This window comes from Malus sylvestris, chromosome 6, assembly GCF_916048215.2.
Source record: "Malus sylvestris chromosome 6, drMalSylv7.2, whole genome shotgun sequence".
Classification (NCBI taxonomy): Eukaryota; Viridiplantae; Streptophyta; class Magnoliopsida; order Rosales; family Rosaceae; genus Malus; species Malus sylvestris.
In genome coordinates, this window is record NC_062265.1 from 4,267,717 (window position 1) to 4,411,895 (window position 144,179).

Here is a 144,179-nt window from a genome sequence, read left to right on the forward strand (position 1 = left end):
AAACATATGAGCAATTCGGTACTTGTCTCATTGAAGCGATCATTTAATTCTGTAAGTTGGGAATCAATGACAACAAAAAGAGCTCCACTTTGTAACGATGACCGTTGGTCTTTTTGTGGGTATTACGACGCGACCTCCATTGAGCTACATATGTCTCATCCATGTTAATAACCTCAATACGATGTTGGACACAAAATGACGATACTTTGTTAACCAAAAGATCAAACCCCTCATCATTTCTCATGCAGAGTAGTTATTCTTTACATGTGTTGACTAAAGCCATTGCATTCACAATCTCTTGGTCATTCTTTTGTAATGCTTGTGATAAATCATTCGTGATTCCCAATATAGATTTCATAAAAAATAGGAGAAACACAAACTCAAAAGTTTGTATGTCTCTCAATAACCTATTTGCTTCAACCACACTATCATTGGTGTTATCATCAACAATCATTTCAAGCACTTTGCCCACAGATGAGAACATAGAAATCAAACTAATCAAAGTACTATAATGTGAATTCCATCTTGTAGCTCCGGCACGTTTGAGACTAGTTTATTGATTTAAGCCTCGTCCCATAATAAGAGAATCATTTTCAAGAGCTTTCATAAGTTCATTTTGTTGCATCTCTCTAAGTGTATCACGACACTTACATGAAGCTCTAATATTAGTTACCACATTATTAACCAATAGGAAAAATGTGTTAACAACAACATTATCCTTTGCTACGGCAACAAGAGCTAATTGGAGTTGATGAGCAAAGCAATGAACATAGAATGCATAAGGTTGTTCATTCAAAATTTTTGTCTTGGGGCCATTGAACTCATCTTTCATATTACTAGCACCATCGTAACCTTGTCCTCATAAATTGGAGAAGCTCAACCTATTGAAATTAAAGAATGCATCAATGGACGTCTTTAGTGTGTTTGAAGTGGTGTCCGGAACATGTTGAACTCCTACAAACCTTTCAATGACTTTCTCATTTTGTCCACATAACGCAAAACCACTGCCATTTGATCATTTATAGAAACATCATGTGCCTCATCAACCAATAGAGAAAAGAACCTAGCATTCTTCATATCACTTATGATAGTTTTAATGGTTTCAATAGAACATGAATGAAATAGATCTTTTTTAATTGAAAGAGCTATTAGGTTGAGATATCCCAGAGCTTTATCTAACATAACAACCTTTATTTTCTCATCATGATCCGCAAGGAATTGCTAGAGCTCCAAATAGTTACCTCTGTTGTTTGAAGTGTCATTTTCATCATGACCACGAAATGAAAGACCTTGTCGCAATAAAAACTTAGTGCAATCAATTGACGCATTCAAGCAAGTGCGATAAGCTATACGAGCTTCTGACTGTTTGACCACAACTGTTTCAATGTGTCTTTTGATTCATTAGATTACCAGGAGCTTCAACAGCTTTATTGTGAAAGCTACTAACCATTCCTACATGTTTTTCAAAACATGCTCTTGCGTGCTTCCAATTTTGAAAGCCTACCCAGTAAAGACATCACTGCCTGATTGTTCAAAGTTGACTTTGAATAGATAGCAATAAAAGCAAAATGCAGCATCTTTAGATATACTATATTCTAACCAATGAAATTCTTTCAACCAATTATTAACGAACCGTCGCTTTTCATTCAAATGCAAAGTGAATGGAAAACCATGATCTTTGGCTATAAAAGGCTCCATCAATATATATGCTTTTTGGACCTCATCTCGAATATTTGGATGATAATCCTTCATTGGAATTCTCTTTCCAGGATATGTCTCAAGATTATCCAAATTAACTTTTAACTCATGTTGTTGTGGAGTGGAATTACCCGCAATTGGATCAGAATTATTGGAATTTGAGGGGAACTATTCAAAATAGGATTGGAACTATCCAAGTTTGGAGATGAAGTATTTGGAATATGATTGTCCGAACTAATTGATGATGATTTTCGCTTGTAATATCATTCCATACTTCTAATTTCTACGCATATCAATTAATAAAAAAAAATCTATAAACTAAAAAATATGTATGAACTAACAATGTAACACAATCTTCAAAAAAAAAAAAAAGCACTATAACACAATCCAAGTAATATCAGAAAATCCTAATGAATCAACAATAAATATGTACGAACTAACACTAAAATAGATATGAAAAAAATCCTAAGAAATTAACGATAAATAAGGCTGAACTTAGTTTAAAACCCATTAATGTGTGATTGTTTGGCTTTTTATCAAAGACCCTTACTAAAAACCATTATCAAAGACCCTTATATGTATTCACTATTCGGCCCCTTTGTTTTTAATTAGTGCTCTTTAGATAAATAAAATAAAATAAAATAAAACTAAAACTAAAAATTCCTAACAAATTAACAATAAATATGTATCAACTAACACTAAAAATAAGTAAGAACTAACACTAAATTAGAAAACTTACAGAAATTCTAAAGTTGATGTTGATGGCCTTCATCTGGCTTGGGTACGTGAGGAACAAGAGCAGTAGACAATTAGGTATTATATAAATTATAATTGGTAAAGTGAATTTGATTGAAAGTAATCGGACTAATGAAAAACCATTGGGCTTTTATTAAATATTAAATGGTTTGTGTGAAATCCCGTCCCCGGATTTCACTATTTAAAATTACATATCTCGTATTTCCTATTCATATTCGTAGTTTTGATGCTTTCATATTTACAGCGTATATTTTTTTCGATATGTAAAAGGACAAAATTACCCCTATTGTATTAAACGGAATTCTTCGCGGATGTATTTGATCCTTTCATGATTTTCCAAATTTCTTTACATATTCAAATAGAACATCTCAATACATACACATGAGGGTAAATGGAATGTAATTTGGAGTTATAAACGAATGAAGTTGAGGGCAAAATGTTTATTTGACCATCATCTACAAGGCTTCAGATTTGCTGGAGCAATGATTTGTGGTGCCACGTGTGTGGCTGTGATGGGAATAAAATGAGAGAAAAGAAGGATAGGAGGGGGAACGGATTAATCAAAAGAGAGAGCAAGGAGGGGAAAAGAGAGAGGAGAGAATAAGGGAATCCAAACCCCCTTTTTGACCCGCAACCCGACCTGATAGCTTCTATGGTTTCCTAAGCCTTTCACGATGGTTTCCGGTGAGTTGAAGCCATTCATCACCTGAGAAACACTTCAAAACCCTCCCTCTACCAAATCCACACCAAAATTGATGAAATTTGGCCTTGAATTTGTGAAATCCAAACGGTGGGTACGACAGGTGCTTGGCGGCGATCCACCAAACCTGAAGTTAACTTCGTTAGCCACCACCTCCAATAGACTCCACTCAACCTCAAAAACAAGGCCCAAGTAGTGGTGGAGGCGTTGGAGCTCGTTTTGAGGACAAATCGAGAATACCCATTTTTGGGTTTTTGGTGGATCGATGGTGATTTCAAGCATTTCCCTGCCAAATTGGACTTCAGCCCAAGTATGAAAGTTCTTCCTCTTGTTGTGCTCTACATTCCTGTAAAAATTTGTAATTATTGGAGTTAGGTGAATTTTCCAGCTAGTTGAGGCAACTGGCCGCCGCATGCGATGACTCGTGGCCAGTAGGCCGACGATGCCTTTTAAGTTAAACTCGATGTCTTTATTTCAAATTTGATATCTATTTGATGTGATTTGATTGTTTGAACCTAGTTTCACTAGGATCCACCACTTAACCATTGTAGCGAACGATGATTTGACCGTTGGATCGTCACCAAACTTTAATGTGTTATAGGATGTAATATTTGAGGACATTAGAAACTAACAGATCAGAAATCTAATGTACGGATCTTGATGAATTGAATTTTTTAATTTGTAAAACTAATTGTTGACACCACCGAATTCTAGCAATTGGTGGAGATCCGACCGTTGGATCGTTCCAAAATTTAAGGATATTGTTATAGAAGATAAATGAGACTCTTAGGAAGTTACGGATCAAAAATTTGTGGACAGATATTCCGGATTGAATTACGTAGGGTTGTGGATTCCATCGTTGACTGAGAGTTGACTTTGGTCAACATATCTCGAATCGATTTAAATACTAAAATTAGTACTACTAGAGATTAAGTGAAGTCTAGTGGGACTACAGTGGTTAGTGAGTGACATTAATACATGTGATATGGTTATTATCCTGATTTCGTATTTAATGTCTTTTGTGAATATCATTTGATTTTTTTAAATGTGAGTTGACTGTGTATTGAAAAAATTTATGAAATGTGATTTGACGTGCATATTTGAAATGTGGTTTAATTTGCATGATTGGTATGATGTGATGAAATGTGAGGGCTAGTAGTGGATCGTTAACACATTGCCATAGGGTTTGTTGCTTCGAAGCTTGTTTCATATTTCGTTTCATTGTTTCATTTCTCATTTCGTTGACCGTCCCAAATTGTGTAACTTGTGCTTTGTTTCATTTCTTGTTTCGTTGAGCCTTTATAAATTGAGTAACTTGATTCATGTTTTGTTTCTTCGAGCCGTTGTCATGTTCCTTGGACTTCCGCTTGGTTCTGTTGAGTAATCCAGAACTGGGTTCCGTTGGGGTTTCGTTGAGTGGTCTGGTTCCCTACTCTATCTGGATTTCTGCTGAGTGGTTCGGAATCGCTCGTGCTTCGCGATTCTGTTGAGTGGTCCAGAATCGTATCCTGCCTTGGATTTCATTAAGTGGTTCGATATCCATTATACTCCACGATTCCGTTGAGTGATCTGGAATCGTATCCACTCGGATTCCGTTGAGAGGTCTGGAACCCCTTCTACTCCGAAATCGTATCTTGGTTTGGATTTCGTTGAGTGGTACAGAATCCCACTTGGTATTTTGGTTCCGTTAAGTGGTCCAGAACTCGATGTTGTTAGATTTTGTTGAGTGGTCCAAAATCTCATTTTTTTAGAGATGTAGGCTTTAGCCGAAATGTGTCGTTCTAGCCCTGCATTTTGGGTGTTGTATATGTTATTGATTGATGTGATTGTGGAATGGTGTTGGAAAGCATATGTGTGTGTGAATGGCATACCTATGTGAATGGCAAGATGACAACTATTGTTTGGCTTACGGCTAATGTGTAGTGTGGTACTCTATGTTTTCTGCTAGAAGTATTTTACGAAAAATTTAGAATTTAACAAATGATGAACTACGAATGGCTTGATCCTTATTTACGATACGTAGGCAGCCTAACGGGGATTTTAGATGCAGCCTATATGAAAATCACTACGCAATTTGAAGCTTGAGTTGTGCCTTGACCATATCCCGAAGGCAGGGTATGTTAAATATATGGATACTTGATAATGTCACGTGTCGATCCAAGCCATATGTTAGGATCGGGGCGTGATAGTTTGAATTTTCTATAAAAGATGGTGAGTGCTCTTTCACGTGAAGGTTCTCACATGATTTTTTAAATTTTTGTAATGACTTGGCTCAAAACGACGTCGTTTTGGCCAAATCATTTAAAAAAAATTGGCTTTCTTCTTCCTCCTTCTGTTTTGCACAACATACAGCAGCTATGACTGATGTTCTTCTCCAGCACTGCCCATACTTGGGTGGTCTTTGACGGTCCTCACAGCCATTTATCCAAGCTGCCACATAGTCTACAAAAGAAGACCATGGATGATGAAGCTAAGGAACCCCACACCTCACCAACACATGCTACCATAGACCTTGAGTAAAAGGGCATTCAAAGAAAAAGTGGGAATGAGATTCCAACTCAAGGTCACAATTTCACAAAGCCATTGTTGAGATTTGCATGTTGGCAATTGATGGCACTTACTAGCTGTTAGTGCAGAATTGGCAATTCTTGACAAAATGCCTGAGTTTGTAATAGCTTAGATTTGTGACATATTTTCAATTGTAATTGTTTAAGTCTAAGGATGTCTCTCACACTTTTGATCGCAAGGATGTTACGTAAACAAGATACTTATTCAAGTACGTTTGCACGCACGCATCCAACTACATTCATCAGATATCCCATGTTATTGAATTTGGGATAGGACTCTTTCTCATCATGTGTTTTATCTCTTTAAGATGAGTTATTCTTTCTACATTTATTATTAAAACACATCTTTTGTTGGTGGGATTTATCTGATTGCATGCTTTCAAAATAAACTTATTGTTTATTTGGATGTTGAAATGGCTTTGCAGTTCTTATCTTGTGTGCAGTGATTTTTGTATATATATGAGAAGTCAGGTCCTTGGAAAATGTACTCATGAATATTGGTTTCTTTGACAAAAGAATTGAAAGGTAGCAGCGTTGTGTTTTGGGCAAGAAAAATCATTTTTATACTGCTGTTATCTTGTATTTTCAACAACATGTGTTTTTTAAGAGAAAATATTATTTTTCATGTTGCTTTCATTTGAGTTTTTAATTGAATGTCAATTATGAAAATGTGCCTTGTGATTTTTGTAATTGATTGTTTTTCAACAAACACTTCATCAAATATACATTCTGCGTGATCGAGTTAGTATCTCGCAAAGTTCGAGGGAAAGGTGATTGACGACCGCGTTAGTGTCGTGCCACTTTAACTCGAATGCTGAAGAAAGATCGAGTAGCAAAACGCAAAGACAAAGCTGCCAGCTAGTATGGGTGTCTAGTTGATTAGTTTTTGTAAGTCTTTATGTATTCCTTCTTTCTTAGTGCTTCCTAACTTGGTAGCCCGAGGATTTTCCCAGTGGTGGGTTTTACCTCGTTAAATTCTACATCATGTGCACACTCTTTATATTTATGCTGAATATTTGTGTAGGATTTAGTTTGCACTCAGAGGCCACTTCTACGAATCTAACTAATCTTTACCACTGCTAACTATTGACAGACAGGGCCTTCTAGAGGGAACTAGGATAGTATGGTTTATATATTTTCGGCTACTATAACCATAAGCTGCACTGTACTTGCAAAAACCACAACAATAACGACTTGAAATCCACAATTTTGGATGTTACCAACATACGGACAAATGAAAAAAAAAAGTTGGTTTATATTTGAAACTAGTCTAAAGTTCTTTCGACTTCACTAACAGCCGACACAGCCACAATAAGTGGCGAGGCATGGAAATAAAGGTATTCTTCTTCTGCTCTTTCAGTGAATGAGCTCTGGGCATATAAATGATGATAAATTAGCTGCCTTTAGGAGTCAGGAATCTACTGAGGTTTCCCACTTGTGTGATGAGTTATGCCAATCTCCGGACCATTTTGGCTAAAAAAACCTGCATATATTTGGTATAGCTAAGTAGGTAGATGATGGGTGTGTGCATATCATTAGGACCATCTTTCAAATTTTGGAGACCCGATGTGAAATTTATAAAAGGGACCTTCCTAAGATAGTCTTTCAAAATTGTTTTTACAATATATTGACACTAGAAATCAATTACTAAAATTGAAACAAATTTTAAAACCCACACTAATGATCAATTTCCAAATATCATTACATAATAAGTAAAGGAGACTACAAAAATAATCATTACTAAAATCAACAAATAATTTAACCTTAAAAAGTCAAACTTAAAGATGATTTTTCGTGCATTCTTTGTTGAAAAATCATCAATTAAATGGTATTATTAAGTTGTTAGAAAAATAAGAAAAGTGGGAAAGTTTTTTTTTTTGTTTTTAGTTTTCCAAAAAAAATGAGAAAGTTGAAAAGTGGTAATTATAGGTCCCACTTGAGTTCTTTTTTCTTCTTTTTTGTTTTTTAACTATGTAAATTTTTTTTTTTTGTCACATTCAGCTATAATGCTTCTATATCTATATATAAAGCCAACACAAAGGTGAATAGTGTTTTTGGTGTCACCAAGTTTCAACAAAAATATTTGGACAAAAATGCCCCCAATATAAAAAACTTTGAAGGCATCCTAAAATAATGCATCAAATTAGGCAAGGGCATTTTTGTCAATTTAACAGTACTTTTTTTAATAATTTATTTGTTTATGCTGTTTTTTTTAATTAGTACCTCACAATAGGCTAGCAATAATGTAATTAAATTTCTCTATTTTTAAACACATTCAAAACATCTTAAGAGGCATATAATTCCTATTATAAAAAAAGTCTTTCGCATGCAGATAATAATGTGATTGTTGCAATCCTATTGGATTAGGCTAACAATAATGTGATTCAATCAGCTGTTCATTCAATATTATTTTCTCTATTTTTAAGCACGTTCAAAACATCTTAAGAGGCGTGTAATGCCGGTTATAAAAAAAGTCTTTCGCATGCGGATAATAATGTGATTAAATTAATTGTCAAATGATTTTTTTTAACTAACAATATTATCTACACTAAAGAGGAGGGGGATGGACTTAGCCTCACAATAGACTAGCAATAATGTGATCCAATCAGTTGTTTATTAAATATTATTTTTTCTATTCTTAATGTTAATTTTATAGAGACCGATTTTATTATATGGATTCAGCTGCTTTAATTGGTTTATGAGGGGTTTCTTCTAGCATGATCTAAGATTATTTGTTTAGTTCAAATATTTGACTTTCCTTTTGTCAATTTACACATATAAATACATTTAAAACGTGTAAGTCGCGTCTAGCACGTTGTGATTTAAAAAAATACATTTTGCAAGCACGTGAGCACGTGCATGAAGGCTAGTATATTAGATACCAACTTTTTTTTTAGGGCCCCTTAAATTTAGGCGCCTTGTGCGGCCAAACACTTTGCTCCCCTCCAAAACCGCCACTGCGTACCTTTGAGATTATGTTAGAGCATTTCACATTTGAACTCACTACTAATATTGTTGGTTTAAGAGCAGAGTCAACGTCTACATGTCATGTGAGGTTGAGTTGAGGAGAAACGAGATTGAAACGCATCTGAAATGTTGGATGAATTGGCAAGTTAGGTGGTTTTATGATACAATATAGTATACGAATGGAATATGTTAAGTGTATGTGTTGTATAATACAATATCGTAGGTTATGAAAAATATCGAGAGACTAATTTGTGAGCATGTTTACATCTTATTTTAAGTGTTGATTAATAACATTAATAATGCTAACCATATCATATTTTTACATGCATTTTAGTATTCTATTATATGATAAGTAATGTCTAAAAGTCACAATAATAAATAATTTTATTTCGTTGACCAAATAATTGATTTAAGAAAACTTTAGCAAAAAGCTCCTGGTACTGCTAATTTTAATGAAAAACTATATTTTTACACTAAAAAGTCAATCATGGTACCATTCATTTTACCCATTATTATGTTATTTTTGTTAAAACTCAAAGTTTTCAAATCATTTTCATTAGTTTTACTTTGATTTAATGTTGATTGAAATTGATTTAATGTTGATTGAACAATCTTGTTCTCCTATTCTCTCTGGTGCACAGAAAAGCTTCGTTAATCACCATTAGATTTCAATGGTAGGAGAAAAATAAGTGTATATTCAAATATATATATATATATATGTGTGTGTGTGTTCATCTAAGTAAGCTCACATCTTCTTCTTAATGTAGATAATATCGTTTGTTAATATATATATATATATATATATATATATATATATATATATATATATATATCTCCTCTACTCACACCTTCTATTTCAATTCTCTCTTTATTTTACCTCCGTCTCCTCGAGAGGAGAGAATAAATGACATCGAACCAACACTCTGGGAGTTCAAGAAAACCACCAAGACCCTAGCTTGGCGCTTGTCGTTGGGGGTCAAGGCCGCATGGGGGCATTACTTTCCCACCAAATCCGGCCTCAAATCCAACTCGCATTATCCATGACTAATAAAAAAAACACCTCTGTCACGAATTGGTCGTCCTCCACGGCATTAGACGAGAAGCTCCAGGCGGGGTGCCTAGAAGGAGAGCTAGGGGAAGAGGGGAACGCGGATGTTATATTATTAAACGAAAGTAACTCATCCGAGATGAATTTGACTAAGAACAACACTTATTTTCGTTGTTCATATTTGAAGTCAAATTCATTAATTTATACGAGTCTTGCTATCACTGACATAATTTAACTAGGGTCACACTTAGGGATGGACAAAATACCCATGGTGTGACAACTCATCCCTAAATTTACGTTTTTATTTATTTTAATAGATGGAATTGACAAAAATGCCCTAGAGGCAAGAACTTTGGCTTCCGTTGACCATCATCTAGAGAAACGTATGACTTATTCTTTTAGCGTATCTGAGTAGTACTCATTGGTATGAACGCATAGGCAAAAGCCGTTTACGAATCCGGATTATAACGGTATAGTTATGACCGTTCAAAGTTGTTTTTCCTTATTTTTACCGTAATCCTTTAATTAAATGAATTCCCACCATGTGGGAATTTGGCCCAATCACAAAGGAAAGGTAAGGGAACCAATTAGAAGGTGAGTTAGTGACCAATAAAATAAAAGAAGGCAATGACCAATCAGAAAATGAGGGGAAAAGAAAGAAAGGGCCCAAAACAGCCCAGAAAATCACTCATTTTGACCTCCACGACTCCCTATATTCCGATGCCGATTCCAGCCAACTCCATTGGAGTTTTTTGACACCACCACCACCATCTTGAAGCTCTCACTACCCTCTACAAAACACAACCAAGAACCACCTTGATTAACCATTGTAGAGGCAGTTTGAGACCACGAAAGTCAATGGTTCTCACGGTGCTCCGGCCACCATTTTCAATTTTCTGGTAAATCGGCAAAGCAATGGCCAATGCCACCATTTGGGCTTTGCAGCCCATCATTCTAGGAGAAAATCCCAACCAATCTTGACACTATTGGACCACCGTAGACGACGAATTGACGCCAGGAAGCTTTAGGCACCTGCCGGCTTTGTGGGCAAAATTGACTATTTTCCGTCCACTTTTGGACTTCATGGCAGGTATGAAAGTTGTTCCTCTCTTTGAGATCTTCATTTTTTGTGAATTTTGATAATTTTTAGAAATAATTAAATTTTCCGCCAAGTCAGGGTGTCGCGTGGGCCGAGGGGTCCCCTGACCTTCCTAAGCTAAATTTGAATACCTTGGTTCCGTTTGTGAAGTTCGATTGATGAAATTTCGTCGTTTGAACTTAGTCCCATTATGGTCCACCACTTGATTATTACAGTAACCGACGATTCAACCGTTGGATCGTCATTAAATTTTAATACATTATAGTACGTAATATTTGAGGATATTAGAAACTTAAGGATTGGGAATCTAACGTACAGATCTTTCCAAATTGGAATTGTAAGTTCGTAAGATAAAACGTTGACCACCACTTGAATTGGCAATTGAAGGAGATCCAACCGTTGGATTGTAATGAAACTTTAGTATGATGTTTTAGAAGCACAATGTGGATCTTTGGAAGTTACAGATCGGAAATCTGAGATGCGGATTTTCTGGATCAAGTTAAGTAGGGTTGTGGACCCTACCGTCAATCTTTAACCGACGATTGACTTTTGATCAATGGGTCTCAAATCATTCTAGAACGTCCTTGGGGATATGTTTTATGTAAGTTATGTGTTTTATTGAGAAGAACTTTGAGGAAAGAAGTTATGATGGTTAACAGCGTAGAGATTAACCATGATTTTATTCTGGTCTATCACTGGGTTTAGTTATGATTAAGAATGTTGGGACGTTAAAGTGGTTATGCCAAATGACGCTGCGGATGCCCAGTTAAGCTTCAGGGGAGTACTTATTGATGATAGAAATTGCAGTGAGTATAGTTGTGATGAGGGTCAACCGTACAGGTCACGTTAGGTGACTCCGGTTGACATGGTACTATTGATGGATGAGGGTCAGCCATACAAGTCACGTTAGGTGACTCCGACTAACACAATATTATTGATTGATGAGATATGGATGAGTCGTACATGTCACTATAGGTGACTCCAATTTATGTGCTAGCATTGATTGATGAGATATGGATGAGTCGTACATGTCACTATAGTGCCTCCAACTTATGTGCTAGCATTGATTGATGAGATATGAATAAGTCATACAGGTCACTATAGGTGACTCCGACTTATGTGTTAGCATTGATTTGTTGAGCACATGATTATTTATATTGCTTATGAGATGTTGTGTCGTGGTATATTTATGGATTTACTGTTGATATATGATGAGTAGATTATATTATATATTTTTTACCCTAATCTTAGTATATTTTGGTTAATATTTTGGAAGAATTTTGATACTTTGAATTGTATTTTTAATATAGGAATTTCGACTTCCTCTGGAGCAAAACAGGACCAAATGCATGAATTTTCAAGTAATTCCAGTTGGAGGACGTTTGTGAGTCAATTAGCTTGATCGTATCAAACTTTGGGATTTTTCCATCAAGCAGTTATTTTCTGGCGATAAAATAAATGAGCGATGCGCAATGCTGAAAAATGACGTTTTTGGGCTTAAATTGCGTTTTTGGAGCCCAAGATGACCTCGGATGGGTTTGTAGCCTTCTGGAGAAGTGTTTAGAATATTCCAAACATTAAATCCAGCTATATTGGGCCAGTTTTGAAGCAGCTTATGGGTCCAAAAAGTGGCTGTTCAGATTTTAGGCGAATTTTACCATTTAATTTAGGGTTATGTTTCCTATTTTATTTGATTATTATTATTAGTTTCCTAGTGGGAATAAAGGACCTGTTTTTAGGGTTTGTGTGGGGGCTTAGCAGATATATTGCTTGGCCGTCTACAATTTTTTAGGAGGAGGCTTATTTTTATGAAAACTTTGGAGACAGAAAGAATTGAGAGGGTTCTTGAAGATTTTCTACTTTGAGGTGTTTTTATTCTTATTCATTTTAATGATTTTTATTATGAGTATATGTAACTAATTCTTTTGCTAGGGTTAGGCCATGAACCTTAGTAAGAATATGTAGTTTTATTAATTTGCTTATAAACGGATGCATGCTTGCTTTGAATTATTAATCACTGCGGTTAAGACTATCTATATATTTTAATGATTGATCACCATTAGGGTATTTAGACAAGTAATTTGATGCAATTTTTGTTGGAACATCACCTTGAAATTGAGAAGGGCTTATTGTGATTAGTAATTGTAAGTTCACTTAAGGCAAACATTACGCTCTTAAGGGTTACATGGTTTTTCAAAGGGTTTTCACAAAGTTTAATGAGTCTTGCTTGTTTATATTTGATCTGAACATCATAGACGGATTGCATGCTAGATATACGTTTTCGCTTGAACATCACAAGGAAAATATGCATTAGGAAAACCTAACCTTCAAAGCATGGATGTGGAAATTCATAAGTAATTGATATAATTGCATAGGATTGTGACGATAATGGCTAAACCCTAGTCTTTCCCTAAATTGATTTTAATAAAAACAAACAAAAAACGTTTTTATTTTTTTCTGTTTGCTGCCTTTATTTTCTAACTTCTAGGTTTCTTTAATTGTTAATTCAATATTTTCAAACTCAAACATCTCAAATCTTTGATAAAAATCTGTTTTAATGGTTAATTAAGAGTTGATTTAATTACGAATTAGTCAAACAATCTTTGGGGACAACGACCTTGCATGAGCAATTATACTACAATTACCTTGTATTCTTGCAAGTATTTTCAGTGATTTTAACCCTCTTGCGCAGGTATAAAAAATCATATCAATATACTTTTGATTTTACATTGATACGTGGTATGATTTTTTTTAAACTATACAGGTGTTATAGCGAGGGGTTATAACGATTTAGAAGGTTTTTATTAAAATTTTATTTCCAGGGCCACTCACTCTTGCTTTGTTTCCACCCTCCAGGTCTTTTTTAGCTGAGCTTTCTTATCGACGAGGATTCGTGGCAAATTTTGGTATTGGAGATTACCTTCAATGATATGATTCTCAATCCACTCTACTGTACTTTAATTATGTTCTGACATCACGTGTAAAATGGGTTCATTTCCACTCACAGAGCACTCTCGTATTTAGACACTTATAGATTTAAATTTATTCACATTTTTTCCACATCACTATACTTTATGGCTTCGTCACCCTCTTAGTGTTAGCCAGCACAACTCGATTTGGAGTCCAAATGAACTTTCTGGATCGGGGGGTGTCACATGGGTATGGGTAACCACGGTTACCCGTCTATTTAGAATTTATGGTTACGTTTATGGGTAACCGTTTATATGAATAAACGGTTATGGGTATAACCGTTTACCTGTGAAATTTAAATAAACAGTTATTCGTATTACCCGCAGTCATAAATGGGTACTCATTTAATAGTTTATTTTAATATATATATATATATATATATATAAAATAAAAAAATAAAAAAAAACCCCTAAATTCATACATTTTTAGGTCGGAAAGATCTTACTAATTCTGAGTTCTGAGTTTATTTATCATGCATTGCATGCTAAACATATGTTGGTTGGAAGGGATGCAGCATGCTGGGCCTCTTGGTCTATTAATTTCAGAGAGTCTCAAGTTTAATGGTGTCTGTGTTTTCTTCGTCTTGCTAATCGCGGTTATCAATCAATGTTTCATGATCATGTGCATGGATGGTATTGTTAATTAATTTCCAAATTCTAATTGCGGTCATAAATTAATGTTTGAAGGCGCTGGGCTACTAAGAAAAATCTCATTGATTAATTGTCAAATATGACGGTGTTTAATTGTCAAAAAAGGAAAATTATGACATTTTTTAAAAAATTTTAAGTTGTTAAAAAAACATGTAGACGGGTAAAAAAAAGTGTAAATGGTTAAAAAATGAGTAAACAGATATATACGGTTATGGTTAACTGGGTACGCAGTTATGAGTATGGATAATTGTTTACAAACAATTATAGATATGTGTATACCCGTTTATGCAATTACCCAACGAGTAAACGGTTATATAAGTAAAATATTAAACGCTTATGAATAAATAACCGCAGTTACCCGCCCGTCATAACCATTGTCTATCCCTTACTCACATCCTATTGTCACCCATCGATGTTGAATTCATTGTCTAACAATGACTCTCACCATAATATTTGCGAGATATCTAACGAACAAATACTAGTGCAAATTTAGAAATTCATCTGACAAACAAAGCTGATATATTGCATCTCTTTGAATCCATTGAACTGCAATATAACTTCTATTGCAACCATGTTATTAGAATAAGCAACTAGTGTTAATTAGAAAAATAAAATTTGTAATTTCAAAAACTTTAGTTTAATGTGTAAAATAATTTTACGTGTCAAGTGATGAGGAAAGAAGACAAAACTGGAAAGGAAAAAGAGAGAGATGGTTAGCATTAGATATGGCATTCGTGTCGTGTTTTCCGTGTTCGTATCGTTTTCGTGGCATATCCGATATCTTAACGGGTCGTGTCGTGTAACACCCGTTAAAATAAACGGGTAAAATGACCCGACCCGAAATCGACCCAATAATATTAACAGGTAATATGACCCAACCCGTTACCCGTTAAGGAAAATATATTTTAAACCAATAAATAATCAAATGAAAAACATAATACTAAATAAGTATATACATTCCATATTATCACATCCAAAACATAAAAACGCAATTTTGTTTTAAGTATATTTTCGCTTACCTAAAGTCTTTAATAGTTTTTTAATTAATGTAATGGAACAAAAGTTTTCGACGGTTATAAACGAAAAATCACAATTTAACGGTTATTTTATCTCTGATTTTGATGATTTTTTACAGATAGACTCCTCGACCTATAAGAATGTAATGAATAAATTTGATCTTTAATTTAAAGTATTTACACTAGTGGATACCACAAAAACTTATTTTATACTTAATACAAGTATAATATTAACTCTAAGTGTTTGTTTAATCTACCGTTTTGATGCAATATGCATTCTACAAAACTTTTTTCAACGATCCAACCGTCAAACATATTTGTACACATTCCAAGATCGCATACGTAAAAAATCATAACAAACAACCATTCAGAGATTACATAACAGAACAAAAGTTTTCGACGGTTATAAACTAAAAATCACAATTTAACGGTTAATTTATCTCCGATTTTGATGATTTTTTACAGATACACTCCTCAATCCTATAAGAATGTAATGAATAAATTTGATCTTTAATTTAAAGTCTTTACACTAGTGGATACCACAAAAACTTATTTTATACTTAATAGAAGTATAATATTAACTCTCAGTGCTTGTTTAATCTACTGTTTTGACGCAATATGCATTCTACAAAACTTTTTTCAACAATCCAACCGTCAAACTTATTTGTACACATTCCGAGATCGCATTCGTAAAATATCATGAAAAAAAAACATTCAGAGATTACGTAACGGAACAAAAGTTTTCGACGGTTATAAACGAAAAATCACAATTTAACGGTTATTTTAGCTCCGATTTTGATGATTTTTTACAGATACACTCCTCAACCCTATAAGAATGTAATGAATAAATTTGATCTTTAATTTAAAGTATTTACACTAGTGGATACCACAAAAACTTAATTTATACTTAATAGAAGTATAATAATATTAACTCTAAGTGTTTGTTTAATCTACCGTTTTGACGCAATATGCATTCTACGAAACTTTTTTCAACGATCCAACCGTCAAACTTATTTGTACACATTCCGAGATCGCATACGTAAAAAATCATAAAAAACAAACATTCAGAGATTACATAATGGAACAAAAGTTTTCGACGGTTATAAACGAAAAATCATAATTTAACGGTTATTTTATCTCCGATTTTGATGATTTTTTACAGATAGACTCCTCGACCTATAAGAATGTAATGAATAAATTTGATTTTTAATTTAAAGTATTTACACTAGTGGAACTTATTTTATACTTAATAAAAGTATAATATTAACTCTAAGTGTTTGTTTAATCTACTGTTTTGACGCAATATGCATTCTACAAAACTTTTTTCAATGATCCAACCGTCAAAATTATTTGTACACATTCCGAGATCGCATACGTAAAAAATCATAAAAAACAAACATTCAGAGATTATGTAATGGAACAAAAGTTTTCGACGGTTATAAACGAAAAATCACAATTTAAGGGTTATTTGAGTTCCGATTTTGATGATTTTTTACAGATACACTCCTCGACCTTATAAGAATGTAATGAATAAATTTGATCTTTAATTTAAAGTATTTACACTAGTGGATACCACAAAAACTTTTTTTATACTTAATAGAAGTATAATATTGACTCTAAGTGTTTGTTTAATCTACCGTTTTGACGCAATATGCATTCTACAAAACTTTTTTCAACGATCCAACCGTCAAACTTATTTGCACAAATTCTGAGATCGCATACGTAAAAAATCATAAAAAACAAACATTCAGAGATTACGTAACGGAACAAAAGTTTTCGACGGTTATAAACGAAAAATCACAATTTAACGGTTATTTGAGTTCCGATTTTGATGATTTTTTACAGATACACTCCTCAACCCTATAAGAATGTAATGAATAAATTTGATCTTTAATTTAAAGTATTTACACTAGTGGATACCACAAAAACGTTTTTTATACTTAATTAAAGTATAATATTAACTTTAAGTGTTTGTTTAATCTACTATTTTGACGCAATATGCATTCTATGAAACTTTTTTTAACGATCCAACCATCAAACTTATTTGTACACATTTCGAGATTGCATACGTAAAAAATCATAACAAATAAACATTCAGAGATTACGTAACGGAACAAAAGTTTTCGACGGTTATAAACGAAAAATCACAATTTATAACGAAAAATCACAATTTAACGGTTATTTTAACTCCGATTTTGATGATTTTTTTACAGATACACTCCTCGATCATATAAGAATGTAATGAATACATTTGATCTTTAATTTAAAGTATTTACACTAGTGGATACCACACAAACTTATTTTATACTTAATACAAGTATAATATTAACTCCAAGTGTTTGTTTAATCTATTGTTTTGACGCAATATGCATTCTACAAAACTTTTTTCAATGATCCAACCGTCAAACTTATTTGTACACATTCCAAGATCGCATACGTAAAAAATCGTAAAAAACAAACATTCAGAGATTACGTAATGGAACAAAAGTTTTCGACGATTATAAACGAAAAATCACAATTTAACGGTTATTTTAGCTCCGATTTTGATGATTTTTTACAGATACACTTCTCAACCCTATAAGAATGTAATGAATAAATTTGATCTTTAATTTAAAGTATTTACACTAGTGGATACCACAAAAACTTATTTTATACTTAATAGAAGTATAATATTAACTCTAAGTGTTTGTTTAATATACCGTTTTGACGCAATATGCATTCTACGAAACTTTTTTCAACGATCCAACCGTCAAACTTATTTGTACACATTCCGAGATCGCAAACTTAAAAAACAAACATTCAGAGATTACGTAACGGAACAAAAGTTTTCGACAGTTATAAATGAAAAATCACAATTTAACGGTTATTTTAGCTTTGATTTTAATGATTTTGTACATATACACTCCTCGACCCTATAAGAATGTAATGAATAAATTTGATCTTTAATTTAAAGCATTTACATTTTTTTATATATGAGTGATTGTATATATATATATATTTATATATATATTTACATTTTTTACACTTCTACAATAATTATTATTAATTTTATTAATTTTTCCCTCAAATAAAAAACATTATTCATGAGGACTTGAAGGATTTTAAAAATCTAAACGATAATATAAGTGTAACAATTATCTATTCGTAGAGGAATAATGATAAATCACAAGTGTTTATATATTCTTTCACATTTTTCATACTTTTATGTATGTCTTCTTAGTTCTTGCATATACAAATACTATACTAGTATGTTATGTAAAATTTAGTAAAATTTATGTACAAGAATATGTTGTGTAAACTTTATCCTAGTAATGATAATAAGGAACTCTCATAATAAAAATAAATAATGACTAAAACTTTTTTTTTTTTTATAATTTATATAGAACAATAATACAAAACTATATATTTAATATAGAATATATTGTATATATTAATATGACTATTGTGTTTTATAATAAATCTTTTAGTAATTAAACTTTAAAATTATTAAAATAATTTTTTTCTTAACGGGTCGAAACGGGTTACCCACGTGTTACCCGCGTGTATACCTGTTAAGAACCCGTTATTAACGGGTTCTTAACGGGTCACCCGATAGTGACCCGATAAGTTATCGTGTTGACCCGAAACCCGTTATTTTCGTGTCGTTTTCGTGTCGTGTCACCATGTCGTGTCAAAAACTGCCAAGTCTAGTTAGCATTCTCCAATTTTAGTAGGTGGGAAGATAAAACATGTGTGTAGGCATACTTGTTAGGAAATGCTTCCTTAAAATGTATTTTTGATCCAAAGCGCTTTCATGTCAAAGCACTTCGATTTAGAGTACATCGAAAAATAAAATGCAAATGCTTGAGAGAAAATACTTGAAGTGTTTCATAAAAGATGGCTGATTTGGCCCCTTTTTAAAAAACTGAAATTAAAATTGTGTTTGGTAAATGAAAAATAAAATGTGGTTTTTGTCAAAATCATGATTCAAAACAGCAAAAAGCTGCTTTTGAAAACCGCATTTTTTTTTTCACATCATAACAACCCCAAACTAACCCATTATATATTTATTCTAGAAAGCACTTCAAATAGAAGCACTTTTAAATTTTTCTATTAAACACGGTCAGAAACGCCTTTGAAATTTTCTGCTAAACGCTATCGGAAGCACTTTTATATTGTGCTTGTGAAATGCGTAGTAGTGATTGTTTGGTAAATTTTGAGGTAAACTTGTCAGAGAGAAAATTAGGGTTGTATAAACCCCTTCATCTCGTCGGCCCTCCCTCCTCGCCTTTCTCGGACTGTCTTTGTCTCCTTCTCTTCTTCTTCTAAGCGCTTGTAGCGTCGCCCACAACAACAATCGTGCTAAGGGTTAGGGTTTCCAGTTCTTTACTCTGATTCTTCCAACAAGTCTCTTTCCAATTCTGTAATTTTGTAGGATTAGGGTTTTCGTTTCGGGCTTTCTCTCCGTGAGCGATTTTCCCGACTCTTAGGTGAGTAATTCACTGTTTCGAATTTGATTTTTGCTTTTAAATTATAGTTTAAATCTCTATATTTTCATATGGTTCTTCACATTGTTACCCAATCTCAGTGGAAATCCCTAATTCAATTGCTAAATTTTGGTGAAGTATTTTTAATTTGGTTACTGAGTTTTGTTATCAGAGCTATGATTTGTTATTTGAATTTCACTTTCTGTTTGTTTATTTGAATTCAGAAATTCCATTTTGGCTAGTTGAATTTCATTAGGGATATGTTCCTCGTTCTGTTTCCATTTTGGTTCTCTCCTGCCTGTTTCTCGCTATTCGAGGAGGCTGTAGTCGATTTGTTTCTCTGAAGCTCGCCAAAATAGCTCAGGTCATAGCTCCCGAACTGATTAGGGTTTGATGTTGTGTGCCATTACTGTAAGGTGTTTTGTTGTACATTTTAGTTCTATACTATTAGGGTTTGATCAGAATTCAGAACATGGAACAGAAAGCACATAATGTCATATTCTGTTATTGGAATGACATGTGATGTCAATGTTTGGATGATCGTTAGCGATTCATTTGATTAGTTTTTGCTGACACAAGGAGTGGATAGTTAGTAATACAGTGATTTTATATTAAATGTTGGTTGGAGGGCTAGCAAAACACTGAAAATGGAAGTTGTTATTGATTTTCAATACAATTTTCTCATAGGTTTCCCACACAAGATTGATGGAGTATTCTTGTGTGGCCAAGTAGTAAACTTTCTGTGGTACAAGCAGTTCATTTTACTAGTTTATCTTTATTGGTTTTTCTATTTGCTTTAGTAAAACTATATCGCACCAAGTTAAAGTATTCAATTTGATGTGGTAATTTGTTGGTTTTATTAGAAAACAATTTATTTGGCTCCTAACTAATTGATTGTGAAGGACATCAACTTGTGGAAATCAGATACTGAAGAACATCAACATTATTAGAAAGCCCTTCTCCTGTGGTCTTTTGTCTAACTGTATGCATGTACAAAATCATGTACTAGAGCAGTGGTTTTGATATTGCTTTTTGTTAATATTTATTCTTTTTTTTTTTTTTACTAGATATGGCTCTAGATATCTTGTTTGCTTTTGTTGATCCAATTGGGAAGCTGTATTATGATCTTTGGCCAAAGATTGCAGATGTTGCTGGTGTCATCATCTATGTGTAGTTAGTCAATCCCAATGTAGGGCAGAAAGACTTTATTTATTTATTTTAACAGCAGATACCAACTAAATTTTGGGTTTCATGGACTTTGCATTAATATTATTATATTTTAATAAATTTATAATTACATAATGTACCCGACGATTAAAAATATTTGGTATTACCCATCAAGTTGAATTGTGTATGAAACATGTCTTTCACTATGGGAGAATTATTGGTTTTGATTTTTTTTTTTACAAAGGATAACTAGTGGCAGCATGGCATAGAAGTTTGCCAAAGGGTATACAACAAGTTCATGTAAACACTTCTCATAGACAACACGTGATGCACATTGTTGAAAGATAATACCTTTTAACAACTGGGGATTTAACAACATGCATGATCCTCGATCATTGGAAACCACACATGTTAAATGCATTTTTCTTGAGGGTTTAAAGCAAATTTTGAGATGCCCTTTGTTCGGAATTTATTTGTTTGCCCTAGATGTAAATTGAAACCTGCATGATCCTCAATCATACAAAACAGCGTATGTATGTCGCAAATGTGATGTCTATTGTTTTGTTAAGCATGTGCATTAATTGATTATTTTTCCATTATTTTTTCTGCTAGACCTGTTTTGTCAGACCACTTAAAGCGATGCATTGTTGGGATTATAGATCGAGCAAGTCATGTTCCCCCATCCAACATTTCAAGGGGTTTCGTAATTGAAGCGAGTTGTCAACTTTTAGCTGCAAGCAAACTTTAGTGGTAAGTTTACTGTGAAGTAGGGAAGCATTGTTTGTGAGTGTTGTTTTCATTCCTCTGTTTTGTTTGTTCATGCTTTATACTAAACTTGGCCTGAATGTGAGACAGGCAAAGATATGAACGTTGCGCAAACAAAAGATAGTTTTATAATGAAGCCTATTGATCAAAGAGAGCGCACCAGAAACCGTAATGATATTCAGACAAGTCGCATGAAGAACAGAGAACGACAACGTAGGTATAGGGCCCGTAAGCGTCTTGAAGCAGATTTGAAGAAGTCTAGCATCATAAAGCAACCAACTGCACCAGAAGTAGAAGTGCAACGAAATGAGTTCATTTACACACCCCGTGTGTACTGTAAACGAGATTGGAAAAAGGATGCAAGGAGTGCTCATGCTTTTAAGGCCCCTGAATTTACCCATAATGGTTATGCCATCCCTACTCTTACGTCAATCAGTGAGGGTCAAAGTGTGTTTTTGTCTGGAGCAGAGCTACAATTAGATAGTGAATCCCGGTCTGAGATAATTGTGAACCAGAATAACTGCGAAATGCATGTATCTAATTTTGGTCGAAGAGATTGGAAAGCCGATGCAAGAAAGAAGAAAATCTAAGGCAGATGGCCGAGGAGTCCTAACCATTCCATTTGTACGGTATGGTACTTTATGGGTTTCATGTCTGAATTTTCAAGTTATGCTCTTACTGGCGTACAAGGGACGAGGAAACAGGAAGCGTAGACTCTAAGTTGATTATTGGGTTGCATATTCGGAAGCCTAACAATGACAGAAACAATCTCAAACCTTGTTACCTATTGAGTTAGAAAACCAGGTAAGTGGTCAAACTCATTATAATGTATGATAACTGTTAATGAAGCATATAGAGAATTTCACCAGATGTTCTGTGAGGATTGATGGGATTTCAATGTCTGTGTGTTTTTCTTTTTTGGTTTGGACGAATGTCGCTTCTTTTATGCAGTGCTACCACGTCATAATGACGGGCATGCCTTTGATCTTCGTTGTATGCTTAACAAGTTTCAAGAAATGTGAATTGACATGCTCTTTCAGTAACAATAATGCATGTTGTTGTGGTAGCTTCTGTCGCTGGTGGTGACAATTTTCTTTTAAGTTGCTATCTGTTGTGTGCCGATCCCTGGGATAAGGTTTTGTTATTGTTGTATTGCTATCCGTTTTGCATATTGGCATTGGCAGTTAGCTGCCTCAGTCACTAGATTGTCTGTTTTCAATCCTAAAAGAAAGAGATTTGTTTGAATTGTTGTAGATCCCTGTATCGAATATATATCAACATTCGGCCTTGATTTCTCTCTAATCAAATGTGGTTACAGCGGTTCAATCGTTAGAAGACACATTGATTTGGAGAAATGGTGTTATTCAGTAGTAGTCTCTTTTCAAAATATTTTGGTTGCAATGAAAAAAATTCTCGTTGGTATGGACTTGACATATATTATCACATAGAAAGACAGAATTTTTGTAATTTGTAATTTTTTTAGTTTAATGTGTAAAAAAAATTTCGGTTAATCTTAGTTTACTATCCTGAAGTTTATTGGTTTTCAACATTTCGTACATCAAATTTTTTTCGTTCCAGAATGGTACCTAAGTTATAATTATAGGACAATTTCATACTTCCGTTAAGCGTCTGTTAAAACAAGCATTAACTTATGACGTGGCACCTACAACAGAATAAGAAGGATAGGAAAGATGGAGGATTGCGAGGCTTGGGACGACGACTTCAATTTTTAATTTTTTATAATTTTTAAATTTTATTCAAATTTTTAATTTCCACGTGGCTTCTAGTCACTGTCCATGCGAGTGTCACGTCACAAGTTAACATCTATTTTAACAGACAACTTAACGAAAGTATGAAATTGTCTCATAATTATGACTTTAGATACCACTTTAGGACGAAAAAAACTTAATGTATGAAATGTTGAAAATCAAGAAATTTTAGGGTAGTAAATTGAGATTAACCCAAAAACTTTATGTGTCAAGTGATAAGTTGGGAAGACAAAAAATGAAGGGTATGATATTCACACAACTCATTTTACTTTTCACACACCCTTCTAATTTTCAACTGTCGGATATGATGAATTGAAGAAAATTAACAGATAAAAATTAATAAGGAGTGCGTAAGAAGTAAAATGGGTGTGTGGATAGCACCCCAAAATGAAAAGGAAAACGAGAGAGATTTAGCATTCTCCATTTTTTAATGGGAGTCTTAATGTTGGTACTGTTCACTTATCGTTAATGACATTTTTACTTTAAAAAAATCACTTATAGTACTATTCACTTACAACACATTTTTATCATTTTGATTAAAACTCAAAGCTTTCAAGTCTTTTTTATTAGTTTTTTTTATTTATTTATTTTGGGTAGGTGAGAAATGATAAAACACGTGGGTAGCATAACCGCTTGCAAATGCTTCTTTAAAAACATGCGTTGGCATACCCGTTTTGAAATGCTTTTTTAAAAAGCATTTGTTTATCAGAAGCGATTTCATGTCAAAGCACTTCTATTTGAATGAGGATCCTTTCCGGATTTCCTTTATGTAGATTCCGAAGATTTTTTAATCGTGTCCGTTCATCATACATCATGTGATCATTTTTCATCAAATAATGCTTGTGTTCAATTTTAAATAAAATAATTTTAAATGATTTATAATCACACATGAATATACGTGATTAAATGATATTCGGGCACAAAGACGATTTGGAGAGGATCCTCATTCCTTCTATTTGGAGTACATCATAATTTTTAAGACAAAATGCAAATCCTATAGAAAAGTACTTGAAGAAGTGCATCAGGTGCTTCTTCTAGAAAATATTTCAAGTGCTTTTTCAACCTAGAAGCACTTATAAATTTTTCTGTCAACCGCAGTCAAAAGCGCCTTTAATGATCTAAAATGTTTTTAGTTATTTTCAAAACACCTCCAAACAATTTGACATCAATTAAGGTTTGATTAGAAGTGCTTTTAAAATAATTGAAATTGCTTTTGATGATAATGTTTTTTAAACAAATCCTTAATTAAAATGCAAATGAATCATGAAAAAGTGGTTAAAGTGTTTCCTTAAATAAATAATAATAATAATAATAAATAAAAGCATAACCGGTGTTTCTCATAAGAAACATATTTTCAGTCATTTTAAAAATATTTGTAAACGAGACCCCAGATTACTGGATTAAAAGTAAATTTTTTTTTTTTTTTTTTTGGTCAAAGATATAGAGTATTAAAAGTAAAATATTTAACAGTAATGGAAATCAAACCTGCGCAACCGTAACACTCGCTGTTAGACACGTCACAATATTTATCTCGTGGGCCCTCCCTCCTCGTCTTTCTCAGACTGTCTTTGTCTCCTCCCGTTCTAACCACTTTTAGCCTCGTCCTCAACAACAATCGTGCTAAGGGTTAGGGTTTCCGATTCTTTCCTCTGGTTCTTCCGGCAACTCTCTTTCGTATTCTGTAATTTTATAGGGTTAGGGTTTTCGTTTCGGGCTTTCTCTCCATGAGCGATGTTCCCGACACTCAGGTGAGTAATTTACTGTTTCAAATTTGAATTTTTCTTTTAAATTATAGTTTAAATCTCCGTATTTTCATATGGTTCTTCACATTGTTACCCAATCTCAGTGGAAATCCCTAATTCAATTGCTAAATTTTGTGAAGTTTCTCTGTGTGTTTTAATTTGGTTACTGAGCTTTTTTTATTTTATTTTTTATCAGAGCTTTGATTTGTTATTTGAATTTCACTTCCAGTTTGTTTATTTGAATTCAGAAACGCCATTTGGCTAGTTGAATTTCATTAGGGATATGTTCCTCTCTCTGCATCTCTGTCTGCTTCCATCTCGTCTGCCTCCTTGGTTGTCTCCTGCCTGTTTCTCGTTATTCTGAGCGGTTGTTGGAAGCCCAAATCGAGGAGGCTGTAGTCGATTTGTTTCTCTGAAGCTCGCCGAAATAGCTCAGGTAATAACTCCCGAACTGATTAGGGTTTGATGTTGTCTGCCTTTACAATAAGATGTTTTGTTGTACATTTTAGTTCTATACTTTTAGGGTTTGATTTTATGGAAACTGATTATGTATAGAACATGGAACAGAAAACACATAATGTCATATTCTGTTATTAGAAAGACATGTGATGTCAATGTTTGGATGATCGTTAGCGATTCAGTTGATTAGTTTTTGCTGACACAAGGAGTTGATAGTAACTTAGTACAGTAATGTTATATAATTGTGGAGGGCTAGCATAATACTGAAAATGGACATTGTTATTGATCTAGTATGCTTTGTAGGTCTTTTTAAACTCATGTTGATCAACTAATAGTCTTGTGATTTTCGAGATTATTTGCTTTTATGAGATAACTGAATGCAACTACCAAGTTTTGAATTTTGTTATTGATTTCAAATACAATTTTCTCGTAGGTTTCCAACACAACTTGTGCGGCCAAGTAGCTCTGTAAACTTTCCGTAGTAAAAGCAGTTCATTTTACTGCTCAAGTGTTCATTTTATTGGTTTTTCTTCATTGGTTTTTCTATTTGCTTTAGTAAAACTATATCGCACCAAGTTAAGGTATTCAATTTGATGTGGTACTTTGTTGGTCTTTATTAGAAAACAGTTTGTTTGGATCCTAACTGATTGATAGTGAAGGACACCAACTTGTAGAAATCAGATACTGAAGGACATCACATTATTAGAAAACCCCTCACCTGTGGTCGTTTGTCTAACTGTTTGCAAGTACAAAATCATGTACTAGAGAAGTGGTTTTGATATTGCTTTTTGTTAATATTTGTCCTTTTTTTACTAGATATGGCTCTAGATATCTTGTTTGCTTTTGTTGATCCAATTGGGAAGCTGTATTATGATCTTTGGCCAAAGATTGTAGATGCTGCTGGTGTCAGCATCTATGTGTAGTTAGTTACTGTCAATGTAGGGCCGAAAGATTTTGTTTTTTTACAGTAGATACCAACTAAAATTTATTTCATGGATTTTGTGTTAATATTATTATATTTTAATAAATTTATAATTACTTAATGTAACCGACGATTAAAAATATTTGGTATTACTATCAAGTTGGAATTGTGTATGAACCATGTCTTTCAATATGGGAGAATTATTGGTTTGGATATTTTTTTACAAAAGATAACTCGTGGCAGCATGGCATAGAATTTGCCACAAGGTATACAACAAGTGCATGTAAACTCCTCTATTAGACAGCACGTGATGCATGTTGTTGAAAGATAATACCTTTTAACAAAATGGCATAGAATTTGCTAAAATGTATACAACAAGTGCATGTAAACTCCTTTATTAGACAGCACATGATGCACATTGTTGAACGATAATACCTTTTAACAACAGGGGATTTAACAACGTGCATGATCCTCGACCATAGGAAACCACACATGTTGTTAAATGCATTTTTCTTGAGGGTCTAAAGCAAATTTTGAGATGTCCTTTGTTCAGATTTTATTTTTTGCCCTTGATGTAAATTGAAACTTGCATGATCCTCAATCATACAAAACCGCGTATGTATATCTCACAAATGTGATGTCTAAGGGAAGAGTATGCTTGGCTGGTACTTTCGATCAAATGAATTCCTGATCATGTTTTCTCTATTGGTTTGTTAAGCATGTGCATTAATTGTTCATTTTCCATATTATTCTTCATGCTAGACCTATTTTTGTCAAATTTTTGTCAGACCACTTAAAGCGGTGCATTGTTGGGATTATAGATGGAGCAAGTCATGTTCCCCCATCCAACATTACAAGGGGTTTCGTAGTTGAAGCTTGTTGTCAACTTTTAGCTGCAAGCAAACTTTAATGGTAAGTTTACTGTGAAGTAGGGAAACATTGTTTGTGTGTGTTGTTTTCATTCCTCTGTTTTGTTTGTTCATGCTTTATTACTAGACTTGGTCTGAATGTGAGACAGGCAAAGATATGAACGTTGTTCAAACAGAAGATAGTTTTATAATGAAGCCTATTGATCAAAGAGAGCGCACCAGAAATCGTAATGATGTTCAGACTCGTCGCATGAAGAACAGAGAACGACAACGTAGATATAGAGCCCGTAAGCGTCTTGAAGCAGATTTGAAGAAGTCTAGCATTATAAAGCAACCAACTGCACCAGAAGTAGAAGTGCAACGAAATGAGTTCATTTACACACCCCGTGTGTACTGTAAACGAGATTGGAAAAAGGATGCAAGGAGTGCTCATGTTTCTAAGGCCGCTGAAATTACCCCTAATGGTTATGCTGTCCCTACTCTTACGTCAACCAGTGAGGGTCAAAGTGTGTTCTTGTTTGGACCTAAGGCAGAGCCGCAATTAGATATTGAATCCCTGTCTGAGATAACTGTGAACCAGAATAACTGCGAAATGCATGTATCTAACTTTGGTCGAAGAGATTGGAAAGCCGATGCAAGAAAGAAGAAAATCTAAAGCAGATGGCAGAGGAGTCCTAACTATTCCAATGGTATGGTATGGTACTTAACGGGTTTCATGTCTGAATCTTCGGGTAAGTTGATTACTGGCAGAAAAGGGACGGGGAAACAGGAAGCGTAGAGTCGAAGTTAGTTGATTACTGAGTTGCATATGTGGAGGCTAGCAATGACGGAGAAAGAGTCTTGAACCTTGTTACCAATTTAGTTAGAAAACCAGGTAAGTCGTCAAACTCATCGTAATGTATGGTTACTGGTCATGAAGTACGTAGAGAATTTCCCCAAATGTTTCATCTGTGAGGATTGAATGAATGTTCGCCATGTATCTTGGATTGCATCTAAATTTGTTTCATGTGAATCGTCTGTGCATATGTGCATATTGGTGGTTCGCTGGCGGAGTCACTAAATTGACCCTCACTTTGCTTCTCCTTTTTAATTAGAATATTTAGGAATAAACAACATGTACATTTGAATGAGGAATTAGAAGATAAAAACACAACTCAGAAAATAAATAAACAAATAATACGATGAAAATATTAAAAAATTAACTAATGCGAATTATAATTTATGAGTTTCTCCCTTTCTTCTCATTTCTGAGGAGCGACAAATTCTCAAAGCTCCAATCCCTTCTCATTCCGGAGCTCCTGACCAGGCGCGGTTCAGTGCTCCCTTCATATGCAACTCCGCCTGTAGTCATAAGCCGGCGATGACCGGGCCCCTTCTTCCCCTTCTTCTCCAGCACGAAGATAGATGAGTTTTCAATCTGCTCGTAAGGTGGCGAAGTTAAGTTCCCGGACCAGCTTCTGTCGATATTGATGTTTACGCAACAGAGTTTCCGATAAGCTTTCTCCTTGCTCGCATGATCCCTGTCGCCGGAGGAGCTTGTTCTTTGCCGGACCTGGCATGATAGGCAATTAAGGCTCATGGTTTTACAGCGTATATATATGTATATATGTATGTGAAACCCTACAGCCTTCAGGCTAAGCTTGCATATGAGGCAGAATGGGAGGGGATGCAGATGCAAAGGGTTCTACCATCACAACATGTTAGTGATGGATTAGGGAGACGAGAGAGAAAGAGATTGAGATATACAATGTTTTCTGGGAGTTAGTTTTTCTGGAGGCAAACTCATTGTGGTTGGAAAAATAACAACCAAATGTTATTTTTGTTACTTTGGTATTGGGATTAGGGTGTTGCCAACCGGAAACACAGCTTAACCAGTTCTAATTCGGGCCAACAAATTGCCAATGCCAACCTTATCCAATTGGCCTAATTTTCATGCATGGTATAGCATAGTGATTTTTTTTTTCATTTTTTTTTTACATACTATTATTAAAATGAAGGATGAGAGTTCAAAACTATTACAATTTACAATAATTTAGAGAGAGAAGTTTCAAACCTAGAACGCAATGAGTAAAAACTTAATACCCTATTTTATTCTTTTGGTCAATAGTTTTATCTATTATTGACACGACAAATGAGGTGCAAAATACCACTATTTTAAAAATCTCTGCCTAGGTGCTAGGTGGTTGGTCACCGTCCCGATTAATGGCTAGGCGTTTGAAAATTAAGAAAGGGTGCCTAGACCTACTGAGGCACCCGCCAAGACCCGCCTAAGTTGCGACTCACTTAGACAGAAAATCGATAACATTCATTAGGCATTTTATTTTTTCCAATAAATTTTAAGAGACGTGTTGAATACTTAAATGAACACACATTATATGCTTGTTTCCCATGTTTTCATTATGTTCCAATAGCTCATAATATATATGTCATTCTATTTTGTAGTTTATGATGAAATTATATACATTTTAAGTATAAATAGACACTTATTTACACTAAATATCATAGATTTAATTAAATCCGTCTAGGCGCTAGGCCCCAACCAGCCGCCTGACTAGCGCCTAACATCTTTTAGAACCTTGCAAAATACAAAGATTTTCTTTGTGTACAACCACAACCCAATTCAAACAACAGAAAGAAGAAAAAAACCATTAAAAAAAAACAGGGGAGAGAAGTAATAATGTTTTACCAAATTGACAAATATTTGCGAACTCCAAATAATTAGGACCTTAGAGGGTTGGAGATGAGAGACAAAAAATTTGAAAAATAATGGGAGATATCATATGATGTCCCAATTTTGCATGGGACTTGGGCCAAACGCAATTGGTCAAGGCCCAAATAAACTAACTCGACGGTTTGATGAGTGGAAAAACTTTGAGAGATTCTTGACACATATGGGCTGGTGCAATTCGAGGCCTAAAGGGATTCAAAGTTCTAATGAGAAAGGCAGTGACCATTGTTGAGCTTAAAATATTAAAAACACATCTATTTATTCTCTATAGTTGATATCAAATCTATGAGTAAATCTATGTGAGGGCTTCAATCCTTACTTCTTTTGTTTGATTTGAATTGGATCTCCAAGTCCGAAAAGAATGGGAACTCTAAGTCACCAAAAAAAGATATGTGAAGCGTAGAGGAGCGACATGGGGAGGATTTGGTGCTAGCAAAATCCTCCCTAAGTGATTGGCCCCGTAGAGGGAATCTAGATTGGTGTTTCTATTTGACCAAAACAAAGCCCTAATGAAGGCTACAACTCCTCTTATATAGTCCTTGCAATTAAGTGAAAACTACTAGCCCATTGGGTCATGAAACCCAAAAAAATTTAAAAATCCAATTTGAACTTATTTGTTTGATTAATTAACTTACTAATCAATCCTAACATTAAACAAGAAATTATTTCCATGAAGTTTCTTCAATTTCTACCTTACTCACGGTGTACGATCCATAAGGTTTTAATTAGTAAGGCAGTTGATTATTAGAACTCTTACTAATCAATTATTAGTTAAATCCTTCTTTTAATTTATTATTTTGTTTTATGAGTCATATTACACAGTCTTCTCCTTCTATGGTTGAAGGTTAGAGATCCATTATTGTACCCTCACATGCCTCTGTGGATAGGTCAATGATCTCAACAATATATGGAACATGTCCTAAGTGGAGCATGGTCTTTGTTGCATTGTTAAATGATCAAAAAAATGTACTCATAAGATAAATGTGGTGTTTCAAGCCAAAAGACTACATGCACTATACCAACTAGGAGTTCTCATATAAGATGTGTATGAGAACTCTTTGATCGCATTTAGTTAACCCACTCTCAATTGAGCACCTACATACTTGCATTGGTGTCGGAGACTCAAGACCAATTCCTCTCCCAAGAAAGTTCTCATGAATTTAACTTTACTCATAAGATAACTGTGGTGTTTTAAGCCAAATGACTACATGCACTATACCAACTAGGAGTTCTCATGTAAGATGTGTATGAGAACTCTTTAATCGCGTTTAGTTAACCCACTCTCAATTGAGCATCTACATACTTGCATTGATGTCGACGACTCAAGACCAATTCCTTTCCCAAGAAAGTTCTCATGAATTGAACTTTTTTAGGTTACATTCCATGTATTACATATTTCTTGAACTTATTATTTAAGTGTATACCTATTAGTGAGACAGTTGTAAACAATAATCTTTGTTCTTGATCAGACTCAATAAGTTTAACATGTGAAATTCTTCGTAAAACATCATTTTATTATTTGCTTTAGGACACTTTTGTAATACTATAACCATCGTACTTTTCCTTGTCTCTTAATGAATTTATTTTCTCTGCCACATATCGGGAAGGTGGTACAAACTCCAAAGCCGCCCGACTAATGTTTTACATGATGCTAAAGGCACCACACAACAGTATTTAGTTTATAACTAAAGAGCGAACTCAACATAATACTACAAAAAAAATGGTCATTACCGACGAAGATTTTCTGAGGGCTCTAAAAAACCGTTGTAAAAAGCACATTTTGCGACCATAAAATATGGGTCGTTGGTAACTTGGCATGAAACAAATTTTTATTAGGAAAACTAATGAAAAGGGCTTGAAAACTTTGAGTTTTAATGATAAGGACAAAATAAAGGGTAAAGTGAATAGTACCAGGATTGACTTTTTAGTGTAAAAATGTGGTTTTTCGTTAAAGTGAACAGTACCATGAGCTTTTCGTTAAAGTTCCCATTTTTATTACCAACGCACATAATGTCCTCGGAAAAAGTCTCAAGTTTCGTCGGAAATGCACTTTTGTTTGGCCGGAAGAATTGGCACTAGTTGTATTAACAATGAGTAAAATTCTTATCGGAAATAGAATGGTTATTTTCGAAGGTTTACTGTCACACCTCGATCCCAACATATGCCCAAGATCAACACGTGACGTCACCAAAACTAGTATCTCAAACTTATTCCGCCTCCGGAATATGGGAAATTACAACTCCATAATCAAATTTCGTAGTGATTTTTCTATATCTTATGGCTGCATCTAACCTCCTCGTTAGACTACCTATGTACCCTCAATAGGGATCAAGCCATTCATAGTTCGTCATACATTACACTTGAACAATTATCACATCATTCACTTTATCTTCAGAGTGATACATCCATAGCATGTAACATATCAAATAACCAACGAAACACAATATTAATCTCAAGCTACCTTGATCAACTAAAATAATCATAATAATAACAATCATATTCAATGTCATTCCACAATCTCGTCAATTAAACAATTCATGAATTAAAGATGCATGATCTTAGCATTTAACTACGTTAATCAAACAATGCGATAACATATCATTTTATGAATCTAGTTAAAGAACTCTATATAATTCCCTAATTGGATTATAAGTAATAAACATTGTAAATCTAATTTATATTCACAAGGTCTAGTGCAGGTAATTCCCATTCACTTGAATCTAGGGTTCTATACTAACCTTATGGAAATGAGCAAGAGCAAGGATTCCGGACCACTCAACATAATCCAAAATATCAAGCGGTTTCTCGTAATCTACCCAGATCTGTCACATGTAAAATCAATGCCTACATCATGGAAATGGTACATTGGACCAATCAGACACTTAGATAAACTACGAGGCTCGGGTGAGTGACAATAATACAAGTATGTGATATTTAGTAAAAACAGACAATCAATCATAATCTATAAACATCGAGTATAGAATCATGCTTCATGAAATCATAATTAAGTCATTGCAATCTTTGAAGGAGTCACCAAGACATCCAACGGCTTTTCTAACGGCTTTTCTAATTCAAACCTCAAGATTCTCAAAACCATCATTCTCAAAACTAGGGCTAGAGGGACGCCGTTCGACCGAAGCCTACATAAGTAAGTAACCAAACAGGAAGTGGCCCCCCAAAGCGGATTAACCAAGCAGAGCCACCCATGAGAAAGTAACCAAGTAGGCAGTGACCCCCCCAACGCGGATTAACCAGGCTAAGTCACTCCTACAACTGTTAGGAAGTGATCACCCAATGCGGATTAACCAAGCATGATCACTCCTAAGCATACATGGCCATAAGGATCGCCCAACGCGAATTAACCAAGAGCGATCCATATATAGTATGGTCCCCCAACGTGGATTAACCAACCAAGGTCAAGATAACCAAGTAGGTAGTGACCCCCAAATGCGGATTAACCAAGCAGGGTCACACGTACAGAACTATTAGGCAATGATCATCAAACGCGGATCAACCAAGCATGATAACCCCTAAATATAAATGGCCATAAGGATCACCCAACGCGGATTAACCAAGTGCGATCCATAAATAATATGGTCCCCTATCGCGGATTAACCAAGCAGGACCATCCATGTACCACTGTTACATGGTGCATTTAGATCAACACACAAACCATTTGCCCTTATCTTATCCACTATGATTTACATCGTAATCACTTGCACTATCAACTTCTCATGACCACTAACTATCTTATCATATAAGCATAAAAGTTCTACATAATACTTCTCATAAGATTCTGGGTACACATCGTCATAAAAACAATCATACACATCATATATATCTAACCACATTTCATAAACGTTTCCAAGCTACAGTCGAATCACAATTAAACATAGATCGATGCTAAAAATAACAATTCAATAGAAAGGACATTTAATAAACAAGTAGAACTCAATATGGTGCCACTAATACATATATCGAGATACACGTCAACTGGAAACGACACGTCATCATGATGAGCCAACTAAGCTCCATCAAGCCTCAACAACAAACTAGAGATAAACGACACTCTAAAGTAGAGCACATTGACTAGAGCGTCAACCGTTGGTAAGGTAGGTCCATTAAGGTCAACAATCTAAGGTTACTCAATCCGGAAGATCCACACATCGGATTTCCGATCTGTAAGTTCTCAAAGGTCCAACAACTGATAACTAGGGTGCTCACAAAATTGTATGACGATCCAATGATTGGATTGTCGTCAATCACACAAACAAGTGGTGGTCCAATTTGATCACCACACCAAACAATTGAATTTCAGGAAACCGAGCTAGACATAGGTTCATATGGTCACTAGAAGGTATTTGGTACTTAGACAACACGTGTGCACGGTCCCACACACCACCACATGTGGTGGTAGCCAAGGTGAAGGGTTTAGAAAACTTGAATTTTCAACATTAACTAAATGAGCGCAAATTTACATCATAGCTAGAGCTCAACAAGGGAAACACTTTTCATAACTAGGCCGACGATAAATTCTAACCGGAAACCATCTAAATTCACCGAAGAAAACCGGATTTCTAGGGTTCTAAACACCCAACTCTAAAATGAATACGAAAGCATGAACCAAGCATACCAACTTGAAGATTATGAAAAGTGGATGAAATTTCATACCTTACTCGAAGGAAATGGTTGCCGGAATCACCGGAAAAATGATAAAACCGCTGGAAAAGTCGTGGCTTTGTGGCTTCGAACTGCAAAGATGGAAATGAAAATGGGAAATCTAACACTAAAGAGAAGTAGGGCTCGTCAAGAGCTTTCCATGGATACCAAGATCACTCAAAACATAGTTTGGACGGAGGAGATACAAGCAGGTCAAGTTGGTGGGTTAATGGGTCCAATCTCCCCCCAAAACGGGTTAGAATCAGACCCCTCCCCCCCCCCCCTTCTTTTTTTTTAAAATCTTCCCCCTTTAATTTGATTGGTCCTTCTCCTTTTAAGCTGATTGGTCCCCTTATTTTTGCTTAAATCTGATTAAGCTTCTTCCTTGTGGAAGTTTAATTGATTTAAAATCTATAATTTAGTAAAACAACTTCAAATGTCTTTCGCCTATACGTTCATGGTTTCAAGAACTATTCAAAAATATAAATTGTGACCTTGAAAGGTCTACGGATTTTAAATAGTTAATTTCCAAACGTCAAACTTCGTAACTAGTTTAATTAAAATCTAAATTCAAACAAATTAAAATAAATTCTCGAGAAATACTATAAAATCTCAATAATACAAATATGTAGATTACAACAGTGAAATCCAGAAACGGGATTTCACATTTACTCATGTTGATGAAATTGATTTAGTATTTTCAAGGGAAAAAAAGTCTTCTTGGTAATGTTTTTATATTTTTTAGGCCAAAAAAGTCCTCTCGGTAATGCTTTTATATTTTCGAGGGTGATTAGTTGTTGTCAGAAATAATTATATTTTTTCCGACAAAAAATTTTGCTGTGTCAGAATAAATTTTTAAGGTATTTTGTTGGAATCAATTATTTACCAATCGTCACATGTGTCGTTGGAATATTCTTGAAATAAGTTTGATTCCTAATTTAAATTCTACAATAAATAGATCATATAACTTAGAATACATATGGAGAAGATTGGACCATAAAATTAAAAATAAAATTGGAGTTAAAATAACTGTTAAATCGTTAGTTTTCGTTTATAATTGTCGAAAGGTTTCGTCTCGTTACCTAATATCTGATTGTCTGTTTTTTTGTAATTTTTTACATATGCAATCTTGGAGTCTATACAAACAAGTTTGCTAGTTGGATCGTTGAAACTAGTTTTGTAAAAGATAAAGTTCCACCATTGTGAAATTCCTTAGTAATCTTAATTTTATTCATTCAAGCACAGTGCAAAAGAAATGTTTGCATTAATATACCAAATCAAACAAATAAAGAGGAAAAAAAAGGACAAATCGAGAAAACCAAATTTTTTTAAACCACTTAATATTATGGTATAATGATATTACTCATTACTAGTAAGTAATATCGCTTAGATTTGAATTTTTTACCGATTCATTCTCCCACATGTAAATACTATCATGTTATTAGAGAAACATTTTTTGGTGTTTTGTTGATGTTCACTGCCATTTCCAGTGATGCAACTGCTGCTGCTACACTTTACAGAATGGTTATTACCAAACAAAGCAAGGAATTTCACCCATGGCAGACCCTTATTTCGTCCTTAAGTGTCGGTTCATTTTCCGCATCAAAAGTAGACTCATATGCTAGCCTGTGACTCTTCCGAGTAAAACAAGCCATTTCACATCCAAAAATAACGTGCTCAATTCATTGAACTAAAACGACATGCCAAAAACGAATTGGCTACGTTACTTAGGGCTGATTTGGTATTGTTGTGGTTTGAAAAAAATCTGCTGTGAGAATAAGTGGCTGTGAAATAAATCAGCAGAGTGTTTGATAAACTTTTTTGTAAAAGTGCTTTTGGAAAAAAAAGCAGTTTGATAGTAGGTCTTTTCATTAAAGGAGCACTGTAGTTCTGTGTGATTTGAAAAAAAAGTCAGTTTTCCAAAGCTGCAAATATCAGCTTCAGCTTTTTCCTTTGATTTCAACTTATTCTCACAGCAGCTTCCAAAATAAGCCCTTTTTTTTTAGTTTACCAAATACCTAAAACCCTCACAGCTTTTTTTCATGGGTGTTTTTTTTTTAAGCCCCTCACTCCCAAACCACCCCTTAGTCCCCTATAGTTTAGTGGTATTGTAGAATTATCATAGAGACGGTCAAAAGCTCACTTTCAACAACACTCATACTGTTCTTGTACCCGCTTCCAACAACACCCATAGTGTACAATCCGTCAGATGTGAAGTTTTACAAAAGGTCTCAATGTTAATTAGATTGGAGGTAGGATATTTAAACTGTCTTTTCTTTTTCTATTGCCGATATAGAATTCATCAGGTATTCATTTTTACTTGTAAATAAGAAGTTTTAAGTTCGATTCGCTTAACATAGATAATCGTTTGTTAGAAAAACGAAAGACAAATTGGCCAGTCTCAGACTCCCTCCGTCTATCTAATTTAAATTAGATTAGAAAATCGCTGGAACAACGAAAGAAAAACGAAAACAACCGGAACAAGTAGAGCAACTAAACTCGTGCAGAAATTTCAACTTATTAGATAAAGCAAAAAACTCCCGAGGCAGAGTCTCCGTTCTGAAACACAATTCCCAAATAATACATACTTGAGAGCTTCCAATTTACATATACACATTCCAAAAAAAGAAAGAGAACAGAGAAAAATTGTTCGAGTGGTTTCGGCTCCTCAAATCCAAACAACCTTAAACTCCTCAAATCCAGATAACCTTGAACTCAATTCTATACTAGTATAACCAATTACGAACTAAGCAAAAGCCACCCGAAAGACGACGACGTACGACGTCGTAGAATAACTATATTACAGACTACAGAGCAGAGCTCTCTGCATTTCTGGGAGCCTTAAAATGTCCCATCGCTCTAAACCACCAATTGGATCGGATCGGATCGGATCGGATCGGATCGCATAGGATAATGTTACCGGATGGACTGTCAAATCTGGCGGGCATCGCCAACTTTGGAATGTAGAGCTAACCGGAGCTGATCCTGCGTGTAAATCCGGCTACCCGCTTTCACGGTGGCTTGTTGGATCATCAAATCGTTGACTACAGAAACGCTGGCGTGGTGTACTTCCAAGTCGAGCTCCTTGAGAGCCGCCATTAGCCTCGCGGCCGGGTGGTTCTTCTTGCAACACTGAATTCGAATCATGGCGTCCCTTCCGATTATCTTCACGTCAATGTCCATGTCTAACAATTTACTGCTAGACCCTTTCATTTCGTGCTCTGACACGGTCGAACCCGACGACCTCGAATCTTTGCTGGGCAAGTCCTTGTTCATCGACTCCAATTGCTTCTGCAACTCCTCTTTATCCGTCTCTACCGTCTGCAGCTTCAACTTGAGCTCGTTGATGTAGGATATGGCGTCTCCGAGCAGCGACGCTTTGTCCATTTTCGATACGTTTGGGACTACTGCTCGGAGCGCGTAGAATCTCTGGTTAAGCTTCTCTCTTCTTTGCCGCTCTGCTTCCACGTGATTCAGTGGCTCTTCTCTCCCATTCGCCGGTTTCCGTCCCCGTTTTCTGGGTCGTTTTTCCGGGTCAACAACTCGGCTACTATCCGCCTCCCTAACCACCGACGCTTCGAGGTCCGAGTGGTCTGAATCGGCAACGCCGCTGGATTTCCCCACACCGCTGGACGGCAAAATCACTCCCGAACTAAAGGACAATATCCCCTCCTCGTTGCTACCCAGCGACGGCGGGGACCTCTTCTTTTTGCTGTTGTTATCCTCAGCGGCGGCGATTTGGGAATGCCCCGAGAACAATTTCCCGTTGGCGCTGTAAGAGCTCCTCTTGCTCTCCCCGAAATTCAAAATCTCGCCCGATTCGGGCTTCAACGAATGCGAATTGGAATTCGAATTCTTCACGCTGCTCCTGTCATATCCGTTGTAGTCGGAGAAATTGAGCTCCCTGGTGAAGAAACTCTGCGTTTGCTGTTGTTGTTGTACTTGCTGCTGTAATTGTGGTACTTGAACCGGGCTTGGGTTCTCGGATAAGCTACTGGAGCTCGGGTGGTTGTCGAACTGAATCGGCTTTGAAATGGGCTGGTTGCTGGTGCTGGTGGGTGCCGAAGCATTCACCGGGTCCTTCACTTCCATGGTGGTGGTCGACGGGTCGTTGAGCCAGAGCGAAGGGTCGTTCTCGCCCTGATCGGCGGCGGCGGCGCCTGCCATAGGCCAAGAACCGACCTCCAAATTGTTGAAATTGAACAAAACCCTGACCTTGTTCATCAGATCGGAGGTCTGGTAGATGAGCTCGGTCGAGCCCAACTCCACAACCCCATTCGCCGTCGGAACGCAAACCATAGTCTGCAGCCCAAACACGTGACCCTGACGCGCCCTCTCGCACGCCGAGGCCGCCAGCCGGTCCGGTCCAGCAACCCAGACCGGGGTGGAGTGAAAGAAGGCCTGACCCGGGAGCCCGCCGCCGTTGACGAACGACTGAGTCATGGACACCAGAAAGAACCACTCAGTATCAGTCACTTCCTGATCAACGACGGCGTCGTCTGCTGACGTGTCGGCGCCGGAAATCAAGGAATTCAGGTCTCGGAGGACTTTCTTGCGGTACTCTTGTTCGGCGGCGGACGTCGTCGTTTTCGCCTTGGCCTTAACCTTGTCCCGCTCGTCTTTATAAAATCCTTCGCCCCATCCAAGAACGGCGCCGGCGCCGGAGTAGTCGTAGGAAGACTGCCAGAAGATGGCGTAGGTCCAGCTCTCACGCGCGCCTTCGATCAGGGCCTGTAGGCGCTGCATGAGGGTTTCCTGGTTGAAGGGCGTGGCGGACGGCTGGAATTGGGCGGCAACAGGGGCCTTGGGGTAGTCTGAGGTGGACGCCGAGGATTGCGGCTGGGGCGGAGCGTGAGCGGGTTGAGGTGTGGGCTGGGCCGGCGGCGCCGCCCAAAACGACGCCATATCGGATGAGCTCATAAACGCCTCCATTAAGGACGCGTTGTCGTCCGTCCATAGATTCATCGTCGGCGGTATCCGGTAGTCCGTCATGTGATCCGCACCGTTTGAAGGGTAAAAGGATTGGTTGGGAGTTGTAGAGAGAGAAAGTAGAGAGACGGAGGAGAGAGAGAGATATTTGGTTGGGAGAGGTATGGAAATGGCTAAAGGGGATTTATTTGGAGTGCATTTGAGTTGAGTGTCAGATGGGGAGGGAAGTGAGAAGTAAAAAGAGGAGAGTGAGCGGCCCAGTCGAAATTTCTAGGAAATAACTTTTACCGATTAATCGGCAGCTTCCAAAAGCCCGCGTACACGTATGTCACGTGCGTTCACAGCATGAACTCTTTGACTGTTGACCGTGAACTAGGGTAGATAGACACAAACTTTACCATCTGTATAATAAATAAATAATTTTTTAATGCATCGAGAACACAAGTTTCATGACATAAGTGGTATAATTTTTGAAGAAAAATTTACTACGAATTTCAACAGTTTAAGAAAACAAGAATGGATAATTACGTGTGCGTAATAAGTCCAACATTTTTTACTTTGTAGGGATGGGATAATATAGTTTTCTGGTAACTAATAAAGGTTTAGATCTCTGTTTGAGTGTTAATGTGGGTTAGAAATATTGATTACAATCTTAATGTTGGTAAAATTAGCATCTAATTACAAATGGAAACAAGACAGTAAAAGTGTATTAGTTACAAATGGAAAATTCAGATCTACAATGTCTACAAATAGAATACTCAGTTGACTTCTTATTTGGGGAAATATTGCTGCAATTTATTAATGAGATTGTTTTATTAAAGAGTACGATATTTCATTTATTGGAAGGAAAAAAAACAGTATAAATACATCGTGATTTACCAAACATGCAATTATCGAATTCAATTTGCTCCCAAAGCTGAACTAAATAAATTATTTGTCGGTAACGTGGCATATCTGTTGAGGAGGATAAACTATAAAATGGGACAATCTTTCAACATTACTGTGACAAGAAACATCACTAGATCAAGAATAAATGGGCTGAGTTACGAAGCTCATGACGTTGAACTAGAAAGGCTCCAGCATCGAGCATTACCCCTTGAGTTATTAAGCGCTACCCCTTGAGTTATCGAGCGCGGACTCGGATTCTCGTCGGATCCTTCTCATGCGGAGTATGCGAACGTTTAATCTTGACCGTTCATGTGTTAATCATGCGGCCACAAATCAATACCAATTTGTTTTTGTGTTTTCACAGAAAACGATACTCCACCGACCTTTTCTCTCCCTCTCACCGTCTCTCTCTTGAACCCAAACAAGTAATGCAGCCAAAGTAATGGCAGAGAGTCTCTCCTTCTGCCTCACCAACGATGCAACTAAAATCCCTAATCTTCCTCACCTCCTTTTCCCACAAACCCATCTCATCTCTCACACCCAAAAATTCACTAAAAATCCCCAACCGCTCTGTTTTAGAGATATGAAGGTCAGTTTTCTAGCATAATCGGTGAGGAAAAGGCAGTGGGGGATGGTTAGGTTGCGGACGAAGGCGAGAGAGTAGTTTTCTTGAAAAAGTGAAAAAATAATTGAGTTTATTTGTAGCAGTAGGATTGTACATGAATGACCACGATCAAACGGTCCGCTGGTTCCTCATGGGAATGATCCAAGTCCATCGAGCACTACGATTAAGGCACTCGGCTGATCTATACTTTAGTCTCAAAGCCACTGACCAATAAAGGTCATCGTTCTGCTTGACCACTTTTCGACAACTTGTAACCCAACATGTATATAGCATACATTTTAAGTGGACGTAGCCCATTTCTTTGGGTGAACCACTTAAATCTCTTTGTCTTCAATTATCAAACACTCCCACACCCAGCAAAGTTGACCATACTAGTTTTGTGTTGACCTTGCTATATTTGAGCGTTAACAACTAGTTGGTGAAGGTAATGTGTCCATTCTTTTTCGTCGGATATGTGGTCACACGAGAAAGGATAGGATCAAGAGCGAGGATATCCGAGGTAAAATATGAGTGGCTGCAATTGAAGACAAGATGAGAAAAAAATGGTTAATAAGATGATTTAAACACGTGAATTGAATACCTACATATACTCCAGTTATAATATGCGACTATAAGACGGAGGCTCAGGGTAAAAGGGGTAGAGGAAGACCTAAGAAGACTTTGAAAGTGACTATAAGAAAAGATATAGAATACTTGGAGCTAACGGCAGACTTGGCACAAAACCTAGCGCAATAGCGTTCTGGGATTTGTACAGAACTCTACTTAGTGGGATAAGGCTTGGTTATTGTTTTTGTTGTCTAGTTATTTAGTTGTGTTTTTTAATACAACAATATATATACAATAAGGAGTGGAAAATGAATTGGTAACAAACTCGCCAATTATGATATTTGAGCATAAGAAGTTTCATTTATAAGTGATGAGGAATACTATTAAATCATAGGGTAAATTACATAGTAGCCCCTCAGGTTTGAGGTCTATTACAACCCCATACAACAACTTTAAAACATTTCACTTTCATACATCCAGTACCATTTTATTTCAAAATAACACCTCCGTTAGATTTTCCATCCATTAGTCAGTTAAATGCTGACGTGGCTACCACATTTCTGCCGATGTGGCTGCCACGTGGAATTTTTTTTTTTTTTTAAACGTAAATCTTCTAAATATTTAAAAAAAAAAAAAAACTAGAAAATCCTTAAACCCAAATCCCTTCCTTCCCCCCCCCCCCCCACCCTTCTGCAACTCCCAAAATCCTCTCTTCTCCCCACAACCCCCAAACCCATATCCCCCATCTTCATCTTCTTCCCTGCAACCCAGAAATGATAATGAAAAATTCGAACACGAATGAATCAATGAGACAAAGATGCCCTTACAATGTAAGAGAGATCGTTGTCCGGGTCAAGGTTTTCCTCGTCATCATCCTTGTAATAGCAAGGAGCCTCGCCTTCTTCAAGCTCAGTATTATTCACCTCCATCACCACAAACCTTACAAAACCCTAACCCTAACCCCAAAACCCCAACCTTTTCACCCCTTCACGCAACGACCTTCCCTAAAGTCCAGCATCAGTCCAATCCCTAAAATACCCTCACCGACCCACCAAAGCTCTCACAAAACCCAACAAAACCCAGAACCCGATTCTCCGATAACCGACTTTTCACAGTAGGAATTTCAAAACCCCCGAATGGAAGAAAATCCCCAAAAATATCAAATAAAAATTCACTAAATTCATATTATGTTAAAGCTCATCTGGTGGAACTCGCAGATCATCGGGTTTCGGGATCAACGGTGGAGATTGGGCAAGGCTGATCAGTGCAGAGTATTGATTGGCTGCAATGGGTTTCCACGGCGGAGCAATCGTATTGATTGGCTGCAACGGGTTTCCACGGCAGAGCAATCGTATTGATTGGGCATGGCCGATCAGTGCAGAACACCCCCGCCCCTCCCCCCCCCCCCCCACCCACGACCCTCCCTTCCTCGGCACCCACCCTTTTTCCTTCTCTACACACCCCTCATTCCACGAACCCGATGATGGCGAGACGGGATCTGGGTTTTTTTTTTTTTTTTTTTCTGGGTTGCAGGTAGGGGGTTGGGGGAAGAAGATGAAGATGGGGGAGAAGATAGGGGAATAGAGGGGAAGATAGGGGAAGATGGGGGGAAAAACGAACCGAAGGGGTTTTTTTTTTTTCTTCTTTCTTTTCTTGCTGGGTTGCAGGGAAGAAGATGACGATGGGGATATGGGTTTGGGGGTTGCGGGGAGAAGAGAGAAGGATGAGGGAAGGTTTCAGTTTTTTTTTTTTTTTTTTTTTAATATTTAGAAGATTTAGGTTTTTTTAAAAAAATTAATTTTTTTTGCCACGTGGCAGCCACATCAGCATAAATGTGGCAGTCACGTCAGCATTTAACAGACTAATGGATGAAAAATCTAACGGATGTGTTATTTTGAAATAAAATGGTACTGGATGTATGAAAGTGAAATGTTTTAAAGTTGTTGTATGGGATTGTAATAGACCTCAAACATGAGGGGCTACTATGTAATTTACCCTAAATCATATTACTAAGTAGTTAATTATATAGTTGTTTATTACTTAGAATCAATCAGCATTTGAGGACTTGCCTCGTTGATAAAAAATAAAATAATAAAATAAATAAAAATAAAAACCCCATATATTTAGTAGGTAAATAACGTAATTACCCTTTTAATAATCGTATTTATTTAAATATAATTATGATTAACTTGTAGAAAATTCAAACAATGTTTTCTAGTGATTAACCAGCTAGTATTGGAATTTTGCTTGGCACCAATATGGCGTCCTCAAGTAAAAGTAGAACGTGGCTTGCCAGGTGGTAAACTTTGTAAGCTCAACTTGTATGTTTCTTTGTGAACCCTTCACCTGCCCTCATCTAAATGTTGTTATCCAATATTTTAATAGTGGGCTTCTATCCAGCATTCAGGTTTAAACCTTCCCTTCCTGTAAATTAAAATTATATTTTTGAACCCTTCACCTGCCCTAATAATAATAAATATTAATTTAAGAAGATGATTTTCACATACATGTTTTCTAGTTTCTCACACTCTTCTTGACTTATAATCATTGAATTAAATAAATTATACAAAAATAACAAACAAGATTAAATAAGAATGTATAAGAGGCCACAGAGTGTGCATGTTTATCATTTTTCTGTAATTTATGACGAGAGAGATTCGAAGTTGGGTGCAAAGCAATCTCATCTCCGTTACACTCATTTTTTCTACTCGTTGTTTTTTGACCGCCCAACATTTCGTGCCATAAAGCATCATTGGCCTTATTACCGTCTTATAATTTTTTTCTTGAGCTTTAGTGACATATGATATTCGCATAACACAACCAATGCACTCTTCCACTTCATCCATCCAGCTTGAATTCTATGCTTGAGATCTCCATTTAATTCTCTATTATTTTGCAAGAGAATCCAAGACAACGAAAATGTTCACACTTTGGTACTCCCTAATCCCTAATCTCACGCACATCTCATTTTTGCCCCCATTCCCATGAACTTGCACGCAATACACTCTGTTTTTGACCTACTTAGGCGAAGATCATTAGCTTCCAACACTTCCTACCAAAGGTTAAGCTTCACATTTACCACTTATGCGTTTCATCTATTAGCACTATATCATGTGCGAAAAGCATACACCAAGAAATATCATCTTGAATGTGTGTCGTTACTCGTCTATTACCAATGCAAAAAGAAGTAAGGACTTAAAGCTAAGCCTCGGTGTAACCCTATAGTTCTAGAAAAGCTTTCAGTTTTTCTTTTATGAGTTCTTTCTGCAGTCATTACTCCATCATAATATCCCTTATTGCTTGGGTATATGCTAGTCGTATTCTTTTCTTCTCGTGAATCCTCTAAAGATTTTCTTTGGATACCCTATCATACATTTTTTTCAATCTATAAAGACCATGTGCAAATCCTTTGTCATATCTTTATATCATTTCATCAATCTTCGTAAGAGATAGATTGCCTCCATTGTCGAGCGCCCTAGCATGTTCCCAAATAATTCTCTGAGACTCATATCTCTTGCCTCATTCTACGCTCAATTATCCTCTCCCAGAACTTCATTGTGCAATCAATAACTTACCTCTGTAATTCATGCAATTTTGTATGATGCCATTATTCTTATAAATAGGCACCAAAGTGCTCTACATAACTGGAGTTAATGATTTTTTTTTTTTCCTTTTTTCATAGGTATGGCCTCTTAACTCTTGCCTTCAACCGATGATTGGGTTCAAGCCACCAGACTCTCAGGCTTCGAGGTCTACCAACCCAAACTAAAATAACTTGCTAAAAACTAAACGAACAGTTAGTTTGAATTTTTTGATAATGCACTCCAATCTTTTTAGGATGAAATATATGTTGCACTTTTAAGTTTGGATACAATTGTAAATTTATACAGCGTTTTTTTCCTTTTCAATTTCATACAATGACTCAGATTTCCTACCAATATCATACAGTTAATAGAAAATTTATTGAATTTTTCCATTATACGATGACATAGTGACAAATAAGAGACCCACTGTTTCTAATGTGGATAAAAAATTAATAAAGAAAATCAATTTAAATGTGTGATTACTTTAAATATTAAATATATATCGGTATTGTAGTCAATTTCTTATTTTATGCTAACAAAAAAAAAAACCAACCTTTAAAATTAAAAGATAACTTGTTGCATGTCACATGGGCTAAATTGCCAAATTTTAAAAGAAAAGTGAAAAAAGAAAAAAAAAACGAGAATCATGTTTGCATGTGACATGGGCTAAATTGCCAAATTACAAATGCAAAAGTGAAAAAAAAAGAATCATATATCACCGCTGGAGGAACACTTGAAAAGATATAATTTTCTATGGTCTCGTATTCTAACACTGAAAAATTTCTCCATCAGCAGCAGCGAAAATCCAAAACATCGTGGCCCACCATCCAAAAAATCGCCGACTGTGGGTTAATAACTTAATTAAGACGAATAGCAGATAAGATAAAGACTGAATGACAGAATAGAATACAAAAACAAATGAGTGGGAACGCGTTTGCGTCACGAGATTGAATCCTGGCCCTTGATTGAGTCGCCACTTTCGTCTTTATGCTCGAAATCAATACAATAATTAAACACAATTTGTTCAAAAATTACGATATTATTAAATTATTGAAAACACGTTTTGCTTGATGCGTGTCGTAAAAGCACGTTTCTTTTTTTGTTTTTTTTATTTATTTCGTTGGGCACGTGTATTATTCCTCCTTCCCATGTGAAAAACCCTCGTCACCTTTTTGTTTTATTTTATTTTATATTTTATCGTTTGGTTTTTTTGTGTTTCATGAGATGTTTTCGGCAAACCCCTTTGAGTCATGAACCTACCACCTTCATCTTGGTTCAATATTTTGCAAGAAATGGTAAGAGGAACTTTCTCCGATATGAGACTCTTCGTAGATTTTTTGACATTTTATATTTTTAGCATAATATTTATATTATTGATATAAAAATTAATGTTAAATTGTGAGGTGATAGAGAGTTCATAGAAACAGAGACCGATGATTAGTGAACCATCTTCGAGTTCAGAAAATATCCATGTGAAGGTCTTCCGAAAATCATCTCAATGTTATGTACAGGTCCCTTTATACCTACTAAGTGTTTGATGTAATAACTGCTAAACATATCGCAATAGATTGAGTGAACAATATTCGACAAAATTCTCTCAATATCACTTATTAAGTGTTCGACGAATTGTCTCAGTGAATAAATTAAATTTTTTTTGTTTTTTTACACGCTCTAAAACATTGACGTTTTTCACTAAGGCCATTCAATTCGAATCTTGAATCCGCTACTTCATAAGGAGGCCCATCTTTTAGAGAAACCCTTTACCGTTTCTCATATTTTTATTGTGATGTTAATAACAATACACTATTCACGAAAATTAGTTGTATAATTGTAAATGAGCTCATTTATATCCTAAGTATGAGTTAAGCAAGTAAAACAAGGAAGTTAGAGTCTCTTGGCCATGGTTTATAGTAATTTACGATATCTTGTTTATCAAAATACAACGTAATTTGTATTAATGTTAGTTATAAATTCTTTTTGTCTTTCTTGTCATATAAATTTTTCAAGTATTATTGCAATTTTTTTTTTCTTGCCATTTGATTTTCTGCCTTGGCCTTCGTCACTTTTTTGGTTCTTTTGCCAAGAAATCATTTTGTCCTTTCTTTATAGTCATGTAGATTTAATTATTTATACAAAATACTTTATTGACATCCAGAGAAAATGACAAGACAGTCATCACAAAGTACAATAACTAATGGGGTATTTATAAAAGAATTGTTATTGGCACTTTAAATTTCTCATTCTACATTTCAAATTTTATATATTTAAAAAGAAAAATACACTTGTGATGAGTGTAGAATGAGTTTTTTGCTAATAACACTTCCCTATTTATAATTCATACTTGTCTAACATAGTTGTAATTCATAGTTAAGCTTATCCTTCATCTAGAAGATGACACATAAGTTATACAATAAAAAATATATATAAATACAGACCCAAAAAATATATATATATATATTATATACAAAAACTTAATTGTAGCAATAATTTTTTAAAATTTTACTTCTAGTTTAAATGTTATCACTAAATTCTCGTATTAGTTTTTTTTTTTTTTTTTCAAACGATAGATTTTGTTAGAACCAACGTCATTATGCAAGAGCTCAACACCCTACTATTGTGGTAAAGAGTCACTTGCTCGTATTAGTTCTTTTAGGTAATTTAGGTAGTTACAAACAGTAAAGGAGGTAGTTACAAACAGTAAAGGCTCGCGTGCAATCACATATACTCTTTTCATTAACCCGTCAACGTTAATAGCAAGGTCTAGATCCCTTTTTCCAATACTCAAAATAGAAAACTTGACAAACCTATTGCTCAAGATTAATCTAGGGCTGGTTCGGTATGGGAGTATCTCAAATCCCAAACCGAAAATTTTCAAGACGAAAATTTGAAGACCAATCACAAACCAAATGTTCGGGAATTCCAAAATATTTTTGGGATTTCGGGACAAATTGGGATTAAATTTCATAAACCCTAACCTAATGGTAAACATAAATATAGAAATTAAATTAGGGCTGGAATCATGAACATCCAATCCAAAACATGAACAAATTTCATAAACCCCAATATAGAATTTGAACCCTAAATTAAATTTCAAACCCTAAATTAATTCCAAAAATTACCTAATTTGGGGGAGAATCGGTGCACAATGCACTGGATGAAGAAGACTCTCAGACTTTGAGTGTCTAATAGAGAGAATTGTGTGAGAGAGAATCCTGAGAGAGAGAATTGCGAGAGAGAGAGAGAGTGATGCCTCTGTGTGGTTAAGGAAGGCTCCACAATCAAAGACGGTAGTAATAGTATAGTGTGGTGGTGGGCTAGTGACTAGCCAAAGTTGAGCTTCAAATTCAAGACAGAGATGAGAGGGCTCGGTGGTTGAGGGAGGGAGGTTGGCTTCAATTGAAATGAAAGTTATGAACAAACGATGGAGAGAGACGGCTGGAGAACCCTAACAATGAATGGACAACACATATCAATTTGAAACAATCAAATGGTTGAAATTAACTCTAACTATAATTAAAAAATAATATATATATATATATAATATGTATAAGTGTGTGTATATATATATAATAATATATATTTTCGGTTCGACATGGAATTCTTGAAATATTGATAAGATAATCCTGATACCCGTACCAAAATTTTGGAATTGGTTCGGGATAGCATCCCAAAAATTTCGGGAATCTTAATTTAGGACATTTTTGGTTTGGGATCATGATTTTTTCGATTCGATTTGGGATTTTCTAGGAGTTTTTCCACCCCTAGATTAATGTGCTTACTGCAAATGAAAAGGGCATTAGAAAACCCATAGTCCCTGGAAACTCAAGAAGCTTGAGAACATATTAACCTTTTTCCAAGACTCAAGTTGTAGCTACTCAATCTAATCTAAAGAAGCATTTGATTGTAATGAGTCTAATGACTCATTCGACATTCGCCATTGCTGACTGTTTCAACGACTTCGACTATTGTTTTTTTTTATCAGGAATATAAATTTATATATTTTTATCTACCACAAATGCTATCTGTGGGACCATGATTTTTCAGGGTTGAAGTAAAGCTGATCGAAATAGCGTTACCTTAAAAGTTCGGTCATGGACTCAGTGGCTCCAAACAGAGCTACATCAAACGGAACAGCAATGCCACCATCACTTTGTTTCGAGGCAATAGGTGAAGTCTGAAGCGACTCTGCTAGATTATTATCCTTATTCTGCAAGACATGAGATCTGATCTGGATAGAGACATAATCAAATTCCTCATAAGTCTTGGAATTCCTACAATATAGGCATTAGTGTGCACCGCAAGTAATTACACCCCTAAGAGTACAGAATATCTAGTCTTAGATATATTCTTCCGATTTAGTACAAATATTCTATCATAAAAAGCTCTTTCTCCCAATCAGTATAAATACACTTACATATGGTTCATCTCGGGTAGCGCATTCTTTGCATACTTATTCTCTTGCCCACTGCTTGAGTCTAAAACTGTTTATTAACTTGACCATCAGTGAGCCTTTGACTGGCACACCCCCTCCAATCTTGGGCTTACTCACGGTTGTTTCTTATTTTTGCAAGTTACTTAAATACGTGCCTCCACCATTTACAGTAGCGCACATATTTAGTTCCAACACTATCTGCCTATTTGAATTTGCATCTGCCATCAGAATTTGTTTATGTGCACATCTTTCACATGTCCGTCTCAATCCGCATCTACCATCTACATATGCTTGTCTGCCACATGTTTCATGTATCTAAATGTAACGACCCGTCCCTAAATATTTCGAGTTTTTATAATTTTAAAACATGAATTTACAAAAATGCTCTTCGACGCAAAAATGTTGACTTTTGTTGATTATCGCGTCGTGTCGCGTAAGACTTTCTTCCTTGGCGTATCTTTGTAGTACTCAGTGTTACAAATGTGTGGGCGCAAGCAAAATTGAATTTGAAGCTAAAACAAAGATCTTACGGAATTCGAAATTTAAGGGCATTTTGGTAATTTTCTAAGTAGAGATATTTTCCACTTTGGACCTCCCTGAGCTGACACGTGGTAGTTTTCCCATTTCTAGGGTGTCATTTTTCTCTCTCGTGATTCTCTCTCTCTCTTTTCCCTCTTATTTTTCTTAGAATTTTCTTCTTCTTCCCGCTAGCTTATTTCTCCTCCTTCACTCTCACTAGAACTCGCTCCCTCTAGCTCTCTCATTCTCTTTGTGAACCATCATCGGCCACCCCCACTCGACATATTCACCGATGAGTCTTCACACTACCAAATCACCACCATCACATCATAGTTAGGCTTTAAATAGAGGACAAGAACACGTAGGAAAATCAACTCGATGACTCTTGACCCCTGTAACTAACATAAAGCTTTTCCAGTGAAACCTCCATTGTTCATAGGCTAGGTAAGCTTTGGGGTTCACCTTCTCTTTTGCTTTTGATGTTTAGTTCGATTCCTAAGTCAGCGTGCTCGTTTTGGTGAGCTCGGGATGCAAAAACTACGAGGACAGATATCCCAGTTTTCTGGCTAGGAATCCAGCGGCTTTCGAGCCCTTTTTCGGTGAAATCCGGCCACGACCGAGGAAACTAATGGTGCATCGGTGGGAAATGACATCATCCTCGCTAGTTCGAGCGGCTCCCGGGTAATGGAATATCTATGAGTTGACCCCTTCTTAAATTGCATGTTTTTATAAAATATTATGATTGCATTCACGAAAAGCATGATTTCATGATTTTACATTTTATGCATTATTCATGATTTATTTAAACTGTTTTTTATGAAATATTTATGATTTATTGAATTTATGTTTTACTGAAGGTTATGAATTATTGGATTTTCGTATATGAAATTCTATGGATTACGAATATGATTTATTTTACGGATTTACAAATATGATTTATCATAGATTTATAAGATGAGGCTTTGAGCTTTTGAGCTCCAGTGATTTAATATGAGATTTTGAGATGTGTTTTCGGTGCTTATGTAGTGGTTTACCAATCCACATAACACGGGTATGTAGACGTCTATGGGCATATGACACAATTGAGGATATTTATGCTATACCCCCAGCTTAACTGGCGAAACCAGTGTTGAACAGCTTCATTAGCCACGACTAGTGTCGGTGTGTGATGTTATATGTATATGTTTCTTCTCTGGCGTAACCCAAAGTCATACAGCTTCACCTTCGGGTGACGGACCCACTACATATATATATCTCTTCTCTGGCGTAACCCAGAGTCATACAACTTCACCTTCGGGTGATGGACCCACTACATATACATATATATATATATATATATATATATATATATATATATATATATCTTCTCTAGTGTAACCTAGAGTTGTACAGCTTCACCTTCAGGTGATTGATCATAATTTCTTCACTGGCGTAACCCAGTGTTGTGCAGCTTCACATTTGGTGATGGTTATGCCTTTAGGCCACTATAATACCCTAGTTAAGTACACCATTGATGAGATTTATAGATTTGCCTTCGGGTGGCGATATTACCATTATTGAGCATTGTTTTACACGTACATGTTTTACGAATAATTTTCATGGCATGCTAGAGTTTTCAGAAAACCTACTATGTAGTACTATATATACGTTTTCAAAATAGGGGTTAGTATGTTCATAAAGAAAATGGTTTTCTTATTATTGGTATTAGTACTATAAACTTTGGTCCACTCACCCTTTTGGTTTTGCGCCCCCTTTAGGATTTAGATTCGAGGCACACGTTCAAGGCACTCTCGTATCTGTAGCTTGACCTCCCCTCTCAATATCAGACCCACTTTCTTTGTAATCTCTGTTCTTTCATAATAATCCTTTCACATTATTATTGATTAGTTGTATACTCTGAATACGTTTTTGCTTTGACATAGTTCTTTTTAATCACATATTTTATTTGTATGCATGTTTAAAATGGCTTCACCACCCTCGAGTGTCGGCCATCACGTGTCTACCTTGATATTTGGAGATATCGGGGTTAGTGCGTGTCAGTTTGGTATCAGAGCATGGTTGTTCAGAGTATACTTAGGATCTTACCAAATCCAACATTATGGCAGTTGGAAATCAAAAATCCTCTCGAGTGTTGTGAATTACGAAATATCATTGGTCTTGTTGATTTATATCGACAGTTGCCAACGATTCTTTGACCATAATCTAAACCTCATCTTTGGACAAGAAATAAGTTAGTTTTGTTCGAGATGTTGTCTCACCCTACCATTGTTCTTACACTCTTCGATGACACCAATAAATTTCGAATCTAATGGTGATGTTTACTGTAAGATTTGCCGTGCTATGATGCAGCATGATCGAGTAACGTTTAGGCATTTCGATGTTGGAATAACATGAAATAAACCGTCCTATCCATTACCTAGAGTCAATGGCTGCCATCCTGGCTTGAAAACCTAATGGCACCCCTCTGTGAAGGCAACCGTGGTGATTCGATCTCTGTCGATCAACTTACTTAGTGTGCTATCTATCAGTCTGTGAAGACTATACCTTGAACCATTTGGCCAAATTCCTCATTCTTTCAGACTCGCCGACATTTTGGTTTGCATCGACTCTATTCATAATCTCAGTTTCACCTCCTAGTATTAAAAGATATCTCAGCCAATCTTAGGTTACCCTGCTCTCTTCGTATCATTTTTTAAGTAGACAGACTGTCCAAGAAGACCACTTAGACGTCGAAGTTTTTAGTTGAGATCATTAGTCATTCAATCCCTCAATCAACACTTTATCGAGCGAATCTTCACCACTGGTGATTTAATATTCCTAGAGCTATCATTGTAACAAATTTTTGTGAGTTTTAGGTCGTGGAAAAATATAAATTTCTGTTCATCAGTTTTCATTAGATTATTGTTCAACCTCGTAAACTTCTTAGTTATATCTTCACTCGAAATGAGCTAAGTCTCTGGTGGTGGTGATTGATAGAGTATATCAATGTCTACAATTGCACCATCGCGAACCACCCCGATTGTGCAATTGTAGTTACTGACGACCTCAGTAAAAAGACACATCAATACCCGAATATTCTTCAATCATTTCTATTTCCACCTTATGCGAAACTTTCAAATACTTTTGCAACATGACTCTTGATCATCAGGAAACTGAGTTAAGCCAATTTTCAAGTTTGACCATTTCAAGTTGTTACTACCCAATCAAGTTAGGTATGTACATGCATTTAAGCAATAGAATTGTATATTCAATCCAGATATTTTGTACTCTAGATTTAATGGAATAGTTTTTTACCCTTAAACTCTTGAGTGTTCTTTTAGCCTTCTCGACATGATTTCTCGCTAAATCTATGAGGAATTCATTATGGATAGACTCGGCTGAAATGTGTGCCTAATTTCATATCGATTCTAATAGGAACATTAGGAACATAACCTTTTCACAAGTTTACCAGGAAGAGTTCCAAGTGATCTTGAGGATTGAGCAATCTTCTAGTAAGGAATTGGTGATGTTATAACTGTAGGTTCCGAGCTTGGTGTTTGTATGGCCAGTTTCTGTAAATGGTTTGAAGCAACAACCGTTATTCGAAGGAAGTGGTCAGAGTGATAGCTCCTATATTCTAGATATTAAGTTTCAAATCTTTGTTTAAGACCAAGTTCCTCATATTCATGTTATTTCTTCTTTCAACCTTTTGTATGAAGAAACTGACTGGTTATTGACTCTAGATTTCACATAACCATCATTATCATATCACTTGCATTGGTTGTGTTGGTTTCGGTGCCAAAAGAAGAAGACTTCAAGGTAAAAGTTGCCTCATCATCTCATGCAAAGTAAGGTTGCAGAAAGGTAAAGCTGTTTCCTATATTAGTTGCAGAAAGGTAAAGTTGTTTCGTATATTAGGTTTAGAAATTGAGTTTTGTGTGGTCCTTTGTATGAGCCTTATTTGCATTAGTGGATTGGACTCAGTGGAGAGAGTCTTCAGTTTTTTCACCAAGAGGTGGGTTTTTCCAGCAAAAAATATCATGTGTTGATTTTGGTTTTTTTGTTCACACATTTGACTCCTTGCATTGATATATGGTCACCTTGATTTGCAAATAGATATGTCCATGGAACTAAGTCTATCAAATTTAAAATGTGCACTGAACTGGACCTTGTTTAACTAGAATCAATTTAAACATGGACACTTCAATAAACCATGTTTAAGTTGATTATTTCCGTTGTTGTTAAACTAGGGTTTAGGGTTTAGGACACTTCAATGTGCACTGACTAGTGTTGCTGACTAGTCAGTCAAGCATATACAAAATTTTTAATTAGGGGTTATTTTGTCTGGTACCAATTTCACCTATCAAACTTCTTGTTGACAAACTCATGTTGTTTACCATTATGAGTTTGACAAGAGTGCTTGTAAGTTAGGGCTCATTTAGTATCCTATTAAAAAAAAAAAAACTCCTTTTAAAAAATATTTTTTTAGACCATTTCTTACACAATTTTAGTAAGACTAAAGAATTTGTTTGGTATAAAATTCAAAATTATTTTTGTATTCACAATTAAAAAAAAACACCGTCAACTTGTTGGTGGAGTTGGTAGAGGTAAGAGAGGATCTGGCGTAAAAGTAGAGGGGGAGATGAGAAATAGGAAAGAGAAGGAGAGAGGATATGGCGTGAGAGTAAAGGGAGATGAGAGAGAGAGAGAGAGAAAGAAGAGATCGGGATACAAAAGAAAGAGGGAAGAGAATTGAGAAGAGAGAGAGTGGAGAGCGTGTTGGTCTGAAAACTCTAAAAACAGACTTTGTGTGATGAGAGAGAGAGAGAGAGAGATAGAGAGAGAGAAGAGATCGGGATACAAAAGAAAGAGGGAAGAGAATTGAGAAGAGAGAGAGTGGAGAGCGTGTTGGTCTGAAAACTCTAAAAACTGACTTTGTGTGTTTAATATATAGGCTATTTTTCAAGTTGGTTGTGTGTTCGATTTTTGGAAACAGTGAAGGATTCTTCCCTTGAAACTCAAAAAAATTGAATTCAAGTTGAATACCAAAGAAGCCCTTAGCTTTTCTTGTGAGACAATGACTAGGATTCCTTGACTATGAAAATTAAGGTTGTCATTGGTTTTCTCTATTTATAATAGTGTTTGTATTCATTATTTTGCAATAGTTGAATGATAATTGTTTTCACATATATTTTTCATATGTAACGTTCGTGATAAGGGTGGCTACTCATGGTTATGTTTTTTTTTCTTTTTCTTTAAGCATATTCTTGGAGAAACTTCTAATAAATTTGTTAATTGTAAAGGCATTTCAGTTGTGAACCAAACTACTAGCGTAAGAGTGACCTTTAACACTACAAGAAGAGTTTTTTTTTTAAGTGGTCAACCTTTAACTGCTTATGTGTTAGAGTAAGCCTCACCTTTTAGAGTAAGCCTCACCTTACAAACCCACTAATTGCTCCATAATAACACACAAAGGACATTTTTAGGGGCTGTTCTGCACTTCAGTGTAATTAAATAACGGTTGACATGATGATCAAACTAACAAAAAGTGTAAATCGGTTGAATTGTAAAACACCATGGTATGATGTGAAAAAAATTAGAATCTCATAACTCATTGACAAATTGACTCGAAACCTCAATAAATTAAAATGTACTTAGATTAATTCTTATATTTCAAATTTGAGATCAAATCATACCCTAATCCCCGCTACACAAATGCTTCTCAATCCAACTCGAATTAAGAATGGACTTGGAATTTGAGTGATATACTATACCTTCCCAAAGACTTGTTCTTTACATTTTTTTTTGTTGGACACTCCCGAAGTTGAGAATTTAAACATGCATGAACATAATTTCGAGGAGCACCAAAGGTGAAAAAGATTATTATATTAGCATATTTTAGCCGAGGGGATATTTAATTAGATAATTATCACAAAGTATAAATATAGATGCGGTCCTTATCAATGGCATCACGCTTTGATTAGTGAATGTAAAAGATAATGATTTGTAATGAGGGTCAGGATTAATCAGGACTTTGGTTCCACTAACCTGATATTATCTTTTCAATGGGGGCTACAACCCAGGTTAATTGAATGGCGATTATTCTAACAGTATAAGGGTACATGTGCGCACTAAGGCCCGACGTGGCACGTCAATTTCACCTCCTATTTCATCCGCGAAAAGAGTTGGGGTGGACTAAAAGCATCGAATCAAAATAATATCGGTGGTTTGGTAGTGGTGAATTGACTTGATGATTAGAATATTTTTATTTATTATAATATGTATCGAGTTCAAATGTAAAAAAGAATTGGTTCAAAAAACTTAGTCGGGGCTGGATCAATATCAATCTATGCCCTTGTTTTGAGGTTCCTCTGGCTCCTTCCTTCCTCTAGTTTTTTCAGTTGTTGGATGAGTACAAATTAATTGTAATAATTCAACAATTGAATAAAATTGTACTACATTCTAATCATTATCTAGTTGAGAAATGCTAAGATCTTTTCTAAAAGAAATGTCAAATTATAAATTAAAATTGATGGTTGATGTGACAATCTGAAGTCTTATGTCAAAATTTTTACTTCTCCAACCGAATTATCAAATGTTATTTTATTATTTAAATAGATCTTTAAATTGTTGTAATTATTAAAAAAAAAGGTTGAAAACAAAATTTTTATTGATTGAAATGTTAATAGAATAAGGGACCCACCATTAAAATGAAATAAAAATAAATTTGACTTCAAATCACAAAGCGTTCAAACCCATTCAGCAAACAACATTTTGGTTTAAGAGACTTTTGATGTCAAATATGCACAGTGGCATTCCACTTAGGATTTTGACATCTCCAAGGATATATTTTCAAAGTGGGACTCTCCATTGACTCTCGATCACCTAACAGTTTAACATCAATTTATGTGTCAACATTATAAAATAATATGCTAAAAACATGAGGTGACAGATAATATATGAAGAGTCCTACTTTTGTAAGAGTCTCCATAGGGGAAAATTTTTCATTGTGCCTGGAATACTAGTAGTACATTACGTGTAATTATATAAGTGGAGGGAAGTTTTATTTTTAAGTTGTTAATTTTTTAACATAAGTATCTCATCATTTATATAGTGACATGTGATGTACCAGCCCGTGTTCTAGGCACATTTAAAATCTCTCCTCCTTAGTATTTCTCTATCTAGTTTGAATAGTCTCATGACCCAATATGCATAAAATTGGGGAGTGGCTCATGGACTAGGAAGCAATGTATCAACAATAGAGTAAACTAAACAGAGTAAAACTCCAATCATATAGGCTTCATGCGCAATGAATGGTGAACCACAAGTTTACCACCTGTTTTGGACACTCAAAGAGTCTCGAATAGCAAAATGTACACTTCATACTCTTTCCCCCGTTTTTTTGGTTATTATTTTTCAAGAGCTAAATTTCACACACATTTTTTTTTTTTATCATTTTACACATCCCCTTCGTTTTTTACCATTGGATATATTTAAAATATTGTTAAACTGAACATACAAAAAAAAACAATTATAATGAAAGAGATTTAAACCTACTTACCGAAAAAAAAGAAAAAACACGCTGATTTAGCCAATTTTTCTCCCAATTCTTTTGAGAGCAATTTTTTCTTTGTAAGATTGTAACTTTTGACATATTGTCCTCTTTTAATCACAGCATACCTTTTCCACTAAACCAATCAAACCAATTATTCACATGCATCCGATGAATAAAATATGTGATTCTTTAAGAACAAAATCGCTTTACCCTTCCCCCTATTAAAAGAAAAATAAATAAAATATTCCTTACAAAGACCGAAATGATCGACCGTTCATGCACATACATCAAAGTGGGATGTAAGTTTGGGGTCCCACAATGTGAAGCCGGCCGACAGGGAAGGGGGAAGATGCAATGGAAGTAATAAAAATGGGGAAGAAAAGAAGTCGCAGGAGAAACACGTGAAAACAATTTAAGCAAGTTGGGAAAGCTCTAGCCTCTAGACATTTGTTTTTTACTATCTTTTTTATGGACGGCAGATTCATAATTTGCGTCACGTTTGATTTGCCGCGTGTTGCGTCCATTTCGTGTCATTCGTTTTATAGCCGCCGTGTTTAACGTACACGACAGCGATGTACCCAACCTTGTACAATGTACACAAACTGAAGGCCACATTGCATTCTTAGCTTTACAATGCGAGTATGATCATGGGAGTTGAATTATGTCTTATTAAAGAGTTTGAAGTTGTCCGAATTAGTTTCGGATTGAAACTTTAAATGAACTTAGACATTTGGTTCTCATAATTGACTTAGAATTGTATGTCAGTTTTCTATATTAATTTTAATATATAATCACAAGAATTGTTTCAACATAAACAACCATCACTGCTCTCAGAGAAAAAAGATTCTCATTATTGAAGTCGACTATGACTTCATCTTCGTTTGTTAAAGTTTAGATTACTTCTTGCACTTCGTTCTTATAATTTGTTAAAGGTTGTTTCTAAACCACACTCCTGCTGATAACTCTAGCAAGATCAAACTTGGTGTTAGGAGAAAAAAACCTCATTGATTTGTCAAAACTTACTTGTTGATCTGGAACTGGAAGTTCCAAAGCAGGCGTCTTGTTGTATACCACCATAATGAAGCTGCCTTCAAGAAACCTCTACCCAATTAAGGCCTCTTTTGAAAGTCGCTCACCATGGCTAAGAACATTTCCTCACTCTAGATCCTTAAAGAAATTTGATCTCTTCAATCTTGGGATACCACCTAATTAAATAACTGCAACCAGAGAGTTAAATAGGTGGTGGTGTTACGACATGGTTTTGGGGGAGTTGTGGGGGTGTCTATCGGAAGTATGTCTTCAAATCATTCATTTGATGTAATAGCTTTTGAAATACTTATGATGTTAAAGTCTTATTTGTTTAATGAAATAAAGAAAGAGAGAAAGAGGTCTTTATTGAATAAGCTTTGCACCTAAAATAAGAATTATAATGAATTGTGGTTGGTTGCTGACCAGTGGAAATCGTGGGAGAAAGAAGGAGTCACAGCCAGAGATCAAACAATACTCACAATAGACTTCAACAACAGGAGGCACACATATATCACTTGCAATTGATGCTGGGAGAATGCGTGATACATCACGCCTCTCTTTCTTACATAATTCTTTGTTTGCTAGGAGTAAAGCTTATTGTTGATCACTATGTATTGTATCTTATGTTTAATCAAATAACAAAATTCAAGGAATGTATTCAACCTAAGAGGAGAAGTGATCTAAGTAAGTTAGATCAACGAGACCTTTCTTTTATATTCATTCCTAAAACATTCATGGCCATACGATTGTTAGTTGAGCATTGACAATCTACTAAGATTAGTATGTGTTATGTTAACTCAAGGGGGAGTATGAATGTCTCAAGTCATTAAGTGTTAGACATTAAGACAAACACATAGGTGCTTAAAAGGGTGAGACATTGAACAACGATCACAATGAGTTCTAAAAACCCGTCATGTAAGAACTCATAATTTGCAATAATGCAAAGTAGTCCTTTTAACCTGAGACATCATAGTTTTCCAATGGTTTGGTCCTTGATCTTGACTATGTTAAAGGCATTCCATTGAGGATGTCACATTGTTGGGGTTAAATTACCTAATCATGTAGGCATGTGAATGTACAACAAGGGATTTCTAACCTTCTATGGTAGAAGGAAAATACTTTGTGATATAATCAGGAGTTTTTGGTCAAAGCATATTAATGAGATTTATGATGTATGTTTCAAATCACATTCAATAGAATCATATAGAGAAGTATCGCATTGGATAATATACATGAAACAAAATCAAATACATAATATGGTCAAGCATATTAATGAGATTTATGATGTATGTTTCAAATCACATTCAGTAGAATCATATAAAGAAGTATCACATTGGATATTATACATGAAACAAAATCAAATAAACAGTGTGGTCAAGAATATTGAATTAGAAAAGGATCGTATTGGATTGTAGTTGTAATTGGATATGTTCTCCATCCACTTCTACTTAGCTTGGGTAGCCATGACGTACCGTTAGGTGTCACTCATGGTTTATGGAAGCCTTGAAGGTTGCCAACACTAATCTTCAACAAACAGAGAATTGAAAGTTAGTCTCTATTCACAATCGATTGTTAAAAGTTACAACCGCCCACTGTCTAGCTGATTGGAATTTAATGGATTGTACTCCGAGTAAGTATGAATGTGAAGAAATATCAATGAGATAGAAAAATAATTAAAAGGTTTAATTAAGCATGGTCAATATTAATTAATCATACGAAAGGGTAATATTGGGCTTTAAGTTAGTTTCGGGTTTTGGGTCCCAAATGGGTTTTGATCCATAAGACACATTGTGTTTAATTTGTATGGCAACTAAAACGAAATGGACAATTAGCCTAACTAAACAGGCAAGGCCAACCACAGAGAGAATGGTAGACTTATTACAAGTTTGCCACTCACTTGAAATGAGGTATAAAAGCAACTTTATAGCTTTGACCTCATCAGGGTTTTCTTGAGACAAAGTGTGAAACATTTCTCTCTTTTATCTCTAAGGAGGTCGGCCATTTGGGTGGAGTACAGCTAGCAATCTTCCTTCATTCAAGTCATCCATCTTCACTTCACACCTCATCCTTGGTGTGGAGATTTAGAGGCTTGCAACCTTGCAAGCTTTGCAGATCATTTCCTCAAATCCTCAAAAGAGGAAAAGAGAAGCAAAGAAGCAAATATCCAAGGAGAGAACTTGAAGGCCCTCAAAACACAAGGAAGCATCCAATGAGCATGGAATGAGCTTGAAGGCCCTCCACTTGGGTGATAACCTTGAGAACACGAGGATTAGCTTGAATTTCATGGGTTATATAATTGGTTTTTAGTGCATGCCCACTTTAAGAGTTATTATGTATGCTTGTATGCTTAAACATTCTTAATTAGACAAAAAAATTTATCCAATGTCACCATGGTGTGGGGATGGCATCGATAGTGGTGCGTGGTGATGATGGTGGTGACATGGTGTTGGGGTTGGGGGTTGGTGGTGGTGAATCTAGCGATAACGGTTGTGGCATGATGCGGTAGTATAAAGATGGTGGTTGTGATGGTAGTAGGATGGCAGCGGCCAATACTGGTTATGGTGGTGGTGACCACCATGCCAATATGGTGATAAGAGAGTGGTGGTGGTAGCTAGAGTGTCAACACAAGTCGTTGTCACTATTGCCACTATGCACCTCGATACCTTTTGCCGCTCGAGTCATTAGATATGCCATCACCGCCGACAAATCACAATCGAGTAATTCGAGTTATCTTATATTCTTCATTGTGGCTCACATATATATTTAGGGATGATATTGATTCATTTTTTAAATTGAGGAACTACTTAGGTGTTCTTTCAATTTCCTAATATGATTTTTCTCCAAATTAAAACTCAAAATTTTTTTCCCTTCCGCCGTAACTAAGTTGAAAACACACAAATTATAGTAATGAAAGTTGAATGAAAGCTTGTACTAAAAAATTAGTAAATAACACGAATAATTTCTCTAACAAAAATGCATTTGAGGGTGAGAAAGAAATGATATATATAATGGTCAAGTTGGTCAACAAGTGGTCTCACCCCAATACAAAACGGTGATGTGCGTGTTGCACATGAACATAAGGGGTCTCCCCCCATACATAAAACGTTGGACCACACGTTTGGTTCCTCTAGATTAGTACCATATCCACACCATGACACCAAACAAACAAGGGCCAAAGCGCGGAGGGCCCCGCGTAGTGACTACGATAACATATGATTGTCATGTATTCAAAACATATGATTGTTATGTATTCAAATCATATCCATTCGTCTATTAGACAATAGCTATTTGGTGTCACTAAAGTAAGAAAAAATCTCTTAGCAAGTATGTGACAAATATACACCATCGCCTGGCATCCCAATATCAAAAAAACCAAGGACATGTGAACAAAAACTTAAACAATTTTATGTTATTGGTAGAATAAGTCATCATGACGATGTACTCATAACATATAAGTCATTCTTCATAAGTAGCCTCCAACTAACGATCACGTGGTTCTGGAAGTCCCTTTCCTTCCCTCCTCCCATAACTGATTTTTAAGAGCGAACAAAGCGCGAAGCCATTTGATTTGCCCTTGATTTAATGAGGGGTTGAAAGTTGAAAGCAAAGTGCGTGGAGGAGCTCCGCTGCAGCCTTCATGTTTCTTAGGCATGGGTCTTGTGCCTGCCTTGCCTTTGTGTATATGGACGAGCAAGTAAAGCACGTGATTCGTACCAAAACTTGCGCTGTTTTCAACCTTTCATGAGTCGTGAATCATGTGACAGAATGCCACGCTCATCCGACATGTCGTCCACCAATGCCATTTGGGATTTGGCTGCTAGCTTTATTCTTAATTAAGGTTAAGATTAATTAATCAAGATTCTGTTTTATTACTTTCATTAGTTAGTGGGTTAGGTGGTTGGATGTACACATTGTCTCATAATTCGATAAACAATACCCAAACCAGTGCCTTCTTTTCTACCATTTCTCTTTTGGGTTGTTTGCTTTGGTTTTATTTTAGCAGTCACCTGTTATATTGTAACCCTTTTTTTTTTCTTAATATGATATTTTAAACTACTCTGATGTGTGAGAAGGGGATTGGGTGGTTGTTCACTACTTGTCTCAAAAAACTATGCTTGAGCTGTTTACCCTTGGTCCGGACACCGAGAGCCTGGAGAGGCATTTTTGCTGGGCCAATGCCTTTAAGAGAAAATAGGGACCCTAACCCATGCCTTTTTTTTCCTTCCTGAAAAGGCAAAGGAAAAACCCATGTCATTTTTACTGCTTTTGAGGCCCAAACATTTCTACCCAACTACCCAATTAAAATGGCTTAACATTTCTGCCCAACTATTTATTAAGAATTGCAGTTTTGTGAACTAAATGTATGTGAAAAGACAACTCAACATAATTTAATTAAAAGCAAGAGGTGGATTGTCTTGCTGGTTAGGATATTCAATTTCAGCTTACCACATTTTGGTTCAAACCCTTCCCTCTTCTAGTGTGTAAATTGGAAGTACTTGTACTAATGTTCAAAAAAACAAAAAACAAAACAAAACAAAAAAAAAAAATTAATAAACTAAAAAAAGTAAAAAACCACACAACTGTAGGATTTGTAATTGGAATGGGGCCTAGTTGCAATTTTACGAAAGTTTTGGACTTATGGTGTAATTGTAATATAGTTGAGGTCCTTGATTGCAATTGTTATTCGAAAATCCTAATTTACTAAATTGTCCGAATTTAATTGGTACAGCAGCTTAGTAAATGGAGATTATTTTTATTTGGTAATAAGTTCTCAAAATTCAATTAATTTCCATGTGCCTAAGAAATCAATAGTTTTAGATTGTATTCTATTTGTTAGATGGACATAGACCTAATAATTGAGCTATGTGATTGGCCACTTAACAATTAAATTGTTGGTTAGGGACGCGTTTTAATTATTCATCCATTTGGGATGTAATTGAGACATAAACCTCACTTTATTTTTATTTTTCTACTTGTCTCTGTATTTCTATCTTCCTCCATATGTAATTCTCTCTAACTTAATTAGGCTAGAGGTTCTTTATTTGAATAAATGTAATTTGAAGACAAAGGCCCAGGGAGAAGAAGCGAGTTTGAACCAGAGGTGTTGGCTCAAGAAGAAGACGTTTATTTTTTATTCTTTTCTCACAATTGAAATGTGTTTTTAAGTCAAAATTGTTTTCGAAAACAATTAGATCATAATTATGAATTTGAATTTAAATTTGAATGGACCAATAATTATGATAGGCCACCTTTATACTCTAATGTGAATATAATGTATGATGAGACCTTAAACCAAATATCCCTCTCAAAGATATTAAGTTGATAATGAAAAATTATCAAAAATAATTTTCCGTGCCCTTCCTTTTGGACTAAAAGGAAAATCCTAGTGGTCTCTCGTGTAAGTATCGGGTAGTCTCTCTTGGCCTATAAGAGTGGACTGTCGTAGCGAAGCTATCATCGGTTACTTTAAAAAAAAAAAAAAACATGACTTATCATTCTAGAAGGAGCTACATCAAAACATAAGACGTTGGTGTTGTGGGTCTAATGACCAACAAGATAAAATTTTGAGGTTAGATCTACGCAACTACACAAGCAGGAATAGTGGGTTTGACTTAACGTTGATGGTACGGTAATTGTACAGACGGAAGGTATTTGTATGGTATTGGTATCCAAAACCAATACTGACCAATCTCCGTATTGTACCAAATATATAAATTTCTATAATATATATATATATATATATATATATATATTAATATAATACTAATTACTAATTTTTATATATTTCATTTAGTTGCAACTTGAAATCTTTAACTTATATTTAATGATTTGGTTTGTAACCCTCATTTTTATCTTTAATTCTTTAAGCATGGTTTGACTTACTGAATGTGTGTGAAATAGTGATGAATGATGAATCTTGGTTGTAGGTTATAGGAAAGGACCAAAATATCGATAATATTGGCGAAATATCGTCAATATTATCGTTTTTGTGAGACACCGATATTTTCACACGTATCCACTGAAAAATCATCCAAATATCGCGATATTATCGATAATATTGATAATATCGCGATATTTGAGGCTGGTGCGAATCGGAGAAGAACACCGGAGCTTCTACAGTTCCGGTCGACTGTAAAAGAGCACCCTAGACTCCGATCTAGGTATCAAAATGAAATACAAGACAAGAGGAATGTTTTTATAACTTCCGTTTGCCGTGAAATTGTCAGAGGTGTTCGGAAAGTTCCTTGACACTCACGGCCTCGGCGGAGAGTTCCTGGGTTCCACTGTCCTAGATGCACCGAGAGAAAGGGAGAGAAAGACGAGGTTTAGATGGTGATGATGATGCCGTTGATGGAGTACTACGAAGGGTGTGCGGTGACTGGGTGTGTGTGTGTGTTCGAAGGGAAGATGAGAGAACACAGAGGCTCGGGTAAGAAGAGGAAAAGGAAGAGAGTGTGAGGGAGGGAAAGAGAAGAGAGAGAGAGACGAGTTAGGCTTGGAGTCTTGGACCACCTCAGGGAACAACAAACAAAGGTGGGCCCCATGGCACACCTATTAAGACTAAAAAACAATTTTAAAAGAAAAAAATCTGCTATCTTTATCTTCAAACATTATGTGGACTTGACTTTACTCAGAAAAATTTGAACCTCATAGGAACTCTATGTGGTACTAAGTCACTCATGTATCTTACCATGCAATGTATAAAGTGTAAAATATTGTATTAATTCATTATATATAAATGATTATGGTGTGTTTAAACTTGTTTCATTAATTACTACATATTTTCTACACTCATAATGTTTGCCAGCTCGCTATATAATCAACTTAAATCAGTTAAATTCATCTTGCAATGCATTTCCTTCCAATTTTTTTGTAATAAACTAATAGATAATTGACTAAATAAACATCTTGCAAAGTTTCAATAAAAATTTCCAAGTTTTTCTTACAATTTCCGTGGTTTTTATTCAATTTTTATCGATATCGATAATATCCCGATATTTCCGTGTTTTTGAACTACCGATATTTCTGATATCATCGATATTTTATACCTTGGTTATAGGTATATTGGATTATTTCAAAAATTAAAGGTGATATTAAGTTTCATCTTAATATGAGGGCCACTTGCTTAACAAACAAAAAAATGAACCAAAAAACATTTCGGGCCCCAAAAACATTAGCCCAGTACCAAATTGGTACAATGCCATTGCATTACATGCCAAATTCTGTATACCAAAAATTTCGTATGGTAATGGTACCAGATTCACCCTACCAAAAATTTGGTATCGTAATTCGTACGAGAGTTTTAATACAATAATCGTACCAAACCCACTCCAAATTCTAAATGCTACTCTTGATTTTCAAAGTACATTTGAGCGCTTGCATGACCTAAATGCAAACTTTAGTATTGAATTCAAGAGCGAAGATGAGATGACTAATGACAATTGGAGTTCAATGAAAAACTTGTCAAAGTTTCTAGTGCATTTCTATATTGTTACAAAGCATATTGTTAGAGATCATGTATTAGGGTCTCATTATTTTACTTCTAACTCTTATTTACTTGAAGTGAATATGATTCAAATTCTTCTTCTAACTAGACCAAGAGTGATGGTGCTTACTTCCGTGACATGGCTTTGAAAATGTAGTCCAAGTTTGATAAGTATTGCAACATTAATAAAGTGAATACTTTTTTTAATCATTGCGATGGTTCTAGATTCTCTTTACAAGTTGGAAGTATGTGAAGTGGTGTTATGCCAAATTTTAGGACTATAAAAAAGTCATTGATATAATTGCTAAGGTTCAAGGTCAATTGGTGAAGCTTTGGCAATTATACTTATAAGAGAACATGCCATCATTTGATACTGGTTTTCCCTAAACTTCTAGTGTCTCAAGTTTGAATGAAGTATGAGATCATTGAGGAAGAAAGCACATGTTGTGACAATTTTATGATAGTAGAAGAAAGTTGAAGAAAGTTGAGATTTCACTATAAAACCAATTGGAGAGTAGTCCAATTTCTTATAAGCACATGAAAGGTATTTTTTTCCTGATGTGAGGGATTAATACTCTAAACAAAATCACTGTAAAGTCTGAGTTGAAGCGTTACTTAGAAGAATCAGTTAAAAGTAACATGTTTGATTTTGACTGTTTAGGTTGGTGAAATGAATAATCAACTTCATATCGTACTCTTTCTTGTATGGCAATTCCTATCTCTACGGTTGTTTCCAAATCCGCACTTAGTACAAGGGTCGAGTACTTGACCAATTTAGTAGTTCTTTGACTCCAAAAATGAATGTTTGATTCGTGCACAAGACTGGTTAAGGAACTCACCAACTCTATTTTGCTTAAGGGTGTGGTGTGGCTAATACTGCTGAAGTTTTTGTCATTGGGGTTTCATGTAGCACTACATAGACTTGATTCTATTTGGTATTTTTTATGTTCTCATGTATTTTGTTTTAATGGATTGTAATTATAGTTGTGAATATATGATGTACAACTAACTATTTTTTCTTATTTAATAAGAATGTAGGTTGAATTTTGGACGACAAGACTTGAGTTTGGTGCTTGGTTACATTTGAATAATGAAGTGTTGCTCCTTTTTTCTTTTCGTACAAGCTTTGACGTATTTTTTGTATTTTAATTCAAACTTTGCATGGTTGAAATTCTTGCACTTGGTTTATGTCACATCCCGGCCCAGGCCTCCACCACATTCTGGGCCCTGCTTCCGCCGTAGCACGATATTGTCCGCTTTGGGCCCCGACCACGCCCTCACGGTTTTGTTTCTGGGAACTTACACAAGAACTTCCCAGTGGGTCACCCATCCTGGGAATGCTCTCGCGTGAACTCGCTTAACTTCGTAGTTCCGATGGAACCCGAAGCCAGTGAGCTCCCAAAAGGCCTCGTGCTAGGTAGAGATGGGAATATACATATAAGGCTGATAGGATCCACTCCCCTGGGCAATGTGGGATGTCACAATCCACCCCTTTAAGGGTCCGACATCCTCGTCAACACACTTCCGACTAGGGTTTGGCTTTGATACCAAACTAACACACCCCGACTTAAATCAGGGCATGATGGTCGTCACGTGGGAATGATGTAACCATGTGCACAGTGTGGAAGCAATAGAGATAAAAGGGAATTGTGAAGGAATAAAAACCAAACTATTAGCAGAACTAGTTAAGATAGAGTGCTAGTGAAAGATTAAGTGTAAAATACACAACCAGAGCATAAATAGTCTAAGTGCAGTCAAGCAGGACAAGTACTAATAATACAACACCCGAGGGTGATCCTACATGGTGATGTTCTGTCAGAACCCCCGTCAGAATCCTCATGATCCACCAAAACACTTCTACTTAAAACCTGGAGGGGCGCAAAACAGAAAGTGTGAGTGGGCAAAAACAAAGCTTTTCAAAATCATTTCATTTCTCAAAAGTTCTAACCCCTCGTCGTAAAACCTGTATAATTTCCCAGAAAATAATAGTAATAATAAGCTATATCAGAAATCACAATCAAGATGAAAATCCATTGAAGTATACCATGCCAAAGTATCTCAATGCAATGCCATAAGTAATCCAGACAAAATATATAAATGTCAAATATCGCATCAGCCAAATCTCTCTAACTCAAATTGCAATGCTGAGTACATAGCTCATAACCAATCTCAATCATATCAAATCAAATCTTGCACACGAGTCGGGACCACCTAAAGTGGTCTGTACGACAAGACTAGGTGTAAAATGAATATGCTTTAGTGCTACGATCACGTGAAGGCTGTGCGAATGATCACGGGTCACCTACGAGTCAAAACCACCTAAAGTGGTATGTACGACAAGCATGTGTCCGCAACACCAATTATAAATATATGCTATGACTAATGCATAAATAAAATAGGCAGATACTTTGCATGGTATTTCAAAACGTATAATCATTCAAATTCATTTTTTGGGAAAAACTCAAGTATATAGGTATATACGGAAAACCAAAAGCCCATTCACTGATATGTCGAAGGGTTGTAGCCCCCGAGCCTCGATTGATGACACTTGTCCTCAAGATAGGTCTCACCTATATGCGAAATAACTGAATAAATGTTATTTAAAGCACATACACTAAATTAGGAAATAACTTCTCATACAATACTCAAATGGGGTATTTGAATATACCACCATGACCTATTTAACCTCAGGAACTTCCCCAAATTTTTAGAAATTTTTTTCATGACACTACGCACAGGCACGTGCCTGGCACGCCAAACAGATTCCCTAACGGTGTTAGGGAATATTCTGTTAAATATAAGCATATATCGTTAAAATCAACCAACACCGTTACTCGCCGTTAGGAATATTCCGTCGTCTCCTACCTTCGAACTCCGGCGACCGTTTCCTTCGCCAAAAACTGGAAAAACTTTAAAACCTTATAATTTCTTCATTTTTGTACCAAAATTCACCAAATTTATATCAAATTGAAGCCATGAAGGAGTAGAATAAAACCTTACCACTTTTAGACCCTAAAACTCTGGGAACTCGCCAGAAAAAGCTCCGATAATCCCGCTAAACTTAAAACTCTCTAATCTCAAATTCTCGACGTCCAATTTACTTGGTTTTTCTTCTCCGAGCTTCGTAAGGATGTTCTAAAGCTTCCTACAAGCTTCAAATCTCCTGAAACATCCCTAATTATGACCACGTGAATAGTACCCCGAATCGGGGATTCTTAGTCCTCATGAAATCGAAAGTTTCACATCTTAAAATTAGTATAAATGAACTCAGAAGCTTGCAAGGAGTTCAAAAATTACCTTATTGACGTCGATCCGTGCATGAAAGCTTGAGTTCAAAGTTCGTCCATACGGCTTGTACGGAAAATGGAAAGAAGTCTGAGAGGGAGGAGATAGAGAGAGCACGGAAGTGATGTGTATGTGTGTGAGTGAATGTGTGGTCCAAGTTGGCAACAACCACCAACCACAAACTAGGAAAGTTTAGTTCTAATTGGTCCAAAATAATTAGAACTTAACATATTGGTCCATAACCCAAGTCTAAACCACACAAAACAACTCAAAATGTCCAAGGGCATATTTGAAATTTCATGCCTAAAAATATAATATTTCGGGATGGGTTGTGACAATTTACCCACCTTATAAAATTTCGTCCTCAAAATTTACACAATCATCAAATCCATTAAAAATCATAAAGTAAGCATGGATACATCTCTTTCATCCGATCATCTGTCTCCCAAGTGGCTTCCTCCACCGAGTGGTTTCTCCACAAAACCTTCACTAGGCGCACTGTCTTATTTCTCAGAACCTTATCTTTCCAATCCAAAATAGTCACTGGCTCCTCATCATAAGTCAAATCTGAATTAATTTCCAGAGGTTGAGGAGGTATCACATGAGAAGGATCTAAGACATAATGACGAAGCATAGAGACATGAAAAACATCGTACACTTTTGATAACTCTGGAGGTAACTCAAGCCTATAAGCAACCTCACCGACTCGCTCGGTGATCATATACGGTCCAATGTACCTAGGACTCAGCTTGTCTTTCTTTCCAAACCACACAACACCTTTCCATGGTGATAGCTTCAGAAATATGCAATCACCTACATTATACATCCGGTTAGTGGCATGTCTGTCTGCTAGACTCATCTGTTGATCCTGGGCCGCTTTTAAGTTAGACTTAATCACCTGAATATTCTGAGTAGTCTCCTCCACTATCTCAGGACCCACTAAAACTCTTTCACCAACCTCTGACCAACATAAGGGTGTGCGATAAGATTTACCATAAAGAGCCTCGAAATGTGACATACCAATACTGGAATGAAAGCTGTTGTTGTAGAAAAATTCCATCAAATCCAACTGCTTATGCCAAGCGTCACCAAACTGCAATACTGAAGATCTCAGCATATCTTCTAACATTTGAATAGTCCTATCCGATTGACCATCTGTCTGAGGATGATATGCTGTAATATAAAATAATCTCGAACCAAGAGCTTCCTGAAATGCTATCCAAAATTTGGAAGTGAATCTAGGATCATGATTCGAGATAATACTAACTGGAACTCCATGGTACTTCATGATCTTTGATACGAATAATTCAGCTAATCGGCTTAAAGAATACTTCTCCCTTACAGGAATAAAATGTGCTGACTTAGTAAGCTGATCAACTATCACCCAGATGCCATCATAACTGTTTTGTGTACGAGGAAGCTTGTACACAAAATCCATAGTAATATTTTCCCATTTCCACTATGGAACGGGAAGTGGCTGCATCAATCCAAAAGGCTTCTTTTTTCCGCTTTAACTTGCTGACAAATGACACACCTACTCACATATTCAACAATTTCTCTTTTCATACCAGGCCAATAATAAAATGGTCGAATGGTATGATACATTTTTGTACCTCCTGGATGCATTGCATAAGCCGAAATATGTGCTTCATCAAGAATTGCCTTCTTTAATTCCATATTATTTGGCACATACATTCTACTCTCCTGCATAAGCATGCCATCAGTTTCTTGAATTCTAAAGTCCTTCTTCTTTCCCTGATTCCTTGCTTGAATTATTTCCTGGGTCTCTTCATCATTCATCTGGGCTTCAAGTACGCGATCAATTAAAATTGGCCTGACTTGAAAATTAGCAAGTAAGGCTTCCTCTCTTCTTCCACTCCTAACTCCACTCCAGTGGACCTTAAATCCGCAAGAAGAGAAACATGACAAGCATACAAAGCATTAAGTCTAACTGGAGTTTTCCTACTAAGAGCATCCGCCACTGCATTTGCACGACCAGGTTGATACTCAATCGTGCAATCATAATCACTAAGTAACTCAATCCACCTTCGCTGCCGAAGATTAAGATCCCTCTGATTAAAAAGATACTGAAGACTCTTATGATTTGTGAAGATATTACATTTCTCACTATAAAGATAATGTCTCCAAATCTTCAAAGCAAAGATAATAGCCGCTAACTCCACATCATGAGTAGGGTAATTCTTTTCATGAGGTTTCAACTATCTCGAAGCATAAGCAATCACTCTACCATGTTGCATCAATACACAACCTAGGCTATTCAAGGAAGCATCACTGTAGACCTCAAAATTTCTACTATCATCTGGGAGTGCCAAAACAGGTGCATGAGTGGGATAATATTTCAACCACTGAAAACTTTGCTCACAATTATCATCCCACTCAAATTTAACTTCTTTTCTAGTCAACCTCATTAATGGCAAAGCAATGACTGAAAAATCCTTAACAAACCGTCTACAATAGCCTGTTAGGCCAAGAAAACTCCTTACCTCAGTGACTATTTGAGGTTGCTCCCAATTCTCCACAGTTGCCACTTTATGAGAATCCACCTGAATACCTTGAGCAGAAATGACATGTCCTAAAAATGCCACATGATTCAGCCAAAATTGACATTTGCTAAACTTAGCATACAACTGATGTTCCCTTAATTTCTTCAACACCAAGGTAAGATATCGAACATGTTTTGCTTTAGACTTAGAGTATACCAGAATGTCATTAATAAAAACAATGACAAACCTGCCTATAAATGGCTGGAATACTCAATTCATCAAATCTATGAAAGCTGCTGGCGCATTCATTAATATGAATGGCATCATAAGAAACTCATAATGACCATAACGAGTCCTGAAAGCAGTCTTAGGGACATCCTAGCTGCTGATCTTCAATTGGTAATAATCAAACCTCAAATCAATCTTAGAAAACACGCTGGTACCTCGAAGCTGATCAAACAAATCATCTATACGCGGCAATGGATAACAATTTTTAATCGTTACCCGATTCAATTGTCTGTAATCAATACATAGCCTCAAAGTCCTGTCTTTCTTTCTTACAAACAAACCTGAAGCTCTCCGAGGTGAAGTATTAGGCTGAATAAAACCTTTATCGACTAATTCATGCAACTGAACTTTTAATTTCATCAATTTAGCATGAGCCATTCTATATGGAGTCAAAGATATAGGATCCGTACCTGGAAACAAATTAATGGTGAACTCCACATCTCGATCTGACGACAATCTAGGTAAATCATCAAGAAATACATCAGGAAAATACCTGACTACTCAAACATCCTCCACACTACTAGAACCAACATCATTTAGCACTACATGAGCTAAATATCCCTGGCAACCTTTTGATAACAATCTTTTTGCTCTTACAGCAAAAATAACACCATGTCTCACCCCACTACGATCTCAGACAAAAGTAATTTCAGATAATCCAGGACGATGGAAAGTAACTGTTTTCCCATAGCAATCTATCTTGGCACGATTATAATGCAACCAATATGTGCCCAAAATCACATCAAAATCAACAATATCTAACGGGATAAGATTAGCTGGCATAACTACCTCTTCTACCATCACTGGACATTCTAGATATACATAATCAACATAACATATCTCCCCTCTAGGCATAGCAAACTCTAACTCATAACCTAGAGGTGTAGGATGAGGTTGCGTCACTTGAGCAAATGTATGAGAAATGACAGAATGCGTAGCTCCACAATCAATTAAAACTCTAGCAAAGTGACCAAGAATGTTTAACGTACCCATGATCAAGTTCGGATGATTCTGAGCAACTTGCAGAGATATATTATTAACACGTCCCTGGGCTTATTGTCATCCGCCACGACCTCTACTAGCTTGATTACCTCGCCCCTGACTCGGCTGACCAGATTGCCTAGAAGATCATGCACTGCTGGAAGCAATCTCTACCTGCTGGGGCTGTTCTCCCTGGTACCACTGAGATCCACCAGCTAGAATGGAAGGATATGGCGTATACCCTCCAGGATACTAAGAATACCCACTCTAGTAATAGGGATCCTGTGAATACTGATATTGCCATGAAGCATAAAAAGTGGCATCGCCCTGATAATGGTAAGCACCACTTCGACCCATCTGGCCATAACTACCAAACCTTGGAACTTGCTGGATCGGTGCTGGTAGTGGCATATGAGGCTGTTGGGGCCTCTGCTGATTCTGGGGACAATTCATAGCTCTATGTCCCATCTGCCCACAAGTAAAACATCCACTGCTGCCTCTCTTACATTCCCTAAAATGCCTATTATTACATATGCGACACAAATGAGCACTTCCTCTTCCGACATCTCCCTGCTTCTAGAATCTAGGACCTCCTGATAATCTACCACCTCTCCTCTGACCAGTGGCACTAAAACCTTCGCTAGAAGAACTAGAACTAGTTCCACTCTTCTTAAAGCTCTGAGTCTTGCAATGTCTTTGAGAAGATTGACTGTTACCTTTATCATCTCGCCTCTGATTCCCATTCTTTTTTTCTTCATCTTCACTTTCACTGGGCATGTTCTCTGAATCCTAAATCCTCAACAAAATCTCATAAAACTCCTGGTAAGTAGCACAAGGAGTCGAGGTCGTTATAGAACGCCATTTCTTCTTAGTACCCAACCTGAAACGCCGGAGCATCTCAATCGGATTAACAGCAACCTCCGGATGATAACGAGACAAGTTAGTGAATCTCCTATAATACTCATTTGTCGTCATCTTCCCCTGCTTTAATTAAGTAAAATCTTGCTTCTTACGATCAATATACTCATGGGGAATAAACTTTTTGTGAAACAGCTGTTTAAGTACTTCCCAGTTCGTAATTTCCTTTGGGGTCAACTGATAAGACTCCTGTCTCCACTAGGATGTAGGTTCCGAACCCAAAAACCAGATAGTTGTCTTGACCCACCTATCAGGAGGAAGATTCCCCTAACTCTGCATTACACGGAAAGTCTTCTCAATGTGATTGATCTATTTCTCCACTCCTTAATGTCCTTCATTCCCTATAAAATGATTCAACTTCAGATTATACACAGTCTCAAGAGGTGTCTTTTGGGGAGGACAAAGCAAAGACTAAATGGCATTAGCAATAACTTCCCCTAACTGAGCAATATCAGGGAAACTAGGCTCAACAGAAGGACGTGGATCTTTACGAGGCGGCCTAATTCTGACAGAAGAAATCAAAATAATTAGAAATTCTCAAGATATGCAGGATTGCAAACCTAATGCTTTGATACCAAACTGTCACATCCCGGCCCGGGCCCCCACCATATCCTGGGCCATACCTCCGCCGTAGCACGATATTATCCGCTTTGAGCTTCGACCACGCCCTCACGGTTTTGTTTTTGGGAACTCACACGAGAACTTCCCAATGGGTCACCCATCCTGGAAATGCTCTCGCGTGAACTCGCTTAACTTTGTAGTTCTGATGGAACCAAAAGCCAATGAGCTCCCAAAAGACCTCATGCTAAGTAGAGATGAGAATATACATATAAGGCTTACAGGATCCACTCCCCTGAGCGATGTGTGATGTCACAGTTTAACTCTTAAGCGGATATCAATTTGTGGAATTGAATTTAAAGTTTTGATTGATGTATGAAATTTAACTACTAGCTTTGATGCTATTTGGCTTAATTTTTAAGAATTCATGCAAAAATAAGTTGTTTCATTAATAAACTCAAAAAAGTTGGGCAACTCGAACCCAATTAAACTGAAACTCGAATGAAACTCAACTTGAATCCGAGTCATGACAAAACCGAGCTTTGATAAAAAAAATATTATACAATTGCATTAGGCTCTGACCAAAAAAACTGGATTAGGCTTTATGAATTCATTGGGTTGATAATATTTTTTTACTAGTTTAGTCTAGTTCAGATTAAGTTGGGGTTATCTGGATAATTGGGTTGAGAAATTAAATTGGGCCAACAAAAATATCCAATACATAAAGAGCATTTCCAACAGTTGGTGGAAGGCAAGAGCAAAGGCAATAATGTTGCTCTCCAACCCAAAAACCCATTCACAGAAGTACAATAAACCAAAAGTAAGTGGTGGCCCAACCACTGCAGCCCAAATGCCCAGCTTTCTCAAGCCAGCCTACTGTTTTCAGGCAAGCTGACGTCAACATGGTGTCCGCTAACATTTTTTTTTATTTTATTTTTTGTCTGGTGCATGTATTACACACACCCAGAAAGGAGAATGGCTGACAAAAACTGCAGCGGTGGGGCTTGCTGTAGCAGAAATCACAGACCCCTCCAACAGCTAACTGAGTAGCGCGTTGTGGGCCGTTAGATTTTCAATGGTAAAAATATATATAAATATTATTGTTGTGACACGTGGGGCAGTCTGGTGTGTTCGATTTCAAATCAAGGTCACGACTAATTCAACAGTAAAAAAATTAGAAGAAAAAAACAGAAAGATATTAAAAAAATTATTAAAAATTAGAAATTTTTTTTATATTGTTGTTCTATAAATACTCAACCATCTTCTACATTTCTCCCTCACAACTCAATATTATTAAGTGAGTTTAAAAAAAAATTAGAAAAAAAAATGAAAGAATAAGATTGTTTCAATTTCGTAGTTGTTTATATTATTAAGTTTTTCGATTTTTTTTAATTAATTATGTTGGTTGTAATACTATACTTTTGCCTAGTATTTGAAATAATTTAATAAATTAAACAATCGTTTTGTTTTGAAAACATAAAAAAAAAATTATGAATAGTGTAAAGGTAAGTAGTATTTTAAGATCTCGGGTGCAGGTTTATGAGCTCAATGTTTCTCAATTAATCACAATTGTTATTCACATTCACAATTCATAAACTCACATGGGGCTTACCTGAGCGTCCACAACACCACAATTATATATATATATGCAAACATCATATGCATATTCTAAATGTAAAACATTTGGCATGGCAATTTAAATCATAACTCATTTAAATGCATTTTCTAGGAAAGATACCAAGCATATACATATATACTTAAAACCAAAAGCCCACTCACTGGTATGTCGAAGGGTTGTAGCCCCCGAGTCGCCCTTGACTGTGCTCGTCCTCGGGATAAGTCTCACCTATATACGAAATAACTGAATAAACGTTATTTAAAGCACATAGACAAAACTAGTTAATAACTTCTCATACATTGCTCAAATGGGATGTTTGAATATACCAACGTGATCTACACAACCTCATAAACATCCCCATATTTTTAGAAAAATTTTCCGACCACCCACGCGCCAACCAAGGCATGGCCAGACGCGCCTCCGCGCGCGGGTAACCCTGATGGAATCCTAACTGACGTTAGGAATATTCTGTTAAAAAGCAACAGAAACCGTTAAGTCTACCTGACGACATTAGAATATTCCATCAAACTTGACGAAATGTTCTTTGTCTTCTTCCTTCGAACTCCGACGACCATCACCGTCGCCTGAAACTGGAAAATCTTAAAATCCTTATAACTTTTTCATTTTTGCACAAAAACCCATGAAACTTATACCAAATTGAAGCTTACAATGAGTACAACAGATTCTTACCTATTTCAAGCTCCAAAAATTACGGAATCATGCCGGAAAATTCCTCGATAATTCTGCCAAATTGCAACTCGTCGAAACTAGGTCTTCTGACGTCCAATTTGCTTGGTTTTTCTTCTCCGAGCTTCGTAATAACGTCCTAAAGCTTCCTACGAGCTTAAAATCCCCTGAAACATCCATAATTACGATCATGTGAACAATACTCAAATCGGGGGTGATGGTTTTGAGGGGTTTTGATGGTTTCACGATCTAAAAATGGCATATATGAACTCATAGACTTGCAAGGAGTTCGAATCTTACCTCTTGACATCGATCCGTGCGTGTAGGGTTGGTTCCAAAGTTCGTCTATACAATTGTACTGATTTTCAGAAAAACCCGTGAGGGAGGAGAGAGAGAGAGCACGGGTGTGGTGTGTGGGTGTGTTATGTGGTCCTAGTTTGTCCCCAACAAACCAAACTAAAACACTTAAGTCCTAAGTATTCCAAAACTTAGGAAAAATTAAGAATGAAACCGCAACCAACATATCACACACCATAAGGTTCAAGGGTATAATTGTAATTTCATGCCGTCGAAAATAATACTCTGGGACGGGCTGTGATAGTTTAAAAAAAAATTAGAAAAAAAATGAGAGAATAAGATTGTTTCAATTTCGTAGTTGTTTATATTATTAAGGAAGTTTTTCGATTTTTTTTTTGAATTAATTATGTTGGTTGTAATACTATACTTTTGCCTTGTATTTGAAATAATTTAATAAATTAAACAATCGTTTTATTTTCAAAACATAAAAAAAAAAAAAAAAAAAATTTGTGAATAGTGAAAAGGGTGAAGCTGCATAAAGGTAAGTAGTATTCTAAGATCCCGGGAGAAAATGCATCCTCATCCTCAAGGACCTCAACCCAAATTGCACCCTTTCTATGTAAAAACAGTAAAATATATTTTTTCTTTCAAAATTAGGGGAGAGTGTTGGACTAAATTTAGCTTTCAATAATTTTCTTAGAAAACAAAAGGTTCAAGGTTGAAGAATTCGGCGACCGCCAACTGGTGGTTCAGCTTCCCTCATCTATTTAACACCCCCGGCCGTTAGCGGTTGGTAGAGACCGCCACACTTGCCACCACCTTTGCCCTCCATTCAAATAAATAATTACTACTCGAAAGCAACACAGCACCAAAGCCGCAGATACCCGTAAAACGCAAGGGCAATGTCGTCATTTCGTCCAACCGGGGCCATCATAAAATGCTTCCGTTTAAAATCCACGAAACAAAAATTCCATCGACCGAAAACCAGAAAGCTGAAATCGATTTGGGGATTTCACTTCAGCCTTTTGTCCTCCCTCTCTTCTCTCTTTTGCCTGAGGAGGTGTTCAAGCACCTCTTCGGATTCGTTTGATTTTCTCTCTGGGTTTTGAATTGCCTCTCCAATGGCGTCCGAAATCTTCAACGACAAGACCGCTGTTTTCAGAAAACTGAAAGCGAAGGCAGAAAACAAGGTGGGTTTTCTTTAGTTTCATTTTCCCTTTCTTTTTTTTGTTGTTGTATTTTTGGATAAAAATTATATGGGTTTTTTATTTTTGTGAAAAATTCGATATGGGTTAGTGAGATCTGATTCAGATCTGTGATTTCTTCGCTTAGATCTTTTATTTGTTTGTTTTTCTATTTATTTTTTGTGTGTATGTGGTTCAGATGTGTTTCGATTGTAATGCGAAGAACCCGACTTGGGCATCGGTTACATATGGGATCTTTCTCTGCATCGATTGCTCCGCTGTTCATCGTAGTCTCGGCGTTCACATCAGCTTTGTTAGGTATACTTCTTATAGCACTAACGGATTCTTTATTCTCTCAGTCTTCGATTCTTTAAGTTTTCGGTGTTGGCTTTGAGTACATATATCGTATGTATTTATGTATAAGTATGGTGAAGGGGTTGATGCATCCTGAATTTTGGGGATCCAAGCAATTGTTTGTCTTATTAATTAAATCTTATGAATTTGGTGATACGATGGACATTTGATCGAATTGAATTGAGGGTGTGGCATAGGACAGAAGCGCACGCGATCTTGCTTTATTATAGAACCATGAACTGTTACATGCATTCTTATGAAATATGAAAAAGGAATTTTGGGTGTGACAAGAAATTGCAGACATACAAACAAACAAATACCAGGGACCCGTTAGTTTTGTGTAATTCAGAATGCAGTTGTTGTCGTTCTAATTTTTTTTTGGCAGTGACATGCTTTTGTTGATTGTTACTTTCTGACTTACTTGGCCACACTGCTTTTTCGGACAATCTTTGCTCTTGTTTCTTATAGAAAGAGGAATTTTGGTTTAAAGAGGGGAGCCTTTTTACTTTTTCCCTGTATAGTTATTGTAAATTGCCGACTAGCTCTATTAATGAATGAGGCCTTAATAAGTTATAACAAAAGGTAAGCTTTATGTTTTAACCTCAAAAGCCTCCATTTAGATTTTTGATGTACTTTCTAGTCAATGGCCAATGGATTGATGGTCGCAGCTGTCCATTCGCAAATCTTGCCGAGCTTAGTGTTTTGTATTATACAATGCAGCCTCTTGTTGTTAAGACCGGAGGAATCTTCCTCTTATTTAAGGTTGTCAGAGCTTCCTCGTATTTTGTTTGTTTGGGATAAAGGCAGCCAGCCCAACAAATACAGAGGCAAATCTTCCATATTCCAAATTTAGCCGTGTTTAGAATAAAAATACAGTAGCATCATGGGTGGATCTGGTAATTTGATTTCAGATTTCATTTCAATCAAATTGTTAAAATATTATTTCCCCATTTAGTGATTCTAACTTTCTAAGGTTACAAGAAAGTTACTTTTTAATTTATATTTTGTCTTCACAATGGAAAGTACAAGTGAAAGATTGTTTATTTTTCAAAAACTTGATGTTGAATTGAATTTGAAGTCGGATATTCAAATCTAAACAACACTGTATTTGATAATGTATGATATTGAAATTCTTATGGCCAACAAATAACTGCAAAAGCAACAACGACGACAATGACAACAGTCTTACATTTGTTTCTATTGGTATAGATCTACAAATTTAGACTCGTGGACTCCTGAACAGCTGAGAACGATGAGCTTTGGAGGAAACAACCGTGCACAAGTTTTCTTTAAGCAGCATGGATGGACGGATGGAGGCAAAATTGAGGCTAAGTACACATCAAGAGCTGCCGAGTTGTATAGGCATATACTTACCAAAGAAGTTGCCAAAAGTATGGCAGAAGAGGCAGGTCTTCCATCATCACCTGTTGCATCTCAGTCAGGACAAGCATCTAATGGGCTTCCTGATGTCAAGACCCATGAAGCTCCAAAAGAGAACTCTATAGCAAGGAAAGAAACACCTGAAATCGCTGCTTCCCCGAAAGCCCCTCACACATATGTTACCAGTACTGTTAAGAAGCCTCTTGGTGGTGCTAAGAAAACTGGGAAGACCGGGGGGCTTGGTGCTCGCAAACTTACTACAAAGGTTGTGATTGCTTATTCAAAATTGGGGTAGATTTTTCATCAGATGTAGTATCTTTGGATTCGGTTTCTTATTTGGTTATATGTTTAACCAAAATGCCTTTATCTTAACTTTATCAAATGCAGCCAAGTGAAAGCCTGTACGATCAGAAACCTGAAGAGCCAGTTGCCCCAGTTCCAGTGCCTTCCTCAACTAACAGCACTCCAACAGCTGGATCATCCTTTGCATCTCGATTTGAGTATGTAGAAATTGTCCAAAATACTGAGACAAATCCCACTGGTGCTCATGTGATTAGCCATATTGCTCCACCAAAGTCATCAAATTTCTTTTCGGATTTTGGAATGGACAGTAGTTTCCCCAAGAGAACTAGTTCAAATACCTCAAAAGTTCAAGTAAGTTATTTATGACCTATGACTTTAACATATAAAGTATTTTCCACGAGAACTAGTTCAAATACGTCATGACTGATGTAACTGTTTCTGTTTCCGTGTCGCTTATGATTATCATATAAAGTTTCTGACAAGCCTTCAATTGTGGATTTAACAAATGCAATTAAAAAAAATGTTATGTGCCCAATTCTCTAGATACATGTTTCACTTGTCAGACCAGGAGCAACAAGTTGACATGATTTAGAAGTATAAGGTTGATGAATCTAAGAGAACCATTTGGGTTAAACTTTTCCTATCATCTTTTTAAGGAAAGAGACGGGCACTATATTACTAGGGAAGAGAAAAAATGGTCAGATACAAAACTAGTCTATTGTATTCTAGAATTCTAATACAAAGTAAGAATTGATTGCAAGACAAATAGGCAGATTATGATGTTTAAAAAGGTGATTGAGATTATTTTGTGTGTTACTTGAGTCTTTTTAAATGGTTTGTAGATTTGTTCATCCATTCCCTTTTTATGTTGTTATTAAGCAGCAAACCATATGCCTCAAATGGTAAGGCCTTGTTTTATTAAATGGTGCCTCCAGAGTAAAATTGTTATGACAGTTGGAACGTACAATCCTCCCATAATACCAAGCACTCCTGCCTGACCTGGCTCCGGCCATATAATTTTCAGAGGTGGAAATAAAGTTTGCCTTGTGAGATTGTAGTAACTACAAACCTATTTAGGAAAATTTAGCACTTAAATATTCTTCAGAAGAATGTTTACTGCTGGTGATTTCCTCAATCTAAAATTTTTGAGTCTTATAGTATTCACACTTTTGGATATGTTTGTAATTGGCTTTTTGCACTTGGATATTGATTGCTGGAGAGACCCATAAGAAGAGACTTGTGACATGTTAAGACTTATTTTATGTCATGTTTCAGCACACTCTGAAAACCAGCTTTCGTTTCTGTTCCTTTTCTTCTTTTGTTAAATATTCAGGTTTTATTTTTTTCAGATTCAGGAAACTGATGAAGCAAGAAAGAAATTCACAAATGCAAAATCTATCTCTTCCGCACAATTTTTTGGTGACCAGAACAGATCTGCTGATGTTGATGCTCAAGCCTCCTTGCAGAAGTTCTCGGTGTGTGTCATTACCATTATAATACCATGTTCATGTTCATGTTCTTCTTTTGAATTATTGTATCATGTCTTTGGTTTTTTACTTTCTTGTTGAAGTCTTGTCAGGTTACCACTATCGTTCAGCTAGACCTCATATTGGCAAATTATATATATCCTAAACCATGTTTTTTCCGTTTTAATAAAATAAAATCTTAAAAAGAACCATTTCTAGTATAAACTTGTGATCTTTATATTTCACAATCAATCAACAGTACTGAGTTACTATTTTATTGACAATTGTTTTTATGTGTTATTTTCTTCAAAACATATGGTTCAATTAAAGTTCCTACAAATCTTATACGTATTTTCTTGTTCTGGACATGAAATTTTGGGGTGCTTGAATATAAAACTTTCATGTGAAACTTTAGCATTGAAGGCCAATACCAAATTGCCAATATATTTGATATGCCGGGATAGGGAGAAATCTTAGAGAATGAATTTAGCAGTTGATAACACAATTGTCTTTCTACTTCCAGGGTTCTGCTGCCATCTCCAGTGCTGATCTATTTGGTGACAGGGGAGATCCAGCTATTGATCTTAATGCAAGCGACCTAATCAACCGACTGTCTTTTCAGGTATGTATGGCAGTGGCAGGCAATAAATTTGCCCGTCCTTTTTGTGTAATGTATGCTTATCGTCTTTTGGCCTGTGTATCACCAGAAGTTAATCTTCATTTGCTTTTCTTTTCCCATTCTTATTTTGGTTACTAATTTGGGTTTAATTGCTGTGATGCTTTCCAGGCACAACAGGATATCTCTTCCTTAAAGAATATTGCTGGAGAGACGGGGAAGAAGCTTAGCTCGTTGGCATCCAATTTAATGACAGATCTTCAGGACAGAATCCTGTGATGTTGATATGCTTTCTGTTCATTTGTTAAAGTAAGTACACCAGCCAATATCATATGTAGGGGTTGTAAAGAGAGTCGATAAAATTCTTCCAAAGACCAGTAAGACTTATCGATAAAGTTCTTCAAAAGACCAGTAAGACTTACAAAAATTTTCGGGGCTTAAGAGTGGCGGGTGTTTTATTTTGTAGCACAGGAATTATTATTGTTCTGAGATTGTGGATTATATGTGCTCGTGTTTTTGTAAAACCGCCATAACATTACTGCATTGTGCCAAGGGAGCAAGGCCTGTATTCTGTTAAAACTGTGGATTCTGTCCCTGCCCAATTTTAATTCAATCTTTTATACGTGAACTTGCAAGAAATATGTCGTTGAAGGCTAAGTTATCGAAGGGAAGATGTGTTGCTTGAATGACAGGGTTGAAGTTAAATAACTGTAATTTGGGTCAGGTCAAGTTGCTTGATGTAGTTGTGTCCTTTGTCAAGTACCTGCCTTTTCTGGAGGACGATTTTCTCAGTTCCTAATATCTCTCCCCTTCCCTCCCCTCCTAGTTGAACAGTTACGATTAAGCCACGTTAACATCTTATATTGAATAACATGTTCCTTGTAGACTTGCAGTAATTGTGGCCTCTCGAGCGAAGTGAATTGATGTGCTTTGATGGTACAATGTACAATTCGTGTTTTGGTAGTTGTTATTGGTTACATGTCCCAGTAAGGGATTATCCCCGGACCTTTGTTCAAACCCGCTCTCTTTCCCTTCTCCCCATGCCTCTACGCTTCCACCACAAACTCCATGATCAACTGCAATCCTGAGCACTTTCAAGGATTATCACCAGACAACGACAAGAAAGACAATCAATAAAAACTATGAAATAACCCTTCGAACCAACAACATGAGTGGGAGAGGACGTCCAAGACTTACAGCAATCCTGAGCACTTTCAAGTTTCAAAGGATGTGGAGCAACATTCGAAAACACCAAATGATTCTGGATTACCAAAAATAAAGTTTACTTAAAAGTAAGATGGCAACGATGAGAACTCGTTTGGAAGTGTTTTCAAAATGGCTAAAAGCATTTCTAGTGAAAATGTTTTTGGAATCAATCATTGGTAAAATGTAAATGAATCCTGAAAAAACACTTAAAGTGCTTATTGAAAGAAGTGTCAATTATGTGTTTCTTGCAGGAAACACTTTAAGTGCTTTTAGAATCTCAAAAATATTCTTGTTGAAAACACTTTCAATCATTTTAAAAGAGCTTCGAAACGAGCCATTAGGTCATCTCCAACCAAGCTGCCAAAACATAGTCCGTTTTGACACAAAGCCCATCTCCAATGGATGGTTGGGTGAAAAAAATTTGGGACCCACCATGCCAAAATATAGCCAAATGGCCAAAGAGCTGGCCAAACATAGCTAGCTAGCCCTAAAAGTTGGGCACAGCTCTGCTGCTAGCTGATGTCATGTAGTTTTTTTTTTTAATTTATTTTTTAAGATGAAAATTTTAAAAAAAAATTATAACTTTTTCCTATAAATACCTTAGCCAATTCTACATCATTTCTCACACCCTTTTCTCCCTTCCATACTATCTTATCTCATTTTAGTGTCTAAGTTGTTAACATGCAAGTAAAATTAAAATATTTAATAGAAACTGTTATTAGCACTCCAAAAATCTCATTTTACACTCCTCATAAGTGTATTTTTCTTTCTAATTATAGAAAGTTTGGAGCATCAAATGAGATTTTTGGAGTGCTAATAACAATTCCCTATTTAACATGAAACTTAAAACAACATTTAACGACAAGTGGCCCTCAAAATATGTCCAGAAACTTTATTTTAATATGGTTGTTTAATTCAATTAACCGATAAAATTAAAAGAAAAAACTTAAAATAATAAATTATTGAGGGGACTAAAAAATAGCCCCCTTCGGTTGGAGGTTGTATATAGATATGATTTGCCATTGTTCATTATAAAATAATTTCTTGCAATACTATAATTTGGGCGGGGCCTAAACGTAGCCCTTTCGGTTAGAGATGACCTTAGTGTCAAAAGGCTGAGACCGATGAAGGAGAAGGAGCCCAAATAAATTCATGCTCGGCTAGAGGAGAACGAATAAGCAAAACTTTAGAAACAATGTGAAGAAGTTGAGGTTCAACCATAATTCAATTAACAATATGAAGAGTAGTCTAATTACTTATAAGCACATTCAATGTCCATTTTTTTTCTCGATGTTGAGATTCAACTGTCAACACAATGTCATTAGGGAGAACAATGCAATTAATTATGAATTATTTTTAATCTTATATAAATAATATAAAAAATTTGACACGTGCATGACAGTGTGGATTATTTGTGCAAGTTGGCGTAACATTAACTCTTAATAATTTTTTTAAAAGAATTGTTATTAGCACTAAAAAATATCATTCTACATTCTTTACAAGTTTATTTTTCTTTCTAATTATAGAAAATTTGAAATCCAAAATGAAAAATTTTAGAATACCAATAACAATTTTATTTTTCTTTTGTAAAATGTATTATATTAATTAATACAAGATGGCTGACACATCATGTGTGTGCAGGAAGGCAAAAATCCCCAACTCTCTTGCTCGTGGAAAGGCAAAAATGGTAGTTATCTCTCTCTTTGCTGCCGACTCCCCTAGGGTTGGGGTCAGCAACAACTCTAACTTTTCCTGTTCCTTCTAGCCTTATATCATTAGTCTTTATTTATCTTCGAACTAGCTTTTGGTCCTTGTTTGGTGCCATGAGGTTTTGTCTCAATTCTATGAGCTTGTCTCAGATTTGGACTTTCTTACCGCTCGTTTACTTAGTTGTTGTTTTATAGCACAAGTCTTCATCATAAATCTCCGCCAGTTAACCTATCGGGTGTCTCTCTTCGGCAACGCATTTTAGTATTGTGTGGTTTTTAAGTACTTTTAACACTATTTGATAGAATTATACGAGCGCTCACTCTATGGGTGGCTCACTCACCCCCATTTTTCGTTAATCCAATCATTTCGTTTGTTCGTTCTCTTGATAGAAGTAGCTTTGTGATGGAGGTGCAGTTGGCTTAGTGGAAGTTGCTAGTTTCTTCACTAAATTTTAGGATTTAAAAATTTTTTTTTTTAAAATATTTGCGTAGTTGGAACTTTAAGAAAAGTGGTGGAGAAGTTCAAGTATTTCACTCTTTCCCACCGGCCAAATTTGGCCCCAAAATTGAGTTTTCCCTCCTTTTCCTAAACCCTAATTTTTTTTTTCAACCATTTTTTAACTCTTTCCCTCTCCTTCCCAACCGACTCTTCAAATTCCAAACCCCCCCCCCCCCCCCCCAAAAAAAAAAGAAAATCCAAAACCTCTCAAAAAATTAAAAAGCCAAATCTCCATTTCCCTCCTAATTTGTGGAGCCAAAACCTAAATTCCAATTTCACATTCAATTTTCATTTCTCTGTAAATCCAATCCCTTCATCTCTTTGAAGTCCCGAATCGAAATCTATCTCTCAGAAACCAAGCACCCAACTGGGAACCCCATCTCCTCCAGCTTCAATGGCAGAAGCCCTCGATGGGTCTCCGCCATTTTCGCAGTCTGACGCCATGGACGACCTTGCTTTGGTTTGTATGCCAGAAAAGGCAGATGGGTTTTGGCCGTCTTCAACTCTGAAACCCCTAGGCGACCAATCTTTGGATACTTCTTTACCAAACCCTAACGGGTCTTCACCAATTTTTGAACAAGTACGAGAAGAAGAAGCTGAACCTTCTCCACCGCCTTCGCCTCTCAATCTTGTTGGTAATAATTTATCAATTTATGAATTGAATTCTTCCGATTCTTCACGAGTTTCTTCTTCTTGGTATTCTCCGTGGAATTCATGGTCTACTGCCAAGGGATCGCCGATTTCCTTTGAATCACAGTTTCATAAGGAAGAAACCAAGCCCTCTATGGTGGTATGTTATTATTTTTAATGCTTCTTTCGTTATTTTATTTTTGGTTTTTAATTTTGATTTGAGTAATCTTGGGATGTTGAGATTTGTTGTGGTTTTGGTGTTGCAGAGTGCAGGGCTTGCAAATCTAGGTAACACTTGCTTTATGAATGCGATTCTGCAATGCTTTACGCACACTGTGCCGCTCTTGGAGGGTCTTCGTTCTTCCAATCATTCGATGCCATGTGATCGTAAGACCTTAGTTTCTATTTGTAGTTTTGTCATATTATCATTTATTAATTTATCTCAATTGTTGGAAGCATTGTGAAGCTAGTTGGTTTATGAAGATTTCTTATTCAATTTTACTGATTTAAATCTGAAATTGGGAGTATTTAGGTGGTAGTGAAAGATTCTGCGTTCTTTGTGCTCTTCGTGACCACATTGATCTTTCAATAGCTTCTTCAGGAAGAGTTGTTTCGCCATGGAAACTTGTCGACAATTTGAATCGTATCCTTTCATTCATATGAATTTATATTTATGTGCAAAAACAACTTTGGCTTTTATTTGTAATATTTTGATTTTTCATTGCACCAATTTTTGTATAGTTTGTCATATTACTGTAGATTTGAAAATGAGTTTTCGCCGAGAATTTTACATTGGAATGTGATTCTTAACCCCCATGCTACTAGACATCTCATCTTACTTCCAAAGATACCAGCAAGAAGATGCCCATGAGTTCTTGCAATGTTTTTTAGATAAACTTGAGAGATCTTCTATGGGTTCTATGAAAAAGGACGAGAGTTCATCTGTGCAAGACAAAAACCTTGTGGAAAAGGTTTTTGGTGGTCGTCTCGTAAGCAAAGTACGACAAGATCTGGCTGCCATTGTTCTTCCTGTTATGGTTAAAATTTGATGGGAAACCTGGAAAATTAATCTTTAATATATATTTGTTGATTTTTATATGTATGAATTGCTTTCAGCTCCGATGTTGCAATTGCGGTCATTGTTCTGACACATATGAACCTCTGATTGATCTGAGTCTGGAGATTGAAGAAGCAGACACTCTTCCAAGGGCTTTGGAGTCCTTCACTAAGATAGAAAATATCAATGACTCGGAGACAAAGTTTACATGTGAGAAGTGCAAGGAAAAAGTGTCAGTGGAGAAGCAGCTCGTGGTTGACCAGGCCCCTCAAATTGCTGCATTTCACCTGAAGAGATTTAAGACTGACGGATCTAATGTTCAGAAGATTGAAAAACATGTAGAATTTCCTCTGGAGTTGGACTTGAAGCCCTACACCGGTGGCAGTGACATCGATGTGAGTTGTTGTTTATTAGTTTATTTACAATACTGCTGATTAGCTCATTAGCCAACTTGAGATCAGTTATGAGAAATGTAGGGTTTGCTAATACATGATAATGACCAGATGATCTTACAAAAAAGGTCTGCTGAATGTTATGTCACCAGTTAGGTATGTTTAATTGTGTGTGGTCTCTCAAGCCCTTGGGGTGGGCTCGTTTGGTTGGAAAGGTAGGGGTAATGGGTTAGGATTAGGGTACATCAAGGGTTTCAATCTCTTTTAATGTACCAAAATGAAAAAATGGATGTTGTTCTCAAATTCTAATTCCCCGTTTCTTTGCAATAGATGGAATTGAAGTACGAACTTTATGCAATTGTGGAGCATGTTGGGTTCTCATCTACTTCTGGGCATTACTTTTGCTTCATTCGGTCCTCTCCAGATACATGGCATAGGTTGGATGACTCAAGGGTAAATATTTCCTGTATAAATTCTGTAGTATTCACGGTAACTGTTTTACCTCCGCGGCTTTATAATTCTTGTGAATCTGGTGTGTGTGTGTGTGGAAGTGGTTGGGTTGCCATTCATGTCTCATTTGTTTTCGTATTAATGATTTTTTTGGCCTGAGCCTTGTGTTGGTTTTGCTATAATCTGTTAGGAACTTCTGATCTTTGTTCTTGCTGTATGTTTATACGTGGTAATTCTTTTTTAAGGTTCATTGCGCCTCTTTTGGCATAATTTCCCTTGAGGTCTTCCCTCCCACATGGATGAAATTTGATGATCTGTGGTAGTATAGTTGGATTATTTTACCCTCAACCGTTTTAAATATTCATTTTCTCGTTTAAAGGACTTATTTCTTGTGGTAATTTTTTTCGTTAGACCAAAAGAAAACAAAAATAAATATTAAAAGGTCCATTCTATTTTCTCTTTACAGGTCACTAGGGTACGAGAAGAATTTGTTCTATCACAGGAGGCATACATTCTGTTCTATGCAAGGAAGGGTACTCCATGGTTTTTGAGTGTAGTGGAAGCACTAAAGCCATGCTTGGATCCAGCTGTTATGAGTACATCACCTAAGTCAGTTCTAGAGAATGTTGAGAGCACCAATAATTTATCCCCGAGTGTGAATTATGTTGATCGTTGTGCTGCCAATGAACCCAGAGATGCTTGTGAGACGGTTACTCTTTCGTTGCATCAAGTGAGACCTAAAGAGGTTGATGTCTCTGACACTAGAGGTGAAGCTAGTGAACTTTCTGAATGGATTAATGGGCCTAAGCGTGATGCTGGTTGTTCCCAGGAGACTACAGATACTGGTGCTGCCATTGATGCTTCAACTCCAGGTGGGGGAAGAAACAATTTTGATAAAACGTTGGGCAACACTGAGAATATATGTAGTACATCAACTCCTGTTGCAAATAGCTGCCACAAAAGGTCTGCTAAAGTTAATCTCCAACCTATGACGCCACCCAGATCTCCAAGCCTGGATTTGGTTTTTGAGTCTCGAGGTAAGCAAATTCAATCTGATCAGAAAAATTTATTGGCTTTTTCATGAATTTTATAAATGCAACCAACTAAATGAGTGTGAATGGAAATTTTTCAGAACCAAGTTTTCATCTTCCACGCGATCATGTGAAGTCAGCGGACAATGTGACCTGTAAAAGATCATTGAACAATGCTATTCGAAAGGATCATTTGAAGTCAGCAGACAATGCGTTGTGTAAAAGAGCGTCAAACAATGTTGTAGAAGATGCAGAGAGAACTGAAGCTGTCAGATATCTTTCAAAGAAAAGTCTGAATAAGGGCAGGGCAAGCCAACTACTAGCGGCCATGGTAGGACCTCAGAATGGAAGTTCATTGGACAAGAAAAGGAAGAGAGCGGGATCTTCGCCGTGCAAAAAGGTCAGCCGTGCTGGTGGCAGCCTTAAAAACAACCACACTATGCGTCCTGTGGCAGCTGCATTACGCTGAGTGTCAGTTTTTACGTTGCAGAGTTGCTTGGATCGATCATTTGCCTTCAAAGCTTTCTCCAGTTAGACAACAATTGTAAAGAAGGATCCGAGGAATGCCTTACAGAAGCCAACGCTTCGGCTGCAAAATTATCTTCTTATTACTTTCAAACTACCGCAACTTTCTACATGTGGTCATGTTTGATAACAAAAGAAGCAGAAGGTAAGTCTTTTGAGTGTAGCTCAAGGGGTTGCGGGTTTGTTGTCCCTGATTCAGTGTTTTATTTGTGTCTTTTTTTCTAATATTTTGATAGTTGTTTATGAACTTAACTTTTAATTTAGCAGTGTCATCTTTTCTAAAGACGAATATAACAAATAAATAAAAATTAAAGAAAAACAAATGGAGCCACAAAGTCTCCACCTACTCGATAGCCACCCACCAAACCACACACAACCTCGTCGGCGGCCATTTCCTTGCAATTTTTGTTACTACATCCGAGTCTGGGAGCACACAAAATCAACTACGAAATCCAAATCAACACACAATACTTTTGAAGGAATTGAAATCTTGGGCTTTCTTTGGTTTTTTAGGAACTGTGGCTATCCTTAAATTCTAGAAAGAACCTAGAAACCCATACAAATGAATTGTGGCTATCCTCATATTCCAGAAAAAACCGAGAAAAAAAATATGAATTGTGGCTATCATCAAATTCCAAAAAGAACGTAGAAAAAATGAATTGCGGCTATCCTCAATTCCAAAATACCCAAAAAAATTGTTGATGTCTAGACTGATCAGATAAGGCTTTTTGCAACAACATTGCTTGTTATGGCTGCGGAGATATGGGTTAGATGATTTCAATTATTGGCCGCGAGATGCTATTAGTTTTCATTTTAGTTTTTATTTTTTAATTTTTTTATGAAAATGTTAACAATGTTAAATTGGTAATCACAAGCTGATGGTCTAGAGGTAAATGGTGGATTTCGAGGCCTCCTTCAAACTAAAAACTAGAGGTCTTGGATTCGAAATCTGCTGCTGGTGTGGAAGCCAGACTTGTCTTAGGGGAGGTTGAAATGCCTCTGTGAGTCTTCTTGACCCCCGGAAGGGGTGGATAACAGTGGCTTGCCACCGGTTGTCCCCCTTTATTTTTTTTTAATTTTTAATTTTTAAAACAATGTTAAATTGGTGTTAAGTTGAAGCACAAGTGTCACAAATTAGAAAGTAGACATGCTGAAGACACTAGTTTAAAGGGTGCATTGTATTCCAGGTGCAAAATATTGTAAAGTACCCTCGATTAGGAGATTACGGGAACGTCAAAGATAAAACTAATTTGAACGACATGGCATAATCACAATCGCTGGGTTTATATGGACGGCTAGGATTAGAAGACTAGTATAGTCTTGTAAGGAGAAAATTTGGCAGATGATCCATAAATACCAACACATTTACAACAAAAATGGTTGTTCAGTGTATTAGCCGCTGAGGCGGGTGTTGATGTTCATCTTTGATTTCGTTCAATAAATAGTTTATCTTCTTTTTTTTTAATTTTTATTTATAAAAATTGAATATCCAAAAAAAAAAAAAAAAAAAAAAAAACAAAAAACATAATCACTTCACAAATTATATAGCTTCACCACAATAAATTATATGGACATGTTTAAGGACAATGAGTTTGCCGGTGAGCTTACAACTTTCTTTCTTGTTAATAGCTAAATAATATGGCCGTGGACGCCTTAATTTAGAATTAATAGAGGTTGCAGATAAGATTTAGGAATGAGCATCTTGATAAATCTTAGGGAAAATCAAAACTTGAAATTGGATAATACTATAATCCTTTGTCATGAATGGAGATTGCCACAAATCTTTGTTTATGTCAAAATACGTACCATAACTATGCCCATTCCTTGGTTTTAAAGCCCTTAATTTTGGTTTTTCCCTTGAAAACAAAGTTTGCTTACATAGTTCTGGTTTTACCAAGCCCTTAGGTTTGGTTTTTTCCTTGAAAACAAAGTTTGATTAACTATTTAAGGAATATGAAGTTCCTGTATCTATTCCCTTTTGGGTACTCCATCTCTTTCTCCGGGCTGAGCATTTGCACAACACGCTTGGCTTCGTAAAGTTTCCAAAGTAATTAGCAGGTGATTTGTGTATATAATTTGGTTGTTTTCTTCGAAAAAGGAGGTAAGAAGCAGAAATTAATGGGCAAATCTATTCTCAGCCGGAACAGGAAAGCAATGGAGAAAGACATTATGAAGGAGTCCTCGGAGTCGATGAACACTCCGAAACATGTACTCATCGTGATGGATGGCATGAAAGAGTTCACAACAGAGCCGCTTGAATGGGTGCTCGAGAATATTGTAATCAACGCCGGTTCTACTGTCACTCTTCTTGGTGTCATGCCATGGCTTAACATTCCCCGTGAGTATATATATACATATATATTAGCTTGCTAGCATGCCTGAGTTTATTGTGCGCAAATTAGCTCTAAATGCATACAAGTTTTTAACGCAATTTCTAGCTAATTAAGTGCATGTGTGCCTTTTCATTTGGAGGAGAGAATATTTCCTAGTTATGATAGAGGGATCAGTCAGGATCGCATTTTAATTAATTAGACATGCATACCGTCAGTTGATGTGTTAATTAAATTAACAGTTGATTATCATATGGAACTATATAGCTAGCTATACGTAAACTAGATTTTGCCTCTTGTGTGAGATGGAATACTTGGGTGGTGGAAATCTGCAGTCTCTTCCAAGACATGGCTGGATGTTTGGCCGGTGGGATTAGAAGAATTATCATTTTTCAAAGAGAAAAATGAGTCGAGGAGTGACATCAAATATCTAAAGCTTCAGAAAGTCGTAAACCTTTGCAGCAAATATGGGGTACGTATAACAATCAAGCCTATACGAACATACGGTGCTATCATGTTGTATCATACTGAGTCTCCGTATACATATAATTGCTTGTGTATCGCATGTTCATGCAGGTTTTTCCACAGAAGAAAGTTATAATGGGTTATCCCTCACGCTCTCTGGTTGTTGAGCAAATTGCAACCCTTCATGCGACATGGGTGGTTTTCGACAGGTATATAAGCAAGCATTAAAATCAAAGATCTCGGATTTTGTTTATATTTCTTTAGCAAGTTATTCCGCAAATACTTATTATTAGCATTTCAAAATAATCAGCCTTTAAGTCTAGATATACTGGCATACTAAACAATTGATGCATAGTTGTATACCCTCACAAAATTATGCTGGTCCGTGTGACATTTTAATAGGATGTCTACAAATGCAGGCACCAGAAAAATGACAGAAAATTTTACGCTGGAAAACTTCCATGTAATATGGTAATGATGAATGAAGATGGGGAGGTTGACATGATTAGAGGCCGGTCGATGATAGAAACTATGGACAGTGCTCCTACTCTGCACATCCCGATATCCGACCACTTAAAGGGAATTCTTAAGAAACAAGCACAAGATCAAGACCCTGAGGAAATGGATCAAGATGGGAAGGACCTGAAATGATCACCTAGGCAGGCAGAAACTAATAGAGGATAGAGATGCAATAACTAATAACTTGGCCATGGTTTTTTTTTTATTTACTTTGTATCCACTTGAGAGTCAAGCCATCAAATTAATCACCTTTTGTTTGGAAAATGTACTTTGCCAATATATTTTTCTGGTGGAATAAGAATTTGCTATATATATATGCTTCTTGTTGGATATCATGTATACATGCTAATCTTCTAGGTTTGGGATAAGTTTCTATTGAAACAAAAAGAAGAAAACAAAATCGAATTTTTACGCAAAGCAAACTCATTGACAAAACGGGGATGAAGAAAAGGTCAACAGAAAAACAAAGTGTTATCTCTATTATCATGTATCTGTGAAAGCTTTTAAGTATCATGGTCGTAATCTAGAATTCGCATGAAAATGAATTTTGGCTTGTTGGATAATCATTTTGCTTTTTATTTTTTACTTCTTAATAAGATAAATGTACAAGGAGGAGGAAGGAGGAAAAATAAAGACCGGTGGATGAGGAGATGAGGAAGGGAGTGGAAAGACATGAAGAGAAAGTAGGAAACAAAAATTAGAAATGAAAAATTGCTTTTAATTTTGGGAACTTTAACGAAAAACTCCCGGTACTGTTCACTTTAATTAAAAACCACATTTTTACACTAAAAAGTCAATCCTGGTACTATTTACTTTACCATTTATTTTGACCTTATCTTTAAAACTTAAAGTTTTCAAGTCATTTTCATTAGTTTTCCGTTTAATTTTTAGGTTTTTGGTTTCCACTGTGTACTCTATGTACATTTTGTTTAGAGACTTAAGAGTTGTCCCTCATTGGGAAAAAAAAATCTTCTGTATAGTTTAAATAACTTTGAGCTTCTATTTCTTAATGTCAATTAATTTTATGATGAAACCTCAACTTCCTTATGTTATCAGAGAATGTTGGCTCACATGCGTCGGCATGAATTCCTTTTTCTTAAGAGATTCATAGAGAAGATTGAAGGTCATTCACTAGAGTGATAAGTTTGTGAAAACAAAATAGCGCTTCAAGATGTAAAGACCGATTTCTTTCCTCATCTCTCTTCTTTTATTTTGACATGAATCAGGCTTTAAAGATTCGTTAGTCGGATTCTTCATTTGCATGCATGAATTTTGTTTTTGATTCATCAACCAAACATAAATACTAGAGATCTTTATTAACAAGGATTAAATTGAAATTTTAACCACAATATAGATAGTAAAAATAATATGGAAGATCAATATTCCTGGTCGATTATCAATTTGATCCTCTACAGAAGTCGATCTGTTCCATTTGATACACACTCGAATAGCATGCCTTTGGCATTTTTACAGTAGTTTAATAATAACCATCTTCTTAACCCGGGAAATTTATTTTTCATAATATTTTTGGCAAAAAGAGGTTTGATCCATAGTGACTGAAGCAGTAACAAAGGTGTTTTCAAGGTGCATAGCCACCATGACCACCACCTTCACCACTCCCTGCACCACCTCCATAGCCAGCCGCCCCACTGCCATGTGCACCTCCACCACCTCCACCACCGCCAGAGCCACCACCGCCACCGCCACCAGCACCAGCACCAGCACCAGCACCACCATAGCCTCCACCAGCTCCGCTACCAGCCCCTCCACCTTTTCCATATCCAGCACCACCTGCGCCACCACCTCCACCACCACCACTACCACCACCTCCACCTCCTCCATGGCCACCACCTGCTGCTGCTCCTCCTCCAGCACCATAACCACCTCCAGAACCACCTCCTTCACCACCCCCTACTCCAGAACCTACACCTCCTCCACCACCACCACCGCTACCACCACCGCCACCTCCACCATATCCAGCCCCATGTTCTCCTCCAGCACCATACCCTGCACCTCCTCCTTCACCAGCCCCACCTCCAAACCCTGCACCTCCAGCCGCAGCACCACCGCCACCACCACTACCGCCACCACCTCCACCGCCGTGTCCTCCCCCACCAGAAGTTCCGTAGCCAGCACCACCCCCTTCTCCACTACCGCCACCATATCCCCCTCCTACAGCATCAGTAGTAGACAGGGTGTGGGCTCCAAATTCTTCAGTAGTGAAAAGAGCTCTCGTGGCAGAACAAATTCCCAAACTTAACATCACAAGGAAAGCAACGCTAGCAATCTTTTGAGGAGGAGCCATGACTGGGACTGAGAGGTGACTGCCACTCGATCGAATCCTACAAGCTTATGCTTAGAACGCAGGGGAAGGAGGGTATTTATAGGAACGTCGAACGAGATGGGGTTTCAAAACCGCGTCCACTAAGGGAGAGCGTGAACGAAAGCACATGCAAATTAAGAAGAAAGGGGATTATGTGGGCACCCACATGCTCGATTAAATTTATGATGCACCCACTCAATCTACTATAATGTCACTCACTCACTCACACACTCACTCACTTACTTAATCTTGTAGTGTGTTCACGCTGTCCTCCACATCTGTATATGCATCTGGAAGCGCGGCCGACTGTGGACTCGATCTTTCACATTATATACACTAAGAATGTTAGGTTCCATTTGGTACCTGGTCGCAGGGATTAGATTGGATAACTTAATTTTTTTTGTACCTGGTCAGGACGATTGGATTAGAATACTTATTGTGAAGTAAGAAATGAAGGCGGAGACGAAAGATTCGTCAATGTGGAGTTAGGAGAGAGAAGTAAGAAGGTGTTGATAACTTCTCTTCTCATTTTGGTACTATTGGTTGCGGGGATTGGATTGGATAACTTAAAATTTTTTGTACGTGGTCATGAAGATTGGATTGGAATATTTATATTGAAGTAAGAAATGAAAGTAGAGACAAAAGATTTTTCATTTTAGGGCTAAAAGAGATAAGTAAAAAAGGTGTTGATAACTTCTATTTTTTTTTCTTTTTGAACAAACGATATTGTTTATACTAAGGGAGTGAGGGAATTGATTAAGTCTTACAATGGGCTAGCAAATAATGTGGTTCAAATTCGTCTTTGGCAAGAATCGAACCTAACACATCTCACTTACAAATGAAGAGGAATACTACTGGACCGTAGCAATAAGTGACGTTGATAACGTATATTGAATTCATTGAATTATCCAATCCTACTTATCCTAGCTATGGGCACCAAAAACAGACCTTAATTTTTATATATCAATTTGCAATATTATATTTCATCAGACGCCTGCATTGTCATCATCTTCTTTTTACTAGCTAGCTATAGCGCAATTAGTTTGGTACCTCCAATATTATTTGTAGGTTTTAATTATTATTATTATTTTCTAAATATAATTGGCCAAAGCATTAAAGTTTTCTGCATAAACACATAAACACATGCATTTATTTGTTAACTTTTGATTATTATATTTCTTTATAATATGATAATAACTAGTAAGTGGTTAATGCAAACTCATTCTCCATTTTTATTTTTGAGGTGGAAGAGATGTCTGTTAAAAACTGAAAGCTATGGAAAGCTTTGCTCAACATGTGACGAAGGAAATTATGTGAAAAATTGCATACTATTCATTGAAATGAGTTTGACTTAAATAGAATTATAAATAACCAAATTGCAGAAAAAATAGCAACGACTATCCCATGACTAATAATCTCCTAATCAACTGGGATTCTCCTAAAGAATGGGTAAAAACAACTGACTTCCTAATAAATAAGAATTTATTTAAAATAAAAAACAACTAAAAAACTTAACACCCTCCCTTAAACTGATTTCTATGAAAATAGTTTAGGGTTTAGACACCATCATAAAAGCTTCATCATCAAGCTTGTCAGCTTCTACCATCACAAAACCTGCCAAGGTTGCCAACCTTGCTTGCTCAAGATGTTTAAATGAACACATTCCAAGCAAACCATGCAGCTTTTCAAATGCATCCAACTTGAGTGGCTTGGTCATGATATCTGCATCCTGATCTTCACTTTGATAATAAACTAAACCAATGGTCCCTTCATTTGTAAGATCATGAAGGAAGTGGTATCTCACATCTATGTGTTTGCTTCTTCCATGTAGAACTAGATTTTTAGAGAGCTTGATTGCCGAATTGTTGTCAAAATAGATTACTGTAGGTTCATGTTGCTGAAAGTGTAACTCTTCAAGAATTCTTCTCAACCATATAGCTTGACATGTAGATGTTGCTGTAGCTATAAACTTTGCTTCAGTTGTGGACAAAGTAACCAGCTGCTGCTTTCTTGATGACCATGACACAACTCCTGAACTCATCATAAAAACACTACCATAAGTACTTCTTATATCATCTAAGTCACCCGCATAATCACTATCAGTGAATCCAATAAATCTTGAAACTTCTCATTTCTTATAAAAGACTCCAAAATCAGTTGTGCCTTGTAGATAGCGAAACACCCTTTTTGCAGCTTGAAAATGAAGATTTGTTGGAAATTCCATGTACCTGCTTAGGAGACTTATTGCACATATGACATCCGGCCTAGTGGTTGTTAAGTACATCAAGCTTCTAACCATCTATTTGTAGTATTTGTAGTAGGTGCTATCCATTCTCTAGCCACCAAGATCTTTATGCAACTTCAAACCTGGTTCAATTGGATTTTTGACTGGATTGCAATTTTGATAATTAAACCTTTCCAAAATTTCTTTTGCATACTTATTTTTGTGTAATGAAAATTCCTGTTGATGAGTGCACCACTTCAATTCCAAGAAAATAATGCATCATTCCCAATTCAGTCATCTCAAATTCAACCTTCATGGAATTTTTGAACTCTTGAAACATTGTGCCATCATTCCTTGTGCAGATAAGATCATCTACATATAAACATATAATTAAAATTTTACCTCCATCCTCAGACTTGACAAACAAAGTATGCTCATGTGGACATTTATGGAATCCTACTTTAGAGAAATAGGCATCTATACAACTGTACCAAGCTTTAGACGCTTGTTTCAGTTCGTACAAAGCCTTCTTCAATTTTTAAGCTTACTCCTCACTTCCTTGTTGCACATGTCCAGAAGGCTGATCAACATAAACTTGTTCCTGTAGATCCACGTTCAAGAAGGTTGATTTCACGTCTATTTGAAAAATAGGCCAAGAATTTTGTGCAGCCAATGAGACTGTAGGACGAATGGTGTCATGCTTGGCTACTGGAGCAAACACTTCCCTGTAATCAACTCCATACTGCTGTTTGTAACCCTTTGCTACTAGCCGAGCTTTGTGCTTGTCAATTTCCCCCTTCTCATCCGGCTTGGTTTTATAAATCCATTTTACACCAATAGTCTTTTGCCCTTTTGGAAGATCAGTAAGCTCCCAATTATCATTTCTTTCTATAGCTTAGATCTATGTTTCCATGGCTTTCTTCCATTTTTCTTCCTTCACTGCATCTTCGAATTTAATAGGGTCAGAGTATGCAAATAAAGCAAATTGTACAATGGTATCCTCATCAGATAATTCATCTCTACTAACATAATCATTCATTTAGGCATGTATCTTCCTTTGACGTTGATTTGTTGGTCTTGCTAGCTGATCTTCATGTAGAATAAGAACACTTGATGAAGTATTTGATGGACCTTCATTAGAAGACTGAATTAGAGGTTCAATCCTTTCACCATCAATAAGGGATTGTAGCTGCTCTTCTATCTCGTTATCATTATCAGATGACTAAATTGGAGGTTTTTTTTAATCATCTAACCACTAGTGGGCTGCTCTTCTATCTCGTCATAAACTTCATCATGATTAACTGAATTTTGATCAGTTTCTATGCTCCTCTAATCCCATGTTCTTTCTTCATCAAATTGAACATCACAACTGATGACTATCCTCCTGGTGATGGGATTATATAGCTTGTACGCCTTTGACTCCTCACTAACTCCAAGAAGCACACACTTCAGTCCATTGTCGTCCAGCTTTATTCTCTTTACACATGGAATATGTACATATGCTACGCACCAAAAAATTCTGAAATGATTAATCGTTGGCCTGACTTCACTCTAAGCTTCTTCTGATGTAATATTTTCAACAGCAAATGTAGGGCTCCGATTCAGTACATGGACACTCCAATTGACTGCTTATGGCCAAAAACTCTTTGGAATGTTTCTTTTCACTAGCATACTTCGAACCATGTTCATAATTGTGCGATTTTTTTCTTTCCGCCATGCCATTTTGCTATCATGTATATGTAGCTGTAAGTTGCCTTTGTATTCCATGCATTTCACATAAACTTGCAAAATCTTGTGAGTTGAACTTGCCTCCCCGACCTGTTCTAAGGACTTTAATGGAGTTTCCATATTCTTTCTCAACTCGAGCTTTCAATCTTTTGAAAAAAAAAAGCTTCATATTTTTCTTGCAAGAAATAAACCCATGTCTTTCGACTATAATCATCAATAAAGGTGATGAAGTACCTTTTGTTGCCATTTGATGCTGGATTGATTGGTCCACAAATGTTGGAATGAATCAATTGTAGTGTTTGCTTAGCTCCCTCCATGCTTTTCCTTTGGGAAAGGAAGCTCGATGTTGTTTGCCAACAACACATTCTTTGCATACTTCCGTGGGACAATGAATCTGAGCAAGGTTTGTCACAATATTTTTCTTTTGCAAAGTCTTCAAGCCATTGAAATTGAGATGTCCATAGCGAAAATGCCATGACCATGTTGAATCATGCACTTTTGTAGAGAAACACTTTTGAACATTGTCCTGCATGTATAGTGGAAACATGCGATTCCTTGTCATTCTTGCTTTCGCAATTAAGCCCTTCTCTAGAAGATGAATTTTGCAATAACTTGCTTGAATGATTATTGTATATCCATTCTCTTGCAATTGGCCCATGCTAATAAGACTACTCTTCAATTCTGGAATATAAAAGACACTGGAAATTGTTTGCACTGTGTTGTCTTTTATGTGAAATTTGATATTCCCCTTCCCCATAACAGAGATGCAATAATCATTCCCAAGCTTCACAGTATCTTTGTAAGTTTAATCCAAGTAAAAAAATAGTGCCTTATTTCCACACATGTGATTGCTACAACCTAAATCTAAATACCACTTATTTGATTAGGGTTCCTTTTTGTCAAGATATGCCATTAAGAGCATTTCTTCTTCTGTTTCTGCAAGATTTGCCTTTTTTTTTTTTTTTTGTGCAATCATATTGATAGTGACCATATTTGTGACAGTGATAGCACTCAACTTTGGAGACCTTCGCTTCCTCGACCCCAACCATGGCCTCTGCCATATCCTTTTGAAGATTCACCACCATGCGTTGTCATCTTCAGAGCTTGTTCATCAGGTGTGGTGCTCACCATCTGTTGCTCATTCCCCAACAACGAGCTCTGCAACTCATCAATCGAAAGCTCATTAATGTTGTTTGCAGACATTGACCAAAGAATCTTTTCGATTATTGTGACCTCCTCCATTTTGTCACCATGGATTCACATCTTATTTGCGATTGCAAGAGTTCTTGAAAAATAGTCATTGACTGACTCTCCCCCTTTCATGTGAAGAGTCTCAAACTCCTTGCGAAGAGCTTGAAGTTGCGCCCTTTTCACCTTTGCTGAGCCTTGATACTTTTCCTTCATGGAATCCCAGATCTGTTTAGAAGTGCCTTTGTAAAGAATAGTCTCTAGAATTGCACAATCAATAGCTTGGAACAAATAATTTTTGGCTTTGAGATCCTTCAATCTCTGATCCTCTAGTGTTTTTCTCTGTGCTTTTGTCATCACACCACCACTGGCTGGTTCAACAATGCCAGTTTCTACAAGACTCCAATAATCTTTCGACCTCAGAAAATTCTGCATCAACATACTCCAATGATCATAGTGACCATCGAAGCATAGAATTGTAGGTTGCACATAGTTGTTCTCAGAAGCCAATGAAAGTTGCTGCAAGAAGAAAAAAGCTGCTGCTTTCTCAAATCAGGTCCCTAATGGAGGCTCTAATGCCACTTGTTAAAAACTGAAAGGTACATAAAACTTTGCTCAATATGTGAGGAAGGAAATTATGTGAAAAATTGCATACTATTCATTGAAATGAGTCTTACTTAAATAGAATTACAAATAACTAAATTGCAGAAAAAATAGCAACGACTATCCCATGACTACCAATCTCCTAATCAACTGGGATTCTCCTAAGGAATGGGTAAAAGCAACTGACTTCCTAATAAATAGGAATTTATTTAAAATAAAAAACAACTAAAAAACTTAACAATGTCAACGAAACTGGGTGATCAATAGTTTGACTAAACCTCGCAAGTTGATGAGTCACATGTTGTAATTTTCAATTTATTATTGGATGATAGTAATAGTAGTTAATTTTGGCGCGGAACACTATTTTTTCCTTCGATTTGGTTGAAAGCCCCATCAAGGTTTTTATTGAGGCCCAATGTAAGCAACCTATCCTCGATTTGTATGCATTTCAATCTTCAATGAATATCGTACTTCTTCTCAAAAAAAAAAAAAAAACCCAATGTCACTAGACCGACGTAAGGGTCTTTCGCTGCATGCATCAACCTGTCCTATTACTTTTTAGGTTTATCACCATTACTAGTTAAGGGTCTATCCAAATGCCCAGTAGATATATACACTGATCTTTGGGTTGCATATTATTCTATATAAAAAAAAAAAACTGTTACCACAGAAAGGCAAAATCCAGGAGCACTACTAAATACTAACGGCCACGGGCCACCCAATTAAGAAGGAATACAAAGTACTGTTAAGATGAGAAGATGAGCGTAGAGAGAGAAAGTAGTGAGAAGGCACATAAAAATCAGGGATTTGCATCGCATAATTGTTTCTTAATTATATTACAATGAGATAAATCTTTTACATCAGTAAAACTACCCTTCAAAACAATGTTAGGCTCTCTTTCTGACTATCAAAGCTTATCTCTATGCTAGGCCTAACAATTCCTGACACGATCCGATAACTCGACACGACACGACACGAAATTAATAGGTGTTCGGGTCGACACGATAACGAATCGGGTCGTTATCGGGTAACTTGATAAGCACTTGTTAAAATAACAAGTTGATTCGGGTATACACGTGGGTAACACAATATATGATAAGCAGAATATTAATTTAATAATTTTATAACCCTAAACAAATACTATAATTATTATATATATATATATATTAATTTAACAATTTTATACATTTAAAAACTATAATAATTATACCCCCAAAATATTAACTATAATTATATATATATATATATATATATATTATATTTTATACCCCTAAAAACAATAACAATTAATATGCATCTGCCATCCACCCTTTGAAAGAAAAAGGGAGGGAAAAAGTTAAAAAAAAAAAAGGGAGGGAAAAAAGAAAATGATAAGAAAAGGAAACAAAAAATAGAGGGAAAGATGGGTGTACCAGTACCACTGTACCCTGTAGTGTAAGTGAGGTGAGGTGTCCGCCCTTTGAAGAAAAAGGGAGGGAAAAAGATTTCAAAAAAAAAAAAAAAAGGAGGGAAAAAAGAAAATGATAAGAAAAGGAAACAAAAAAGAGAGGGAAAGATGAGATACGCATCATACGAAACTAATTTCAACAATCCAACCGTCAAACATGTTTGTATATGTTTTGAGATCATATACGCCAAAAATTGCAAAAAAAAAACATTAAGAGATCAAGTAACGGGACAAAACTTTTCGACGGTTATAAACGAAAAATCACGATTTAACGGTTATTTTAACTCCGATTTTGATGATTTTTTACAGCTACACTCCTTGACCCTATATGAATACAATGAATAAACTCGATCTTCAATTTAAAATATTTACAATAGTGGATACCACAAAATCTTATGTTATAATGAAAACATGAATAAACTCTTAAGTATTAGTGAATCTATTGTTTTTATGGGATACGCAGTCTATGAAACTAGTTTCAACGATCCAACTGTCATGTTTGTATATACTTCAAGATCACATACACCAAAAATTGAAAAAACAAACATTAAGAGATCAAGTAACGGGACAAAATATTTCGACGGTTATAAAACGAAAAATCACAATTTAACGGTTATTTTAACTCCGATTTTAATGATTTTTTACAGCTACACTCCTTGACCCTATATGAATATAATGAATGAACTCGATCTTCAATTTAAAATATTTACAATAGTGGATACCACAAATCTTATGTTATACTTAATAAAAGTATGAATAAACTCTTAAGTATTAGTGAATCTATTATTTTTATGGGATACGTATCATACGAAACTAGTTTCAACAATCCAACCGTCAAACATGTTTGTATATACTTCGAGATCACATACGCTAAAAATTGCAAAAAAAAAACATTAAAAGATCAATTTAACGGGACAAAACTTTTCGACGGTTATAAATGAAAAATCACGATTTAACGGTTATTTTAACTCCGATTTTGATGATTTTTTACAGCTACACTCCTTGACCCTATATGAATACAATGAATGAACTTGATCTTCAATTTAAAATATTTACAATAGTCGATACCACAAAATCTTATGTTATACTTAATGAAAGTATGAATAAACTCTAAAGTATTATTGAATCTATTGTTTTTATGGGATATGCATTCTACGAAACTAGTTTCAACGATCCAACCGTCAAACATGTTTGTATATACTTCGAGATCACATATGCCAAAAATTGCAAAAAACAAACATTAAGAGATCAAGTAACGTTACAAAAAATTTCGACGGTTATAAAACGAAAAATCACGATTTAACGGTTATTTTAACTCTGATTTTGATGATTTTTTACAACTACACTCCTTGAGTCTATATGAATACAATGAATGAACTCGATCTTCAATTTAAATATTTACAATAGTGGATACTACAAAATCTTATGTCATACTTAATGAAAGTTGACTAAACTCTTAAATATTAATGAATCTATTGTTTTTATGGGATACGCATTCTATGAAACTAGTTTCAACGATCCAACCGTCAAACATGTTTGTATATAGTTCGAGATCACATACGCCAAAAATTGCAAAAAAAACAAACATTAAGAGATCAAGTAACAGGACAAAACTTTTCGACGGTTATAAAACGAAAAATCACTATTTAATGGTTATTTTAACTTCGATTTTGATGATTTTTTTACAGCTACACTCCTTGAGCCTATATGAATACAATGAATGAACTCGATCTTCAATTTAAATATTTACAATAGTGGATACTACAAAATCTTATGTCATACTTAATGAAAGTATGAATAAACTCTTAAATATTAGTGAATCTATTGTTTTTATGGGATACGCATTCTACGAAACTAGTTTGAACGATCCAACTGTCAAACATGTTTGTATATACTTTGAGATCACATACGCCAAAAATTGCAAAACACAAACATTAAGAGATCAAGTAACGGGACAAAACTTTTCGACGGTTATAAAACGAAAAATCACGATTTAACGGTTATTTTAACTCCGATTTTGATGATTTTTTACAGCTACACTCCTCGACCCTATATGAATACAATGAATGAACTCGATCTTCAATTTAAAATATTTATAATAGTGGATACCACAAAGTCTTATGTTATACTTAATGAAAGTATGAATAAGCTCTTAAGTGTTAGTGAATCTATATATTAAATTAAATTTAAAAATTTGACTATTAGTGTATGAATGTTTTTTATTAAGCTCTTATTTTCGAGTGTAGATGTAGTACTTAAACGATAAATGTGTTTTAATGTTTTGAAGTAATATTTATGTGTCAATGTGTTGTATGTGCAAATTTAAGAAAAAAATATATTTTTCTGAACGGGTCGTAACGGGTCGGGTCACTTTACCCGTTGGGTAAAGTGACCTGACTTGTTAAGGACCCATTAAGATAACAGGTGTGACATGACACAACCCGTTAAGATAACAGATGTTACAGGAAAACGACACGAACACGACATACACGACCCGTTTGCCAGGCCTACTCTATGCTAACAATGACTAAAAAGTTTTCTAAGAACTAACAATCTCATAAGCTCATCTAGTGACACTACTACAAAAAACACTTTGCGCGACGAAATAAGATTTGTTGCACAAAGTATGATTTCGTCGCTCAAAACCTTGCGAGACAAATTTTTTGTTGTGAATGATTGGTTGTGCAAAGTCTTAAAAAAATTAAAAAATAAATTTCCCGCGTTCCATTTTTGGTCCCCGCCTAAATTTTTAGGGTTTTGCGCGATGAAGTTTTGGCCGCACAAAGTTTTGGGTGACGAAAGATTCGTCGAGTAAAGTTAAAAAAATTAATTCTTGTGTCCCATTTTGGTGCTTGCCCAAATTTAAGGATTTTGCGCAACGAAATATATGCTCGTCGAGCAAAATTTTAAAAAATAATTTTTATAAATAATAAAAAAGAAAATAATTTTTTTAAATAATAAAAAAGAAAATAATTTTATTTTACAATTTAAAATATAAATGAAATAAAATAAATAGGGTTTAGGCGACCAAGTGTTAATTCGTCGTGCAAAGAAAATAATTTAGTTTAACAATATAAAATATAAAATTAAATAAAAAACAAATAAATAGGGTTTAAGCAACGAATTATTGATATTCGTTGCGCAAAGTTTTTAAAAATAATAAAAATTTGTATGGTTTCTTTATCTTTGAGGTTTTTATTCATAGCATGGCAAGAAGAAGCCCAGATTCTATATAGACCGGCTGATTTATTTGTGGAAGAAGAAGACATGATGAATTAAAAAGCTTTCTGGGAAAGATTCAAGTGTCCATAATTGCTTGTTTTCAATTTGTTTTTTTAGTTGAGGATAAAGTATCTAAAATTATAGTTGTGTTAATGTATATTTTGGTGGATGATTTAGAATATCTTTTTAAATTATAATATTCTAGATGCTTGTGGTTGTGGCCCTTGTGGGTTATTTTGATTTTATGAAAAAAATTATTATTTTTTTGTTTAGTCTTTAGTTTCAATTTGTAGGCTATTTTGAGTTTTGATAATTTTTTTTTTTAATATTTAGCTTAGAGGGCATGATTACTAAAATTGTGCTAACATAGATTGGGAAAGTCATCTGACAAGGTTGTCAGAACAAAGGCACAAAAAACCCCTATTTGTGATCAACTCTTTGAGCACAAAATGCCATATGGTGTCATATGATCAAAGGCAACGCTCATAGAGAGCACATATAAAATTTTAGTTGTTGCATTGTTGTTATTGGTTTATGGGCACATATGTTGGTGTCCTTAAGTATCAAGGGGCACAACGAATTTTTGGTGCACAGTGCCCAAATTTTTTGTAGTGTAAAAATAAATATATTTTTAAAAAATACGTATGTACGTACTTTTATAATACATGAATTTACTCACTATGATATGAATAAATTATCTGGATTATTATGGTGATTAGAAGAGATAAATTTTATTCAAACTAAATTTTTGAAATAGGTCTCATCTTTTCTTTTCCAACATACTTTTCAGTCCGACAAGAATAAATTGACAATAATTCATCTTAATGCAGATTATCTGGCCTCCGGTTATGGTGCTCTTCCCATCCCTTTCTATTTGTGCGGTTACGGTTAAACCACATCAACATTTTATATTCCTATTGCTTTTTGTTTTATTATCTCTATAAAAAAATCAATATAAAATTTTGACGTGACTTAACTAGACCCGGCAGTTTTTGACACGACAATGTGACACGACATGAAAATGACATGAAAATAACAGATTTTGGGTCAACACGATAACTAATCGGGTCATTATCAGATGACCCGTTAAGAACCCGTTAATAACATATTTTTAACAGGTATACATGCGGGTAACACGTGGGTAACCTGTTAAGAAAAAAATTATTTTGATAATTTTAAAGTTTAATTACTAAAAGATTTATACAATAGCCATATTAATATATACAATATATTCTATATTAAATATATAGTTTTGTATTATTATTCTATATAAGTTTAAAAAAAAAAAAGTCATTATTTATTTTTATTATGAGAGTTCATTATTATCATTACTAGGATAAATTTTACTTAACATGTTTTCCATGGTGATTGAGGAAAATTGAAGGGTTTGATTGGAAGAAAATGTGCAAGGTTCCAATGTTCTAGTGTTCCAATGTCCTTAATTTTGCAAATATTTTGAACATTTGATATTTTGTAATGTTCTAATGTTTTTTTTTATTATGCTTTTATTTTGGGTATGTAAATATATACTTAAAAGAAAAATACGTTTTTATGTTTTGGATGTGACAATATGGTATGTATATACTTATTTAGTATTATGTTTTTCATTTGATTATTTATTGGTTTAAAATATATTTTCCTTAACATGTAACTGGTCGGGTCATATTATCTGTTAATATTATCAGGTCGATTTCGGGTCGGATCATTTAACCCGATTATTTTAACGGGTGTTACACGACACGACCTATTAAGATATCGGGTACGACACAAAAAAGAAAAACACGACACGAATGCCAGGTCTAGGCTTAACCGTGACCGCACAAATAGAAGGGGATGAGAAGGGCATCATAACAGGGGGCAGACAATCTGCCTCCATCAAACAGATACAACCTCGGATAGCATGCAATTTGGAGTCCTAATACCCTCAGGGTGCGTTTGTTGCACCGGACTGTCTTGGACTGGACTAGCTTCAGGGATTAAGTTGGACTAGCTTAGACTAGACTAAGCTAGATTAGCTTAGTGAAACGTTTGGTGCAGGTCAGACTAAACTATGGACTAAATTATTTTTTGAATCTAACTTAGTTTTTTATCATTTTTTTAATTTACTTTTGCCTTCAAAACGAAAAACAAACAAATATTATGGTTATAAAATATTATTTTGTAGCTATTTAACTTTTAGAAACCTAATTAATGTTTCATCCAAAAGCCTGCGGAGGCTTTAAGAAGATAACCAAATATTTTGCACAGCTCTCTCTTCCTCGTCACTGCAAATCTCTCTGTGCCTTTTCTATTCCTCTCACAAAATCCCTTGCAAATCTTAAAATCAAAGGTGAGAGATGGGGTTGAAGGTGAGAGATGGGGTTGAATCTGCTTTCGGTTTTTGAGTTTTCTGGGTTTTCTGGGTCTCTGATTTTTTGGGTTATCTGGTTTTCTCAGTTGAAATTTTGGGAGTTGGATATGGTATTGAAAAGGGAAAGGCTGCAGAAATCCACGAAATGAGTTTCTCAGAGAAAGATTTTCTGACCACAGATCCATGATGGCTTCGCTGGAAGAGGAGTCTTACGGGAGAAAAATAGAATTCGGGATGGGGAAAGCATAGAACTGACGAAGAGTGAAGGGGTGAAAGAGAGTTGGTCTTAGCAATCCGCCCAATTTTAGGGGGCCTCACTAAGACCGCCTAGTGAGGCGTTTAGTCTAGGCGAGTCCCCTTTAGTCTCATTAAACATTGTCCCGACTACTAGCAAACATGGGATTTCACTCACTGCTAATCCTAGCCAGTCCAGTGACACTTAGTGAGGGAAAACAAACGCCCCCTCAAAGTTATGAATATCCCTCTCATTATTTTATTTTTCTCTTTTAATATTCTTAAAATTTTAATAACTAAGAGGAGGTAAATATATATTTTAGTGACCAAAATGAAAATTGTAATTTCAAGGAGCATAACCACCATGACCACCATCCTCATCATCCCCACCACCTCCTCCATATGCACCTCCGTGTGCTCCATCATAGCCAGTGCCACCACCTGACCCACCACCACCACCACCAGCATACCCACCACCAGCTCCCCCTTTGACACCTCAACCACTTCCATATCCTCCTGCACCTGCTCCTCCAACTGCATAACCTCCCCCACCACCACCATGACCACCGCCACCACCATATCCTTCACCATGTTCGCCATTAGCTCCATAGCCTCCACCAGCACCACCACCTTCTCCACCTCAATAACCACTCCCATGCTCTCCAGCATATCCAGACCCTCCGCCACCACCACTTCCTCCACCACCACCACCAGTATCTCCATGTTCTCCACTGCCACCATAGCTAGCCCCAACTCTTTCACCACCCCCACTACCATATCCTTCAGCACCCCCAGCACCATACGCACTACCACCACCAACGCCTCCACCTTCATCACCACCGCTACTAATATGTCCACTAGCACCTCCATTGGCAACACCACCGTCTTCTCCAGCAACACCATGCTCTCCTACAACTCCATACCTACCACCACTTCCTGCACCTCCACTGCCACCATAACCTCCATAACTGGCACCTCCATACCCTGATCCACCACCGACACCAGTGCCATGGCCTGCACCATAGCCAACAGCATGAACGTGGACAGGCTCTTCATAATTCAGGAGTGCTTTGGAGGCAGAACATATCCCTATACTTATGAGTAGTCATTGGAATATTGCAGTTGAATACACAACAATGGAGTAGAATGCAAGTGAGGGCATGGTATATATAGTAATGGAAGGTGTGTTATCGCGCATCTCTACTGAGAACAAGGTTTTTGAAGCACATGCAGAAGAGAATTTAGGGTGTACCAAAGAAGGTGGTCCAGTACAAGCATACACTCACTACACTATCAGATCGGAGATCCACTAGTGTGCTTTTGCTGTCTCCCACATAAATTGATATGGTCACGCATTCAAGCCATTTTGATAAGTCAGAAATTGATTAGGAACCTAATTTCCTTATATGTTGTTTGATGGATTTCTGGCTAATTTATTAATCTTCACCATTACAGGTTAGCTAGGATTTTAAGCGATGAAATATGGCATAAAGGTTGCTAGTATGACCAAAATTGCTTTATCGATTCTGAGAAAAGAAAATTAAGCACGTCATATATATTCTCCTAATTAATTGCTAATATTGTTGATAAAAGAGCTTGAAATGCATGTAGTTTTCGTTGATCTTTTCTTATTTGGGTAATGCTAAAGAGATTAAATTTGTAGAAAATTTTTACAAACTAAATGACATGGAAGTTAATGATTGGATTATGACTTAAGCGTTGATAAACATGCTCATTCCTATTGGTGACACATCATTTAGTTTGCAAATTATGTCTCACGTATAACAAAATTAACTTGTGATATTTTGTTGAGCTGTTATATCACCTATATGTTATTATTATTATATTTATTTTCCGTTCTTATAACCGTATACAATTTGGTACCGAAGATTAGAAGTAGATGTTGAGTCAATTATTAGGAATTTTGTTTTCCAGTTTGGTTTTAGGGTTTAGGACGTGTTGGTTGGTTTGAGTTTCTTTTCTGTTTTATTCTTCTTTTAAAGGGTTACAAATTTTATGAGGTATTAGGGTTTAGGGCTTCAGGTATAATTAATCACCAGAAGTAAGATAAATATAACGCTAGGTTTGTTAATAGTACAAGAAAATTAGAATTCTAACAGAACAACAGAAGAGAAAATGAAATGAAGAAAATTAATGGAGAGAAAACAGAGGAATCAGCTCAAGTCATTTTTATTGAACAGAATGAATCGGTTACAATGAACACTAAGTAGCAGCTGAATCAGCCCAATTGATGAAGCTTTAAGCACTATGTAACAGCTCTACACTCATAACAAAAGTTTACCGATCCTACCTATTGATTGAACAAAGATACGTCCATCAGATTAGAAAAGAAAATATAAATAGAAGAAGAAAAAGGAATTGAAACAAAAAGTACAACATCTGTTCTTTTAGGACGGAAATGCTCAATTTACTACGATTTCCGGCCACGGTCCGTGTAACAAATGTGTGTAGCGCCGTAACCTTGACATCATGGACATGTATAAGCATTTAGATGTGACGTTATGCAATTTTAGCACTACTTGTTAGACTTAATACGTTTATGTAATATTAAAACACCATTGTACTAACCTTGTGAAGACATCCTTTAATGCATAGCAAGCATTGGAACAGCAGCGAGCACACCAAGACGCCTAGAACTTGAGCAAGGTCTTCTGCACACTCACCCACGACTGTTTTACTCGAACCTATGGGGAGTTCTCTAAGTATATGTTTTGGTGGTGTTTGCAGGAACCCTCCCTTGGTATTTATACTACTACAACCCTAGTGCACATTCCCATAATCATGCACTAGAATTCCTTATTGTACAAGGATACAATCTACCAAATCTCAGTCCTAATAGGATAGTATCAAGAGCCCTTTTTCTCCAATTATAACCAGAATATATACTTTACTTGGAGTCCAAGTTATAGCTTATAACTAAACCCTAATCGTACTTACATTGCACATCAATCCTTATTAACTATATTGACCTATTAGCCGTTGGATTAGAGTCTTACATCCAATATTCTCCCACTAAGTCAAATAGTTAATTCAAGAAAGAACTTTAATGAATCTGTAAGCATGATTCTTTATTGGCCAATGGATTCAGTTAAGCTATTAAGCTTCTTGCATGCTTTTGTCAAGTAAAGGCTACTTACTCAGAACTATCAGAGACTATGAACAAGAGAAGTATCCATGAGCTCTTATAATCACTGACTATGAACAAAAGGCTTTGTTGTTGTTGTTGTGAGCTCTTCACTTATATGGAGCAATTAATCATGGACTTGGTACAAAAGTGCATAACAAACCACGAGTCAAATGCATTGACTCCATCACTTCCAGTCCACTTAATCAGTCTTATACCTGACTGTCTAATGCTTCCTATGAAGCTTTCAAGCTATAAGAATAGCTCATATAACCTTTCGTGAAAAACTTAGGTCATAAGTCAAGCAATCTTATGACATAATTAACTGCAGCTAATAACCTTTTGCAGCTACATTATTTCATTGAAAAAACACATCAGTTACTTATAACCTTTCAACAACCTTTATTTCCAACATAAAATATGTATTAAAACCATATTGGAACAATGTAATCTATTACTGAAATAGCATCCCTTTATTAAACCTTCAATTCAACCTAGTGCAGTAGCTAACAAATATAAAATCAAATCTTAACACTAACTATCACGATGCTAACTACCATGGATAATTAAACTACATATTATCATTACTCCCACTAGTTTGACAAATCTAGGGTTGCAGTCACTCCCATATCGACTACATGCTTATGAAAAACTGCATTTGGTAATACCTTAGTGAGTGGATTAGCAAGCATTGCATGAGTGTCAATGTAATCAACCTTGATTTCTCCATACTTCACCTTCTTCATAGTCAACGCATGTTTGGTGTTTAGATGCTTAGTTCCAGGAGACCTTTTATTATTCTTAAAATAAAAGACAGCAACTTTATTATCACACCAAATTTGAACAGGCTTTGCTATGGAATCCATAATTTTGAGTATGCTGATAAAATTTCTCAGCCATACAACTTGTGAAGTATCTTCATAACAACCTACAAACTCAGCTTGGGTAGAAGTGGCAACAATATCTTGTTTCACACTTTTCCATGACACTGCCCTATTTGCCAACGTGAATATATAACCCGAAGTTGACTTAAGTGAATCAAGGCAGCTTGCAAAATCTGAGTCACTATAGCCTACTAGCTCGAGTCTTGAATCCCTTTTGTATACCAGGTTGTACTTTTTAGTTCTTTGCAGATATCTTAATACTTTCTTAGCAATTATCCAATGTACATTACCATGATTAGACTGAAATCTTCCTAATATGCTAATGGCATATGCAATATTAGGTCTGGTACATACCTGTGCATACATAAGACTCCCAACTAGTGAAGCATAAGGCTTGCTAGCCATTTGTTTTCCCTCAAACTCAGTCTTGGGGCATGATCTTTACTGAGCTTCTCTTCCTTTGTCATTGGAACATCATAACCATTTGAGTTTTTCATATTGAACCTTTTAAGTACTTTTTCAATATATGCTTTTTGTGGTAAACCAAGTAGCCCTTTGCTTCGATCCCTTGTGATCTGAATCCCAAGAACAAAAACTGCCTCTCCCATATCTTTCATCTCAAAGTGTTTTGACAGAAATCTCTTGGTGTCACTCAACAATGATGCATTATTGCATGCTACTAATATGTCATCTACATAAAGAATGAGAAAGTAAAGCAGTTTCCATTCCTCTTCATATAAACACATTCATCACTAGGGCTCTCTTCAAAACAATGTGATGAAACAACCTCATCAAACTTCAAATACCACTGTCTTGAGGCCTGTTTCAATCCATAAATGGACTTCTTAAGTTTACAGACTAAACTTTCTCTCCCTTTTTGAATGAAACCTTATGGTTGCTTCATATAGATCTCTTTTTCAAGATTTCCATTCAAGAATGTAGTCTTAACGTCCATTTGATGTAGAAATAAATCGAAGTGAGCCATTAGGGCCATGATCACTTTAAAAGAGTCTTTTGTAGAGACTGGGGAGAAGGTTTCATTGTAATAAACTCCTTCTTGTTGAGTATAACACTTTGCTACAAGTCTAGCTTTGTATCTTTCAATTTCACCCTTTGATTCTTTATTTGTTATGTAAACCCACTTACACCCTATTGGTAGACACCTTTGTGGAAACTTAACTAACTCCCATACTTTGTTTTTATCCATGGAATCTAATTCTGATTGCATAACTTCTTGCTAGTGTTCATTATTTGAACTCTCAATTGCTTTCTTGAAGTTTAATGGATCTTCTTTTTGGCTATTAAACTCAGCTTCTTGCAGATACACAAAGAAGTCATATAAGATTGCAGGCTTTCTTGCACGAGTGGATTTTCTGGTTTCCATTCGCACATGTTCAATGTGCTCATCTTGAATAGCTGGTGGGTTGTTCAGTTGCACAGGTTCATCTGCAACCATTTCTTCTTCTTGGACAACTTGTATTGGTTCTTCAATTTGTTCATTTGTACTTTGCACTGGAATTGGCACAAGAACTCTATCTGTCACAGCATCACCTAGGTTTTCATCTTGCAGTATTGTGGTCTCTTCATTCCAGTCAAGATTCTCTTCCCATTGATCATTATTAGCTTCTTTAATGAACTTGGCTCTCCCAGTTTCAATGAACCTCGAGGTATGGTTGGGACAATACATGTAACCCTTAGTTCTTTCTAGATACCCTACAAAGAAGTATGTGATTGTTCTAGGGTCTAGCTTCTTCTCCATTGGATTGTATGCTCTTGCTTCTGCTTTGTAGCCCAAAATTCTCAAGTGATTGAATACTGGTTTTCTGTTGGTTCACAATTCAAAGGGTATCTTGGGAACAGACTTGCTAGGGACCCTATTCAACAAGTAATTTGCAGTTTTGATTGCTTCCCCCTAAAGAAAAGTAGGTAGCTTCGAATTACACATCATGTTTCTTACCATTTCAATTAATGTCATATTTGTTCTTTCACTAACTCCATTTTGCTCAGGGGTCCCATGATTAGTGTATTGAGCAACGATTCCATGTTCTTGTAGGAATAATGTAAAAGGACCAGGCTGTCTACCAGACTCACTAAACTTCTCATAATACTCTTCACCTCTATCAAACCTTACTATCTTGATCTTGTAGTTGGTTCTCCACTTCTGCTTTATAGATTTTGAAAGTAGCAAATGCACTAGATTTCTCTCCTAACAAGTATACATACTCAAACCTAGAAAAGTCATCAGTGAAAGTGATGGAATACTTGTAACCATTGTCTGTTTGTGTTGGAAAAGGACCACAAATATCTGTGTAGATTAGTTCTAGTAGCCTTGTACTTCTAGTTGAACCTTTCTTTTTCTTGTTTATCATTTTTCCCTTAATGTAGTTGGTTCAAATATCGAAATCACCATAATTCAGTGATGGCAGGATTTATTCTCTAGTCAATCTTTGCATTCTGTCCCTAGAAATGTGCCCTAATCTTTTGTGCCATAACTTGAATGAGGTGTTGTTTGTCAGTGTTCGTTTGTGCCCTACTGTGTTAACCGCACTTATTGGTATATTGCAGTTAAGCTTGAACATATCACCAGTCAACAGTCCATCACCAATTAGCTCAGAACTTCGAAATATTGAAAAACCAATCTCCTTAATATCAAACTTAAATTTTGATTTAACAAGCCTACTAACTGAAACTAAATTCCTTCTCATGGAAGGTATATAAGCAACATCAACCAAATCTAGCAAAAAACCAGAAAATAATTCAAGCCTAACTACTCCAATGAACTTAATTGCAACTCTAGCTTCATTGCCCACACGAACACTGACACCTCATCTTTGTTTGGCACCCCTTACTAACGTACCCCTGCAATGAATTTGTTACATGAATTGTAGCACCAGTATCAAGCCACCAAGTGTCATAAGATATCTCAACTAAATTCGATTCAAAACAAACTAAAATTCTATGTATTGTACCTTTGATTTTCTTGTTCTCTTTCTAATGCTTATACCTTCTTTCTTCTGATGTCTAACCTTCTTGCAGAAGAAATACTTCATTCCAACATCCCTATGCACCCTCCGATGATTATTGACCCTATTCACCCTTCCAGCAGCCCTATTGTGATTTCTCTATGAAGGATTGTCTTTCTCATTGGGAGGATTTGTAAGGTTAACATTCTGCATTGCATTGACTTGTTTCTTGCCTTTATCTTGCCGAATATTTTGCTCTTCATGCACACAGATGACAATTAGTTCATTTAAGTCCCATTTTTCTTTCTAAGCTATATAAGTACTGTTCAACTGAGAGTATTCAGGGGGTAAAGAATTTTAGGCGAGATAAACTAGTAAAGGATCATCTATCTTAATGTTAAGTGCATTAAGCTTAGCAGCTACATCAACCATTGAGAGGATGTGCTCTCTCACATCACCACCCAGGTACTTAGTGGTAATTAGGGTGTTCATAAGGGTTCCAGTTTCAACTTTTTCAGATTCCTTGAACTTGACTTTGATGGAGTCAAGATATGCCTTAGCATTATTTGACTCAGTGATTGCCCCTCGAACCAAGTCAGGCATTGACCTTTTGATTACCAGCAGCGCCATTTTGTTAGCCTTAACCCATTTTTTATATTCATTCTTCTTGGCTGCAGTTGCATCATTAGCGGGCTTGGTTGGTTCATTCTCTCTTAGAGCTAGATTGAAATCTATGAGTCCTAGAGCTATTTCAATATCTTGCCTCCACTTCTTATAATTGGTTCCATTGAGTGTTTGAATTGAATTCAGGGAGCTAATTACTGAAAGATTTTCAAACAAAATAAGCATTCAAGACTCTATATTATGTATAACTGAAACAACTCAACCTTTGTTTGGCATTCAAGTTTAATCAGTATCAGTGCAAAATATATAAGTTGCATAAGTAATGGTATAACATGAAAGCCATCCACCTTCGTTTGGCAATTAACTTTCACAGCTCATGCACTTCCACTAATCTATCAGTAATCGAACCAATATGGATTAGTTACACCTTTATTTGGGGATATAACCTTATTGTTATGGCTACTGATACAAATTGATCAATCAAAACCTTGAATTTTCAACAGTTATTGAATGATTAAGACAAATTTGTTGTGTCCCACTCATCCAATTACATCTCAAAAACATTGATCATATTGCAACTTTCAGCATGCCATGAACCTTTAAAACTTTCAATCATTGACATGCTTGACAAATAAGATTCTGAAGCAAACAATTCTTCGAATTTTATTAGGCCAAAATTGTTGTAAATGATGGGTATGTTTGCCCACATGTGTATAGTAATGTGTATAGTAAAGTATCACATGTGTACTATATACTCATAAGCTAAATAGTAATGTTTTGTAATTTTCCATTGAAGTAGCTCTATAAATAGAGCAATTCAATTGTGCAAAGATGAGTGAATGAGAAGAAGAAAGAAAAGAGAAATATATCTAATAGCAATAATATACATTACTTCCTCTGGAACAGCTTGTGTCGGTATATTACTCTGCAACTGCTTCGTTCCTTCACCGAGTAAAGGTTATCTCTCTATAAATTTTGCCTATTTATAACACGTTATCAGCACGACTCTCTAATCTTTTTCTCATTTCCTTTCACTGAAAAAAAAAAAAAATGTTTCCTCTAAGGTTTTTTCTGTTCTTCTTCTTCCTCTCCCTCAATTGCTGGGTATACCCTCGCGAAGAACTGTTTGCACCATGTTTACTTCTAGTTCTCCAACTAACTGTCACTTATATCTTTGATTTCTTGTTTGGTGTAGATATTGACTACTAACCCACTGATTATTTATGCAATCCAAGATTGTGCGGTTCTATCGCCTATCTTGGACTGCAGATCTAATTTTACTGCAAATTTTAAGTGGAGCGGTATAATCGCCCGCTCTATCCTGCATATTTAAATTTTCCCGTTATTTAATTTTATCGCAATTTTAGGTGGTGTGAAATAATCACCCACCCTGCTTTACATCTTTAATTTTATCGCAATTCTAGGTGGTGTGAAATAATCACCCACTCTGCTTTACATATTTAATTTTATCGCAATTTTAGGTGGTGTGAAATAATCACCCATCCTGCTTTGCATATTTAATTTTATTGCAATTTTAGGTGGTGCGGTATAATCGTCCATCCTGCTTTGCATATTTAATTTTATTGCAATTTTAGGTGGTGCGGTATAATCGTCCACCCTGCTTTGCATATTTAATTTTATTGCAATTTTAGGTGGTGCGGTATAATCGTCCACCCTGCTTTGCATATTTAATTTTATTGCAATTTTAGGTGGTGCGGTATAATCGTCCACCCTGCTTTGCATATTTAAATTTTATCGCAATTTTAGGTGGTGCGGTATAATCGTCCACCTTGCTCTACATATTTAAATTTTCCTGCTGTTTAAAGTAGTGCGGGATAATCACCCATCCTATACTTATTTCGATGAGAATGGTGCGGTACAATTGCCCTTCTCATTAATTGTGTAAATCTCGAGCCTGAAGTTTCGAGTACTTATCATTTTGGCCTGAAGATCAAAAAAAAATTTGTAAGAACCAGAAGTTCTAACAATATATTTCTCCAGTACACATATTACTGCAAGTTCTTACACACCTCATTTTTCTTTCAGAAAAGAAAATGGCAAACTTGGCAAAGCTTGATTTTGCTGCCCTGGACATTACTGGAAAGAATTACCTTACATGGGTACTGGATACCAAGATCCATCTGGAAGCAGCAAATCTTGGAGATACCATCAAGGAAGAAAGCAGTTCATCCTCTCAAGATCGAGCAAAGGCCATGATTTTTATTCGTCGCCATCTTGATGAGGCACTAAAGAGCGAGTACTTAACGGTTGAAGATCCGTTAGCCCTTTGGAATGCCTTGAGAAGCAGATACAATCACCAGACAACGGTGATTCTTCCAAAAGCTCGCTATGACTGGACTCACCTAAGGATCCAGGATTTCAAATCAGTGGCTGAGTACAATTCGGCGTTGTTCAGAATTACCTCTCAGATGAAACTCTGTGGGGATACTATCACTGAGGAGATGTTATTGGAAAAGACTTTCAGCACATTCCACGCCTCTAACATGGTACTGCAACAACAGTATAGAGCGCGAGGCTTCACTGAATACAACCAGCTGATATCTGTGCTCTTGGTGGCTGAACAGAACAATGAGCTTCTCATGAAAAACCATAATTCCCGACCTACTGGATCAGCACCGTTCCCAGAAGTGAATGTTGCGTCCCTTGAAAGAAATACCATATCCTCCCGTGGCAATAATTACAAACGAGGACGTGGTCACAAGCAAGGTCGGTGGAAAGGAAAAAGCAAGAACCATGGTGTCCAGTTTCACAACCAGGTTCCAAGGTATAATCCAGGCCCGAGCTTTAAAAATACCAATCGCCAGAAAGGAAAAGCTCATGTGAACACTCCTAGAAATCATGAAGGAGGTTGCCATAGGTGTGGTGGCAACGGACATTGGGCGCGTACTTGTCGCACCCCAAAGCATCTGGTGGAACTATATCAAGCCTCCTTCAAGGAGAAGGGTGTCGAGATCAATTTCCTTGACCAGGCTAAACCAATGGAAACCCCTGATCCAGTGACCAATTTATCAGGACAGTTAAACACAACCCACCTGGATGCTACAGACTTTATTAATGAAAGAGGGAATGAAGTTTATGGGTCCGATTGAATTATTTATGTTTAATGTACTCATGTTATTTGTACCTGTGGTTTAATGCTCGCATTTTCAATTCAATAAAAGTAGTATTCCAGTATGAATAAATTGCTTTTTCTTTACTCAGAGATCATGGATAAAAATTATGGTTATTCTCAAAACAAGATCAATGGCGGAGACTTTTGTCTTGCAGATAGCGCAACCACGCATTCAATACTTCGAGACCGAAAGTATTTCTCGAATTTGGTACTTGCAAAAGTAAAGGTAACAACAATATCAGGACCATCAGATGTAATTGAAGGCTCAGGAAAAGCCCAGATTATGTTACCAAATGGAACAATATTGTCTATAAAGAATGCATTATATGCTACTCGGTCCATTCGAAATTTGTTGAGTTTTAAAGACATACGTTTAAATGGATACCACCTTGAAACGAAAAGTGTAGAAAATGTGGAATATTTATGCATTACCTCCAACGATACCCAGAAGCGTATATTGGAGAAGTTGCATGGTTTATCGAGTGGATTGTATTGTACATACATAAAGACAGTTGAGGCATATACTGTCATGAACCAGAAGTTCATTGATTCAAAGGTTTACATGCTTTGGCATGACCGTCTAGGTCATCCAGGATCCACCATGATGCGTAGAATCATTACCAACTCTAATGGACATCCATTACTGAGCAGACACATTAATGTCCCGAATGATAATCCTTGCAAGGCTTGTTCCCAAGGGAAGTTGGTAATTAGACCATCACAACTAAAGGTTGATGATGAATCCCCATCATTTTTGCAAAGAATTCAAGGGGATATTTGTGGACCTATTCAACCACCTTGTGGACCATTTCGATATTTTATGGTTTTGGTTGATGCATCTACCCGATGGTCACATGTTTGCCTATTGTCTACTCGAAATGTAGCTTTTGCGAGACTTCTTGCTCAGATAATTAAGTTGCGAGCACAGTTCCCAGATCATCCCATTAAGTCCATTCGACTTGATAACGCTGGTGAATTTACGTCTCAAACCTTTGATGATTACTGTATGGCACTGGGCATTAATGTTGAACACCCTGTTCCTCATGTCCATACTCAAAATGGTTTAGCAGAGGCATTTATCAAGCGGCTTCAATTAATAGCCCGCACTCTGCTCATGAAAACGAAATTGCCAGTTTATACATGGGGACATGCCATATTACATGCTGCATCATTGGTTAGATTGAGACCCATAGCCAACCACCAATACTCATCAATACAACTCGTGTTTGGACATCAGCCAAATATTTCACATTTACGAGTTTTTGGTTGTGCTGCTTATGTGCCTATTGCACCACCACAACGAACTAAAATGGGACCTCAGCGCAAATTGGGAATTTATGTGGGTTTTGATTCACCATCTATCATTAGATATTTGGAACCTTTGACTGGTGATGTGTTTACAGCTCGTTTTGCTGATTGTCATTTTGATGAGACAATTTTCCCGTCGTTAGGGGGAGAAAAGACCGTTCTAGAAGAACGACAAGAGCTAACATGGGTTGTTCCCACCTTATCTCATTTTGATCCAAGAAGCACTCAATGTGAAAACGAAGTGAAAAGAATCGTTCATCTTCAAGGCATTGCTAATCAAATGCCAGATGCATTTAATGATGCTTCGAAAGTGACACAGTCATATATACCGGCTGCAAACGCACCTGCAAGAATTGATGTCCCTGTTGGACAAAATAAAGTGGCAGCGAATGATTCATCCAGTGCACGCCTGAAGCGTGGTAGACCCCCAGGTTCAAAAGATTCAGCTCCTCGAAAGAGAAAGATGAGGGCCCAATTGAACCCAAATGATATCATTCAAGAAAAGGAATTGAATGATAAATCCACAATTCGTGACTCTGTACTTCCAGAAAAAGAAAATGTCCTTGATGAGACATATGTCCCTGAAGAGACAGAAGTACATGAAAGCAAAGAAATATCCATAAATTATGCATGTACTAATGAATTGTGGGATCGAAATGAAATAATCATCAATGACATGTTTGCATTTGCAATAGCCACTGAAATCATATTAAGTGATGATATTGAGCCCCGCTCTGTTGATGAATGCAAACAGAGACAAGATTGGCCTAAGTGGAAAGATGCAATCCAGGCAGAATTAAAATCCTTGGAAAGACGAAGTGTTTTTGGACCAGTAGTCCAAACCCCGCCTGGTGTGAACCCCGTAGGTTATAAATGGGTATTCACAAGGAAACGCAACGAGAAAAACGAGATTGCAAGATATAAAGCACGACTCGTTGCACAAGGTTTTTCACAAAGACCTGGAGTTGATTATGAAGAGACATACTCTCCTGTAATGGATGCAATTACGTTTCGTTACTTAATAAGTTTGGTGATTTCAGAAAAACTTGACATGCGACTTATGGATGTCATCACCGCGTATCTATATGGAGAATTAGATACTGACATATATATGAAAGTCCCAGAAGGACTTAAGTTGCCTGAAGCAACTAACAAACCACGGGGTATGTTCTCAATCAAATTAAGGCGATCACTATATGGGCTGAAACAATCTGGGCGAATGTGGTATAATCGTCTCAGTGAGTATTTGATTAAAGAAGGATATGCCAACAATGTCATCTGCCCTTGTGTGTTTATTAAGAAATCAAATACTGGATTTGCTATAGTGGCAGTATATGTCGATGATATGAACCTAGTTGGAACCCCCGAAGAGCTCAACAAAACTGCTGAATATCTGAAAAACGAATTTGAAATGAAAGACCTTGGGAAAACCAAATATTGTCTAGGCCTGCAGATCGAGCATTGTGTTAGTGGAATTTTGGTCCATCAATCAGCTTACATTGAAAAAATACTGAAGCGATTTGGCATGGACAAGGCTTATCCACTTAGCACCCCAATGGTCGTTCGTTCTTTGGACATTAAGAAAGATCCATTTCGTCCAAAAGAAGATGATGAACTGGTCCTTGGTCCAGAAGTACCATATTTGAGCGCAATAGGTGCTTTATTGTATTTAGCACAATGTACTAGACCAGATATAGCTTTTTCAGTTAACTTGTTAGCCAGGTACAGCTCTGCTCCAACAATTCGTCATTGGAAGGGAGTCAAAGATGTTCTACGATACCTTCGTGGGACAACAGATATGGGTCTCTTCTACTCAGACAAGCCCACAAATGAACAAATCCTTGTTGGATACGCAGATGCTGGTTTTCTCTCCGATCCGCATAAAGCCCGCTCACAAAATGGATATGTGTTCACTAATGGAGATACTGCAATTTCATGGCGATCAACAAAGCAAACGCTAGTTGCAACATCTTCCAATCATTCGGAAATAATTGCTTTACATGAAGCAAGTCGTGAATGTTCTTGGTTAAGATCAATGATCCATCACATCCGGAATTCATGTGGTCTACCTTCAAAGACAAACACTCCAACTGTCATCCATGAAGATAATGCAGCCTGTGTCGCCCAAATGAAGGAAGGATTTATCAAAGGTGATAAGACTAAACACATATCTCCAAGATTTTTCAGCGCACATGAGCTTCAGAAGGCTAAAGTTCTTGAAGTCAGACAAATCCGTTCCAATGAAAATTTAGCAGACTTGTTCACCAAATCTCTACCAAAGTGCACATTTCAGAAGTTGGTACAGGGAATCGGATTACGTCGGCTTACAGATTTGAAAAATGCGGAATCAGGGGGAGATACAATTCAGGGGGAGCATCCATGATACATGCATGTTGTACTCTTTTTCCTTCGCTTAGGATTTTTCCCACTGGGTTTTTCCTATCAAGGTTTTAACGAGGCAACCTAAGCATGCTCAACACCATCCGGGTAAAGTTGTACTCTTTTTCCTTCGCTATGGTTTTTTCCCACAGGGTTTTTCCAAGCAAGGTTTTAATGAGGCAACTGATGTTGATATGTGGGCATCCAAGGGGGAGTGTTGTAAATGATGGGTATGTTTGCCCACATGTGTATAGTAATGTGTATAGTAAAGTATCACATGTGTACTATATACTCATAAGCTAAATAGTAATGTTTTGTAATTTTCCATTGAAGTAGCTCTATAAATAGAGCAATTCAATTGTGCAAAGATGAGTGAATGAGAAGAAGAAAGAAAAGAGAAATATATCTAATAGCAATAATATACATTACTTCCTCTGGAACAGCTTGTGTCGGTATATTACTCTGCAACTGCTTCGTTCCTTCACCGAGTAAAGGTTATCTCTCTATAAATTTTGCCTATTTATAACAAAAATATAGTTCTTACACCAGTTATATAAGGTAGATAGTTTTAGGGTTTCTGTGAATATAAGCATAGCACATGAAGTAATCATGGCACTTGTTTGCAGTCTTTGAAGTTTACGCATATAACTTAGTTCTATAAATAGTCGAAGTTTTTACAATTATGCCGGGATCGCGCATCTCTCATATATACTTATATACATGCATGCAGGCATTAAATATGGCAGCGGAAAAATAAGGATCAAAATTGAAGAAACATCAATTTATTCATATGCTTTGCATGCATGATGTATGTTTATTCTTTATGGATTTTAATTTAGCTCTGATACCAACTGCTAGCACTACTAGAAAAATAGCTATAGAGCATTGATCTTATTGGTGCCCATTGGAAACAGTGGACACTGAATTCGGTGGCAAGCATAAATTAGGGTCCATGTCCTCTAGATCTGGCATTCGTGTTGTGTTTTCCGTGTTCGTGTCGTTTTCATGTCATACCCGATATCTTAACGGGTCGTGTCGTGTAACACCCGTTAAAATAAACAGGTAAAATGACCAGACCCGAAATCAACCCGATAATATTAACAGGTAATATGACCCCACCCATTAGCCGTTAAGGAAAATATATTTTAAACCAATAAATAATCAAATGAAAAACATAATACTAAATAAGTATATACATACCATATTGTCACATCCAAAACATAAAAACACATTTTTTTAAGTATATTTTCACTTACCTTAAGTCTTTAATAGTTTTTTAATTAATATAGAAGTGTAAAAAAATATAGAAAAAATATATAAACGCTCATAATGACAAGCTTTACAATTTTCATGAAGAGCTTAACTTCGAAATTCCCCACTATAATCATATAAATCATAGATCAAAATTTAACCGTTGATTGTTGTTTACATTTATGCTTCATTGTTCTCATCAAATTTTATTTTTTTAGATTTTATTTTTTGAAAACTTGATATATTAGAGGATGCAGGAAGATGAATGGTTTGGATTGTTGATATTATATTTAGAGTTTTACGGTTAATGAAAATATTGCTTGATGTTTATAAAGTTTTTACAAACTATATGACATCGACTCATATTTCAGTTAACCGTAAATATCAAAACGTGATATCAAAGATCTTCAAAGATCTGAACCATTCATCTTCTTACATCCGCCATATGATCATGTTTTCAAAAAAGAAAATTTTAAAAATGAAATTCAGTAAGAAGAATAAAGCATAAATGACAATCGGTGGTTAAATATAAATTTAAGATTTATGAATTATAGTGTTGGAGTTTGAAGCTGACCCCTTCATGAAAGTTGTAAAGTTTGTCACTATGAGTGATTGTATATTTTTTTTTACATTTTTAACACTTCTACAATAATTATTATTAATTTTTCCCTCAAATAAAAACCATTATTCATGAAGGTTTGAAGGATTTTAAAAATCTAAACGATAATGTAAGTGTAACCATTATCTACTCGTAGAGGAATAATGATGAATCATGAGTGTTTATATATTCTTTCACATTTTTCATACTTGTATGTATGTCTTCTTAGTTTTTGCCTATACAAATACCATATTAGTTTATTTTAATTTTGGACAACAGCATATTAAGTAAAATTTATCCTAGTAATGATAATAAGGAATCTTCATAATAAAAATAAATAATGACTATTTTTTTTTAAAACTTATATAGAATAACAATACAAAACTATATATTTAATGTAGAATATATTGTATATATTAATATGACTATTATATTTTATAATAAATCTTATAGTAATTAAACTTTGAAATTATCAAAATAATTTTTTTGTTAACGGGTGGAGAAGGATTACCCAAATGTTAGCATGTATACCCATTAAGAATCCGTTATTAATGGGTTCTTAACAATTACCCAATAATGACTCGATAAGTTATCGTGTTGATCAAAAGCCCATTATTTTTGTATCGTATCACCGTGTCGTGTCAAAATCTGCATGATCTAATATCCTCTATAGAAATCTATTGTAACAAACACCACCATTTATACATTGGTTTATTTGTTTATATATATGATATTATTATATTTTGGTTTATTTGTTTTTTAAAAGATTAAATATTTTGTTAGGTAAAATATGCCTTTTAGCATCAGTCAAGGAACAAAATGCCGATAATATCGGCGATATTTCGCCAATATTATCGGTTTTTCACGGGTCCGATATTTTAATAGGTATCCGATGGGTTTTCGGAAAAATATCGCGATATTATCGATAATATCGTGATATTTCCGAAATTATCGCAATATTTTGGATACGTGCGAATCAGAGAAGAACGCCGGAAATGGGTGTGCCGATTCCCGAGCCGATTTCGTCTAAAAAACCTTGCAAAACATGATTAAGATCAAGATCTAAGCTACAGAGCAATTGAAAACACAACCACAATTCATATGCATGAATCAATCGAAGAGGTAAGAAGGTGAGGGACTAGGAGTTGATCTGACCACCGACGGCGATGGCGACGACCTGCATCGCAACTTACGTCTGCATCTGAATCTGGCCTTGCTAGAGGTTTCTGGTAAAACTAGAAAGAGAAAGAGAGAGAGAGTTGCACCTGCATCAAACTTACAGCTGCACCTGCATTGCGACTTGCATCTGCATCTGAATCTAGCCTTGCTAGAGGTTTCTGGAAAAACTAAAGAGAGAGAGAGAGAGAAAGAGAGAAAGAGAGATTTTCTGGGTTTGTGTGTAAAGGGTCACCGGCTAATAAGATATTAAACTGTGGGTTTGAATTTTTCGGTTTGGTGGAGGGTGGAACCTTCTTCTTTTCCGTCTAGGAGGTCCGGGCTCGACAATGAGGAAGGCGAGGGAGGAGCAGAGGGAAAGGAAGTAGAGGGCGCCGATGGGGATGACCGATTTGAGGTAGAGGTCACGGCACAGGAGATGGAGACGACGCGGACGAGGCGGAAGACGCGGACGAGGCGGAAGACGCGGACGATGAGGATCGAGAGATGATGTTTGTGTGTGTGTGTGGGAGAACTGGAGAAGGGAGAAGGGAAGGGCGAAGACTCAGAAAAGAGAAGGAAGGGAGAAGACTCAGAACTCAGAAGAGAGAAGGAAGGATCGAGAGACTGAGCTCAGTCTCTGTGTACGTGTGTGGTGTGGGGGGTCTCGAATCTCGATCTCTGTGTGCGTGTGTAGTGGCGTGTGAGTGTGACTCACTCTCTGACTCTCTGTGTGTGTGGTGGCGTGTGAGAAAAAAAAAGCATCCAATGATCCAAATAATTCAAAACCTGTCTCTAGCTCTCTGATCCAATGATCCAAATAACTTTTTGCAATTTCAGACCATGGACAACGAATAATAGTGCTTGCATAATGAAATCGTGTACCACTGTGAGTCCGTGATATTCTTTCACATGCAAAACAGTGTGTCATTGTCTGTTATATTCTTTCACCTTATCAGAGGTGGAGTATCAGAGGCATTCAGAGCATTTTCGTTTCTTCTTCTTCCCTTACCATTTTCAAAGTCATTCCAGATCCATTCCAAAGCTTAAACACAAAGGGTTCCATATTTAAGGTAAGTTTACAAACTTATATTTATATTATTGTAATTTATACAACAACAAATAAATTTGTATGGACTCGTATGTTAATTTTTTTAAGTAATTAATACTTGCATGTTAATTTTTGTAAGTAATTAAGTAATGTTAACAATTACATGTTATTTTTTTTAAATAATTAAGTAATGTTGTATAATTATTCCCTAGGATAATTTTAATATGTTTAATGTTATTTATTATTTTATTAATATTAGGTTTTATTATCAAATTGGATTATTATTCATTAATATTAGGTTTTTTTTATTATCAAATTGGATTATTATTCATTAAATTGGATTATTATTCATTAAATTGGATTATTATCAAATTGGATTATTATTCATTAATATTAGGTTTTATTATGAAATTGGATTATTTTTCATTAATATTAGGTTTTTTTTTTATCAAATTGGATTATTTTTCATTTTTCATTAATATTAGGTTTTTTTTTTTTATCAAATTGGATTATTTTTCATTAAATTGGATTATTCATTAAATTGGATTATTATCAAATTGGATTATTATTCATCACCATGTTTTATATTAGGATTATTTTTTTATCAAATTGAATTATTATTCATTAATATTAGGTTTTATTATCAAATTGGATTATTATTCATTAATATTAGGTTTTTTTTATTATCAAATTGGATTATTATTCATTAAATTGGATTATTATCAAATTGGATTATTATTCATCACCATGGTTTATATTAGGATTATTTTTTTATCAAATTGGATTATTATTCATTAATATTAGGTTTTATTATTCCATATTATTTGTATAATTACTTAAATTTTTACAATCATTTTCTTTACTTCATATTTAATTCTTCTGTAGAATAACTTTATTATTTAGGTTCTCTTATTTTATCAAAAAATAATTGTCTAATTTTCATGAAAAATAAATATAGGTACGTTTAAGATGTCCAGTGGAGTTACTAAACATGATCTAGCTTGGGAACATGGAGACCTAATAGACGGAAACAAACATGGCACAATTTGCAAATATTGTGGTCGGGTAATGAAGAGTGGCAGAGTGACACGACTTAAGTATCATCTTAGTGGATTAGATCCAGCAAAACATGTCCAACGATGCGATAATATCCCCCCCAGAAGTGAAGGCATTCATTAGTGTATTATTAAAAAATAAAAAATAGCAGAAGGAAAAGATAACACATGGAATGGAAAATATTCGAGCTGGGCTACGGGGAGAAGTCTATGGCCAAACGGTTGATAGTGATGATGATGACGATGAGGACAAATGTGATGATGACATGGGACCTGAAGAACGACGCAGTTTGAAACAAGCATTACGTGCCTTCAAACAGTCAGCATGAGAAAGAGAATACCTTCATAAAATTCCTAATAGAGCACAAATGAGACGGGGAGACAGTCTTAGAGAATCACAACCAACACCACCAATAGCCCAAAGTTTATATAAGTCATCCAAAGCACGTCAAAAGAGTTTTTGGAGTTATTTCACTGGAGGTAATGTGAAGGAAGGAATGGGGCGTCTAATTAGCAAGTTCTTTATCTATGAAAATGTCCCTGCTGAGAAAGTATCATCACATTATTTCAAAAATATGGTAGTGGGATGTCAATAGGCCGGTGTTGGAGTACAACCTCCCACTCCTTATGAGATAAGAAACAAATATTTGGATATGGAGTATAAAGACATTGGTGAGTGTTAACAAGTTGAGGTCAAAGTGGGAAACTAATGGTTGCACAATCATGTGTGACGGATGGACCGGCCCGACCAGATTGTCTATCATAAACTTCATGGTATACTCCAAGGGAAAGACAATTTTTTTGAAGTCTGTTGATGCTTCAAACCATATAAAGAACTACAAGTATATTTACAAATTATTGAGGAATGTAATCATGGAGGTGGGAGAGCATAATGTTGTCCAAGTTGTGACCGACAACGGTTCTGCATTTGTCAAAGCTGGAAAAAAGTTAATGAAACATCATAATGTGCTTTGGACATCATGTGCAGCACATTGTATTGATCTCATGTTTGAGGCAATGGGGAAGAGAGAGAATGTTGATACTGTGGTCAAAAGCTAGAACGATCACAAATTATATTTACAATCACAGTTGGTTGTTGGCAAAGATGCATGAATTTTGCAAAGGAGAAATTATTCGTCCAGCCACCACTCGATTCGCCACCAACTATATTGCATTAGACAACCTACTTAAGAAGAAAGCAGGGTTGAAGCAACTATTCACTAGTGACGATTGGGCCAACCACAATTTCAGCCACTCGAATGCAGATCGTATGGTGGAAAGTATAGTGCTTGATCATGCTTTTTGGACTCAATCAGAACATGTGTGCCAAGTGTTTGAACCTCTTTACAAGGTTTTACGGATTGTTGACACATAAGTGTATCCTACTATGGGGCAGTATATGAGTTGATGAGTGTAGTGAATGATGAATTGGAAAGAAAACATGGTGCAAGGTGGGTCATAAAGATAATTGAAGACCGATGGTATAAAACATTATACAACGATTTGCATGCACCAGGTATAAATTATGTCATAATTTGCAATTCATTTCTTTAGTTGTATAAGTATTATTTCTCTTATTAAAGTTTGTGTTTCTTTGAACAGCATATTATTTGAATCCTCGATACCAATACAGACCCGGTGTTGAAGATGATGGTACCCTTATACGTGCTGTACATAATGTATACTCTAAATTAGACCCTGCATCACCAGCAGTTGGCCAATTTGGAAATGAGGTACACAATTACTTAAATTATAATAATTACTTTGTTAGATTAAACTAACACGATTTATTGAATTCAGCTAACATTGTTTAAAGATGCAAGAAGAACTTTTGGAGAACTAATATCAATTGCTGCTCGAACAACAATGTCTCCTAGTGAGTGTAAACATGTTTCACTATAAGTTTATAATAGAATTTGTTGGAGTTATTAGGCTTATCAACATTGTTTTTCATTGTAGCTGAATGGTGGATCATGTATGGGACCGATGCACCAACTGTGAGAAAGTTAGCAATCAAAGTATTATCACAAACATCTTCCTCATCTGCTTGTGAAAGAAATTGGAGCACATTTGCACTCATACACACAAAGCAAAGAAATATGTTGGCTTATAGTAGGTTGGAAAAATTAGTTTATTGCTACTACAACATGAAGCTTCAAATTCGAGATAAGGAAGCAGAAATAGATCATGTCGACCGTGGTGACCCACTAGATGTCTTTGATATTGTTGGTGAAGATGATGATACAGAGGGTAACCAACTTTATCAATGGATTAGACCTCTTTATTTAGATGATGATGAAGGCAACCCAGCTCCCAGAGTTGCTGAAGAAGCACGTAATGAAGGGATAAATGTAGAAAGAGTATTAGAGGAGGAGGTGGGATCTAGCAGCGCTGACTCTTTGGAAGAACTTTTGCGCCCAAGACCAAGAAACACTGGAATTCCACCTTCTTCCAATCCTACACAACCACAACATCGTGCTGATACTAATGATAACTCTAGTACAAGATCAGCAGACTCACCTACCACCGGAGGTGGGAATGATGAAGGATATAGTGGAACTGGAAGTAGTGGTTGTCGATATGGAAACTATGTTGGACCACCTCCCGGATTTATGAGCCCCTTCACTGGTGAGGCAAACTTCACGCATGCAACACAGGATGATAACCATGGCAGTAGGCGGGCAGGACCAGGAATTGGTGCCATAGGGAAGGACTATACTCATAGAGAAACAGGCAAGGGGATTTTGTCAAGTCAAGAAGATGACTCGTTATCTATAACTTATGACTCTGTTGGATTGGGAAGTAGTAACTATGGTTATACTCATAACCAACCATTTCCCTACCATTCATATCCCAATCCTATTGGGATATAATCGAGCGACTCATGGAAACAATCCGAGACTCAATCTTCAAATGATTTTGCTTATAGACAAAGTCAACCAATCTCGGATCCATATGGGTGGCATGTTAACAATTACATGCAAAACTATTTTGGGATTTATCATTTGATAACTATTCTTTACAATACACTCACTCTACACATAGAGATGATGAAGATAGTGAAAAATTTGAACCTCATAGGAACTCTATGTGGTACTAAGTCACTCATGTATCTTACCATGCAATGTATAAAGTGTAAAATATTGTACTAATTCATTATATATAAATGATTATGATGTGTTTAAACTTCTTTCATTAATTACTACATATTTTCTATACTTACAATGTTTTGTCAGCTTGCTATAAAATCAACTTGATAATGTTAAATCCATCATGCAATGCATTTCCTTCTAATTTTTTGTGATAAACTAATAGATAATTGACTAAATAAACATCCTCCAAAATTTCAATAAAAATTTCCAAATTTTTCTTACAATTTCCGTGGTTTCCATGTGATTTTTATCGATATCGATATTATCCCGATATTTCCATCGATATTTCCGATATTACCGATATTTAATTCCTGGCATCAATGTCCAAATTGCAATTTATGTTTTTAAAAGAGGGAGCCCGATGATCTCCCACTGACGAAGTCCATGATTAATACCACATACTTTGGATGAAAATTAATCATTTAATCCTAGGAGTTCCACAACCTTTCCCATCCATCCAGGAACTCGAGTAACGATTCTATAATGAACAGATTTTTCCAGATTCACCTTCATAACAATACCACCAAAAGAGTCAACAGTAAGTATACATACACAGAAAACAAAAAATAATAACTTCAACGAAAAATAGAAAATACAAACAGTGTTTCAACACTTATGTTTGTTGCTCACAAAATTTTGTAAGTGGGATTCTCATCGGTCTTCTCAAACAATCCCGAATATCTGAAAATGATTTAAAAAGAGAGGTTAGAAATAGAACTTCACATACATACATTCCAACGATCTGAAAATGAATTAGAAAAAGAAACTGAGATAAAAAAAATACCCAAATAAATACCTACCGGATTAGGTTCAGGCCACAGCATGACGAAAAGGAGGTGGGGAGGCAGCAGGAAATCAGATCTCTACAGTCAACTTACATCCATCATTTTGACGTCGATCATCCATCTTCTTCCATGGAGGTGCGTCGGCTTAGCTCGAAAGGGAGAGAGAGAACAAGATCCAAGCAAACACGGTTGCCAGTACCAGATCTGGTAGCCGGAGGCGTCGTTGAAATCAGATCATTAGATCTAGCCCTACTCGTGAGGAAGAGAGGGAGAGAGCATTCTGAGAGGAGGGGAACTGAGAATTATGGTTGGTTTCCAAAGATACAGATTATCATTTGTTCTTGATTTATACATAGAGAAACTACAATACACGTATTCAAGACTACCAGAGCCTTTCATTTGATATTTTTATTATTATTTTTTAGAGAAAATGAGCCTTTTAAAAGAAAGTTTTAAACTCTAACCAAAAAAAAAAAAAAAAAAATTTAAAAAGATAAAGCAAGAGAAGAGACAGAGAGAAGCAAGGAAACTTTTTACCAGGTTTAAGAGTGAATCAAACTCCCATAAAACAACTTACGAACCCAGTAAACAAATCTGTCGTGGACTCAGCCTTTCACATCCCAACAACTTTAAAACTCAGAGAGCGACAAAAACGCAGAGGACTACATGCATATTGTTGACGACATGCGGATGAGAGGCTGCTGATCTAGAGGACGACATGCAACCGCTTGAGGTGTTGGGAGAAAAACTGTAGAAGATTTTAGGAGAAGAGGAATCCGGAAAGTGATATGAAAAAGAGTGGAGGTGAAATATTATTTATTACTTTACTTTTATGCTCCAGTCCATACTTTGATAATAAAAAAAACTTGAGAAACACACAGCCACATGGTTGGATTTAGAGAGGGAGATGTATTGTCTGCGCTTCCCTTTTCATATTCTACTCGTACTCTTCTGTTTTGTAAGATCACGGTTAAATCACGTCAATATTTATTTTTTGTCTTATTATTTTCATTAAAAAAATTAATATAAAATGTTAACGTGATTTAACCATGAACAGAAAAGTATGAAAATAGAATGACAGACAATCCATCTCCTTTAGAGCAACTCCACCCTTAGAGCCCTCCCTCCCGACAATCCACTATTGAATCCACCCTATTGAACAGTAACTGCCTTTAATGAATAGTAACTGTCATTAATGAACAGTAATTACCTTTTGCATCTCTACCCTTGAAACCCTCCTCTCTAGCAATAGGTAATAAAATATTAATTTTTTTTGTTTGTTTAAATAATACAAAATAAAAAAAAACATGGAAATGGGGCTGCAGACCCTCGGGCTGACACAAAAAAAATAAAAAAATGCATGGACCTCGGGCTGCAGGCCTGTCAATTCCCCACCCCTCTTGTGCTCGGGCTCCCACCTTCACTCGGGCTCTCCAAGGCTGGAGGGTTGTCCATCGGGCCCCGGGCCCTTTCCTGGTGCTGTCCCCCGAGCAATCCACAAGGGTGGACTTGCTCTTAGAGAGAGCGTTGTACAAGGACTTGGTTTCATTAGTATGGAATCAATAATTATGTCTACAGCATCTTTTGTTTTCCAATTTTCTATGCAATATCAAATCGGTTTGACTATTAAAGTTGTCAGGGCAGGCTCCATAATCCATATAGACACAGTAAAAGTTAATAATTTCCAAAAAAAAATGTTTTTTTTGTTTGTCAAATATTTGTTGGGCACCGTTTTTCAGTGTAAAAAATGTAAAATGCACCAATGTTTTTTCACGGCGACAATTTTCTTCAAATATGCACGATTTGGGAATAGTGTCTCAAGAACGGTGTGCTATAACCCTTTTTATAGTAATGCAGACTTAATACGTTCGTTTATGTAATATTAAAACGTTATTGTACTAATTTTGTGAACACATCCTTCAATGACAACTTTCCTCAAATAGGCACGATTTGGGAATAGTGTCTCAAGAACGGTGTGCTATAACCCTTTTTATAGTAATGCAGACTTAATACGTTCGTTTATGTAATATTAAAACGTTATTGTACTAATTTTGTGAACACATCCTTCAATGACAACTTTCCTCAAATAGGCACGATTTGGGAATAGTGTCTCAAGAACGGTGTCCTATAACCCTTTTTCTAGTAATGCAGACTTAATACGTTTATGTAATATTAAAACGTCATTGTACTAATCTTGTGAAGACATCCTTCAATGTACAGCAAGAACTGGAACAGCAGCGAGCACACCAAGACACCTAGAACTTGAGGAAGGTTTTCTGCACTCTCACCATAATTGTATTACTCGAATCTATGGGGAGTTCTCTAAGTATATGTTTCGATGGTGTATGCATGACCTTCCCTTGATATTTATACTATTACAACCCTAATGCATATTCCCATAATCATGCACTAATATTTCTTATTGTACAAGGATACAATCTACCAAATCTCAATCCTAATAGGATAGTATCAAGAGCCCTTATTCTCCAATTATAACCGGAATATATACTTTAATTGGTGTCCAAGTTATAGCTTATAACTAAATCCTAATCGTACTTACATTCCACATCAATTCTTATTAACTATATTGATCTATTAGCCGTTGGATTAGAGTCTTACATCCAACACTACTGACTATAGCATAAGACTTTCAGAAAGGGAAAAGTGAAGAAATATCACAACTGCTTGCATTATCACTTTAGTGCGTGCGTAAAATTTGGTGAACAAATTGGGACTACGTACAATACAGACGAGTAGGAAAATAGAAAGAGTGAATAAATATGCGTCTAGAGCAGTTGGTTTAATTTGTTAATCAAATTATGTGCCAACATATTTATCACTATGTTCAAATGGACTCAATTTGGATTCATTATCAAATTAAGTAACGACATCACTTAGTGCATGTGTAAAATTTGGCGAATAAATTGGGTGTCTCTAATCGTCATATATTTGTGTGTGTGTGGTGGTGGAGTGGATTGGGGTGGGGTGGGGGATGGAGTGTACGCATGTTCTTCGACGACTTTTATTTCATATGAACGGTTCAATGAAATTTGGGATCATATATTTTGATTTGATTTTAAAGAAAAAATAATGTGCACCAGCTAATTGTGCAGAGAGATTAAGACTTCCAATATACAATATGTAAAACAAGGACCTAAGTAGCAGGTAATGTTTTATAGTGCATGATGGTAATCAAGTGCAGCACAGCAATGAGATCGAAGACCTCATTGACCACGCCAAAGCTAGCTGAGTTCCAAATGATAGAAAAGCTCAGCCGCAGTGTTTGTTACTAGCTTAGTGTGGGTACGTGTATGTAGTGGGTCTTCACGTGCTAGGGCACCCTTCTCTACCTAAACCTTTACTCAAATGGGACCAATCCATCTTAATTTGCTTTGGCATGCATATGTATGTATGTATACGTCAGTTACAACCTCTTTCCCGTACATCATTATGACGCATGAAAATTTTCTAGGGAAATTAGCTATAATAGAAGGATTTCATATTTATAACCTTAACATTGGGTCACATGACAAACTCATACCTCATCTTTCGAACATTGTAATTGTTAACCTTTCTAAAGAACAGAGAATAGAGAACGAAGAATAAAAGAGAAAACTATCGAAGATAAGAAGAGAGAAAGAATGATATTTTTCATATATGTTTTGTTAACCATCAATGGCTGTTTACATTTGGTTTTATAGAGCTAGATTGGTAAGTTCAATTACACTAATACCCTCTAACAACTCTTAACCAATCTTATCCTTATAACAACCTAACAACACATTTCAACTACCTCTAACAACACTATCAAGAGATCAGCCATGTCATCACTAATGACTATGGTTAATACTCCCCCCTCAAGCTAAGCAGCCATAGCTGAGATTGCTTGACCGACATCTGCAAACACTTCTAAAGCTTTGAACTAGTTGTAGTAGCTGGAGAGAGAGCACCAAGATTGAGATTATGACAATGTTTGCTAAAAATTGGACTATGGAGGCCTTTAGTGAAAACATCAGCAACCTGTTCTTCAGTAGGAATGTACTGCACTGTGATATCTCCTTTTTGTACCTGTTCCGGTACAAAATGATAATCCGTGTCAAGGTGTTTGATTTTAGAGTGAAACACTGGATTCGAACACAGTGCAAGTGTTGACAGATTATCACAATGTAAATGTGGTGGAACTAGAAGAAATTGAAGAAGGTCTTTGAGTAAAGAACGAATCCAAAACACATCAGCTGCACAATGAGCTAATGCCTTATACTCGGCCTCTGTAGAACTTCTAGATACAGTAGATTGTCGTTTAGACTGCCATGAAATTGGATTAGCACCAATATAAACCACATAACCTGTTATAGACCGACGAGTATTGATGTCAGCCGCCCAATCCGAATCAGAGTAAGCTGAAATGATAAAGTCAGGTGACTTTGTATACTGTAAACCATAATGGATTGTACCCTTCAAATACCGCAGGATTCTTTTGACTAAATGCATATGAAGGTCAGATGGTTGAGTCATATACTGACACACAACATTAACAGCATGAGCTATATCGGGTCGTGTGAAAGTCAGGTACTGAAGAGCCCCCACGATGCTTCTGTAATGTGTGGGATCAGCCTTGGGAGTTCCGTCAGATATGAGAACTTGAGAATGAGGTTTGGCAGGAGTTGAAGTAGGTTTGCAAGACTCCATACCTGCTCTCTATAATAAGTCGGTGGTATACTTGGATTGATTGACAAATATAGACCCATCCATTTGATACTGAATCTGAAGACCTAAAAAATATGTCAACTGCCCCATATCTTTCAAGTCAAATACTTCTGCAAGTTGAGAGATAACAGATTGGACCTTTGTTATACTTGACCCTGTCAATATTATGTCATCAACGTATAAGAGCATGATAACCACATCACCATCATCTGCTTTTACAAATAAACTTGTGTCAGCCATTGATGTTTTAAATCCCAAAGAAGGTAAGAAGCTAGTAAACTTTGAATTCCAAGCTCGTGGAGCTTGTTTAAGCCCATAAAGAGATTTTACAAGTCGGCAAACATGTGTTGGGTGTTTGGGATCCACAAAACCTTGTGGTTGTGTCATATAGACCTCTTCCTCCAATTCTCCATGTAAAAATGCATTTTTCACGTCTAACTGTCTTAAACTCCAATTGTTTTGAACAACCAGTGCAAGAATCAGTCGCATTGTAGTATGTCGAACTACTAGACTGAAAGTCTCGGAATAATCCAAACCCTGTTCTTGACTATAACCTTGAGCAACCAACCTCGCTTTATACCTTGCAACTGTGCCATCCGAATTTCTTTTAACCTTATAGACCCATTTACTACCAATAACAGCCCGTTGAGCAGGAGGTGGAACTAATCTCCAAGTTCCTTGAACTCGTAATGCATCAAACTCTTCTTGCATGGCATTCTGCCATTGCACCATTGTAGAAGCTGCCCTAAAATTTTTAGGTTCTGTCACTTTAGTTACATCAGCAATAAAAGAGAATCCACCACTTATACAATTGAAGTCTGTAGAATTACACGAATCATTGAAATTTAATGATTGTAACTCTGGGAATGCAGCAACAAACGATGAGTAATCCTTTCTTGGAATGACTCTTGTCTTCAACCGAGTTTGAATACTATCATGTATATGTGGAGAGGTAATAGGAGAATGAGATGGAGAAATAGGAAGAATTACCTGGAGTTGTGCAGAATCAAGGACAGGAAGCAAAGAAGGTGTATCATGTGAGGAGGAAAGAGTATAGCCTATGACAGGAGCTGATCCTTGAATCTGATCACTGATATCTTGATGAACTGTAGGTGGAGATTCAGCAAAATTAAGATGTGTGCTAGTAGATTCCTCAGTATGGACAGAAACACTACCAGGTTGACTATATGAAAACACTGAATGATAATAGTCACCTGGAGTATCGACATTTGTATGATGATCCCTTTGTAGTGGAACCGGAACTGGAATAATAATTGGCCTAATCGCAGGAGAATGTACATCCATAGCAGAAGAAGAAGCATCATGCCTTTTAGAATCTTGACTGTAGGGAAAAACCATTTCATCAAATAAAACATGCCTTGAAATAACACATTTCCTAGTTTTAGGATTAAAGCAAATGACCCCTTTATATCCCAATGAATATCCCAAGAAAACACATCGCTCAGACCGGGATTGAAGTTTATTGTTGTTATATGGACGCAACCATGGATATACAGCAGTACCAAAAATCCGCAGAGACTTCAAATCAGGTGGTTTAGTATACAACACTTGATAAGGAGATTCAAAGGACAAAGATTTACAAACCATCCTATTTATCAGAAAGACGGAGTGTGCACATGCATAATACCAGAATTCAGTAGATAATCCAGCAGCAATGAACAAAGTAATACCTGTATCCACTACATGCCTGTGTTTCCTTTCAACTAATCCATTCTGCTGTGGTGTGTATGGACAAGCAATCATGTGTTCTATCCCTTTTGAATCAAGAAACCCTTTAAAAGCAAAACTGGTGTATTCACCTCCTCCATCAGTTTGTAAACATTTAATTGCAGTGCCAAACTGAGTATGAACAAAATTATAGAACCTCATAAACACAGCAAGTATATCAGATTTATTACACAAGGGAAAGATCCAAGTATACTTTGTATATTCATCGACAAACAGTACATAGTATCTATGCCCTTCAAGGGATTTTACAGGAGATGGTCCCCAAATATCTGAGTGAACCTTTTGAAATGGCATAGAACACTTATCATTTCTAATTGAAAATGGAACTCTTGACATTTTCCCTTTTATACACTGAGAACATATACTATGTGTACTATCAGTATCTATACTAATATTTGCCTTTTTCAACATAACAGCCAATATGTCATGTGTGGGATGACCCAATCTCTGATGCCACAGATTTGACTTGACCAATTTTCCCAAGAAAGCTGAACGCTGCACTGTAGACTGTACTCCTCTCGCTCTTTTCAGAACTGGAATTTGAAACAACTCTTTAGGCTTACTCTTTCCGTGATATAACACCTCCTTTGTCTTCTTGTCCTGCACAAAGAACTCACTTTCATCAAAAATAAACCAACTATGATTATCAGCACATAGTTGTTTTACAGACAGAAGACTTCGTGCAATTTTTGGGGCATGTAATACATTATTAAGAATCAATGCATGAGATTTATGTTTAAGAGTAGTAGAACCAATATTGTCAATGGTTAAACCTGTTCCATTGCCAATAGTAATTTTATCCGAACCAGCAAAGGGAGTGACATGACTCAGGGCATTCACATCGGCAGTGATATGGTGAGAAGCCCTGGTGTCAACAATCCAGGAATCTTGATGACCATAGGGAGATGTCTGCTGTGCAGCCATAGCAGTCATTGGTGATGGTGGAGAAGCCCCTTGGAAAGCATAATTTGCCCTGTGAAAGCATTCAAGTGCCGAATGCCCTCTTTTCCCACAAATCTGACACTCAATCAAGAACCCTGTGGATGGTGTACTCGAATTTCGATGGAAACAATTGACAGCCGTATGACCCATTTTATTGCAAATTTGACATTCTATAACAACAGTATGCCTGGTTTCAGTGTTACCAGTCCACCCATTCTGCCTTGAATTCCCAGACTGAAAACCAGAGGAATTACCTGAGTTGAAATTTTTACCTCTATACCCACCATTTTGTTTTCTGGCATTTGAACCATTGAATGACTTCTAACCATAATTCTGTCGTGGTTCTCCAGAATTGAAACCATTCTCCACGAAACCACAACCATAAGACTGTGATTCAAAATTTGGTGGCTGCGGGAACAAAGGTAATTGCTCTTGCTGACAGTGAGACATAGGAAATTGTTGTTGCTGGTACTGAGACATTGGAACCTGTTGCTGAATGACACCACCAGTTGTCGCAGGAATATGACAATGACCCAATGGATTAGAACCCGATGCATTAGATGAGTTCTGCATCGTAGATGAACCTTGAGTATAAAAAGCATTCGTACTTTGAGACAATGCATTGAGCTCTCCTTCAACCTCCTTTTCAGCACCTAACAACTGAGCTCGAAACTCCTTTAAAGTAATAGTAGATTCTCTGGTAAGAATGACTGTGCGGATAATAGCATACTCTTTTGGTAAACCAGCAAGTCCAACAATTATAACATCACTATCAGACACAAACTCTCCTGCAGCGATTAATTGATCTCTGATGTTCTTCAGTCTTAACATATACTTTTCTATAGAATCTGCTCCCTTTTGAATGGTATGCAACTCCGTTTTCAAATGATTAATTCTGGACTTAGACACAGATTCAAACCGATCAACAAGATTGGACCAAGCTTCAAATGCAGTTTTGCAACCAAGAACATACTCAATGGCATCGTCAGAAAGAGTAGCTAATAGTAGACTAAGCAGTGCCATATCAACCGATTCCCAATCAACATATTCTTTATTAATCTCAGCTGTAACCCCAGTATCAGTAGTTATCACAAATTTTGGTGGACAAGCATCAGTACCATCAAAATGCCCAAACATTTTATATCCCTTTAAAACAGACTTGAACTGAAATGCCCACTTAGCAAAATTATCATCCCTCAGTTTGATTGTGAGCATACCCAAAAGATTCTCAACTTTAACCGTAGGTGTAGACATGATGAAATACATAACAAGAAATCAACCAACACACTGTGTATTAATGTCGCAGGAAAGATTGAAACTTTCTACTCACGACAAGAAAGACTGACACTTTCTGTAAACACAATCTCCAGCGAAGAAAGAATGACACTTCCTTCTAATTCACAAAAGATTGAAAAATTGATACTTTCTACTCACTACAAGAAAGACTAACACTTTCTGTAAACACTATCAGCAACGAAGAAAGAATGACACTTCCTTGTAATTGACGAAAGACTGATACTTTCTTAGAGAATCAAGAATCATATGAATACCCAGATCGCAGGAATAACACCTGATCAAATCAATACATCCAAACATTTAATCATAGAAAGAACAGGAATAACACCTGATTCAAGATGTAGCCGTAACCCAAAATTCGCTGCCTCACGAACCCAATCAAAACACCCTTTCAGAAACTAACAATCTTCGGCAGAAGCGCAATCGCCAGCGACAGAAATAACATCAGCAGAAGAATAACCATCAGGATCGGAAATGGCAGCAAGCCGTTTCCAGCGAAGATACCATGTTAACCTTTCTAAAGAACAGAGAACAGAGAACGAAGAATAAAAGAGAAAACTATCGAAGATAAGAAGAGAGAAAGAATGATATTTTTCATATATGTTTTGTTAACCATCAATGGCTGTTTACATTTGGTTTTATAGAGCTAGATTGGTAAGTTCAATTACACTAATACCCTCTAACAACTCTTAACCAATCTTATCCTTATAACAACCTAACAACACATTTCAACTACCTCTAACAACACTATCAAGAGATCAGCCATGTCATCACTAATGACTATGGTTAATAGTAATGTCATACATTAACTTACGAATTAATTGTTATGTCAGACATTCATTAGTCAATCCATTTGTTTGACCGTTAAGTGATGATTTGGCAAAAATAAAATCCACATTTATGCTCATGTGAATGTCAAAATTGTGCCATATGGAAAATCTATTAAGAAAAAAAAATCAATTTAAAAAGAAAATATTAAAAAAAAAACAAAAAATCAATAAAAGTAAAAAACATAAAATTCAAAAAATTTCCACTCTTTCTCGAGCTCAAGCTATCATAGAAGACTTTTCCCTATTAGAGTATCAGTATGAAACATGATTGAGGGTTAGCTAAAATGTTGAATGAATTCTTGTTTGGAATTGTCTCAGTAGTGTGCTAGAATGGATCCTTTTCCTTGTAGGATTATAAGTATTTTGGTATTGCATTGTGTGAAGGATTTAGATTCTGCATAGATTGGTTTTATACAATTGTAGTATGATAAGGTTTGTTCGACATGAGTTCTAATAGGAGAATGAGTTGGATTAATACTATATATAACCTCATTCACTGCTCTTGCAAATACGCTGCTCATCTTGCATTGAATACCTATTGTTCAGAGAGCACTTTTGTTTTGTAGAGAGGAGAAGATTGATTGGTTATGAAGCTGCTACGGCTTCTTCGAGTTCGAATTCTGCAGGTATGTTCACGACAATCTTTGTTCTTGGTTATAGTCTTATTGCTTGGTTTGTTTTGGAGTGTAGGTGATTCAATTGACATGTCAATGATCTGTGATTAAGTTCTTACATGTGGTATCAGAGTAGAGGTTGAACATTGTCATTGAGTTCAAGGTTTTATACGAGAATCTGAAACAAAAGCTAAGAAAACTTAAAGTCTGTCAAACCTAGAAATGCATGAACTTGTTCTTAAATATAGGAAGAACGACACCCTTTACACTTTGTTTTGAATATAGGGAGAAACGACATCGTTTAATTTAAAAAAAAAAAGGGTTTCTGACGTATAGCAGTTATAAGTCTTAAACTTTTCGACCGTTATGTTTTCTGGGTTCGCACTATTTCCTTCTTGTTTCTGCGATTGTATTGATTCGAACACTCTATGCTTCTGGGTTTTCTTGATCAATCTTATTCATGTTTTGGATTAAGATTATTACATCTTTCGATTGTTCCAAAAAGGTATGTTTATGACTTTAAACTCAAATTTAGGTTAAAATTATTTTGAATTAAAGAATGCCATGTATCTGCATATAATTCAGATTTAGACTAGGATCTTGCTGATTCGAATCACGGATATCAAAAACAATAAACTAAATTGACTATTAAGCCAAGTTTCTGCTGCTGTTTTGTATTGAGTTTATTGAATTTTTTACTCTTGATATATGTATGGTGTGATATGACACAAATCTGTACATTTGAATGTGATTCCTGGATGCAATCTTCTGTGTGTTATTTGCTCTATGTATAGCTATCTTTGTTAAGATATGAGACCATGTGTAAGACAAAATTGACTCATGATGAGGATTACATGGTGAAATATATAGAAATCATGAATCCCAAAATATTCAAAGTGTTGATTTCATTGCTGTATTCTGCAATTTCACTAAAAACAATGAATCTGGCTGCTGTGCCTATATTCACTAGTGGAAACAATTACAGAAAGTGGAGAAGGGAAATTAAATTACTTTTGACACTGAATGAGTATGACATAGCACTAGATACACCACAGCCTGCACCTCTTACTGATAAGAGTACAAAGGCTGAGAAGTTAGAGTTTGAAAGATGGACAAGAGCTAACAAAGTGGCATTATCAATTTTGGAAAGTGGAATGACTGACACCGTGTGTGGAGGCATCAAAAGGTGTGATCTTGCAAATGACTATTTCAAAGCCATTGAGAACAAGTTCAAAGAATCACAAAAGGCTGAAATTGCTCAGTATATGACTCACAACTTACAAGTTTGAAGGGGGTGGTTCAATAAGAGATCATATTATAAAGATGACAAATGCTGCTGAAAAACTTAATTCATTAGACATGAATATTTGTGAAAAACGGCTGGTGTTTATGATCTTG

General features: G+C 36.1%; 9 protein-coding genes, 1 long non-coding RNA gene and 1 pseudogene across 16 annotated transcripts; 6 read left to right on the forward strand and 5 right to left on the reverse strand.

Annotated features, from left to right (window-relative positions):
• Window positions 1-19,563: 19,563 nt before the first annotated feature.
• LOC126626427 (uncharacterized) lies at window positions 19,564-22,935 on the forward strand. 2 transcript variants are annotated; one of them, XM_050295757.1, is made up of 4 exons: window positions 19,564-19,940; window positions 20,162-20,301; window positions 21,717-21,854; window positions 21,960-22,935. In XM_050295757.1, exon 4 carries the CDS (start codon window positions 21,968-21,970, stop codon window positions 22,457-22,459), a length of 492 nt encoding a protein of 163 aa, XP_050151714.1. In that variant the 5' UTR covers window positions 19,564-19,940; window positions 20,162-20,301; window positions 21,717-21,854; window positions 21,960-21,967; the 3' UTR covers window positions 22,460-22,935. The 2 variants fall into 2 exon arrangements, with proteins under 2 accessions (XP_050151714.1, XP_050151713.1); XM_050295756.1 differs by lacking the exon at window positions 20,162-20,301.
• Window positions 22,936-25,131: 2,196 nt separating this feature from the next.
• Window positions 25,132-28,642, forward strand: LOC126626425 (uncharacterized). Of its 5 annotated transcripts, none has more exons than XM_050295754.1 (4): window positions 25,133-25,386; window positions 25,610-25,816; window positions 27,550-27,673; window positions 27,780-28,642. In XM_050295754.1, exon 4 carries the CDS (start codon window positions 27,788-27,790, stop codon window positions 28,283-28,285), a length of 498 nt encoding a protein of 165 aa, XP_050151711.1. In that variant the 5' UTR covers window positions 25,133-25,386; window positions 25,610-25,816; window positions 27,550-27,673; window positions 27,780-27,787; the 3' UTR covers window positions 28,286-28,642. The 5 variants fall into 5 exon arrangements, with proteins under 5 accessions (XP_050151708.1, XP_050151710.1, XP_050151711.1 ...); XM_050295752.1 differs by having other exon boundaries at window positions 25,629-25,816; XM_050295755.1 differs by having other exon boundaries at window positions 25,629-25,816; window positions 27,583-27,673.
• A 207-nt stretch (window positions 28,643-28,849) lies between these two features.
• On the reverse strand, window positions 28,850-29,209 carry LOC126626833 (uncharacterized). The gene has a single exon (XM_050296238.1). It carries the CDS (start codon window positions 29,207-29,209, stop codon window positions 28,850-28,852), a length of 360 nt encoding a protein of 119 aa, XP_050152195.1.
• An 8,307-nt stretch (window positions 29,210-37,516) lies between these two features.
• Window positions 37,517-40,155, reverse strand: LOC126625946 (transcription factor MYC2-like). The gene has a single exon (XM_050295073.1). It carries the CDS (start codon window positions 40,007-40,009, stop codon window positions 37,949-37,951), a length of 2,061 nt encoding a protein of 686 aa, XP_050151030.1. The 5' UTR covers window positions 40,010-40,155; the 3' UTR covers window positions 37,517-37,948.
• Window positions 40,156-78,677: 38,522 nt separating this feature from the next.
• Window positions 78,678-83,667, forward strand: LOC126626456 (probable ADP-ribosylation factor GTPase-activating protein AGD9). Its single transcript, XM_050295781.1, has 7 exons — window positions 78,678-78,915; window positions 79,109-79,227; window positions 80,473-80,908; window positions 81,031-81,297; window positions 82,296-82,421; window positions 82,936-83,034; window positions 83,200-83,667. The coding sequence occupies exons 1-7, from the start codon at window positions 78,847-78,849 to the stop codon at window positions 83,305-83,307; spliced, it is 1,224 nt and encodes a 407-aa protein (XP_050151738.1). The 5' UTR covers window positions 78,678-78,846; the 3' UTR covers window positions 83,308-83,667.
• A 2,923-nt stretch (window positions 83,668-86,590) lies between these two features.
• On the forward strand, window positions 86,591-90,810 carry LOC126627179 (ubiquitin carboxyl-terminal hydrolase 20-like). The gene is made up of 8 exons (XM_050296611.1): window positions 86,591-87,232; window positions 87,339-87,459; window positions 87,605-87,715; window positions 87,898-88,070; window positions 88,189-88,524; window positions 88,852-88,974; window positions 89,438-90,008; window positions 90,104-90,810. Exons 1-8 carry the CDS (start codon window positions 86,837-86,839, stop codon window positions 90,469-90,471), a joined length of 2,199 nt encoding a protein of 732 aa, XP_050152568.1. The 5' UTR covers window positions 86,591-86,836; the 3' UTR covers window positions 90,472-90,810.
• Window positions 90,811-90,953: 143 nt separating this feature from the next.
• On the forward strand, window positions 90,954-94,155 carry LOC126627180 (uncharacterized). 2 transcript variants are annotated; one of them, XM_050296614.1, is made up of 5 exons: window positions 90,954-92,585; window positions 92,666-92,865; window positions 93,193-93,329; window positions 93,434-93,531; window positions 93,742-94,155. In XM_050296614.1, exons 2-5 carry the CDS (start codon window positions 92,682-92,684, stop codon window positions 93,971-93,973), a joined length of 651 nt encoding a protein of 216 aa, XP_050152571.1. In that variant the 5' UTR covers window positions 90,954-92,585; window positions 92,666-92,681; the 3' UTR covers window positions 93,974-94,155. The 2 variants fall into 2 exon arrangements, with proteins under 2 accessions (XP_050152571.1, XP_050152570.1); XM_050296613.1 differs by having other exon boundaries at window positions 90,954-92,865.
• A 979-nt stretch (window positions 94,156-95,134) lies between these two features.
• On the reverse strand, window positions 95,135-96,212 carry LOC126627487 (glycine-rich cell wall structural protein 1.8-like). Its single transcript, XM_050297052.1, has one exon. The coding sequence runs from the start codon at window positions 96,144-96,146 to the stop codon at window positions 95,421-95,423; it is 726 nt and encodes a 241-aa protein (XP_050153009.1). The 5' UTR covers window positions 96,147-96,212; the 3' UTR covers window positions 95,135-95,420.
• Window positions 96,213-109,212: 13,000 nt separating this feature from the next.
• LOC126627098 (glycine-rich cell wall structural protein 1.8-like) lies at window positions 109,213-110,256 on the reverse strand (annotated as a pseudogene).
• A 7,188-nt stretch (window positions 110,257-117,444) lies between these two features.
• Window positions 117,445-119,993, forward strand: LOC126625311 (uncharacterized). The gene is made up of 2 exons (XM_050294395.1): window positions 117,445-117,733; window positions 118,823-119,993. Exons 1-2 carry the CDS (start codon window positions 117,616-117,618, stop codon window positions 119,884-119,886), a joined length of 1,182 nt encoding a protein of 393 aa, XP_050150352.1. The 5' UTR covers window positions 117,445-117,615; the 3' UTR covers window positions 119,887-119,993.
• Window positions 119,994-132,334: 12,341 nt separating this feature from the next.
• On the reverse strand, window positions 132,335-133,523 carry LOC126625294 (uncharacterized). The gene is made up of 2 exons (XR_007624375.1): window positions 132,659-133,523; window positions 132,335-132,539 (listed from the first exon to the last, which is right to left on the reverse strand). It is a non-coding gene; the product is annotated as an uncharacterized LOC126625294 (long non-coding RNA).
• Window positions 133,524-144,179: the final 10,656 nt, after the last annotated feature.

Excerpts from the sequence above, each read along its gene's own strand:
- LOC126626427 (XM_050295757.1), top strand. The coding sequence starts at position 21,968 with ATGAACGTTGCGCAAACAAAAGATAGTTTTATAATGAAGCCTATTGAT.
- LOC126626425 (XM_050295751.1), top strand. The coding sequence starts at position 27,788 with ATGAACGTTGTTCAAACAGAAGATAGTTTTATAATGAAGCCTATTGAT.
- LOC126626833 (XM_050296238.1), bottom strand. The coding sequence starts at position 29,209 with ATGAGCCTTAATTGCCTATCATGCCAGGTCCGGCAAAGAACAAGCTCC.
- LOC126625946 (XM_050295073.1), bottom strand. The coding sequence starts at position 40,009 with ATGACGGACTACCGGATACCGCCGACGATGAATCTATGGACGGACGAC.
- LOC126626456 (XM_050295781.1), top strand. The coding sequence starts at position 78,847 with ATGGCGTCCGAAATCTTCAACGACAAGACCGCTGTTTTCAGAAAACTG. Across the intron at positions 79,228-80,472 it reads GTTCACATCAGCTTTGTTAG|ATCTACAAATTTAGACTCGT; the intron begins GTATACTTCTTA and ends CTATTGGTATAG. Across the intron at positions 83,035-83,199 it reads TCAACCGACTGTCTTTTCAG|GCACAACAGGATATCTCTTC; the intron begins GTATGTATGGCA and ends GATGCTTTCCAG.
- LOC126627179 (XM_050296611.1), top strand. The coding sequence starts at position 86,837 with ATGGCAGAAGCCCTCGATGGGTCTCCGCCATTTTCGCAGTCTGACGCC. Across the intron at positions 88,975-89,437 it reads ATAGGTTGGATGACTCAAGG|GTCACTAGGGTACGAGAAGA; the intron begins GTAAATATTTCC and ends TTCTCTTTACAG. Across the intron at positions 90,009-90,103 it reads TTTGGTTTTTGAGTCTCGAG|AACCAAGTTTTCATCTTCCA; the intron begins GTAAGCAAATTC and ends GAAATTTTTCAG.
- LOC126627180 (XM_050296613.1), top strand. The coding sequence starts at position 92,646 with ATGGGCAAATCTATTCTCAGCCGGAACAGGAAAGCAATGGAGAAAGAC. Across the intron at positions 92,866-93,192 it reads GCCATGGCTTAACATTCCCC|TCTCTTCCAAGACATGGCTG; the intron begins GTGAGTATATAT and ends GGAAATCTGCAG. Across the intron at positions 93,532-93,741 it reads ACATGGGTGGTTTTCGACAG|GCACCAGAAAAATGACAGAA; the intron begins GTATATAAGCAA and ends CTACAAATGCAG.
- LOC126627487 (XM_050297052.1), bottom strand. The coding sequence starts at position 96,146 with ATGGCTCCTCCTCAAAAGATTGCTAGCGTTGCTTTCCTTGTGATGTTA.
- LOC126625311 (XM_050294395.1), top strand. The coding sequence starts at position 117,616 with ATGAGAAGAAGAAAGAAAAGAGAAATATATCTAATAGCAATAATATAC. Across the intron at positions 117,734-118,822 it reads CGTTCCTTCACCGAGTAAAG|AAAAGAAAATGGCAAACTTG; the intron begins GTTATCTCTCTA and ends TTTTTCTTTCAG.